The sequence below is a fragment of the Meriones unguiculatus genome, chromosome 11 (assembly GCF_030254825.1).
Source record: "Meriones unguiculatus strain TT.TT164.6M chromosome 11, Bangor_MerUng_6.1, whole genome shotgun sequence".
Taxonomy (NCBI): Eukaryota; Metazoa; Chordata; class Mammalia; order Rodentia; family Muridae; genus Meriones; species Meriones unguiculatus.
Window position 1 is genome coordinate 7,884,246 of NC_083359.1, and position 144,179 is coordinate 8,028,424.

Here is a 144,179-nt window from a genome sequence, read left to right on the forward strand (position 1 = left end):
TAAAAGTCATGATGTTATTGTGTTTCCACTTCTAATTCTTGATAAATGTTTGTTGGCTTTGTCCCTGCTACTATTCTTTCATTTTTATTTATTTTTCATTCTATATATGCATTATCAATTATATAATGTATTTTAGCTTTGTCTCTCCCTACACACACACACACACACACACACACACACATACACATACACACATCCATCCTATAACTTTTAAATGGTGCAGGTATTTTTTTCCTGTGTATTTTTGGTACCTTATCATTACCTTTTGTTTAGTATGTTGTAGTGTTTAAATTTTAATGAGAATGGATTATTTTGACCTTTTCCTTCCAGATTATATTTCCAGGTGATTGTTTTTTTCTATGCTCCAAAACTGCAAGGTCCTCATAGGAGGACCCATGTATATGTTTTTCTAAACTGGGATTCATTATTCTACCTCTGACCTCCAGTCAACCACTTCCTTCCCATTTATTTGCTATCAAGTCCATTGTAAACTCCAGTTTTCTAATGGCATGGTTTGATTTCAGCTGGCTCACTCACCGATCTGTCTGATCCTATGTTGGTGACACAGGGCATTAGGTCTAGGTAAGCGGGCAGACAAGCCCACAGGCAGAGCAGAGATGGTTCCATGCGCTTGCATGGATCTTTCAACTCTCCACTTATGACATGGAATAGGTCACCCCTCTGTGCAGGTCACTGATAAACTGATCCGAATATGAACAACACAGGTTCCGGAATCCTAGAACTGCTCTAACAGTCCACTTCCTGTCCAGACATGGCATCTTCCTGTGTTTATTCAGGCCTTACATCATGCCCTTCTCCAAGATGTGTAGCTAGCTGTCTTGAGTGAGATCACGAACATTCCTTCGTCAGTTTAGCCCATGATTGTTTTGACGTGTCTGCCTGTGCTTTTAGGGGACTTTGTAAGTGGGTCATCTTCATCATATACCCAACATGGCAGCAGCAAAGATATTTGGAAACTGTTGACATTTGTTTGAATTATATAATAAACATTTTTGATTGCAGTAACCAATTCCCCAAGTCTTGACTGTTTCAGAAAATAAATTCTGTCCAGATAACCTGTGGCCTCTGATATCAGAGCAGGCTCTGCTGTTCGGTTCCTAGGGGACCCTTCCACCTCCCAGGGACATAGTGTCTCCTATTCAGTCCTCAATGTCTGGCCACACATGCAGCAAATAGGACAAGACAAGGGGTAGAGCATGTAGGAAGCAGTCTTAAGGGCAAGGACTAGAAGATGCTTACATCCCTTTTTCTCTATATCATGCCCCAGGCATGTCTGTCTCACTGTTTCTCCAACTATTTCCCACAGGTATTTATGCATAGGATAAAACAGAGTATATCTAGGGCTCAGTAATCTCTGTGGATTCAGGCCTGCACTGGGAAGTCTAAGGACATTTCCCTTGTATTCTATGGTTCCATTCCATACATATCGTAAGAGTCAGACAAATTCTCTTCAGCCAATTAAAATATTTAATCCAATTAAAAATGAGTTAAGATCCCTTAAAATAACCACATGGACCCTGATCTTTAATTGAACAATATGTACAAATAGTATTTTTCTATTATAAAACTTTCTTGAAATCATTTGTGAACCAAATGATATCTTAGTTTTTAAGTTTTTATGGGGGGGTTTTGTTGTCGCTTTTTATGTTAGGGTCTCGTGTAGCCCAGGCTGGCCTTCAGCTGCTGATTCTCCCTCTTCTGCCTTCTTAGTGCTAGGATTAAAGATAAGCATTTGCCATCACACCTTGGTACATCACATTTTAAGGGCTTCATGGAGTCAGTAAGGCAGTCATTAATCCCAAAATGTATGCCTACATTAAAGGTGATTGGGGTTAATTACTGTCCTGTTTTTCTACTGTCACGTGGAATGAGCTGGAAATGGAAATGCAGAAGCCATTAATGACTACAAGGAGGACAGCCCGCAGTGGCACAGCATGTCCCCTGCATGTCACTGCTATAGAGCTTAGCAGGAGGGAACTCGCTGTTCTGTGGAGTCGTATCACGCCTGCCCATTTTTCTAACAAAAGGTAACGGGTAGCGAGAGGCTAGCAGACATGTTAGAAAAGCATGTCCAAAACCAGGGCCAGGACCGGGGGTGTAGCTTTGAGCAAAGTGCTCGCCTAGTGAGGGCTGTGTTTCCAGCACTGCAGAAGCAAAACCCAGCCCAAGAGGGTGACACTGTGGGTGTGAGCTGGCCACACTCAGTGTAAACACCAGCCATCCCTTAGGTGTTTTGGAGTCTTGGCTCCATCGATTGCTGCTTCTGTCTCTTCTTTTCTAAGGCTTACTTATTTTGTTGGTCCTTTCAAAGAAACAGATTTAAGTTTTATTGAACAACCATTCTACTTCTACTTTCTGTTTTGCTGATGTCTGCCTCCATCTTTATTAAATTCTTCCTTTGAGGGGGCTTATTGTTTGTCTTGTACCAGAGGCGTGTGAATATACAATGTTTAAGCGTGAGATACAAAACACTTGTGGGAAGGAAGGATTCACTGTTAGTTTAGGTGAGGGTCATGTAAGCAGGTCTAACTAATACGGCTCTCGAAATCCAAACACTCTTACAATTTAAATATAAAGTATTAATCTATTAAAGTTGATACAGATAGTTGTGGAGAAGCCACAAAGATGGAAGGATGCTCAAAAGAGAAAATAAATGAGATGGTCATGCATGCTTTTCTATTAACGCCCACAGAAAACAGAACCTTGGAACACCACAACTCCATGAATATTACATTCAGAATAGGTCCCACAGGTCTTAAACACTTTTATTTTGGAAAGTCCCCTTGGAAACAGGAAGTACGCATGGGAACAGGAAGTCCCTGAATACCAAGAAAAGCCCATTAAAATGTGGAGGTGTGAGTTTAGCAGAATGATGCCTGGGGGGGGGGGAGTAGCTTGGGAATATGAAAAGTCATGTGACTGAGAAAGTCCTGGATGGGGGAAAGGTGAGGATTACAGATCTGCTGATTACAGATCTGCTGTCCCCAGCAGGCACAGGTTTGCAAAAGGGTCCAGTTTAGCAATTGAATGTCACATCCTTGGAGGTATCATGGGATCTGGCTCTGGCAATGATTTTAAATCTGCAGACTCAGTTTGCCTGATGGGGGTGGTGTCCACCGGGACCCTGAGATGTAGCAATGGCTGAACCGTTAGCAAGCATTTCAGTTCAAATGTAGCAAGGGCTGCTGATAACCTCTGCAGTCCATGGTATATGCTTTTAGGAGACTTAAGATATTTGATTAGCTTACCATTTTGAATTTTTAGATTTAGAAAGGTTTAGTGTTTGTTACATATGTGTTTGGTTCCTTAAATATTTGAAGTGCTTGGCTGAATCAATTATACTACAATTATGGTTATAATTTAAAACATTTAAGGAAATTAAAACTATTTTTACTAAGCCTTCATAGTCACCCCGACTTCTTCTCCTAACTCTTCCAGGATTCACCCCTCCTCCCAACCTCTTGGCCCCCTAGCCTCATGTTTTCTTTGTGTGTGTGTGTGTGTGTGTGTGTGAGAGAGAGAGAGAGAGAGAGAGAGAGAGACAGAAAGAGAGAGAGAGAGAGAACACACTGACTCCTTTTTGTGCCGCCCTTGCCCACACACTCCTTGCTGTCAGGCCATGCAGCATAGTGTGTCTGTCCTACCAGGGACCACACCCTTCAGGACAATTGACTCTCCCTTCCCCAGAAGCCATCAATTATCCATAGCTCATACTCGAGGACATTTAATCAGTTACAATTTATAACTGCTGTTACATATTTAGGGGACCACTGATAAGACTTGAATTTTTAAATCTGAAACTGAATAAGCACCTGTATTGTGATGTCACAGTTACTGGATTTAAGGCCTGGAGGGAAGCTCAGTAGTTAAGTGCTCTTGCTGAGCTTCCGGAGACCCTGAGACCCATTCTCTCTCAGCAACCACGTTGGGCAGGTGACTCACACAGCCTGAACTCCACATCCAAGGACTCTGACGTCCTCTTCTGGCCTTAGCAGGTACCCACACAAAGGTGCACAATGCCACCCCCCCAACTCCCCACATGAATACACATCAATAACAATTTAACAACAATCCCCAGACTCATAAACAAAATCTAGTCCGTCCACGTAAACATTTAATGGGAAAACCGTGCTTCAAAATTGATAAATTTACAAAACATTCAGTGTTCATTAAAGTTCAGCAGAGAGCAACATTCTATATTTCAGGCTACGCACAGCTCCCTTTGCTATTCAAAATGTCTGATTTTAGTCTTTTGAGTCCTCAGCTTATTTCAGTCCAGTCTTTGTTTTCAACACAACTTATTTGAGGCCACACAGCTTCCCTTGAATGTGGCTCTGCCATGCTTAGCTATTTCCTTTAGATAAGCAATGCTTCTCTTGCTGTTTGTTTCAGAATTGTACACACCATTTTGATTCTACAGGTTCTTGGCGGTGGCCTCGAACCTCCAAGGCCTCTTACCCAGCAGCCTGTTCTAGTCAGTTTCTGAGAATCCCACCCCTTCTTTATCCACACTCCCCTTTAGCTCTTGCCTGAGAAGGATTTCCCCTCTGCAGCTTCCCATCGCAGGGTTCCAGGGAAAGGGAAAAAAGCAAGCTGAAGCAAATCAAATTCACAATGACCTCCAATAGGTATGCTGGACACCGTAACTCCTGCACAACTGACTCCGTGATCTGATCTTCACTCTGTAAATTTTAGTCGATGTCTGGAGTTTCTCACCCTCCCCCTGTCCACTGATGAAAATTCCTGGTGCTTAGGAGTTTTCTGCTTAGGAAACAGAAAGCCCCCAAGTGTCACCCCGCAGCTCCCGTGCTGTCTCCTGCCAAAAGTTAGACTCCACATGTCTCTTCAGTTAGGCAAAGGCTTCAGGCTTCATTTAGTGCTAATTCTTCTCCGGAAACTGCCAGCTGGTCAACCCCTCACTCCCTGTGCCACATGCCTCTCAGAGCCAGCTTTGTATGGGGCCCAAGTTCATCTGTAGATGCCATAGTGTAATGGTCAAAGTTCAGACAGCTTTCAGAGAGGGGACTCTGCCGTCCCCTCTTTTCTCTTCCTCCTATTTCTCTCTTCCTTAGTCACTCTTGTTGGTTGAGAGTTACTCTGAGTCCCCGTTGTCTACTTATCTGCCCTTTCTCTGTAATCACGGCCTATTTGATAGACTAATGCTAGCTACACTTAGGTACAGATTTGAGATTTCTAATAACATTATTTTATTATTTGTTCATAGAAATACACGTGGTAGGCAGCTGTTAGGACTAAAACATCTCCCTTCCTAGCTCTTGTCGAGATTTTCATTAGAATATTTTATCCTTTAAGATACGATTTAAATACATTTTTTTAAAAAATTTTGAGAACATTAGACATATGTCAAGCATGTATATTCCAGTTTTATCTCAAACAATGACTTGCTTTGCAATCTTACCTGGTAACCGATGATGCTGAAATATTCTTTTGAAATTTTGCAAAGATCATTACCGCATTTGCTCTAAGAACAGCTATCTCCCAATCAAGAAGTGCTACCCATGTCTTCTCCTAGTTTCAGTTTTTCAAATTTCAGCTGATTGGAGCTTGTTTAGGGTACAGGGGTGTGAAAACATTTAACCTCTTTGCTCTTCCATTTCTTAGCCACATTTTCTTAACTCACTATGAAGACATCCCACTTGAGATCCCATGGATTAACAATGATGAATTTTAAACTGTAAGTTCCAGTTCACGTGGGTTCATTTTCATTTTTGGTTTTATGTTATCTTCTGATGTCGATCTGTTGTATTGCAAACATCATTCTGTTAAAGTAGCTGAGACATGTAAACAGCTTTTCACTCTGCCATTTCTCCATAGTGCTGGGCTAGACAAGCGTTCCACGCCTCACATACTCTCCAGTGCTGTGGTCTTGGAGACTGTGATCTGTGTGATTTTCAGAATTCTCTTCCTAATCTACAAATAAAGATCTCAGCTTTTCACACACATTTTTTTTTCAAATAGCCATTATAGTCATCTTGTCTAATTTCCAAACAATGATTGGTGATTTTTAATGAGCTTATCCTGGGCTTGAGAGCTGACGTAATTAGGATAAGAAGACTTGCTTTTATAATCTTGTTTGTTCCCACTTTAAAATATGTATCAGGAAACCCATGCATTTTCTTAAATCCAGTGGTAAGCTTTTCATTGAGAAGAACTTTTAAACTGCATTTTCCAGTGGGCCATTAAATGTCCGATGGTTTCCTTAGTGTTCTGTGTGCCTGTAAATCATATTCCTTATGTCTTACTGTTTATTGTGTTGATGAATACTTCAGGGCTTCAGCAAACAGTGTGCTTCATGGGAGGGAGAGAAAGAGACAGGAGAAAGGAAGAGAGAGGATAGCCAAAACTTCCAGGGTATGATTTAGGATAGATGATCTAAAATGGAGGCTAAATTTGATTACAGTTCTCATGGTGTGTAAACATTTTGGTGCCTTGGCCCTACAAACATTATGGCATCTCCACGTTTCTACTAAGCCTAATCCATCGACTAATCATATTGGAGGTCAGTTGGTCAGGATCATTTTAAGCTTTTGGGAATCAGCTGATGACCTCTACGAAGTGTGATCACACAGCTGTAAGTGGCTGTCTGTTTTCATCACGGATGTTTCTTACGTCTTATTTTCTGCAATTTTGGTGTTTAAAAATTGGGTGACCAAAATGTGAGACTCGTTAAAGCTAGGGGAAAGACAGGAAAAAATGACAGGAACATATAGAGGAGAACCATTGCACTTGATAGCATTCTGTTTTAAGTTGGGATTGTCCTTCCCCTCCAAGGTTGGTGGTGGTGGTGTGTATGTGTGTTTATAAACTGTTTATAGGGTTTTATTATGATGAAACTAGATGGCTCCCTTCTGGAGATGACCAGATTATCCTCATGGCCAAGTACAGTATTCCCTTGGTGCTCATTTCAAATACAGAAATGATTACTTTTTAAAAAAAATCTTTTTATGCAGTTGCCTGCCTTTGGACTATTTTTCCCCAGCTGGGCAGCCTTGGCTGCCCTCAGTGGGAAAGCCTGAGGGTAATCTTGATGTGACATAAAGTAGTGGGGTGGGATGGCATGGGGGGAGTGAGGGGGGATCTCCCTTCCCTGGGAGAATGGGAGGAGGAATGAGGAAGAGAGTGGGAGGGTGGGACTGAGAGGAGAAGAGAGGAGGGAGGGGACTGCAATCGGTATGTAAAGTGAATAAATAAATTAATGAGAAAAAAAATTGAAATCTTTTTTTGTGGTGTGATTGGTTTCAGAGAAGAAAGGGCATTAGGGTGAAAATTGCGGCTTCCTCTCCCAGCCCCTGCGACAGAAGAGCCCAAGAAGAGTGGTGCGATTTTGTGTTCATCTTTAATTGAAAAGGTGTGATACTTAGGGGTGAGGCTGTCTGTGACAAAATAGTTCCTTCTGGGCTGCCTGAGCTGACTATGTCATTCCCTCTTTCTCTTGTCGGCATGGTGGTAAATTCTTTGCCAGGAAAGCAGTGTCCTCACTGAAGTAGAGAAGGGTCATCTTGCGTAGAGTTAGATATTGTCCTCAACGCAGGCTACATTTTTAATAATTGTTCTACAATGCACACAGCATGAAATCCATCACTGTAAGTATTTACACATTACAGTGGCTGACTCAGTGGCTAAAGCATCTTCACACTGGTGCAATGTCCCCTCCATACATCTCCATAATGTTTTTCCATCTTCCCAAATTAAAACTCTGTCATCAGTTAACAACTTCCAATCCCTCCCGCCCCACTCTTCCTAGCTCCCGGTGACAACCCTTGATCATTCTGTCTTGCTGTGCTAGCACCCTCATATATGTGCAATCACACAGTATTCCTCTTCTTGAGCTGGGTTTAGTTTACTCAGAACAAGTTCCTCCTGCATTATATAATGTTGTGGCAAGTGTCAGAATTTCACTTGTTTCCAAAGTCAGGGCTCTCTGTGTAAATACATTGACTTTTTTTTCATACACTCAACTATTGAGGAAAATTGGCCTGTAGTGTTTTTGTTGTTGTTGTTGTTGTTGTTGTTTTTGTTTTTGAGATAAAATCTTCCTTCACTTCTCCTGTTTGCTGTGTTGAACTGGAAACCATTTTGAGGATTATTCTGGGCCAATGTTTCTCAACTTTTAGTTGGCTCCTTTCTCCAGCATTTCTGCTTCAACAGCTCTCACTAGTGTTCGGGACTGGCCACATCTGACTGACCACAGGCGCTGCTGCTGCTGCTAGCCCAAGCTCACACTTGGAGAAACGCTGCCTGAGAGCCTTTGCAAGAGCAGCTTGCTACAGACCCAAGATCAGCGCCCCACCACATGCTCTCCCGTAGGGACAAGCCACTTACCGTCCCTGGCCAGGTGCTGCCCTAAAGGGTATCCATGTAATAGCTAGCCGCTGACCTCCAGAGGTGAGCCAGGCCAGTCCCTCAGGAGTTTAAATGAGGGATATGGAGGGAAGCTGGATGGACGGCTGACCAGACAGAGCTTTGGCTGCAATGTCAGCTGTAGACTTGGGGGGTGGGGTGGGGCTAAAGATGAAGTCAGTGATGGAAGAAACATAGTGGGCACTTGTCCAGAAGGGGACGCCATCATCCCCCACACTTTAGTAAGATTCTCCTAAACTCTCTCCTTCCTTCCTGCCTACTGAGTCCATCCTGCTGTCAGAAAGGATTGGCCCCTAGGCTTGAATTTCAGTGAAGCCATGAAGAGAAAATGCACCATGAAATTATATGGCTCCTGCGAAGAGACGGCCATCTGCTTCTTCTTTAGGCCTTTCCCCTGCACACGGCGTTACGGCGGCCTGTTCCGGGCCTGCCTCCACTTCCTGGTAATATTGTCCACATTAAGAAGCTCTCATTTAAATAAAGCACAGTGCAGGATGTTAGGTACTAGTGAAGTCCCCAAAGCATTTGTGGGTTCTCTACCATTTCCTAAATATTAGTATTAGTGATCTGCTAGTTTCCCCAACTCCCCTCATCTCATGTTGGATGGAAATGAAGAGCCTTCTGAACCAGCTCCTGTTGGGCCTGCATACAGAGGTTTCCGATTTGAATAAAGGGTAGGATTTAAAGTAGCCTTTCCTGCTTTCTTCTCTCCCATTCTGCGCTGTGAAAACACTCATTTTAATTCTTTTTCTTTGATGAATAAGATAAAAACATCGATTAATAACAGACAGAATAATTGAGAACCAAGATTTTCCATGAATTATTCTAAAAATAAACTTTATGTAATACTGAAGAGATTTTTATCTGACATCTGAGGAAGCCCGGCCCTGATTGGTCACATCAAAAATAAAGGGGACATTTGGTTTCAGTTCTGCAGCGGTGCTCTCAAGATGCGCTTGGGAAAGGGGCCCCATTACAAAGCACAGCCCATGTGACAGGGAACGCTCACCCGTCCTGTGTATTGTTTCCAAACCTCAGGCCTGTCCTCTTGAACATGTGTCCTCTTTTCCCTAGGGGGCCGGCTCACCATTGCTAACGTTTCACGGATAAATGGAAATGTGAGACTGTCTAGGCCGGGACACCTGATAGCCCTCCAAGCTCAGCTCTGTCCGTGACCTGGCTTCCTTTGCACGCTTGCTGGGATCCTTGCCTGCTTCCCTCATTCCAAGAATCTGAAATGTCTCTTTGTCACAGGAGGGGCAGAGAGGTGCTCATTCCTTGGCTGGCTTTTCCTTATTCTCAGTACAACTGTCACCCTTAGCTATAGCTTTGACTTCTGACATCTCTCCCCTCCTTGGCCAATCCCAGACCAAAGGTATTGAGCTGTGAGTCCAGAAATAAACGTATCACACAGTGTGTGGCTTACTGTGGAAGAGAACAGTTCTATTTTGTTAGCTACTGTTCTAATATCTTACTTTGCCTGAAGACGCAGCTGTTTGGGAGGGTGGCATGTATAGGGAAAAGGCTATGTGGACATAGAGGTTGGAATGGTCTGCGGTTCCAGGATCCACTGAGGGCTCTGGAATGTGAAGGGTGGTTTCTGAACTGGCGTTCGTATCATCATCCTTTCAGTGACTTGAGTATCTAGGCTTCTTTACCTCTGCCAGTCAGATCTTAGAAGGAAATGACTTCATTTTAACTCAGAACTCAGGACACAGGCAGAGGCCAGTTCAACAGGGCTGTCACTTGCTGAGCAGTAACCTAAACTCCCTTGTGCCACCTCTCAGCTGGCCTGTGCCCTGCAGTCCCACCGCAGGAGGAAAGCAGGTGCTGGTGTTTGGAGAAGGTGATGGTACTAGGTTTGTGTTTGGCCAAACAACTAAGCCCTTGCAGACTAGCCAGATGATATGAGATATTAAGTGTGAGAACTTATAAACACCAGAGGCCAGAGCTCAGTCCCCGGAGATTCTGGTTTAATGGGTCTTGGATGTGGCATAGAGTTTCCTGTCATGAACTCCCAAGGGGATTCCAATGTTTAGCATCACTGAGGAGGTGTGTTTCCAAACACCAGGGTTACAGCAATAAACAGCCCTATAACATGGGAGATCCCACACCTAACAAGCTCTTCTGGAGACTCCATGCTTCGTCCTGAAGGAAGCAAAGCAGAGACTAATAACACACAGGTGTCCTCGGGGAAAGGTGTGTGTCTCTGAGGTGCTATCCAGGACTGAGGGAGGAGGAGGGGTGTGCATGGATTCACTTTGCGCAGAGGCTAGTATATCTGCTTGTTTGTAAGTACTGAGCCTCGTCCCGAAGGAAAACTTCCAGGAATCTGGAGATCTCTCCTAGTTCACAGATGTGGCATATTTGGAGGGAAAACTTGCTGCCCAGGACAACAGATGGGGCACACAGGTGGGCGAGGCTAGGTGCTGAACACAGCCACCCCCATCTGCGGGAGAGAGGGGCACAAGCAGAGCACAGTTCCTACAGCTGTCACTCCAGGGGCTTAGGGCTTCTCTGTGCATCAGCAATAAAGCACAACCACACAGCGTCACCCCATTGCAGACGGTTCGCACACACTAGCTGTGCAATGAGGAATGGGCAACCCTCTACAGCTGGCGTAAAAGGGCCACAGGTCTTCCTAGGCTGTGTCTAGCTTCTTACAAGCATTGGCAAAGGATTGACCCTCCTTCGGTATTGAGAAGGAGTAAGAAATGGCTGCAAGAACTCAGAGCCTGTCTGTCTGTCTATCTATCTATCTATCTATCTATCTATCTATCTATCTATCATCTATCTATCTGTCTACTTACCTATCTATCGTCTATCCATATCTATCATCTCTCTCTCTCTCTGTCATTTGCCTATAGATCTGCTATTTCCATTCTATGTTACTGCCTCCCATTTTTATGACCTCAAGTTGTGGGAGGGAAAAATTAAAATGCTAGATATAAAGTCCACTTCATTATGCCCTCAAAAGGTGATACCTGGCATAGTCTTAGGAAGCAATTCATCGCTGAGCTAAACTGAGAGTGTTAATTATTACATAAACTTGGAGTCTTAATTACTGCACCGAGCCTATGGTTTGTAATCAGAAATAACAATTCAGTGTCTGTCATAGACCGAAAGTGAGCAGGGAAGTCATGGGAACTGCCCTAGTTTCCATGCATGGAATGAAGAGCATATATCACGGGGGGCGGGGGGAGGGGGGTAGTTGCTAGGGCATGGCTGGGGAGGGATCTTTTTTATCTATATGGATGGTTTCTCTCTGGATACTGAATGCCTGCTTATTCAGCCTACAGACCAAAGGACTAGGTGTTGAGAGGTAGAGTGGGGGTAGGATAGGGCCAGTGGGAGAGCTGCCCATGGCTGACAGGATAGGATCATATTTCACATGGTAGCAGGGCATGGGAACTGTCCTAGGGTTTCTATTGCTGTACTGAAACGCCATGACCAAAAAACAAGTTGGTGAAGAAAGGTTTTATTTGGCCTATACATACGCATCATGGTTCATCATGAAAGAAAGTCAGGCCAGGAACTCAAAAAGGGCAGGAACTTGGAGGCAGGAGCTGGTGCACAGGCCGTGGAGGGCTGCTTATTCCCTTACTTCTCACGGCTTGCTCACTTATAGAACCCGGGACCACCAGCCCAGGTATAGCACCATATACAACGGGCTGGACTCTTCCCCATTAATTAAAGACAATTAATAAAAGGTACCTCTCCTGCTCCCAGCAGTACCTTCTGTACAGCAGAGAACACCGTCATTCAGGTAAAGAAAATGGAGTAAAGATACCAGCTAGCTGTAGCTATGAATCTGGCAGAGGCTTAATATCTAGAATATACATGAATTAAAAAAACAAACAAACGTCAACATAAAAAAGAACCCTATTAGAAAATGAGGCACAAAAGTAAACAGAGTTCTCAGAAGATGAGACTGAAATAGTTGAGAAACCTTTAAAACAATGTTCAGCATCTTTAACTATCAGGAGCAAATTAAAGGTATTGTGAGATTTCCTTTTACCCTAGTCTGAATGGCTTTGGCAAGAAAAAAGAAATGAAGACAAATGCTAGCATGAATGTGGGAAATGGAAGCATTTATTTACTGCTGGTCAGGGTACAAACTGCTGCCGCCACTGTTGGAAATCAGGGGAGGTTCCTCAAAAAGCTGCAAACAGATCCAGCACATTACCCAGCTGCTCTGCTTCCTCCCAAACTCCGTATCCTTCTACAGCTCATCCATGTACACTGGATGAGCCAGGAGATGGAAAAGGCCTAAACGTCCATCACATAATGAACAAATAATGAAAATGTAGTATTTACACAGTGGAATATGGCTCAGCTATCAAGAAAAATGAAATTCACCGGCGAATGAATTGAGCTGGAAACAACCTTCCCAAGGGAGGTAACTTATACCCAGAAAGACAAATAGTGAGTGGGTTTTGATCTGGAGATATTAGTTTTATACTTTCAGATATGCATGTTTTGTTTGGAATAACTACAGAAGTCAGTAAATTAGTAGGAGGCCACGAGTGAAGGGTGAGGGGTGAAAGTAAAATGCCCTGGTGTAAATGGTTAAAAGGGAATTATGGAACAGGAAGGGTTAAATTGTGGTTAGGGAGGAAAGGACAGAGTAGAGGAGGGGATAAGGGAGGGACAAATTATACCCAAGATCTCTTGAAAAATACAGAACTACTGTGGAAGTGCACACACACACACACACTCACACACATGTACACACACATGCACACACAGACACACATTCACAAACACAGACACAAACTCACTCACTCACTCACAAAGAGTTAAAATGGAGTTACCCTGTAACAGGTAGCAATGTCCCTACTAGACACTGGGCTGTAACAATCAATGGCCCAGCACCGGGAAGGTAGTGCTTCATTTGGAGTTGTCAGCCAGTGAGTTAGTTCTCAAAGACTCCCCTCCCCAAACTGGCTATTGCCAATTCTCTTGGCTCCCCTCCAGAACTTGGCCATGAGATCCTACTGACGAAGACACCATGTATTTGAGTCCTAGAACATGGAGAAATCAAATAAATCCTGACTTGAAATCTCAAGGATCATTGGGGAAGATGTAAGAGCCATAGGAGATGGATGGCTGCAAGAAAACAGGGTTTCCTGGACATAGCATAGAAGAGCTCACAATGGCTAAGCCAGCATCCACAAGACTTGTACAAGCCAAAGCATGGAGGGAGGAGGGAAGCAAAAAGTCCCATTCCTAGCTAAGAAGCTGTGAGCAACTGATAACTGTTGGGAGCGGGAGAGTCAGTTTTCTTTACGATTGTCACTTCTGGTAGGCCAACCCTTCTCTAGTCAGAAGGTCACATAGCCAAGGACATACGGGCAGTATAAATTGTCTTCATGAGTTAAAAAAAAAAGGCACCACAAAGCTGGGTGTGTGCAGAAGAGGAATGGTAGTAGCTGGAGTTGGAGAAGGGCTGAATGTGATCAAAGCACAGTGTATGAAATTCTTAGAGAACTAATTAACAATAAAAAGAAAAAGAAGAAAAATGTTGTATAAAATCACCTTTGTATATGTGTGTAAAATGAATTCTGTGTGTTTGGCTTGGACCCACACTTTAGTGTATTTTCTGTTTATATGGATATTTCAAAATCTATCTGAAATCCTCTACAAGTGTTTCAGGTAAGGAAAACTCCACTTATTGCAGATTTTAATGTAAGCATTAAGAGGAGAGAAAGGAGAACGTCATAGCGGTGCGGCCAGTCATCTAGTGTTACATTCCCAGTCGTTATTTTTAGAGGCTTTGGAGAGCCTTCCTGTAGTCTTGTACACTTCTTGTATTTCAATTTCCTCACTGTGGTTAGGCTGCAGCAGGTACTCAACACGTACTGGCTGGTGCGCTGCGCGTTCTGGAAGTGGTTACCAATTCTAGAATGTGCCAAAGGTTGAGTCTTGTTGAGAGAGTCATGGGAACTTCCCAAGGAAGGGCTTAGTTACTTTCCCACTCAGCTCTTTATTCTGCTGCCTCTTCAACCTTCCCTACCATTTTGGATGTGTCTGTCCATCCTTTGTCCAGACAGCTCTGATGCCAAAGAATGCACCATGTGTGAGCAGTTCATTCCGGAACTCTACAAAGCTTCCTGATATGAAGCCTGAGAAGGGCTGAGGCCCACTTCCACCACCCACCAGGAAGGAGGAAGAACATTCTACCCAACTATAGGTCTTAGAGGAAGTCTGGAAGAATGTGGAATGTGAAGAATGGACTTTTCTCTAGAGACAGAACAGAGCTGGGATGCCTCTCTGGGAGATGGCCAAGGGCTGAGATCTTTGTAAATCAAGGCAAATAGCTAGACCAGAAAGTCAGTGGACAGAAAGTAGATTGCCATCCAGAGGGGCTTAGCTTATTGTCTTAACTGTTAAAATAAGGAGGGAGAAGTTTTAAAACCATGATTTCAAGAAATAGTCTTGTAGAAAAATTAAGAAATAGTTAAGAAAAAAAAAGTATTTTTCACATTGAAGAGCTCATGGATATACATATAGAAAAGGGCACCTATGCACAGGACTCCTTAGCATGTGTCCATGTTGGTATGTATGTTGCTTTTCACACTTACATCACTTAATAGGGATTTTTAACACCAGGCTGAAACAGAGTGCATACAGGTACATAACATTTCCCACACGGATATAATGTAAATATTATTTTACATTTTCTTCTGATTGTCACTATTATATTACTGGCAATTGGTGCTTTCACTTTCAATTTTGTTGTTGTTGTGTTTATGCTGATGACTGCAATTGGATCACTAGGTCAGACACCCTGTTCTCTTTTGAAAGCCACTGAGATACATGGTTGCAGAGCTTTTAAGAAGAGAGGAGGGTGAATGAGCACCACATCCCTTCTGACACTGAATGTGACCATGAAAATAAGTGGTCCACCAAACAGGTGGAGATGCTGTCTTACTGCTTTCTTTCGCATACATTATTCCTACAAAGGATGGGTGCTTCCCTTCCGGTTGTTTCCATCAGTGGTGATAATAGGTGAATGTGCTGGTTAGTATTTGTCAACTTGACATGGGTAGAGTCACGTGGAAAGAAGGAACCTCAGCTAAGGAATTGCCTCCAACAGATTGGCTTCTAGGCAAGTATCGTATTAATGGTGGAGGTGGGAAGGTCCCATCCATGGGGAACAAGACAGCAAGCAGAATTACTGTGTGGGTTTTACTTCAAGTTCCTGCCGTGGCTTCCCTCAATGAAGGATAGTAACCTTTAAACCAAATGCACCCTCCCCTGCTCCCGAGAAGGTTTGGTTACTGTTTTATCACAGCAGCAGGAAGTCAAGTAGGACAGTAAAGGATGAGACTGTTTAGAATATTTGCGTATATAAAATGTGTTATCTTATGACTGGGACTCAAGTGGAAACATGAAACTCATAGATGTTTTATACATGTCTTACACATATAACCTAGAGAAATTGTATATGATATTCTCAACAATTTTATTTCAGACACCAAAATTTTGTGGTATAGGGAAATTTCGTTTCTTTTTTTTAATTAATTTAATTACTTCTCGATTGTAGCCCTCTTCCTCATCTCCTCCTGGTTCCAACCTCCCTCCTTCTTCCCCTCTATCCATGCCCCCTAATCCTCAGAAAGGGAGATCCCTTCTCCCTTACCAATTGACCCCAGACTATCAGGTCTCTTCAGGACTGCCTGCATCCTCTTTCTCTGTAGCCTGGCAAATGATCTAAGAACAGGCAACTGACTCCATATCAGAGAAAGCCCCTGGTCCCCTTACTAGGTGACCCACTTGGAGACTGAGCTGCCTATCAGCTACATCTGAGCAGGGGTCCTGGATCCTCTCCATGCATGGTCCTTGGTTGGGGCATCAGTCTCCATAAGCCCCCTGGGCCCAGATTTGTTGGCTCTGTTGGTCTTCTTATGGAACTACTGTCCCCTCTTAGTCCTTTTATCACTCCACTTTTTAGCCCTCTCCCCAAAGTTTGGCTGTGCATCTCAGCATCTGCTTTGATCCCTCGCTGGTAGAGTCTTTCAGAAGCCCCCTGTGGTAGGCTCTTTTCAATTGTGGTGTCTCATCTGGTTTTGAGGAGTTTGGGGTTTGGAGCAGTTTGGATTTCAGATATTCAAATCAGGGAATCACTTGACCTAGAATGAATACCCACAGGATGTAAACTCAACCGCATGAGCTACAAGAAATAGTCTCCTTTTGTTTTGTTTTGTTTTGTTTTCTGGAAGAAGTGCCACCTGAGTTATGACGGAAGTGTTGGATCGGCATTGCAGATGGGACGCTGTTTTCTCCTAACAAGGCAGACTGCTGATAGACGCTGGCAGATGCTAGGTGACTGCCTGGACAGTTGCTGAGCTCAGCGTCCTCTCATCCACTTCCTGCTGCAGGCCTCTATCCTCAGGCTGCACTGGAGATCCACCCAATCTTACGGATGCCAGGATTACTTTCCATCAGCCCACACATCTGGCTAGATTAGTTCTTTTGAGACTGGCTTCCATATCTCCAGCACCTGTCAACCCTACTTACTCCTTAATTGGGGCATTTGGAGGAAACGCCTGCATGGGGACCCATACACTTGCATGGAAACAATGTCACAGGCTAAAGCACACTCAGACAGTAGTTAAAGTTACTATTAAAAAATATTTATAGCCAAGCTGTTGAGTGATCATAGAATAAGCATCCAGCTGATGCTCTTTGGTCCTATCCAGACATGTGTCCCCCTGGTGGAGTGTATGGTACCTGTTGGGGCTCAGACCTCTGAAGAAGTTGAGGGGAGGGTAAAATTGGCAGGCACTGGGTTCTTTGAGACCACTGATTTACTTAATGATGCAAATGCCTGTCTTATTTTATGGGGACTGCCTCGTGGAAGTTATACCTAAAAACAAAACAGCAGCTGTAACATCTGCGGAGGCAAAAGCATCATAAGGCTCTGAACTGGAGTGTCAGAGAGAGACCGGCTACAAGTACCAAAGGTTAGCTCTGGCGCTCAGTGCATGGAGCACAGGGATTCTTCCAGAGCCCCCTATGGGCCCTAGTCTTGCTTAGTGTCTTTTATTTATTTATTTTTAAATAAATGACTCAGACAAGCAGGCACCATGAAATCTCTAAATTAGCAGATGACAGCAGAGTTAACCAGAAAGTGTTCCACCTTGCTGATGGGCACAATTTGCAGAAAGAGCTCGAGGGCTAGGCTCATGGGCAGGAACGTGACAGATGAGTGTGGATGGCAGGAAGTATCTGCCAGGGAGCCAAGGCAGAGCCGGGGCTCTGTCACAACTAGGGACAGAAGACTGGATTCCCCAGGCTGGGGCTTCAGATGGTAAGCTCCCAGGCATTGTAAGTACCCTGAGCAGCTCGTATCATATCGGATGACCATGAGTAACAAGATGGAGACTTACTATATCCTTGCCTGAGAGCTCTCCAGGCTGCTCTATTTCAGTGATGGTAAGTGGCCTCTGGCAACTTTAACCATCGCTCCTCTCCTGAGATGCTAAGTCACATCTGTGCCTCTAATAATGGTTCTTCAGCCAGCAATTTGTATGAGAGTGGGTTGTTCACCCACACTGAAGCTGCCTCCTTCTTTGCTTCATAGACATTCTTCTTTCACAACTACCTGCCTGCTTCTCCCAGCCCTGACCTCTTCTTCCTTGAGTGATCACCACCCGATGTGAACTTGCTGGTCTGTGGGGTTGGTCAGGACTCTCTCTGTGAGGTGAGCCCCTAAGTGTTCACCCCATCTTGCCCCTTGTGCCTCAGAAGACAAACCTGTTAACTGAGGCTGTGGTGGGCACATGTTGGTTGCACCTGTACATGCTTTGCCTTGACCCCACTTCCCACTCAGACCTCAAATGCTAAAAGCTGGGCGAATCTGGGTAAAAACCAGCCTACTCTGAGCACTAGGGTGGTGGATCCTAATTGGCTTTTAGTGGCTGGTTGCCATCCTTGGTTTGGTAATGGACATTTTCTTTTACAGCAGGGAGCTGTTTAGAGACCTCGATGGGGGCTTGTGGGACATTTGTCCATTTTCCAAAGGTGGTTGCTATAGTTTGATTGTAAAATGCCACCCTCCCCACCCACCCCCGGGCGCACATGTTTGAACACTTGATCTCCAGCTGGTGAGGCTGTTTTGAGAGGTTGTGGAAACTAGGACACAGAGCATAGCTGGCAGCTGCAGGCCATTGCTAAGACCATCAGCTATTGCTAAGACCGTCAGAGTTACGGCCAAACACTCATTTGTGGTCCCTTCCTGGTTCCTGATCTGTCGATATGTGAAGAATCCTTGCAGCAACTCCCATCACGAAGAACCAGGCTGTTAGAGCTGTTAAACCTTCCCCTCTACAAGGGACTAGAGCCTTTGTCATGAGCCCACTTTACCCCTCTTTAAGTTGCTTCTGTTAGTATTTTTGTCACAGTGACAAGAAAAGTGAGCAATTCAAATAAGCAGTACGTGGCTCTCCCCCTGAGAAGGGGCAGGCTTTGGAGGCAGCTGATAAGGGATCAGGCAGAGAAGAAAGATGGGGGTGAAAACTGGGCTGTAGATGCTGTCACACTTCCTCAAGCATGCTGGAAGTCAGTCTGTAATTTTTATTAGATGGAACAGTATAAAATAGCTGGCGACTTTCAAAAACAACAATGTCATATGATTCATCCAAATATATAAGCAAATACAAGTATTCCCAAAGATGATCTAAGACAAGGTTTCTACCCTTTGTGTGTGCATAAGTTCCTTATTTTGCCCTTAGATCACTCCAACAGCTATGAGGCTGGGTCCTCTGACCCAAGCCTAGTCCCTCTTTGGCACTTATGTTTACTTTATGAGAAACCTAAGCTTGATTTTTTTTTCTTTTTGAGTTCATTTACACTTAGCTTGTTAGATGGGGTTGGACACCTCTTCATTGTCCAAGACACCTAGTAGGGTTTCATTGAGGAGATATGTGTGGTGAGTGAGAAGCAGAAGCCAAGCTGAAAAGACAATTATGTCAGAGACTCTCCCTCACAGAGAGTTCTGCTCAACCCCATAGACCAGGGAATCCACACCAAATGAGCACCCAGAGAGCTAGAGGCCAGGGCTGGAGAAGACATTTAGGGCTTGGAAAAGCAGGCCAGTAATCCCAGCTTAACTGAAGTCTGGGAAGTAAAGAAGATGCCTGCTTCATTCTACTCACCATCTCCTTGTTAGTTTTGCTTCAACGTTGTGGTTTTTTTCATAGTGATGTTTAAAAAACAAGGATGGTTAATTCCATTGGCAAATTAATAAATTCTAGGATTACCCAGGAGACAGGCTACTGGTCATTCCTGAGGGGATCATCTTGATTAGAGTAAGACTGACAGGGAGAATTGCTCACTGTGGGTGCCATCATTCCCTGATGAGATTCTAGAATGTATTAAAAAAAAAAAAAAAGTAAGCGAAACAACCCTCTCCTTCCTTTTGTCTCAGCAATGAGGAGACAAGCAACTAAGACAGTGCTCCAGGTCTAGCTGTGTCAGTGCTGGCTGCCTCTGCTGTTAATTAGACCTTTTCTCACTGAGCTCTTTTACTCTTTCTGCTGTCCCCAAATATGTCCCCTTCTCTCCACTGTACTAGCCTAGACATCACCATAGGCCACTCCCTGACTTCATCAAAAGCCTTCTTTTAGTATGCAGTCAATGGGCTTTCTGCCAGGAGTCCATCCCCCCACACCCCAGTCTTTCTCTTCCATCCCTCCCTTCTCATGCATAGTCCAGCCTAGGCCATTTGGGGGAATTTCAGGTTGAGCCATATTCCCCCACTCTTTTAAATCCCTGTCACTCTTGAAGTCTGTACCATGGAATCATAATGAATTGTATTTTAATTGCCTCACCTAGAAAGTCTATCTCATAGGATTTGTGTGTGTGTGTGTGTGTGTGTGTGTGTGATCAAGACAGTATAGGGTTCATAGCAAGAATGAAGACAGAACTGTTGAATGACAACATTTTTTTTCAGAGCTAAAGATATAGTTTTGGTTTCTTTAAAACTCAGTTGTGTTATATAAATATTTTTTTTTTGTTTTAATCCCAAGTGTGGGATAGGGGGCTGCCTTACACAGCTGATAATTGCCTAATTTATCCACAGCTGATAATTGCCTTGTGAGGCTCAGAGAGAGGCATGGTCTTTGCCAGCCCCAGTTAGCGGAATTGTGAGGGTATCAATACCAGGAGAGAGTCCAAAGCTCTGAGAAACACAGCTGCTGCTCCTCATGCTGTTACTGGTTCATTCTGCTGCTGTGTTTGCTGTTGCTGCTTCCCTGGACTGCTGGCTATCCTGACGACTGAGATTGGTATTGCCCAAAGAAGCTGACAACCCTAACCTGCTGGAAGTAGTAAAGAGACCTACACCTCTTCTCTCCACGAACCTTCTTTCTCTCCTACCTAGTTTTTGGTTGTTGGAAGGTATTAGAAGGATGAGGAGTTGATAAGGGAGGTAGAGGCCTAAGAAACCCATAAATTAGCTAAAAAGTACGCCAGCATAAACATTAGCCCAAGTGCAGAATAAAATTAGCTAAGAGAGTTCAGATGGAGATTTATCCAAGCGGATGGTGTTAGATTCCCCCGCCCCCATCCCCTGCATATTCTGTAGCAAAGCTTCATCAGCCAGACTGTTTATCTGACCTCAGTTCAATTCTAACACACTACATGTCCAAGGGAACTTTCTGGCTTCATCCCTGACAAAGGAAAACATTGATACCCAGACACAAATACATCTTACAAAAGTCCTGGCTTTGGGGACTGTCAAATTTTGACCTAGCTCTCTTTGGGGCCAAAGAGAACTGAGCCCAAAGGCTTTTTCTGTTCAGCTTTTGTTTCCTACTCACCTCTCACATTTCCTCAGGGGAAAGACAACTTCCTATGAACCCCACAAATTGCCTTAGACAGTGAACAGGCTTCCAGTCCCATCTACTGAGCTGAGTGTAAACCAACATGGAACTACCCTCAGCCTAGTTTTTTCCTTACAGTCAACAAGCACAGGCTGGTTAGAGGAAAGTGTGCTCAGGGGCAAACCACAGTGGGACATCAGCAGATCCGAAAACCCTTTGCTGGCCTCAAACAGCTGCGAAATTGTCCATCACTTTTGTGGGCTCCTGGACCTCAAGGAACCCCAAATATGTACTCATCTTCCCGAGACAAATTCCCAGCCTACAGGCTGGGGGTGAAGCCGGGGGGGTGGGTACAGCATGCTCAGAAACCCCCAGTGTGAAGGGGGATGCCTCTGGAACGAACAGAGATCTTGGCCAAGGTCTCCTACGTCTTCTCTTTCATCCTCTCCAGCATCTGAAGTGACATGGAACAGTCTCCTCCTGTTTGCATGTGAATTCTCAGAAGAAATGCCACATGCCTCACGGCGGCCTATTCCATTATCCGTAAACTTGAAGCTCGAAGTACTTTTTAAACCTTTCCTCAGAGCTGTTTGGGCAACATGACACTTGGGCTGACCTTTAAACTGGGGGAGGAAGCAGTCACAGCTGTTTTCTAGCAGAGCTATCATTTTTTCCCCCAGTTCCTTCCATGTCTGCTTCTCCCCAGGACTCCTACGGGACAGACAATGAGTTTAGCCATGAGCCCCTGTATTCCTCTGAGTTTTGGCTTTAGGGTGATTTCTAGATAATTACCAAGGTAACTGTTTGAGTTCACTCTTTTTTTTTTTTTTTTTTGCAGCCCAGTAAAATCTTAAATTAATTTAGTTTTAATTGCCACACTTGCTATCACTCAGCTAAACCTAATCTTATTAATGGAACCCCCGACGGCTGATTGGATCTTGGCTTAGCCAGGAAAATGAGACAACCGATATTCTTGTATTTTAGTTGGTACCTTTCACATTTCCCAGATCTTAAGAAAACACAGGGAGATGGCAGGAAAAAGGCGTCTCTACAATTGAAGTGAAAGTAGAATGTGGCTGAGGCCTGAGTCTCGGGAGGGAGACTGTGACCCCCTGAGGTAGAGAAAAGAAAATATCCCTTACTCTTTTGGGCAAAGCACAGCACTGAAAAACCCTAAATCTAGGTGCTGAAAATCAGCTATTTCCTGTAATCTACACTAGCCCATACTTTAAAAAAAATGTGATTCTTTCAGTTACAAAAGTAACATATTCATTGTGGGGAAAATGCTGGAAAAACAGAAGAACTAAAATTACCCACACTGTTATCATCTGGATAAACATGGTGGCTACCTTCCAAGCATTTATAAGGGTCCAACTTACCTCCAACATCTTTCAAGTGTCCTCTCTTTTTCCTTTGAAAAAACTGGAAGTTGAAATCACACAGCTCTGTAAAGTTTTCAGGACAGGACTATTTCCTTTGTTTGTTTTTTAATTAATGTATTAATTTATTCACTTTACTTCCCCCATTGAAGCCCCCTCCCTCCTTTCTTTCCCATGTCACCCTCCCTTCTCCTTCTCCCATTTCCCCCTCCCTTGTTCCTCAGAGAAGGGGAGACCCCCACCCCCACCAGTCCACCGGAGCTCTTCAAGTCCAATCAGGACTGAGTGACTGACTTCCCCTATGGCCTGGCAAGGGGGAAGTGATCAAAAACCCACACACCTGAGCTGCCCATCAGCTACATTTGTATAGGGGAGACAGGGCCACCATGTAGCACGTTCTGACCTCAAACTCACCATGGCCGTGACTCTACTTCCTAAGAGCTAGGATTGCAGCAAATGGTGCCGTGCCTAGCTTTTGGGAAATTTTCTTAAACAGGGTACCACCTGGAGGCTGAAGAGGTGGCTCAATGGTTAGGAGCACTTACTGTGCTCCTAGAGGACAGAACTCACACTGGGAGACCTAATAACGACCTGTAACTCCAGGTCCAGGAGATCTGATGCCATTTTTTGAGATCATCCCACCCCTGTCTTGAGAACTAAAATAAGAATCAATGTTTTAAAACAAGAGGATACTGTTTGATGGCAGAGTTCTAAATTTGCTATAAGAAACAAATGCTTTTATAGGTAAACGCCCTTGAAATGAAATCTTTTGTCTAGTCCACTTCTGGCTTTATGGTGCCTGGAAGAACTGAGAATGTCGGGCATGGGTGTGCTTTATCCAGCAGCTCTGCCGCAGATTGAAGCCAAGACCCACAGGCAGCAAGGCACCATTGTTTCCTCAAACACATTCTGAATGTTAATCAGAAATTCAAAGTGGCATAAAACAGTGTTATCTCAGTGGTTTTATTTGGTTACGAAGAAGGTTGACTATTTTCAAATACAGACATTGCCACAGATATACCCATGTCCCTCGTCTGTTCATCAACAGTAAAGTATATTTTAAGAATTAATTAGCTATTAATTGAATTTTTATGTGGCAAATACATATGTTTATTAGCTTTGGAAACAGGCTATGTCTCAGTAATTCCACCACCAGTTGACAGCAGATAAACAAAAAATGTACCTAACACACTTATTCTATCATTGCCACTCAGCCTCGAAGAGAGAACTTAGGTTAGCCAGGAGGCCCACAAAACCGACATAAGCCTTCTTTGTTGTAAGCATTCATGGCGTTAAAAAACTGGATCGCAGGGGAAAACACAGGCACAGGCTTTCTCTCATTTTCTCTCAGATGGCATGGCATTCATTTCAATTATCAACAAGTGTGCGCTTTGTATAAAACACAAAAACTGTACCACTCAGCTACCAGTAATGTAGTTATTAAGTACACTGCCTACTATTACCAAATTTACCAATGTGTTTTCTTGGCATAATTAGTATTGGGGAAATTTTTTGTTTGGACAGTATTTTTTGTTTCTTCTTAATTTTTTTGTTTGTTTGTTTTAAGGATCTGTCTCTGGGTTTTTGAAAAAAAAATGGATCTTACACTTTAGGAATGATTTATCTCGATTTTTGCTTTTGTTATTATTTTACATTCACTGCTTCTTTCTGCTTCTTTTTACTTTGTTGACATCTCAAATCCTTCCTAGAGTTCCCTAGGTCCCCCCTCCCAGAGCTTTCTCTCCTGTAAGACTTCCAGAGCCCTTGAGTTGACCTCTGTCCTAGGTACTCAGTTCTCATCCCTGCACTTTTTCCTAGTGCTTTCCCTTGTCCCTGAGACCTTCCTGTCGCTTAGCCTACATGTCATCAACCATCTCTTATCTCTCCTTCTGCTTGCCTGGCTCTCTTACTTTGGTTGGCACATAATTGTTTCTGAATGTACAATACACATTATCTGTCTTCTGTCACTCCCAGCAGCCCGTACATGCCATGGCAGCAGAGATTTTAATCTACCTTCTTCACCACCGTTGGCTCCCAGTAGGGGTTGGCTGAATGTGCGTCTAGTGTGCAGATGAATGAATGAACTGGAGCAGCAACCTGCCTGGCAGGAGAGTGAATGAGAATCGCAAAGCACTGGCTACAATAACCACAATGTTGTGTTCTCCATTCTTAACTGTGTGCTTTCCCTGGTTCTGTGACATGCCCCAGAGTCTATCAGCTATGTTCACGGCTGCCAAGAGCCAGTGAGATACGCAAGGATCATGATCCATGAAACCCGAGCCTCTCCTGCCATGGATATCCTTTCTGGGAGCATGGATTGTTTCATCTGTCTATACAAGGTTAAAGGAAAGGTTAGGGAAAATCAGGCTGGAGAGATGGCTTACTGGCTAGGAGTGCTTGCTGCTCTCAGAGAGAACCTAAGTTCAGTGCCCAGAACCCAACTAGGGAAACTCAAAACCACCTGTAACTCCAGTAGCAAGGGAAGCTGACATAGTCTCTTGGCCTCTGAGAGTTCCCAAACCACACACACACACACACAAGCATACATGCATGAGCACACATGCACACAAAACGAAATCTGCTTGTTCTTTTTTTAAGTTTAGGAAAAGAAAAAAAATACAACATAATAGAAAAGAAATGCACCGTTTATTTTTATATGGTAGCTTTTTCTCAAGCTTCTGTGGAACATGTAATTCTTCTGCGTGCTTTTGGTAGACTTGTGTATAAATAAAACATATAGAAAATCCCTGGATTGTGTTTGTGAGCCACTTAGTTTGGGCTTGTTTGTTACACAGCTTTTTGGGCTGTTAACTGATACAGGATAATTATAAGAAAACAAGACCTTGAACAGATTGCCAGGTGATTAGGAATAAAGAGTGGACATGGGGCTCTTTAGGACCCTGCACAAGCCAGCAGGCATGCTTTCACCTGGAGCTGACTGAGAAGTTGGATCCTGGGCTTCTTGGCTATAAGGCAAAGTGTTTCACAGGAAGGGAGAGGAATGAGGCCAGGTCTTGCTGCTTCACGCAGGCTTTGCTTTGTAACGCCGCAGTGGCCTTTGCACCTCAGTGTGGTTTGGTTTAAAGATGGAAGGGTTCTAAGCTCTGACATGCCATTGCAGAGTCTGTGTGTGAAGAGCGTGTGCTTGCATGATTCCTGTTGGACTTCGGGGGGGGGAGGTGATATTGACATAGAAGAATGTACCCACGTTTGCTTCTTGGTCAATAAGGAAGTCAGGAGATGTGGACGTGTGGAAATACGGCTGAGTTCCAGCAACACACAGATCTCTGAGAATAAGCTATTGTTTTCAGTCTCTGAATTTTGGGCAGTTTGTCACAGCATTGCTTTTCATACTGACTGCCATATGAAGGTGACGCAGAAAAGGAAGAGAATACAGTTTCCTTCACTGTGTTCGTGACTGCTATTCTTGGATTCTCTTTTGAGTAGTATTACTTTATGCACTTCTTTTTTTTTTTTTTAATCACTGAACTTTTAAAAATTTGAGTCCTCTGTACTTTAATGAAAGTACAAATCCTCAGGCCGATTTTCAGGATTATAAAATCAGACACCCTGGGGGTAGAGGCCCAGTTATTTATGTTTTATCCTGTGGCTACTGTGTCCACTAGAGAGGGAGACGAAGTTTTGTACCACACCCACCTCTCAGGTTCTGCTTTACCCAATCTAAGGTGAGACCTTGGCTTTCTACTTTGTTCAATTCCTGTTCAGGTGATTCTAACAGAAGACAAAGGTGAAAAGCATAGTAAGTTTCTGTTGGAAGCTGTGCAGGAGAACAGCTTGGTGATGATGATGATGATGATGATAATAATAATTTCTAGACTTTTGAGGCAACTGAAGTGAGCATTTGGTTCACCTCCTACTGCACCCTTCCATCTGACCCTCATTTGTGCCTTTAACATGATGGATTTAACTATCTGCTGCCTCTTACCACATACCGTTCCAGTGGCCTGGAATACTTCCTCCTATTTATTTGCTTTGTCAACCATTATTTAAGCTTCAAAACCTTTCTCTGTCATTTTTGCATTTTAATGTTTTTGTTGCCACACAAATTCTGATACGTATGAGAGTTGCTTTGTCAGCAATTGCAAACATCTTCTCAAATACATGTCTCTTACTAAACAAGGAACGCCCACTTATGCTTCATTTCTTCGTCTCTAGAAGCATCTAGCATTTGGCACATGGAGGAAGAACTTCAGGAGAGTAGCGTCATCCCATAGCTCCTGTTTATGGATATTCCCATCAGCTGGCTATTGTTGTGACATTTATAAGGGGGCCCAGTTTATTTTGGCTCTGGGATGTAGAGTTTTAAAGTTCATGGTCATTGAGTTTGGTGTTTTGGGGACCTGTGGTGAGGAAGTGGTGACTGTGTGGCTGGGTGCAACTTCTCATTTTGGGGTGGCCCAGACACACACACACCAGGACCAAGCTGCCATAGGCTCGCAGGCATGCTTTAGATCCGTACTGCAGCACTGAGCTGTTTATCTGATCGATGTCTCTACGTATATACACATTTTATGATCGGTTCCGCCTACATCCGAATACCCCATTTAAAGGATCAAAGCTTTCTCAGCTCTCCTGCTTCTCTCCTCTCCCTTCCATCACTGCTACCCGGGCTGCCTTGACAGACTGCTCGGTATGCCTTGTCAGTCAGTCCTTCCCGCTGGGTCCAGAACACTTCTCTAACGGCTGGCTAGAGTAAACAGATGATTCACAGAGATTCTAAAACACAGGACCACTGCCCCCCAGCCTAGCTCCACCTTTCTGACTTCCAAGCCAGAAGCAGTACTTGCTGGCTGGTGACTCTAGACACCGGGTCCCCAGCAATGGCTCTGGGTCCACCTTCCATAGGGACTGTGTCAGAGCTCTCCCTGCCTTCTTGTCACAGCTTGATCAAGTGCTCACCCTCATCCATGCTGTGTGCAACAGGCGCATGGCTCACAGGGCACTGTCTTCAGCTCTATCCCCCTCCCCTTCAGCCAAATTATCCCTTTGAAGGAAAGGGGGGATCCAACGGCTCTCGTCCTTAGAACCTCCCAGTCTGCATTAGGTCCTTCTCCTTTGGGGATGGTCATGGAAAGCGGAGTGAGCCTTGCTATTGGTCAGTTAGGTACAGTCTGTGTGACAGATGCCACTTGCCTTTGCTGGGGTTGTGGGTTTCATCAGACTCCCAGGCTAGAATCCCCGGAGGTTTTGGGCAAGCACACCTGAGAAAGGTCATCTGAATATTCTGTAAGCTCCTTAAGGGCAGAGGTTAACTCTTCCCTTTGGCCACTCTTCTCAGCTGCACTTAGCAGAACGCCGGGTAACAGGGGTCCCTTTGCAAAGCCTTCCAGATGAGTGGCTGTGAGAAACACAAACAGCAGAATCTCGGTCCGTGCAGCCAGCTGGGCTGCTCAGGCTGCCGAGGCCCAGAGCAGAAATGCAGGCTGAAGGCTCTCACTGCTCAGTGAAGCCACCTGGTTCCAGTACCGTGCAACACGTGTTTTACTCACCGAATGGCGGGCTTTTTCTTCCTGTGGGGGGACTGGTTTGGACCAGAACAGGCTGTGCTAATGGGAGGATTCCTTGATGTTCATGTGCTCGTGTTTCCGGCCAGTGGAGCATCCAATTACCAGGTTCCCTCCTCGCTTTTCATTGCTCATGATTCTCATATGTTTGGGGTCTGTTTTCAAGTCCCCTACCCGTAGCCTCGGCTCTGCACAGCCATAAAAACGGAGAGCCTTTCATCTCATCGCCAGCAGCAGTCTTGCTTCCTTGATGGCTGGTCTCCCTGGTCTCTGAACTCAGGCCAAACTGTCTGTCTACGCGGGATCCCTCCTCTCCCCAGCAGCGATCAGTCTCCCAGGTGTGGTGGATGATTAGCACAGAGGAAGGAGCCACGTACACTGTGATTAGCACAGCAATAATGGTGAGGTTAAGAAGAAGAAAAATCCGGTGCTGACAGCGCACATGGGCTTGCACAGTCCCAGGGACGAGCCCGTGCAGCCCAGATGCTGTCTTCATTCTTTCTGCGGCAACCGTCTGTATTGTGAGAGTGAGCATTCCTTATGGCACCCTTGGAAAACCTGGGACGTATAAGGGGGGTCAATATAAATTAACCACAATGCTGCAGTGCACAGACCAGTGCTGCTAATAGTTTGGCTTAGTCTCTCCCCTAAAAAAATATATGTAGGGAGGTGGAGAGATGGCTCAGTGGCTAAGAGCATTTAGTGGTCTTGCAGAGGCTTTGAGTTCAGCATCCATGTTGGGTAGCTCACAGTAGCCTGCAGCTCAGCTCTAGGAGATCTGATGCCCTTTTCTAGTTTTCAGTGACACCTGCACATACACAGCACTTTCAAAAACTATATATATATATATATATGTGTGTGTGTGTGTGTGTGTATACGCATCCATATATATATACATATATATATGTATATATATATAATCTCAGGCTAGTTTTTGGTTGGGTTGACACTAACTAAAGTCACTTGGGAAGAGAGAACTTCACTTGGAGGATCGACTCCATCAGTGTATCTTGTGGGCATGTCTGTGAGACATTTTCTTTTTTGTTGTTATTTTTATTATTGATATTATAATATAATTACAACTTTATCTCTTTCTATTACCCCCCTATACCCCTTCCTTCTCTCTTTCAGAAGCACGGCATCATTTTTCACTGATTGTAATTGCATGCATATGCCTATGTATGTGTATTTATATTGCAATTGATGTGGGAGAACCCAGCTCCCTGATCTCTAGGCTATATAAGGGAAGTAGTTGAGTAAAGGCACCAAAAAACATGCTTCCATGGTCTCTGCTTCAGTTCCTTTTTACCTTTAAGTCCCTGCTTGAGTTCCTGCCTCAGCTTCCCTTGATGATGGGTTATAAAATGTCCTTTTCAAACTGGTTTTGGTCAGTGTTTTTATTGTAACAACAGACATCAGACTCAGGCAATATTTAAATATATTAGCTATAACTGTCTTTCACTGTCCATACCACTTTAATAAAATCTTTAAGTGATTATGCAAAGTAGTGGGTTTCATAATTGCATCTCATACACATATGTCATTACATTTTTCTCTAATTTGCCCTTTCTCTAGTACCATCCCCTGTACCCGCTGACCTTCTCTGCTTGGTTCTTTTCTTTTTCCCTCTTCTGCTTTCACCTCATTATAGTCCCTCCCTCTTTAATAATGTGTGATAACAAGGACTTTCCTACAAAGCTCCATCCTGCTGCTGCTTGATGTTTTACAGAAATGTGTATCTGGTGATGAGTTGGTCTGTTATTAATGAGTAAATCTGTGTGTTGTAGCTGAGCTTTATCCTCATGAAAATACTGTAGGGTATGGAGCAAGGGACAGAGCAAGGCCAGGTGGCCACAGAAATAGGCATCTAACAAGAGCAGACAGAGTGTCCTTTCCCGTATCCATTGTCCAAATGATAGAAGCATCTTCCCACCACTAGATAAATGGGGGCAGGTAAGCAGAGCTTATGGCTCTTGGTGTGGTTAAAGGGGAATGGGTCACTCTTCCTGCTTTTAGACCATCCTAGTCGAATGAATAGGTGATCTAGATATGCAGCAAGGGGAAAGGCACAGCCAGAAGAGCTGGAAAGTCTTGCCTGTCTCACTGTGGGACAATAAGGAGGGGACTCAATGGCTCCCCAAGATTAAGTTGGAATTCTCCCCCCAGCACAGATAACCTAAGATCCACCACCTGAGGCATGAACTTAACTAGCAAGAAAGCTGTCCTTAGGGATGCAAAAATGTCTCTAAAGAGCAGGACCAGCAGGCCAAAACTCTTTCAGGAGGCTGGCAAGATAAGATGGCTCAGTGAGTAACAGTTCTTAGAACCAAGCTTGGTGGCATAGTGAAAGGGAGAACCAACACCTGTGAGTTGTCCTCTGACTTTTAAGCTTGGTGGCATGTATGTGTGTATTAACACACACACATACTAGATAGTAGGTAGGTAGATAGATACAAATAAAGAACAGTAAAAGTGAACTTCTTCTAATTCTTCTTCTTCTTCTTCTTCTTCTTCTTCTTCTTCTTCTTCTTCTTCTTCTTCTTCTTCTTCTTCTTCCTTTGCTCCTGGGTTAGAGTGTGCACTCCTTCCTAAGGTGTTGGTCATAGGGACTTAATGCAAAGGTGCTTGGGTTCTGATTGGGACATCACAGAGGTTCTATGATGGATTTAGTTAGTGCAGTTACTCGGTCATTGAATTATACACTTCAATGAGTGTTGTGATAGCTGAAATGGCCCCTGGTGAAGTTGTCTAAAAACAGATCTAAAAGTGTGTGGCTAAGAAGCAGCCCAGTGTTAAAGAAAGAAAGTGGACTCTTTTAAGTAGGTGTGGGATGAGAGACCAAGGGAGGACTTGTGCCACAGAAGAAGGGAGGCATGGCAGGAGCCATCTACACGACAGCACTCACAGAAAACAGCTGCCTTCTGAAGATTGCCCCGAGACGTGCTTTTGTACTGGCACTGTTTTTCTTGGCAGGTGACTTGTCATCTCTTAACTTTGCTCAGCAGTAATTTTTATCTTTGGGTATACAGAATATGACTGTGTAGAATTAGGGCAGACTTTGACCTTTCTTGACTGTATGAATTTGAGTGACTTATTTCACCTTCCTGGATGCCACATACGGAAAATGAAGAGTACTGATGGGCTCTAGAAAGTTTGGTGTGTGTGTGTGTGTGTGTGTGTGTGTGTGTGTGTGTGTGTGTGTGTGTATGTGTGTCAATTTATGTATACTCATGAGGTATGGTTTGTGTGAACTTGTGTATATGAATAGGCTTATCTGTGCAAATCCTCATGGAGGTCAGAAGTCTACAGTGGGATATTGTTTCTCAAGCTTAGTTTTTTGACACAGTCTCTCACAGAACCTGGAACTCTTCATTTTGTCTGGACTGCTTGGCCAGCGAACCCCTGGGATCCACCTACCCTCAGTACTGGGTCTCCATACCCCCAGTGCTGGGCTTGCATATAAACACCACACCGGGCTTTTCTGGGAGTGCTGGAGGTGAGAATTCAGGTCTTGATGCGTGCAGAGCAGGGCCTCACGCCCCTGCGCCATGACCCCAGGCTGCATGTTCATTCTCTGCATCTCTTTAAGCCCATGCTTTGCATATCAGTAGCAAATTTTATTAAGATGTCCCAGTCTCTTTAGTTCTCCAGAAACGATCCAAGCCATAGTAGACAGATAAGCATCCTTTGTAACTCATCTGTGCATTATGAGATTATATGAAATAATCACTGTGGAAAGGGTTTGGTGTAAAAACAACCTCCAAATTTCTGTGGAGATATCAAATGCTACCCTAAGGCACCACCCGACTCCCTGCCAGTTCGACCTTTGTTGTTCTTCCAAAAGCATGCCTGGACCTCGCAAGAACCATCGTCGATCGTCACTTGCTCTGTTCCCTGAGGCCGACTTGCTAATTCATTGGTTTGAGCTGATCTCTAAAACTAAAACTCTGTCCAAATACAGAAATATCAGTGACGTGCTCATTGAAAAGTAGAAGAAAACAGCAACAACAGCGAAGTGAAGGGTCTTAGCTGAGAACCCACGTGGCAGAGGGTTCGAGAGTACAAACAAATGGGCGGGAGAAACAAGTGGTCTCTTGCCATGCCAGGCCAACAGGCTTTTTGTTTGGCTGTGGGAGGACAAGGGGTCCTTAGGCATCTCCTGCCTTGCTCTTTACTGGCTCCCAAGATAGCAGACTGGGCTAAATAGTGCTTGGTTTCATAGCTGGCACCCACGATGCCACTGTGGAAATGTAGGCAGGCTGTACAGATGGACACTGCCCGAGGCTGGGAGAGCCTCACAGTTCACAGAGCAGTTCATAGGGTCATCCACTGCGGCCGTGCAGATACATGTAAGCACCCTGGGGTTTAAAGCCCCCCCACTGAAATATCTGCTTGGCCCTCAGACCCACGCTCTTATCAAGAGACTAGCTGCCAGACTGGCTCTTTGCTTTGTGCCGCCTGGATGGTGCTTAAGAAACCCGTTCTTCCCTTTTCTTTTTCAGCTTGATGAGTGCTGGCTTGTATTCGCGCACTAAGGCTCAACATCTTGCAGTAACAGCCTTTCTGGCTGCATTCCCACGGCCCTTGCTTGGTGGAGACCGGGCGTTCTTGTGGCCAGCAGGCCTGAGAACACATGCAGAAAGCTTAAGCTCATAATTTGGACTTTAGTGCCAGGTGAGGCAGGTGACTTCGGAGGTCAGGTGAAGAGGAAGGCCACACATGAGCTAATTGTACCACAGCTCTTTCTTCTGCTGCTGTTTTTATGGAGATGTCCTGATGAAAGCAGACTGTGCCATGCTAGCTGTTTAAGCACAGCTGTGTGTTGAGTTAGCCATGCCTTCCATCACCTTGGCATCAACTCATCCACAAATTCCCATTTTGTGTTTATTGTCCGTCCCACGTTTTCAGAGTTATGCTTGGTTTTAAGGATAGAAAGATGACTAATATTTGGCCTCTTCTTTCAAAACACTCACTTAAAAGAGACGTGGTGGCCCAAAGTAGGGTCTTGCTACGTATTTAACCTGGCATCATATTTATAAAACTTCTGCCTACACCTCCCAAGTGTTGTGATCGTAAGCATGTAACACCATACTTGGCTTAAAGTCATTTATTTAACTGTGATTGTTTTTGTGTGGTCTGCATGCACAGGATACACAGAACATCTTTCTGATGGACAGAACCATGCGGCAGAGGAGGAAAATACGTCTTTGAAGTTATAACTATCCATTCAATGAAGTTTGTTAAGGGAGCGGATATTCCAGCATCTTTCTCAAGATGTTCTTCCTCTCGTCCTTGGAGGTTTGACGTTTGTCCAGGTGATTTGGTGACCTGGTGTGGGAGACATTTGTGTTCTTAAGAGGCAGACACCAAAACACACTGTCTTGCCTGTAGCTTGGAATTTCCTTCAGTACTCAGCCAGTATCTTTAAGGCAAGTATCCACAGTGCAGAAAAAAAAAAGCCCAGGCTAAGGGTCTGTGGGACTTCCAGGTTGGTCAGCCATCTAGCAAAAATCTCAAGAGCTCAACAAAGGGACCCAGCCAAGTTTCCTTTAAGAAAGGGACCATTTGCATTTTCCTGAACAAACAACAGGTCTATTTCTTAACTAATTTCCAGGTATATCATTCCCTTTTCTGAGCTCCTCACATGGTTGGCCTTGAGCTGAGGTGTTTGGAAATCCTGGATACAACAGAAAGACAGGTGCCCTCCCGTACCTGTGTCTGGTGCTCTGGTTCCTGCATCCCATTCTCCTCTACTCCACGCCGTTCTTTCTACTGGCATTCTTCCCACCCAGCCTGTGTGCACTCGGGCTCACCAAACACTTCATTGATCGAACCAACTGCTCTAATTGGATCAATCATTAGTCACTCTGCCTTCGGTGATTCCCTGCAGGGATCTAAATAATGGAGGGACTTAGGCTGCTCTAAAAGCAGCTTAGGGGACTTGCAGCAGGCACCAACTGTGTAGCCACAGTGTGTTCTGAACCCGAACAAAATATTTGTATTTTCAACCCTAATTTTCTCTGTCCCTGGAGAGAGGTTTCCTTCCAGGGCAAGGGAGGGAAAAAGAAGGAGAAGAAGAAGGAGGAGGAGGAGGAAGAGGAGGAGGAGGAGGAGAAAGGAAAGGGAGGGAAAGGAGAAGAAAGGGAAGGAAAGGAAAGGAACAAAAAAAGGAAAGGAAGGGAAAGGAAAAGAATGGAAAGGAAAAGGGAAAAGGGAAAGGAAAGGAACGGAAAGGAAAAAGAAAAAAGGAAAGGAAAGGAAAAAGGGAAAAGGAAAGGAAAGGAAAAAGGGAAAAGGAAAGGAAAGGAAAGGCAAAGAAAAAGGAAAGGGGAGGGGAGGGGAACGGGAACAGAAAGGGAAAAGGAAAAGGGGAAATGGGAAAGGAAAAGGAAAGAAAAAAGGAAAGGAAAAGGAAAAGGAAAGGGAAAAAGGAAAATAAAGGGAAAATGGGAAAAAAGGGGAAAAGGGAAAAAGAGAAAAAGGGAAAGAGAAGGGAGAAAGGAAAGGAAAGAGGAAAGGAAAGGAAAGGAAAGAGGAAAGGAAAGGAAAGGAAAGGAAAGGAAAGGAAAGGAAAGGAAAGGAAAGGAAAAGAAAGGAAAAGAAAGGAAAAGAAAGGAAAAGAAAGGAAAGAGGAAAGGAGAGGAAAGGGAAAGGAAAGAAGAAAGGAAAAAGGGAAAGGGGAAAGGGGAAAGGGGAAAGGGAAAAAAGGAATGAAAGGAAAGGGAAAGGAAAGGGAAGGAAAGGAAAAAAGAAGGGGAAAAGAAGGGAAAAAGAAGGGAGAAAAGGGACAAAAGGGAAAAAGAGAAAGGGAGAGGGAAAAGGGAGAGGGGAAAAGGAAAAGCGAAAAAGGTAAATGGAAAGGAAAAAGGAAAGGAAAGGAAAAGGCAAGGAAAGGAAAGAAGGAAAGGGAAAAGGAAAGGAAAGGAAAAGGAAAGCAAAGGAAAGGAAAGCAGGATTGAGTGTAAGCTGGAAAGGACCTCTGTAGACTGTGACACCAGACTCCTTCCCTGGTGCTCTGGATGCTAGACCTAGGGGCTTTGGACAGTTTGTATAGGACCCCTGAATTGAACTGGAGGAAGGGACTGGAAACAGGCCACAGGGAAGTGTGAGATGTGAGTCTATGGGATAGCTTTCCTCAGTCCCTGAGGAGGCTTCTACCTGATTCAGGATGAGGGGATAACTAAGCCCCATCCTCCTGTGTATCAGAGGACCAGGAAGCCCCCTGAGATGCTGCTTTTGGAGCTGAGCTAGGGTCCTTGGTGGGCCTGAGCCCTTCCATTATCAGGAGCCATCCCTTTCATATCTAAATCCTCTCTCACTCAAGATGCAAATGTAAATGAATGAATGGAAAAATTCCAATGATATTATAATTTTTCCATACCTGGAGCATATTTTGAAAAACCAAATTACTCCAATTTAAAAAGATGTTTCTGCTTTAGGATCCTTTATTTTGTGGGTGCCACTAGCATATGCTTGGGTACCTAATGGATGGTTGTAGCTGAACTGTTGTTCTTGCCCATGAGAAGGCGTGTCCATCGCTACAGGAAAGCACCAGGGCCCAGGTTCTCAGTCTCCTCCCCAAAGACTGAAGCCTGGCTTCTCTGAGTGCTCAGAGGCAATGGACTCACTGGCTTCAATACCACTCACCAACAAAGACCCCAGAACACAGTCATTTGTAGCGATAGATCATTGTCACAGCAACTGGGAAACACGAAGTATGTGTGATTGGCACCTTCTGTCCCCACGAAAGAGACTGGGAACAGTAAGAAGGCATCAGAATCAGAAAGCTGCTCACCCAATATTGAAGCAGAGTTGGGCAAGTGGGTCAGTCAGACACAGCCCTCTGCTCAGCGCGCCCTGAGGGTGGCAGCACCAGCATTTGCCCCCAGCCTTCTCCTTTGGATTTTTAAGATTGACCAATGGTAGTGCTGATTGGAACTCGCTGAGTCAAATACTTATCTCCAAAGTGTGAGTAGCTGGAAGGGAGTCTTCACTTTCTGCCTGGTATCTGTCTGTGAGTCAAGCCTCTGTGCACCATTCTTAAAGTGTGACATATACGTAACTTCTTACTCATTTTCTGATCAGTATTTTAGAGGGCAGGGTTCAAGGTAATGAACAGGGAATGAAAACTTACTGTAATTACCAACAACGTTCAATTTTCCCTCATTCGAGAATCACAGAGCAAAGGTAATTATGTTCACATGGCTTATGGCAAAGCTGGGAATGCAATCACAATATAATTGTATTTATTCATTCAACACCTATGAATTGAGCACCTATTGTGTGGTAGGGCTTTACTGTAGATTGAGGGAGCAGGGAAGCAAGGGTCCTGCCTTTGTGAGCTTGCTTTCTAGTGTAGGAAACATACAATACAGAGATAAACAAATGGATAAATTATAGTACCAGATAGAGATAGGATGCAATCCAGAGAACAGGACAGAAAGAAATGTGAACAGTGTTACTTCAAGATCTTACTCTTTGGCAGGGTGACATCTAAACTGGGACTTAGCAATGAGAAGGAACTAGCTGTTCAAATAGCCCAGAAAAGAACATTCCAGAGAAAGTGGAAGCAGCTGGGGTGAAGACGCTACATATTCAAATAGCAGAAGGGGGCTGAAAGGAAGAGTTCAGATTTGAAGGGTGTGGGAAAGCCCTCTAGGGCTCTCAGCATGCAGATGATATGCCCAGTTTATGACTGAATGCAAGACACTCTCACCGAGATAGATGTACAGTGTGGATTGCAGGGAATTCAGAGTGGAAGCAAGTTCTAACCCCAACTTCTGACTTCATGCCCTTTTTTCTCTATGTCATCTAGTCTTTCTGACTGCTTAACAGATCCATTCAGTTAAAAAAAAAAAAGCAGTGTCAAGTTGACATTTGATTGACTACATGTGTGCTGTGTGCTATATGAATTCTTTTAGCATCATGCAAACACAGTCTGGCCCTTAACGTGCATTAGGTGATTTGTATTGATGGGCAAAGTGGACTGAGGTAAGGCAGCTTGGGTGGCTAAGCCTGCTGGAGGTGAGTTTTCAATTTTGGAGGTTAAGTACCACTAGACAACCATTCCTGCTCAGTACTTGAAAATACATGCCGCAATTCTTCTTACTTATTTCCAGTTAGCACTGTCTCCCAATATCACGGCTGGTCACGTTGGTTTCCTCCATCCATCACCCGAGGAGCTCCAGGGTCCATAGAGTTTTGGAACAGATTTGAGGCACTTGCCTCAAGAGTGCCTTGATCCAGCCAGATGCCGGCCTCCTTTGTGTCTGAAGTCAGAAGCCAGAGAGTCCAATTGGTTCTTTAAGCAGATTCACATCCCAGCTTCAGAAGAAGTCTACCAGTGGGCACCAGGTCATGCATGCTTCTCAGCCAAGGATTCCCCTCACTGTGAATGAAGAAGGATTGCAATTTTATCTTCTTTTGGAATTCCAGGATTCAGAAAGATTCCTTATGAATTCTTTCCCCTGCAAGCTTTGTTTGCAAAGACGGGACTCTCAAGTCTCTGCTTATTAGAGGCCAGACTGATAAAGACTTCTCCCGGAGGAGAGGTCAGCTCAGGATAACAGTCCCCTTGCCCGGGATGCTCTCCCTCCTTTCTCTAGCAGCCAGGTGGCAAGTGAACCTCTCCGCTAGCACTTTGAACACGCTCCTTTGAGGGTTAGCAGATAGGTCAGGGGATAAGAGCTACAGTAATCTAATCTGCCATGGGGAAAGAATAAATTGCCACTCTCTAGTATTCATGACCTTCACCCCAGTTATATGTTTGAAATAATTACTGGAGCATGTGTCAGCGGTATCTGTGTGAGAGTGAAAACAGAACTCACAATCAAGGGCTCTGTTCACTCTTGGATGTAAGTCAGTGCCTGGAGATAAACTCACAGTTCAAATAAGATACTCTGAAGTTCACCCAAAGCAGCCATTTCCTTCAGAAAAGTGCCAAATGACATTTGAACTTGAATAGCACATGCATGGAGCTGGGCCTCTAATCTGAATTTTGTACACTAGCTAATTATGTTGATTTGTTACATCTAGCCTGAGTCTTTTATTGATAGATTACCTCAGCTCACTAGTAGATTTCGTAGCTTATGTCAATTTGTGTTTGATAGAGATATACATTTTCAAACATTGGTCAAAGCTGACCCCAGTCTTTGCTCTTTGGGCTAATGGCCTTGGATAGTTACCCCAAAATTGCTACATGTACAAGTCTGTATGTGTTGTTGTTTTAGTTTATTATTTTATTTTTTAAATTGTACTTTTCATGTATGAAACATTCTTCGTGCATATATGTATATGTGTAACCTGGTACCCATGGGAGCCAGAAGAGGGCACTGGATCCTCGGAACTGGAGTTAGAGATGGTTACGGACCACCACATGGATGCTGGGAACTAAACCCAGGTCCTTTGGAAGACAGCAAGTGCTCTTAACCACTGAATCACCTCTCCAGCTTCTTTGTTGGTTTTGAAAGTTTGTATTTCTTTTTGTTAATGTTTGCAGGGACCGTGAATGACATTTCCCTTAATAACATACAATTACAGATCTAATTTTATACTGCTTACAGGAGACACACCTTAAACATGATCTCTGCAACCACTAATTATAAGAAAACATAAGTGACTATGTTAGTGCCAGAAAAAAAATAGACTTCAAGATAAAAAATATTATCAAGACAATTTCAAGCTACATAACATACAGAAGGATCTAAATGAGCAGAAGCCACACAAGGGCCGGCAATGGTAACAATGCTCCATCCACACCGGAAGAAGAGGACAAGGCACACTGGGAAATAATTTGTTTGGAGAGCACAACAATTCAGCCTAACCTCATCAGCATTTGCAGAATGAAACTGAACAGATGGAGACACGTTATTTTCTAGTGGACACAGAAAATAATAATAATAAGTACAGAACATTTAAGATGACAACATACTCAACCCCAAAGGGGCTTGCCATGGTCTGCATATATTTGTGTATTGACTGCTTGATTCCCAGAGGGTGTTGTTATTATTACTATTTTTACTTAAAAATATTTTAAATATTACTATTTTTAAAGCCTTGCAGATAATGAAAAACCATGCATCAGAATTTGCAAGAACCAAAGACCGTTCAGCTCAATGAACTTCTAGAGTAGCTGTTTAGAATAGATGCTGTGGAGCTTCACACTGGATTTTATGCTTTCAGTATTGAGTATATCTTAATGCACTTGTCCACCATCCAAACAATAAATCAGTGACAGAGTTAGCACTAGAAAAGCAATAACTTTATACTCTCTTTCATAACTTTTGCTCATCACCTGCCCCCAGTCCTTCCTCATTCCCTAGCGGTTAGCCTTTCTTCATTTTTCTGCATGTTATACTGTTACTTACATGTACATTTGTCTTCATTCATGCATATTTTATTGGCTATGTTTCTTATGAAGGAGAGCAAGTATCTCTTTTTTTTCTATTATTGTGTGACTGCACTTAATATTATACATTCTAAGTCTATCCATTTTCCTGCAAATTTTGTTATTTCATTTTTAGGAGTAATATTCATACACATGTATATACACACACAACAAATTTTTTCATCAATTTATCTGTTCCTGGACAAGTAGGTTTATTCCAATTCTTTGTCACAGTGAATAAAGCAGCAGTAAACATGGACTGCAAACATCTCAGTGGTGGTCACAGAGTTCTCTGGAGATATGGACAGGTGTGAGATAGCTGAGTCACCTGTTAAGATCTACTTTTATTTTTTTGAGAAATCTTCAAACTGATCCCCACAATGCCTGCATTAATTTGCACCCCCCACCACCAACAGTAAGTAAAGGTTCCTGTCTCTCCATATCCTCCCCAACATGTGCTGTTAGATTTGTTGATGATAGCTGCTTTGACTGGGCTGAGGTGGTATCTCAAAGAATCTTTAATTTGCATTTTCTTGATGGCTAGGGAGAGTGGACACTTTAAAAACTAGTTACTGCTCTCCTCCTGCTTCCCTTTCTCTCTTCACCTTCTCCCTCCTCTCCCTTTCCCTCTGCCCCTCCCTCCTTGAACAGTGTTTATTAATTTATCTACCAATTTGTTGGTTGGCAATTTTATTTTCTTAATATTTAATTTCTGCAATTCTTTGTAAGTTCTGGACATTATTCCCTTGTATGAAGCTGGTAAAGATTTTTTTCCATTCCCTGGGCTGACTATCAATTCTGCTGGCCCTGTCCTTTGCTGCCCAGAAACTTTATTTTCCTGTAGCCCATCTGTTCATACTGCAGTTAGCTCCTGTGTAGTTGGTTTAGTATCAGGATTATAATGTCTTTGAAAAAGAATTTTGTAGTGATAGAACACTATAAAATTTTGTGGAAAAAAATTAAAAAAGAATAAGTCTGAAGTCTTCCTTGTGAGTTTGATAGAATTTAGCAGTGAGTCTGTCTGGTGGTGGGCTTTGCTTTGTGGGTAGGCTTTGAATAACAGCCTCAGCCTCAGGGTTTGTAATGGGTCTGTCCAGGGTATTCACATTTTCAGGGCTTAGTTTTAGCAGATGGAGTGCATTTAGAAATTCTTGTATTTCTTCTAGGTTATCCAGATTTTCAGTGTTTGTTCTCATAGTGATTTCTAATCTTGTGTACTTCACTGGAGTCAGTTAAAATGATACCCCTTTCATCTCTGATTTTGCTAATTTGCATCTTGGGAATCTTTCTTTTTGTCAGATTAGCTGAGGGTTCATCAATCTTATTAACCTTTTCAAAGAAGCATGTTCTTGATTGTTTTTGTATATTGTTCTCTTAATCTCTATTTCATTAATTTTTTCCCCAATGTTTATTAATTCATGCTGTCTGTGGTATTTCAGGTTGGCTTCTTTTTCACATTTTTAGAAGCATATCAATGTTATTTATTTGACATCTCTTGAGTTTTTAATGTGAGCACCTGTCACTATAAACTATCCTCTTAGGGACGACTTGGTTGCATTTCAGAGATTCTTATCGGCTGTGTTTTCATTTCCTCTAGAGAATTTTTTTATCTTCTCTCTGACTTCTTGTATGATCCACTGTTCATTCAAAAACATTTTAATTAACATCTAAGTATTTTTGTGGTTTCTGTAGGTTATCTTATTAATTTCTAGTTTCATTACATTATGATCTGATGGGACATGAAAAATTATCTCTTATTTGTTGATACTTGCTTGTGTCCTATGATGTGATAAATTTTGAAAAAGGTTCCATGTACTGCTGAGAAAATTTTGTATTCCCTATCTGTTGGGTGGAATATTTTCAACAAAATAATAGTGAAAATTTTCCTAACCTAAATAAGGAGGTTCCTATCAAAGTATAAGAAGCATATAGAGCACTTAATAGACTGGACCAGGAAAAAAAAATTCCCATGTCACAGATTAATCAAAACACTAAACATATAAAACAAAACAATATTAAAAGCTGCATGGAAAAAAGACCAAGTAACATATAAAGAAAGACCTTTGGGAATAATCCCTAACTTCTCAATGGAAGCTCTAAAAACCATAAGGGCCTAAACTGATGTACTGAGGTTCTACAAATTTTAAGAGACCACAAATATCAATTGAGATTGCTCTACCTAGCAAAACTTTCAATCAGAATAAATGGGGAAAGAAAAACATTCTATGGTAAAACCAACTTTAAGCTATAAATCTAGCTCTTCAGAAGGTACTAGAAAAAAACAAAAAACAAAAAAACAAACAAAAAAAACACTTCAATGAGAAGAAGTTAACCATGCCCAAGAAAACATAAGGAATTTCAGGCCAGCAAATCAAAAGGCAGGAAAAACAAACAATAACAACAAAATAATAGGAATCAACAAACAGTGCTCCTTATCAATCTATCAGCTATCAACAAACTGATAACTGTCAACATGAATGCTCTCGACTCCCAAATAAAATGACACAGAGTATCCAGGGAGTAATGGTGCATTTTTTTAATCCCAGCACTTGGGAGTCAAAGGCAGAAAGTTCTCTGTGAACTCAAGGCCAACCAGGTGTAGAGAGTTTGTTCCAGAACAGGTAGGGCTACACAGAGAAACCCTGTCTCAAAAAAAAAAAAACAAAAAAACAAAAAACAAAAAACAAAATAGAAAATCCCAAAGCCCCAAGAACCCAAAACTAACCAAACAAACAAAAGACTAGCAGATTGGGTTAGAAATAGAATTCACCCTTCTGCTGCATCCAAGGAACACATCTTGCCATCAAGGATAAACATTATCTCAGGGTAAAAGGAAAAAAGATATTCCAAGCAAATGGACCCAAGAAGCAAGCCAGTTTAATTAGCCATTTTAATATCTGACAAAACAGACAAAATAGACTTCAAACCAAAACTAACCAGAAGGAAGATAAGGAAAATCACTACATATTCATTAAAGGAAAAATCCACTAATGGGACATTGCAATTTATGAACATCTATGCATCAAATGCAAGAGCATCCAAGTTAATAATAATAATAATAATAATAATAATAATAATAATAATAATAAATACAGGATTATAGCTAAAAGTCACGTATTGCCCCTCACACAGTGAGAAAGGGTGACTCTAATTTCTTATTCTCACCAATAGGTCATCCAAACATAAACTAACCACAGAAATCCTGTAGCTAAATGACAGCATAAAGGGCCTTTAGGGGTCATACTCAATACAGAGAAACATCCTAAAATATAAACATATGTGAAGGAGACCTGAAAAAAATTGCTAAGTAACAGGGGAGATGGATTCCCAAATGGGCTTCCCTCATCACCAAATGAAGCTTTCAGTTCTGAGACTAGGTTATATCTAATCAAGTTGTTGACAAAAAGGGCTCCATGGGAACCCTCAGACAACCCAAGCTTTTGTCAAGGTCATTGGTTACTCTCCACAGACTGACACTAAGGTCCTATTGCTGAGCATAACACTGATACAACTCACTGAACACAGAGAAATTAGGGGGTGCCTATCTAGAGCCTTTGCACCTCCAGACTAGCAGTCATGGTACTGGATGGTGCTTTGCATGCTACCAAAGGAGAAAGGTGAACACTGACCCAGTGTCGTGACCACCTCGACCAGCAAGGAAGATGCAACCACCAGCTTTTCCTCAAGCAGTTTATTCAGGCCTTTGTAAGCTTCTCCCCCCGTCCCCCGGGTACTTCCCAATTATATAGGCAACCACATCAGCCAATCACAGCCAACCACACTCGCTCATCAGACCTGCAGCAGGCAGCCAATGGGCCAGTGCCATGCTCGCCTTGACCAAATATGGACTTGTTTATCAGCAGTCAGTACATCCGGCAGGCGCCATCTTTTAGACTCGGCAACTTAATAGCCTAATAGCCACGGCTTGCCACAACCCAGACCTTCCTGTAGGATGTGCTAGTGCAATAGTGGCACCAAGCTTGTGGCAGAAACCAACGAATATCTGATTTGAGTGAAAGCCTACTCCATGAGATGAAACTCATCCCTGACACTGCTTAGGTCTCTAGGAACCTGAATCCAGGTAGGCCAAGTTTCCTAGAGGGAAACCAAATAGTATTTTATGCTGAGGAATGTAGCAATAAAACAACTTCTGACAACATTCTGCTGTTCTCACGGATCAGCGCCTTACTGAGCTATCCCTAGAGGAATTCCCTCCTGCAGTAGATGGGAACAAATACATTAACCCACAGCTGCACAATGTGTAGAGAATTGAGAGACCTGGGATGGGATGTCTCCATCAGATCCTTCCCCTCAGAGCTCAGAGGACCCTGCAGAAGAGGGTGTGGAAAGATCGTAGGAACCAGAGAAGATGGCGGACACCAAGTAAATAACTCCCTCTATGCACACCATAATTGATGCATTTATGAACTCACAGCAACTGAGGCAAAGTTCGTGGGGCCTGCGCATGTCTAAGCTAGATAGGGTTCCTGTGCTGAGAGGAGAAATGGACACAAGTGTCCAAGTCCCCATCTATAACCTAGAAGCTACCTCCAACTGATAGTTACTGACAAGTGAAAAATTACTTCTCTCCAATAGTGTATCCTTGGTCATATAAAACAAGTCTTAAGGGCAGGTGCCATCCCCAGCAGTACATGGCCAACCCAAAATGAAGTCAAAGGCATCTGTGAAGCTTCCTCGGTTCTTTGTCTCATAAGGTTGTGTTGCAGCTTTTCCTCCCTTACTGACATTTTCATTACACATATATCATGGCTTCCAGTTTTGTGTTTTTGTGGGAGTCCTGTGTATATAAACATACGTGTCTCTGCACCTATGTGGGTTTCTTTTGCTTTTTTTCTTGGCTCTTTTTCTTTCGTTTGTTTCTTTGTTTTGTCCTGTTCTGGTTTATTTGGTTTTGTTTTATTTTATTCTGTTATTATTCTTTAGATTCCTTTCTGTTGGGGTGTGGATTTGGACGGGAGGGGAAATGGGAGGATTTCAAAGGAGTTAGGGGAGGAACTTTAATCAGAATATATGGTATGGGAAAATCTTTTATTTTTAATAAAATAAAAGTGGTAGTGGGGGCGGTATACCAAGGTGACCAGATGGAGTAAAAACTTAACAACCCCTGGATTCTATGGACCTGGTGGAAGCAAATAACAAACCTCAGATTGATAGCTATCTACTGTCAGGGGGCTGTGGTTAGAGCCATGGGCCCAAAGTAACCTCCAAGACCACAGAAGTACAGACCCCAGGACCGGCAATGACCTTTAGTACTTCAGACATCAGAACCCTACACCCATATTGACCTCAGATACTACTAGAACCAAAGCTATGGTCTCTCATGGGATTCTAGGAACACTGGAGACAAAGCCTGGGCCCTCACACTGACCTCTGAGGCCACTAGACTGGAGTTCTGGTCACAGGGTGCTCTCTGGTTACCAAGATATTGCTCTTTTAGTACCCTTTTTACTACGTTTTTCCCAGCTGGCTTGTGTAAGCCACTAGAGGTGTACCTTTGACAATAATATGTCCTCTAATGCAAATACAGGGCACCCTGCTTCCTAGTTGGCTGCATGATGCAATCAGCCACCTCTTGTTCCTGCCAACATGGTCTAGCTGCTCTAGGTGACAAGCCTTCCCTGCCATGGACTGAAATCCCCTTAAACTGTGAGTCAAAACATGTCTTCCTGTTGCAGGATATTTGATCACACTTCGAAGATTGTGATTACACCTGGAGATTGTGTACTGGAAAAACCTGGCTCTAGTTGTGGTATGGCTCAGCCCTACCACACACCTTTAATCCATGAGCTTTCTGTAGGCAGGGTTAAATAGAATCAGCTATAGGTCAAAGGAGGATCGAGCAACCAGTTGACAGGGAGTGAAAAAAGGAGGCAGACAGAGAAGATAGAAAGGGGGAGCATTCAGTCTGAAGGGTTTTTAAGATAGTGTAGAGAAGGAGAAGGGTCTTTTTCCTACTGGGATGCTGGCTGACTAAGAAGGTCAGCTGGGTGCTTTCCCTGCCTCCATGAGCGAGTAGATTTCCAACCCAGCATCTGGCTCCGGAATCTTTATTGGTAAACCAAACATTTGGGATTTTATTTTGAAATAACCTCTTCCCTTCTTGTTTCTGTCAAGTATTTTACCACAGTAATTACATCAGTAACTAATACACAACTGTTAACAAATACAAAGGTCTTGGAATTCAATTGAAAATAAAAGTAGAAAGGTATCAGGAAGGATGCAACCACTTAGATAGATAATGAGCCACTTACTTCAAAGTAACCAATGGACTTTACATGGCATAGTGAAGAAGGCAGCTGAAGGATAGTTTCAGGGAAATTTATCATTCTAAATGCTTGGGTTAGGCTGATTCAAGCTGATTTCTTTAGCCTCCACTAAAAAGAAAGAGTGAATTAAATCCCAAGAAGTGGAAGGAAGCAAATTGTAATACATCTAGAAAACAGTGAAATACAGATTGGCGGGTCAGTTCATTAAATGACAAATAGAAATAAAACCTTCTAATACACTGATAAATTTATAGTCTTATAGCTTGACTGAAAATGGAAATAATGCAAATTATTAATATTAGCAATGAAGTGTGAGATCAGTATAGATTAGAGATGAGGATAAAATATTATAAGCAAACTACCAACAAACATCTTACAAGACACAAATCTCTAAAAGAGATGCATAAAGAAACAAAGTGTGAAGTCGAAACTAAGCAAAATTAAATTTATTTCATAGTAAAAATCTTTCCTCAAAGAGAACTTGTACAACATGGCTTCACTAGCAAATTCCACTGAACACACTTTATCTAAAAACGTGAGGCCAGAATCACTCTCATAACAAAAACAAAGACATTATAAAACAAAGTAAGTTTAAAACAAAACAAAACAAAACAAAACAAAACCCGCAGAGCATTTTTTCTTATGAACGTGTTCCCCAGTACCTTCATGGGATATTAGCTAATCAAATCAGAAGTATATAAAAATGATACCACATCATGACTCAGTGGGGACTTTTCTGTTATGACAATGACTAGATTAACATCCCAAACAAGTCAGTGTATTAAATAAAGGAAAGTATTCCATGATAACCCTATGCAGAAGAGGCATCTGACATTTTTTTTTTTAAATCACGAAACTCTAAGCAAGTTTAAAAACTTAACCTAATAAAGAGGAACTATGGAAAAAGCTACACCTATCGTCACAGCTAATAGTAAAGATAAATAAGTAACTATATGAATTTGCCGTCAAGACAAAATAGGCAGTAGCCATTATCTCAAAATTTGTGTTTAGTATTCCCATGTTTTCTCTTTGGGTCTGTAAAAAAAAATGTATATATCTAAGCATATTTGTGTACTTTAAATTTTCCCAATCACTTGTGTTTTGATTGCTTATTTTTGAGCTTTATTATAACTGAATCATGACATATCTTGTTCTGAGTTTTGTTTTTTTAATTCAGTATCATGTCCCTATGATGCATATGTATTGCTGTTGTGACTTCACTCATTTCTGAGTGTTATATTCTAGGGTGAGCACCATCACAGTGTATCTGGTATTAACTAGTTGCTTCCCTTTAATCAGATTGTTTATCGAAGCAACATATTTAGCAATGTATTTAGGAAGAGGCAATTGTATGGGCCATCAACGCTGCTGACTTCAAGGGTCATGGGCCTCCCTGTGATAGCCTCTCCATGGCCCCAGGGCTTGAGCATCCAAAAGGAGCATGTTTCCTTCTCTCCTAAGCTTCTTGCCGGCTTAGACGGCCTCTGTTAATAACTCATGTCATGTTTGAACTCCCTGTCACTGCCTTGAGACTGAGGTCTTAATGAGGTTGTGCAGATAGTGCAGCGAAACGGTGCTGTAATTCCTCCAGGGCCCTGTCAGGAAGGAGGCAGAAGCAGCAGCAGCTAACTCTGTTCAAGGCAGAGACAAAGTGTGAACAGACTCCGGCAGAATGCACCTCTGTCTCTGTCTCTCTCTGTGTCTATCTGTCTGTCTGTCTCTCTCTCTCTCCCTCTCTCTCTCCTTCTCTTAAATGAGTGAAGAAATTGAATCCTGGAGACTGGAGAGAGGAAAATAAAGCCATCAAGGCTGTTGGAGGCGCAGCAATGCCCCTGAGTCCTGAGTCTTGGGAAGAGTGCCTCTAAATCACTAGTTACTATGCGAATTAGTTACATTATGGAGAAAATTGGTGAACTTGCTGGGCTCATTAACACATTAAGAGAGTTACCTTTATTGGTTTGGCTCCCCGCTGCCTTGAAGAAAGCAGGCCTGAGGGGAGGGGTCCTTGCAAGGGTCAACCAGGACTGGAGCTTCTGCATCCTGCTGCCTGGGAGTGACAGGTCCAGAAGTGAGGCCCTAGTGGGTTCCCAGTAAACCCAGCCTGTGGTCTTTGGAGGTTGAACTTGGAGTAGTAGAGGCCAGGGAGAGTATGGCAGCTGTGTGCTTGTGTTTTCGCAAATGCTTCTGACCACAGGAGGAAAACAACCCCTTCAACACTTTTAAGACAGGCTGCCATCCCCAAAAACACCCAAAGGGATTCTGGGTTTCCTCCTGTCAGAGTCCCCTTCTTGTCCTGCATGTTCCCAGGCACTCTCTCTTCTCAGAGCCTCTGTCCCTTTTTAACAGCCTCACAATTTTTTTATTTTGGATTTTCCAAATTTTAACTCTTTTACCTGCTTTAGCTCCTCTGGTTTCACCCATAGAGCCTGCCCCATACAGCAAATCCATCCTCCCTTCCCTGTGGTTCAAAATCCTCCATGGAACAAAATTCAGATGCCTCTCCAACAAAAAGCATCATGCAGTCTCCGTCAGGGAAGCTCTATCACCCGCGCGTGGCCCGATTGTCTTAAAAGCAAGTTTCTACCAGACTCCCTCGAACCTATGAGTCCACTCCTAATCACTCACAGCTGTAGCTGCCACCATCTGCCTCCCCTGCTGTCCGAGCCCCAGCTTGACCCTGTGGGGACAATCAAATACCATCAACCACACTGCATCTCCTAGCCGCTATTCAAGCCTTGCTCCTGCTCAGAGAGCAAGAATACCCTTCCTACCCCAGCAGCCCCACACAGGCTCTGTTTTGTCAGCTGGATCTTTCTTGAGGTTCCCATCATCCCTCCAGCCTTGCCTTATTAAAGACCAATAAAGAGAAAGCTTAAATAAAACAATAATAGCTTCTATTTATTGAGTGTCATGGAATGCAGGCGCAATTCTAAATGTGCTTTTTACACCTTATCTCATTTGAACCTCCTGGCAAAATGCTGACTTAGACTCCCTGTTTCAGCTCCCTTTTAACAGAGGCGGAAACTAAACGGCAGAGGTGGCTTTCCAGCCAATGGCTGCCTTTATGCTCTGACTACTCCGTGCTGCCCCCTTCCATGACCGGTGTATTTACAGCCTGTAACACTTTACCAGATGTTGCTTATTGTCTGACCTGCAGCTTCACACCACAAAGTGTTCACCCAGGGCTCTGAGTGCCTTTTCTGTTTGTCCTTTAGATTTCTCCAGTGGGGCGCTGTTTATTAAGGGGGATGGAGTACAGATAATAGATACAATGGGTTCCTGGCAAGGAACTGTGAAGGATTTTAATCGGAGCATAAGGAGGGCATTTGTATGTTTTTAATTTTTAGAAATTCTTCTTTGGTGGCTTGTGGGGGGTGGGCTGGGCTGGAATGGGATGCGATGGCCTGTTGCTGGAGCAGCAGCTTATTGTGACCCTGTGAGTCCTAAACGAACTGAGGAAATGTATGTGAATGTCTGCACCTGTGTCTGGAGCTACAGCCACAGGTAGGTGCTATATCAGCTCTCCACCGTGAGACAATACCCCAGAGAAAGCCAGTTTGCTGCCGGAGGGAAGACTTCCTTTGGCTCCTGATTTCAGAGGTCTTGGCCAATGGTGAGTTTGTGCTGCTGCTTAGAATCCGTGGCTGTGGAGCACACGGGTGCCACGTGGCAAAGGGGAAACAAAGGGAGAGAGAGAGGAAGAGATAGGTCTCCATATCTCCTTTAAGGCACTCACCTGGTGACCCAACTTTCCTCTTCCAATCAGGTCCATGTCCTAAAGGTTCCACAACCTCCCAATGAGTTCCACAAGTTGGACATGTCTAGTTCTCAGCATGCAGACAGTTGGGGACATTCCAGAGCTAAACAATAGCACGTGTTGTTGTGTGAACTTTCCCTGGGGAACATAAGAACAGCTCCCTCAGGTAGGATCCTACCTAGAGACTGAAGCATTTGCACCTGAGTCTCAGTTGGTGAACCAATGAGTTTATACTACTGAGTACAGTAAGATTACCATAGCAAGGCCGGTGACCCCCAAGCAGCTACTCCTCTGAAAGCCCATCCCAGCACGGGTGATGACTTCCTCACAGATGCTTAGAATTCTCCCCTTCCCAGTTAACCTTCCATACTCTGTAGATGGCAGCACCATCAGAAACTACATGCAGCAGAGGCAGAATTTCACACAGGAAGGAGTGGCTGGACTTCCAGGTGAGAGCCTAGTGACCCTCCCTGGCGGCTCTGACTATGAGGAAAGGAAGGTCAACAGGCCTGATCTTGACTTTCCTGTACGAGAAGCAACAGCCGGGCTGGTGACTATGGTAATTTAAGCTCCTGTGCTCAAGAGGACAACATTCCATGTCATTTGCACGTGTACCACAGCATCAGTAAACAGAGTCATTTTTTAAATAAACAACTTTTTTTTTCTACAGAAGAAGGCACTTTAGTTAGCAAGTGTAGTCCAATATAATGCTGCTGCAATGAATAAAACCTAAACTTTAGCGGGTGATAGACGAAGTGCATTTCTTTGCCACAAAATCCAGTGTGTGTCTAGAAGTGACCAAGAATTCTTTCTAGACCTGTGGCTCCCTTCTCCTACCACAACCATCACCAGGGGCTGCAGAGGTGGGTGGAGACGTCTGAGTATCTCAGCTCAGAATGGGATGCATCACTCCTGCTCATACCTTTCCTTCGGGGGAGGGCCATGTTCTTCATCACTCTCGGGGCAGTGGAAGGACATCTCAACAGGAAAAGAGAACTTGACAAAAGCTGCTGCTGTGGTCTTCAGCCTTCTCTAGAGGGCCTGGTGAATGAGCAAGTTTTACTACTAGGATAAAGATAAATGCTGAAAATTAGTCATTTGTGATCATCACTACAGAATATCATTTTCCCCAGCAAAATCCTCTGGAAGGGCAAATGAACCCTTTTCACTTTTCCTTATTTCTTCAGTATGAGCACTGCTTCTGCTTCTCATCAGTTGCTCAGTCTGTATGATTCCAATGTTTGGCTCTGTGAAACCATAGTGGTCCCAAGCAGGCATCTTCAGGGTCACTCTCCCGTCGTCTGAACTGCAGGAATTAAATCTTTCTGCTGTGTGTCAGTCATTTGAGTCGGGGCTTCTCTGAGCATCTTTGGTGGTAACTGACTCCCTGCACAGAGTATGGGTAAGGGGCCACCACAACATACAAGGAGACACAAAATTGTCACACTTCAGTGATTTCTGTGCTCCATATGATTCCCGAGATATCAAAGATTTTTTCAACCGGAGTGGCTCTCTGAGGGTAGAGCCGTGCTGCAGTGTTGCACTGGGTGTTTCAGAAAGGTTTCCAGGGCTCTGTGTGTAGCAGGGAACTAACTGGAATGAGCAGGCAGATTCATCAGCAAGTGCCAAGGGAGCCAACTCCTGCTACAAGGGCTTAAAGTAACACTCCACAGGCTGGTTCCAAAGGGGTAACTTTGGAACTTGAAAGGAATAACCTTTGGCAAATAACACAGAAGTTAGTAGGAATACCTTTGGTACCTTGATTTTGTTTCCAATTTCCATTCTAAAAACCCCAGTAAAGGTAACACTCTAGAACTGACTGGCTGTGAAGATGCAACGCAAAGCTGAAGTTTGCAAAGCATGTCTGTTTGGCTATTGTTCTTTGATTCTGATGAGAAAACATTGTCAACAAAAACAACAGCGGACAGCTTGAACATTCCATGGAAAACATTCAAAGTGAGTCTGTTTGAGGGTGATTTAGAGAGAGAGAAAGGTATGACATAAGCGGAAACCATTTTTCCCTTATTGCCGAGGTCATTGGCTCAGTACTAATTGGCTTGACTTGGCAACTTTTTGCGCACATTATGTCTGTCTTCATCTTCAAAGTGTTCTGGGAACAATAGGACTGATTCTTCCGGGATTTTACTAGGCTTTGGGGCCCAGAACAGCAAGTCTGGAGGCTGCATTCACCAGCATGGTGTGAAGTTTGTGGCTTGGGTGGGGCACAGAGCTGAGGCTCAGCTCCAGAGGTCTGAGTAGACAGAGCGTGTGCCCCACCCACAGCGGCCCAGTCACGCACATTGTCCTCTGAACAAAGAACCCTGAACACGAGAGGGCTGAGGAAGGGCTGGGAGAGGGCATCTTCCATCTCTTGCAGGGATCTGTCAAAGGGTCGTTCCTCCCCTGAACTTTCCTTTGTGGTACCTGAAACTGCCAAGCACAGAGTCTCAGCCCTGCTTTAAAGGGAAGATGAAAAGTGTTCCTCCCAACACATGCGTTCACTGGGGCATCTCTCAGCACTGGGAGAGAAGGGGATCTTGCGGTGTGCTAGAGTGTGGGCGAAGCTTGAGGACATTGTGCTGGGCGAAACAAGACAGCTGCCAGGGTAAATGCAGTCATGTCACATGATGCCACGGAATGCTCTCGAAAATGTGCCATGTGTCGAAGGCTGGGGCATCATTAGGCCACCTGCTCCCATGGCCCCACCCAACTCAGTATAAGGAGTTGTTGGCCGCGTAGCATGTGACCACTGTCTGAATATTTGGGAGCATCTAGATTAGCCGACAGAAGGGTAGCAATTGCCAAGGGAGGGGGTGGGGCTTGGAAAGTTTGTGTTGATTGGACACAGAGTTTCCATCCAGGAATATGAAAACATGCTAGAGACGAATTGGTGACATGGTTGCAAAGCAGTACAGCATGGTAAGCATGTCTGGAGCACCCACCAAGGATGGTCAGAACCTGTGTTACGTGGCGATACTTCAGTTTTAAAGAATGCCTCTCTGGGTACCGAGCCAACCTAGAAGGCACAGCCATATTTACAAAGGAGGAAGAGGAAGAGCAAGCAATGCCTCCAGAAAAAGAGGAGCCAGCAGGGAGAGGTCTCCTTGGGTACCAGAGGCAATGTGGGCGTACTGAGATGCTCCTAGCAGGGAGAGAGAGCCTGGAGCTGACCAATCCTGCTCCAGTGTTGAACCTGAGCTCTGCTCTGCCTGTTCTGAGGGAGCAAGAGTTTCTATTACTGGCTGTGTGTGCCGTGTGCTTTGTCCTTGGTGCCAAATGGACTGAGAGCTAAGTAATTTGTCTGAATCTGTGACCACGCTTGCATTTCTACACTGAGGGTTCTCGGTAGAGCCACTCTCCAGTAGTTCAGGAATTCAGGTGAGTTCAAGCTTGTTTAAATCCCCCATCAAACTGTGTGCATAGGTCTATCTGTGGTGGGTGTGACTCCAGAGGCTCCAAGGACTCTAGGCGGGGAAGGAGGCCGTGGAGGAGGGGCAGAAAGAGCCGAGGCTTATGACTAACTGCCATTAGCAAATAGGAGAGTCCTTCCAACATGGACTCCTGAAGGTTGTCACAGATCTTCCCAAGTGGACAAAAGTGCCGCCTTTGTGTCCCAAGTGACTCCACCCTCCTTTTGTCTCTATGGATGGGTTTTTATTCTTTGTCCCTTTGTTTATATGCTATTTGCCATATATTCTTCCTAGGACTCTGTAATTTCTGGTCATCAGTGACTCCTGAATTGCCACCTGGAGTGGCAGCGTGTGGCTCTAGCACTCAGCGCACTAAAGAACGTCACTCACCGTTGATGCACTTCACTCCCTGTGCAGAGTTTAAAGATGGCACCTGGGCTCAGGCTTTCTGAAGTATTTTGGCCTTCTTGTCAAGTGTGGTAGAGTATGTTTGTAATTCCAGCACCTGGGAAGCAGAAGCCTGGTCTAAACAGAAAGTGGCGGGGCCAGGAAGGACTAGAGTAAGCCGCTGCCTCAGAAAGGCACAAGTGAGCCCCAGAGCTGCATTCTTCTTCTTCCCCTGCCCACCCTGCTTTCCTTCCGCCTTCTGTCAGATAGCAAACCTTGTGCATGCTAGGCAAGTGTTCAGCCCTCTAGGCCCTTCTTCTTAAAATTTAAAAGTGTCTCACTTAGTGACTCAGGCAGCGAACTCACAAGCCCAGATAGGACTTGGATTCACGCTCTCACTACCCCAGCCTCCAGAGTCACCGGGATTACCAGCCTGGGCATCTAAACCCCACTTGAATGGCCTATGTTTCATTACAGAGAAGACCGTGGAGTGCTGATTTCCTAGGTGGTGACTCCTGAAGAGCATCTGGGCTTCCTCTGGAGTCTCCTGTTGGGATTTGCCAACACTTGATCGAACTCCCCTCCCCCTTTCCTGTTCCACCCTCCTTGCCAGGGTACAATTTATACAAGGCAGCCAGACACCTCCGCTGAAATTCCTGTTAGCAAGACAGTCTTCACCGACCTGCTGACTCTCCCATAAGACTGTATGTCAGTGCAAAATACCCAGCACCCCTATCACTCTTCCTGTTGCTGTGCCATGACACAGACAAGAGCAACTTAAGAAAGGGAGCTTTTATTTCCACTCTCAATGGCATGGAAGCAGGAGCTGTAGACATTGTGTCTACAGTCAGAGGACGTGAATGTTGATGCCTTCTGAGTCCTTCAGTCCAGGACCTCAGCCCATGGAATGGTGCCGTCCACACTCAGGGTGAGTGTTTACCTCCGTGAACACTCTCTGGAACACTCTCTATGGACATGCCCATTGATTTTTAAATGTATTTCAAATAAACAAATTGGATCCGTCCATCAAAGCATGGAGCCTAACTCTCAGGATGCCTTTCATTGTTAACATAGTCAACAATTATAGCTGATTTTGAGTCTGCCTTGCCTGTAGCTTTAAATTATCACTCACCCTCCTTTTATTTCCCAGACTGGACATTTTTCATATATGTCTGCCGTCTTTCACTGTACTCTAGTTAATAGCAGTAAGCAATACCCATGCCATAGCCTAGGCGTTATGATCACTTGAAATTTCTCCCCCCAAATAACTTACTTTTGAACTAAGCCTCACTCAGGTTTTTGGAGCATTGGTGGAAAGCGGGCAGATATTTATTTATTTCATCTATATGTTCATTTATTTATTTATTTATTTACTCATTCATTCATTCAGGTGATCTCTAGCTCAGTTCCCAGCAAAACCTTGGCTCCCCTCTGCAACAGTGAGCACAGTCTTCACTGTCTGCCTTTCTATCGACACCCTGTTCTCCTACATTCCCACTGTGATCACAGAACAGAGAGAAGCGCCAGCTCTTACCCTGCTTTCCTCTGTCTTCATCTGAGACCCCAGTTTACAGAATGGTGCCACCCACATCCAGGGCCCGTCTTTCTACCACAGACACACCTCTGGACGCAACATGGCAGACAGCCCAGAGGACTGTCTCTTAGGTGATAGCATTTCATTCTCCAAAGAGCAGATAGGTCTCCATATCCCGCAGGTTTCACACATCATCTCCTGACTACAAACAACTGGCTTGCTCTCCCTTCTCTCCCCCTCCCCCCACTGCTGAACTCCTCCTCTATGGCTCAGGCCTCTAATAGTTCGGAAGTGGTAGACACATTTTTAATTTCTTCTCCATATACAGAGTTGAATTTGAAAGTGCTTCCTAGGCTGGTAAGATGGCACTGTGGCTAAAGGTGCTTTGCAGCCAAGCCCGACGACTTGAGTTTGCTCCCTGAGAATCCACATGGTGGAAGGAAGAGAACCGACTCCTGCAGGTTGTGTTCTGACCTCCTTATGTGTTGTAACACTTGTTTTTAAAACTCTGTTTTATTTGGAGTATTTATGCTTCTACATTCTTTCTACCAACCCACCAACTCTACGTAGTAGAGAGAAGGTTAATTAGAGGGGAGAGGGGGTGCAGACCTTTTTACTTCTCCCGGCTGTTTAGGGTTGATGGGTCTTTGGGGGATATACCAATCTCCGTCAGAAGCAAAGAGCCAGGAGTCTCCTCCAAGCCTCTGTTCCCCCGAACCATTTCTCTCAGTGTATCTGCTCCAAACCGCCACACCACCCATCTCTGGTCACTTCAAACTGCCACTCACCACATGCTAACACCACCCACTATGCCATGCTCTCTCTCTCTCAGGGCTCTCATATTTATAGCCTCAGAGCCTGAGGCCACGCCCCTCTCCATTCGGCATGAGGAAAACCATTACCAGCTGGCAAAAGCCACGCCCTGCACGAGACAATTAAGAGCTGTGGACAAACTAAAGCCCAATAAAATCTCACACTTGGGATTAAGACAAAAAACATAGTTACATAACATAACTGAGTTTCCAAAGAAGCCAAAACCTCTGTAATAGGTGTGCACCGTGACATTACAATGCCCACACTCATGCACCCACAGACACATGCAGTAGATAAGTAAATAGAATAAAGCCGAAGTGATTCTTCCATATTAAAAGTAATTATTCACTCACTGTGCTTTTGAACATAAAAGTACACAAGTCCAAACATCCGAAGCCCACCTCCGCCTTTTTCACACCGCTGAGCACTAATGCTATCGGTTGGCTTTGCGTCTCTCTACAACTGGCTTTTGGCACCGTTGAAACACTTCACAGACACACTCGTATCCCCTAGCTGTAACAGAAATTGTGTGACACTGCAGACAGTGGATGATGCTTCCTCCTGGGATCTCGCATGTGGTTCTTAAGACACAGGCCACACACCTCTGTCCTGGACAGATGGCCTGTTGACTCTCCCTTACCTCCCAAAGCCCTGACTTGTCTACACCGGCTTCCTGCTTGTGCTCCCGGCTCAGGTTGACCCCTCTTGCCCTTGCTGTGGCAATATCAACCAGTTGTCTGCTTCACCAGCGTCCCCTCCATCAGGCTTGTAGACCCATTTATCTGGCTCACTCAGTAAGACGGGGTGTCACTTCTCTCCCTCAGTATATTTTCTTTTGCCATGAAACAAAAATTCCTGAGGTTGAAAACTGTACACAGAAATGCTGTTTATTTTGTTCACAGCCAGGATGGGGCAGATGGCACTGCTCAGGGTCCAGCAGGGGGCTTTGGCTGCATCACTGCTTCATCAAAGGACAGAACAGTAAGCATCCAAATGTAGAGTGAACACTTCAAGTGGTGGCTTTATAACAATCTACTCGAGGGATCCAACAGATGGTGTGAGACCAGCATCGATACCTTTCAATGAGGACACCCACAAGCAGCTAACTACCACCCGGCAGACCACACCTTAACACTGCCACACTCACACTAGCATCCTGCACCTGAACCTTAGGAAATAAGTGGAGTCTGACCCAAAGCCTCCTGAAAGTCAGCTTGGTTGCTTTCCTTCCTCTCAGGCCCTGCTGTATCACAGAGCCCACTGTGGTCCTTGCTAGCCTGTGAGCACTGGGAAGGCGTGAACAATGACTTCTGGAGGGCTGCAGGTAGTATGGGTACACAATAGGCATTCAATTAAAACTTGAATAAACAGATACGTTGATGACTAGCAAACAGATCATTAAGTATTGGGCCACACAGGTGAGGCAGAATATTTGATCACCCTGAGGACTTTGAGATTGGGCTGTTTACTGGAAAGACCTGTTTCTAGTTGTGGTGCAGCTCAACCCTAGCACACACCTTTAACCCAAGAGCTTTCTGTTTGAATTAAATAAAATCAACCATAAGTTGATAAACTAAGTCAAGAGGTGGAGCAAGCACCCTGTTAACAGGGACTGAACAGAGGGAAAAACAGAAACATGGAGAGTAAGTGAAAGTCAGGAGGATGGGCAGAGATACACAGGAAGTTGAAGGGAGAGTGATTCAGTTTGACGGTCCTCTTCTTCTTCTCCTCCTCCTCCTCCTCCTCCTCCTCCTCCTCCTCTTCCTCCTCCTCTTCTTGTGGGGTATTGGCTGAATAGGAAGGTCAGATGGGTGTTTCCTCTCTGAGCTCAGAGGCTTTTACCCCAGCATCTGGCTCCCAAGCCTTTCTTGGTAAAAATCAAACAATTGAAATTTTGTTAAAAACACTTAGGAGTTACTCTGAATAATTAAAAAAAATCTAATCAGTAATTTAAGCTCTCCTGTCCAGATATATCTCAAGTCAATTTGATTCTCCTCAGCCTCATAGCCTCCATCCTGGCCCAATTGCCATGTCCCTTTGTTGGGTCGCTGAGACTTCCTTTTAATGGATTTCTTTTGTGTGTGTGTGTTCCCACTCTTGTTTCAACAGAATCTGTTCCATTGCTCACAGTAGCCAGATGAATTCTTAAGAATTGCTAATCAGATATTAATTCCTGCCTCAAATCCCTTGCCAGCTTTCTCCTGCACTTGGCTGAAGTCCCCAACCTCCATCCCAGTCTGTCAACCTTGCATACCTTTTGAGCTTCCTTAAAAATGCAACAACCCACATCCCCTGTGTTCTCATGCCCCAATTACACTGGTCATTTTATTGTCCTGGGAACCTGTTAGGCTTGTCCTGCCCCAGGGCCTCTTCATTTGCCAGTCCCTTCAGCCTGGAATAATCTTCATCCGCATCTTCACATGGTTGGCTGCTGCTTGTCATCTGGACCAGAGCTCAGATGTTACTCCTTAACTAAACTTGCATTCCTGGAGACACTATAGTAGCTTTGTTTAGTGCCGTACTGTCTAATGGAGCACCCCTATAACTATTTAATTTTTTACCTTTTCTTTCCTATGTCTCCCAGTGGAACCTGAAACAATTGGTTTCCCAGGGTGCAGAACACATCTGACTTATGGTAGATCTTAGTAATGAGTAGCCAAGTGATTGAATGCTTTTCAGTATAAGAGAATAAAAACAAACAGACTTGTGGACAAACATTTTGAATTTGACCTCTGTCTCTGGAATTTTCTAAGCTGTCGGTTTTGGTGAAAATAAGAACATCAGTCTTGGGTGATGGCTCAGAGGTTAAGAACACTTGTTGCTCTTATAAAGGACACAAGTTTGGTTCCTGGCACCCATACCACAGTAGCAATCCTAGCCCACTTCTAACTGATGTGGGCACTACATTTGCATGGTACAAAGCCATGCATGCAGTCAAACACCCACACACATTAATCAAAACAAACAAACAAACAAACATTTAAAACAAAAGAAACTAGGAAGATGCTTTGCTGTTTGCACTCCTGGACCTTGTGGGATGTTCAAGGAGAATGGAAATGAAAATCCCCTGTGTGTATCATCACCTCTAGTATAGGTGAGTCATTTCACTGACCTGCACTGGTCTCTTTGCTATAAAAACAAAGCACATTTTTTGGCTTGTAGCTGCATTTCTACCCAGGGAATCCTCCAGGAATCTTCCCCTGGAAGTTGTCAGGACTTAAGAGTGGAAAAGCCATCTGAGGAAGAGAGGATGAAAAACACAAAAGATGGTCATTTACAAACATCAAGTGCAGGAGAACAATTTCCACTACGAAACAACAGCATCTATGGAAAGAAGCCTCCTTGGAAGGCCCTGCCCTGACCATGGCCTTCATAGAAGCCTCTAGCTCAGCAGCTTGAATATCTCATGTCTGCCGTTGGTTGAAAGCTCCTGTAAAGAAGGCAGGCGTCTGCGGGCCCTGCTTGCTGAGGGCTCTGGATCCCAGCTAATGAAAGAGCAGCACACTCTCATTATTTATTCATCAATTTTTTTTTCATGGCGTCAGACTGGCTGAAACTGGGTACAGTCCCTTCTATTTATATGCTACAAACCACCAACCATTCTCAACCAGTGAGCCCATCAAACATTTGTGGCTGTTTGGGTCTCGGGTTTCTTCTAGAAAATAAGTACATCGAGATGTTACAGAAATGGAAACCGAAGGGGGAAAACAAACAAATAAACCCTCCTCTTGTGGACGGAGGGGTTATCCGCATAAGATAATAAACAGATGCCGTACTCCATCCTAACTCCGAAGCAACCCTGAGCCCTATTTTAAGAACTCCAGGGTATTGTGAATCTCTGTGTTCCTTGTGTCTACTGAATGCTTAGGTCAGGCTGGCTGTTAATAAACGAGCCGACACGCGTGGATTCATCAACATGTCTCTACCACTCCCAGTGTCATATATGTAGGCAAAGGAAACATGTTCTTGAACATCACTTCCCAAATACACAACTGTTTTCAGTTTAACTTGCATTTCTTTTACTATAAATTTTCTAAAGGTAAACTGTGTTTGTGAATGTCCTCTTAGGTGTCTTGAAAATTTTAAGCTCTCATGCTTAATAAATACAACTTTAATATACATCAGAAAGTTCTGGGAAAAAAAATTCTGCTCTTAAGTTTATGGCTTAGTTTTTTTTTTTCCTACTATCTTTCTATTTAGTTATTTGGATTTTACAAAGAAATTTGCCAATTTCTTACTTTTATTCTACTTTTCATTCATTGTACACAGTTTGCAAAATTAAGATGTAGTATCTTTAAGTTCTTGTACATTTTAAAATTATAATATAAAACAGAATTGTCCTTTCTTTGGCTTGGAGTATTTCTCTTAATATTTCCTTCTGGCTGTGTCTTTACGTTCACATTCCTCAAGATTCCATCCAGTCTGGCAATGTGCTCTCATCTGTCTAGATGTGTTCAATGATTTAACCATCTCACGTCCAGATCTCTTATAACTCCAAGTTTTGGTGCTAAACATATACACATCTTTAGGATAAATTCCTAGAAGAAAAAAAGTACAGTGTGAGCATGAAAAGGTTTTAAGGCTCTTCTTACGTAGTTTCAAGTGTGTCTCAATAAAAAAACAGTCCCTTTGGGTTTATGCTTAAACATGTTACTGTCATTAACAATTATCAAATATTCACTAGTAGTTTTTTTAAGCTCCATTTCACAATGGCCTTCAAAATTTACCATTTTATTGGGTTGCACAGTAGAGAGATTGATTATTCACCTCAAATATTTACTTAATTCTGGGAAGGAATACCGAATAATTCAGCCACTGTAAATTGTATGCATTTTCTTCATTGATAATATTAACACTTCTGTGCATGTGGTCGGTTTCCTCCTACCCCCTTCAGTAGGTTTATTCACATCACAGAGGGTGGGACTCAAGACTGGTCATTAAATGAGTAGGTGAAGAGAAAGAAGTGGGCTTTTCTAGTCTGAGGGCCTGGGGAGTTGTGGTACCACATATGGAATAAGTAGATAAAAGATGTGAACTGATGGGCTTAGTGTGGAACCAACAGCTCAGTCTTAAACCAGAGTGAATGGAGATGTCTGCGAAGATTTTGAAGATCTCAAACTTGGAAGCGTTTTTGGGCCTGAGACACCGGTGGACTGTGAAGATGAATGTATTCATGTAGTGAGACCACACGGAAAGGCTGGTGAGATGAGGAGCCAGGACAGAAGAAAGACTGGACAAGTGACTGCAATTTGGGGGTTAGAACTGGAGACCTCAGAAGAGAATGGAGAATGGAGCCGTGAAGAGGGAAGACACAAGCAGAGCATGAAGCCATTGAGGAAGCACCGAGGAAACTATCCCACTGACTAGAATGACGCAGAGACTGTTGGCAGATAAGATGGAAACAATCCATTGGCATGAGCCTCAGCAAGGTGGCATAGGCATCAGGGGCTTTGGGGCTGTGTTGCTTGGCAGTCTCGCTGGGATAAGGCTCAGATCTAACTGTGAGGAAAAACAAAGACCCCTGGGAGAATTGCAGACGTAGAAGGAACAGTTGGTGTTTTAGAATATAGCTAAGATTTTTTTTTAATTGCCCTTTGATGGGGAGGGGGTGCATCAAAATGTTTATAAATTGGCTGGAATTATATAATAAAGAGGAAGAAAACCCGTAAATTGATAAACAAACTGTAGGATTTAGATGACGGCTTCCTCTACAGTAACAGAAAAACAATGGGAAGAAGACGTGGAACTTTCTGTCCTTGGATTCCTCTTTGTCATTCTTTTAGGAGAATTGTGAGAAAAGTCTCAGATGGAGTTGAGTGAGTACGGGGCGGGGTTCAGGATGGCTCCGTGTGAGGCTTGGGGAAGGCAGTGCAGAACCCATTGCTCCATCATGTGTGGAACATCACCCTGTTTGTTTACTCATTCATCTGTTCTTCCACAAAAGCTTTAGAATGATTTTGTCAAATCCCAGAAACAGCACCTGAGAAGAAGCTGTTGATGGAATTCACTCTGAGAGCCAGCCAGGGCTCAGGCCCCGCCCTTCAAAGTGACTTTTGGGAGAACTGATGTCTCCACAGTGCTGACTCCTCTCTTCCCGGAGTGTGCCCTCCAGGTAAAGTCTTTCCTAACCACTGGAAGGGGATTGTGCTCATCCCATGAAGAGACCCGTGCTGCCTTCACTGTGACCGTGGTCATCTCCGTGCAGCCCCACCTCCTCCGGTACTGGTGTGGGTCGCCTGGCCTCTTTCTTTTCCTCTCATACATCGATCCATCAATACCCATTCGGCTGATTTGTTTAGCTCTGAATCCTGCAGTCTGTACGCAATTGTAGCTTGCTTTTCTATTTTTTTAAAGACTTACTTATTTTTATTTTATTCACACATGTGTTGTGCCTCATCTAGGTCTGTTCACCACGTGTGTGCCGGGTGCCCAGGGAAGCCAGAAAGGGGAATAATCCTCCAGAACTGGAATCACAGCCAACTGTGAAGCCCCATGCCCTCCACGGGAGCAGCTCTTCATGGCTGTCCCACTCCACAGCCCCTCAGCACCGACTGTTTAGGGTTTTGGAGTTTTTTGTTTGTTTTGTTTTTTTGTTTTTTTTGTTTTTTGTTGTTGTTGTTTTTTCATCTTTCTTCTTTTTCTTCCTTGCCTCCTTTCGTGTTTTTTTTGAAAGATTGTTTGTTGTTTAACATCATGCTTCTGTTTAGACCGCAGGAGGATTTCTGCTTGAAGTTCTTTTTAACTCACATGCTATCATGATCTGGGCTGTTCAATGTAGTTATTGTGTCCTGGGACGAAAAGCGACTTTCAGAATGTTTTCACTTTGCTCTATCTTGCCTACAAATCTTCCCTGATTTTTATAATTATATTCTTTGATATTCAACACAGATAAATGTTTTTAAATCACTGTGTAGTTTTATATAAGCCTTATGCTTTTATTTTAGAATTATTTACATTTGTCATCTATTTTTAGTTTATTTAGCTAGTTTCAGCATTATTCCACTGCCCCTTATGCCGAATCAGGAGGGAGACACAGGAAATGCAGCCCTTCACTCCACTTCACTTTAGCTGGCTGCAGGCCCTTGCCAGCTAACAGGAGAGAATTCCAGCATGATTAACATTTGGTGTGATGGTTGCCGTAGAGATATTTTCAAATAAGACTTAAATGAGAGCAATGAATCATGCTTAAAGCTTGTGCATATATGAACTTGGGTATGGCCCAACTCCTTTCCCAGATGTGCATTTTCTGAGTATCTCACAAACAAGGCTAGTATATATGCTGTTTACAGTGAAAACTCCCTAACTCTTATCTGTCATATTCTTATTCAGTACACCCCAGAAACTGGTCATTTACATTTCTCAATGACTTTTTGAAGACTTTGTGTGTGTGTGTGTGTCTGTGTCTGTGTCTGTGTCTGTGTAAGACAGTTAAGCAGCGTATGGTATAACTCACCTCTTTGGGTTCACTCAAGAAAATCGACAGCTCTTTATCTCTAAAATGCAACAATGTAATGTTAAGATCTTTTGCTTTGAGATTATTTTTCAAATAAATGCATTTATTTATTCATCTGAGGTAGGGCCGTACCATGTAGCCTTAGTTGGCCTAGCCCTCGTGGGCAGGAATGTTGTTTTTAATACAGTCAGATGCCGACATTCCAGTTTAAAGCACAGCCTTTTTATCCTATGCCTCTTGGAAGGAAGATGATTATCTGGTTCATCTTTACAAGGCAGAGGCTGGAGAGCAGCAGAGCTCCTTGGAAGCATAGGGGACACATTGGATTCATTAAGCGCAGTCACCCAGAAGGCTGCAGGAGAGCGCCGCTGCCATTAAAGAGGCTACCCAGGCTTGTAACTGCTGTTGGACAGCAAACATCAGGATTTAAAACCTGTTTCTCAGTATTAAGGTCCTCTCTGCAAAGCCCAGATCCTGCAGAGGGAGAGCTCATCTTCCTCTAACTCACATCTACTGTAGGGCTAGGCACCCAGATGGCCATGCACTCAGACCCACAAGCACCAGCTACCCCCATCCACCCACTTAGGCATCATTGTGCTCCGTGGATCTCTTCTAAGTTTCTCCCCACTGTTCTTCTAATTGCTTTTGGTAAGGCATCATTGAAAACCCCTTCTTCGGGTCTCTGAAATGAGATGCAGCCTCTCTCATCTGGTCCCTCATCCCGGTACCCAACACCCTAGCACCTTAGACAAAGGCTCTCCAGGAGGTACGTCGTTGGATGCCAACTGAAATGGAGATAGGCATTTGGGAGGTGTTCTGGGGAAGAATGGCAGGAGTGGCGAGCTGAGGCAGGGAAGGAAGGGAAGGGGGCTAAGGCAGGCTGGGTTTGTGAATGCACCACTGCTGTGAGCAAGTGGGAGTCACTCAGGCTCTGGATTTCCAGAGCACCGTACAGAATTTTGTCTTAGAGTTTTCCTGCCTGTGAGCAGGGAAGGTCACTCATCCAAATTTCATAAGTGCAGCCATCAGAAGCAGATACTGGCTTGGCTAATATTGGCAGGCCCTGACTTAGGACGGCTCACACATGTGACTTATACCCAGTAGGAAAAAGTTTGATCTTTTTCTTGGTGGTGATACCTGATTGGATACTAAGCGATAGTCAAAGCTCCCAGAGAGCCCCGGGTCATCAGGTTAAGACAGAGAGTTGCTGCATTTCTAAGCTTGGGAATTCCGCAGTGGTGTAGGTATATCGATGCATTTGGACTTAGACTGTTTTCCACTTAAGATGAGTTTGTTGAAGGATGTAATCTCATGAAGCAGGTGGAAGAGAATTTTCCTAGAATTGACCTGAACTCCCGGCCTGATGCTTACTAGGCTAGTCTCTCCCTGAGTCATTCATTGCTCTAGACCTTTTAAATTTTTACTTTGAGGCAGAATTTCAGTCTTGTATCCAAGTAGGCTTTGTAGCTCAGGCAGGCTTTGATCTTACAATCCTCCACCTTCAATCTTTGTGTGTTTCTTAACTACCTGAATCTTTTCATTTGACGCCTTTTGAATATGTTACCAATGAAAACCGTAGATTTTTGTGCTTAGAGCCAAAGCCCCCCACTTGGATCTCAGCGCTTTGTTAACCCCATTTCCTGAAGCGTTGCCTGTGTCTGCATGAAGCTCATGGGGCGCACTGCTGATCCGTTTTCTGGGGTTCATCTGGTACAGGGCTCCAGCTTGCTGCTACAGCTCTTCTGAAGTTGCCCTGCTCTGGATGTCCTGCATTTCCCCTTCCTGTTGGCATGAGGTAGACCTCCAAAAGACAGTTTCTCCTGTCCAGTGACTTCCTCATCAGCTCCCCATTCCCAGAGCTGCCACAGGCCACATACTTAGCAGTATACATTATTCCCCAGTGCAGCTGTGAACATTTAAAAAAAAAAAAAACCTGCAACACAGCTGTCAGGGATAAACCCCAGGAGAACCAGCAGCTTGTCTTCTAGTGGAGAATCCTAGAAACTAGACTATCTAAATGTGACTAAATCTAGGCTTTCCAGGACGGTCATTAAATCCCTGTGTTGCAAAGGGTGCAAGTTTAATTATGTTCTGTTTAGATGTGCCCAGAAACATAACTTCTAGTCTTTCTTGTGTCTATATATATGTATATATATATATATGTCTATATATATGTATATATATATATAGACACAAGAAAGAAATATATATATTATATATAATATAAGAAAGAAATATATATTATATATATAAATAATATATATAAAATATATAAATATATATATTATATATATATATTTCTTTCTTGTGAATAGATAGATAGATAGATTATGTCTTCACTGTGCCAGGGGAAGAGCAGAGTTAGCTAGATCATAGTTGTCTGCCAATTCAGTCTCTTGAGAGAAAATGCTAGGTTTTTCAGGTCTTCTTTTCCTTCTCCCTGATTCTCTTTTCCCTGATTGATCTCTCTAGGGAGAAAGCTGTGTGGAACTAGTACCAGGATGAGGGCTGTGCAACTTGGAGATGCTGATGCATTAGCTGCTTGTCTCATTGCTTTGATATTATCCCAAGATGCACACTACTCAGTGTTTTAATGCAGTCCAGGAGTATGGTCTATAGAATGGTCCCACCCACACTTAGGAATACCTAGATATGCCCTTACAGGTGTTCCTGGTACCTCATTTCCCAGGAGATTCTTAATTTTGACAAGCTGACATCATCATTAACTGCCACACCTGGTGTTGTATCTCAGGAATCTGTGGTCCAGACCCCTGCCTTCTAACTGCAGGCACTCTGCATGCTGCAGCCTTTTATCTTGACTCTGGGCTTCTGTGGGTCTATCACGTGTCTGCCATGATTGCTTGCCTCTAAACGGGCACAAGAGACAAGCCTCAGTTCCCTCCTAGGATCAGTGGATTGCAGGAAGCCAGTGCTGAGCTTACCTGTCAGCCACTTTCCTTTGGTAAGGTCGCCTTCACACTCGGTGTCCTGCCAGACATCAGACTGTAGGGGATTCTCACTGTAGCATCTCCAGGCTGTGTCCAGCATGTCCTGTCTTGGACTTTCCAACAGCTGTCCAGATGTTTTGTCTTCCTCGTTTGAGAAAAGGAGGAGAGAAAACCAAGAACAGACGCACATATCTGCCTTCCTTTCATATGCAAGGATTTTTAGTGTTTCCTAAAAACTCCGCCTTACCCTCTTGCTGTTTGTTTGAACCATGTGGTGGTTCTTACCTTCAGGTTTATTTTCATAAAGAGATACTGTGCCCCCATCTTCCCTCTCTTCTTGTCATGACAAGTTAGCAGAAACCACAAGGTTAAGGATGGCCAAACCTGTCCCATGTCAGATGACAAAAGACATGGACCAGTCTTTCGTTATGAGGACAGACAGAGTTTGTTACTGCCAGGAAGTCCTCACAGCTACTACCCCATGACCCATGCACTGAAACTCTAGGCCAGGGGATGGCTTTTTTGTGTTGACTTTCGGACTGAAAAGGACATGCACCCTTCCTGAGGGGTGTGACATTGAGTAAGCTTCTCTGCTAACTCTTCTTGGTACAAAGCCAAGACTAAGGGGCCTGGTTAGGTTTTAAAGGAGCGTTCATTACCGTCACGCACACTTCCATGTGTGATTATGCATATTCTGAGGCATATGAATCTTATGTGGCTTTCTGAGGAGACACAAGGGTCCACTCTGCATCTAAACGCTGAAGCTTGGGTGACAGTGCCAGCATCAACATGGGGAAGGGTGTTCACATCAAGGGCAGAGACAGGTATGAGGTATACACAAGTATAGCGGCTGGGCTGTGACCCCCACAGGGGTTGAAGTAGCCCCAGGGACTTTGATGTAACCCTTCTATCAAACACAAAGTCTTTGCAGATGCTCCTGCAAGGACAAGGTCCTGAGAGGGACACTTAACCCAACAGGAATATGGCCTTTTAAGAATGCAAATTCATGTGCACACAGGCAGGTACTGCGTGGAAGGCAATGGGTGAGGCAGGGGAGTGCCTTGTGGAGACGGAGGGTTGGAACAGTGTACTCACAAAACCTGCAGAAAGGTAGGGCAGAGCTGGAACTGAGTCTCACTTAAGGTCATCGGAAGGGATTGCTGTTGCTGATGCCCCTGACCCCAGACATCCGTCTGAACCCCCAGAACCACAAGAGAGCAATGTCCCACTTTAAGTCCTCTGGCTTTCAGCAATGCAGCCTTAGTAAACATATGAAATGCCCCGTAGGTTGGGCAGGCCTGCCTGCACGCGAATTTGTATTCTTAAAAGGCCATAGTCCTGTTGGATTGTCACTCTAATGACCTTGCCCTCGCAGGATCATCGGGAAAGACTGTGTCTCTAAAGTAAGAGTCACATTCAAAGTTCCCGGGGCTCCTTCAACACCTTTGGGGGCCATAGTCCAGCCCAGTGTATACCAGCAGATACTTGGTGCCTGATTGGTAGCTCTGTCTGGGGAAGTTATGGAGCCTTTGGACTGAGGGTATGGCTGGCACTGGCAGACACAGGGCTGTAGGAATGGGGATAGAGGTTCTAGCTCAGCCTTCTTGAACCAAGCTCTCTGCTTTCTGACCTTGTAAGGTGTAAGCGAGCAGTTGCCAAGGCGCTCGCTGCCCCAGCCCAAATCTGTTACAGCCGCTATGTTCTGCCTGCCCCTCTGTGATGGTCAGAAGGTTCTCATGTCCATCCCTCTTCTCTTAAGTTGCTTCTTTCCAGGCAATTTGTAATAGATGTCAGAGACGGCCACTACGTCAGTCACATTCCTTTCTAGGGGAAAAGATCAAACTTAGCATGGGGAAGATTCAGTCACCTGGGTGGTGGGCAGCTGGCACCGTCTAACTTCCTGACCTTGGCTGTCTACTTAGAATACAAGGAAAGCGCATGATAACAGGATGTAAATGGCCTACCACGTTTTCCCACCGTGCATAGCCCTCTCCTGATGCATCGCCTGGCATCTCCTGACCCTGCTTCTTAACATTATCAGTTATGCGGCCCCTCTGCATAATAGGTTATCCACGGCTGCAGGCTCACACTATTTACTGCAGCTCACAACTTCCTTTCAAATGTGTGCAAACAAAACCCCAGCGCCAAGAGCGTCAGGAGATGTGGCCTTTCCGGCTGCAGGATGGGGGAACCCGGCTTGTTCAGATCTCTGCAGATCAGGAAACAGAGGGTTAGGCTGGAAACAAGCCAGGCTATAATTTTCAGGGCATGCCCCTAGTGGCCTGTACCAGCCAGCTTGGCTCCACATCCCACGGGCTCTACAACCACCCAAAAGAGCATCACATTACCAGCTAGGGCCCAAATGTTCCCCACACGCATAAGCCTGTGGGGAACATTTCACATCACACCACAGCAGCCCGACTGTTGTATTAACTGTGTAATTCTCTGTCCAGTGGTAAATATAGAAGGATACACATGCAAGGGGAGGGCAACACCGAAACAGTTCCTTTGACGACACACGGCCACCAACACACCACAGAGGGAACTGGCCTGCGGGATTTCCTAGGCTGTGCTTTGAGCTACGGGAGTACCACACGGGCCTCCAGGACTCAGAGCTGTTTCCGGTGAAACCATCCTTAGTGACAAGCCGCCCTCCACCATCCCAGGGAGGGGGATTCTGGGCAGCTGAAAAGAGTTGGAGCTGTTACTATCAGAGGCCAACTTTCACAGGGCCAAACAGTCTTTACAAATGTCCAGATGTTCAGATAAAAAAAAAAAAAAAAAAAAAAAAAGTTGACGGCCGCATAAATAGTGGCGATGCTGCTAAATCTATCTGCGTTTCACACCCAATAATTTCAGACACCCTTCCTGGAACCTCAGCCTTAAATCTGAGTGTGATCCTTAGCACAGCCGGTTCCTGTTGGCTGAGGGCAGGTGTGAACAGTGAAGATAGCTGAACACGTCTACCGCCTTCCTCTCCTCTCCTTTGATAGTCGCTCAAGGCCCCTGGGCTTTTGAATCATCTGTGTTCTGTGCACTTGATGCCGGCCCTGAGTTTGGGGCCAACGAAGCTTTCCAGACTCAGTGCCAGACATCATGCTTTCAGAACACAACTTGCAAACTTTCCCCCACATCCTGTGGCCCCGGATGCCCTTGCAAACTTTTCCCCATGGGCTGTGGCTCTTTGGTGCCTGGCACCAGCTTCACCATCATGAAGAGCAATGAGTTATTTTGTGCTGCCGAAGACCTGCATGAGTTTGGAATGGTAGACTCATAAAATGCTGATTTATAATTAAATTAGACCTCCAGAAAATGTCCCCAGTTATATCTATTTGGCTTTCTCTGGCTTTTATTTATTTTTTGAAGGCCTCACAAACAAGCTGGATGGAAATTTCACTTAAGAAATTGTTGTCATAAAATTTTATGGGGCCATCTCAGTGGCTAGGGGACTGTTAAACATCCCTGCAGGGGGAAACACAAACACAATTAGACACAGTAAGGTCCTCTGTTTGGAGGGCAAAACCAAAGTCACAGGAAAGGCCACATCCACACACCCATGGCAGTCACGTGGCCTGAGCTGGATTTATATGATGTAAGATTAGGCTTAAAAATCTTCCAAGTTTTGAATTTCTATTTGGTTTTTCCTTTCTTCTAAATCAACAACAGTAGCAACCAAACAAACAAAACCTTGCTTCTATTTCTATCATTTTATTGCCCTTTTCAAACTGTGTTTCATTGAAGCAATGTAGTCACATGTGTCATTGTGACTGTTAAAATGTTTGTTTTGAGACATGCCCTAGTGAGTAGCTCAGGCCAGCTTTGGATTCACAGCCTCCGGAAGTGGGGATCACAACATGCTCTACCACACCTTGTGACATGCACAACCATCGCCACCCTCCATGCACCTCCCAAACTCCTCTCATTTCATAAAACTGAAACTTCAGCCCATGAAGTGCTCGCCTCTATGCCTTGCCTCTCCCAGGTCCCGGGCAAGAACAACACTCCTGTCTCTGTGATTCTGACTCCTCCAAGTCCCTCATGTGAGTGGCCTTACACAGTGTGTCCTGGCTGGCTTATTTCCCTTAGCACACTATTCAAGCCCCCTCCATTTTCCAGGATGGACCAGGATCTCCATCCTTTCTGAACATTGCTGTATACACCAGTTATTTTGTACCCCCTTCAGATGCTTGGGCTCTTGCCCTTTCGGTCTCCAAACAGTCGCCTTAAACTCTAGGGATCTTGGGGTGGGAGTAGGGATACTGCCCCCAGCTCTGCAGGAACTTGTTGCCATTTCTGGCAATTCTGGGCTGGACTGACCTGGGAATGGATTACTTCTTTCCTTCTTCGGAACCTCTGCCTTTGATGCTCTTGCAGCCCAGAATTCTAGAAGATACAAACATCAGAGGGGTGTAGAAGAATAAGAAATTCACTCTTTTTTGGAAACTAAAAAGAAACTTTATAGATGAAACTCGTTCCTTGACAGTTCCATACATGCATATCATGCATTCTGTTTATCCTCACCCTCCGCCCTCTTTTCCTTAAAATATGTCCTCTATTTTTGGGGGGGGGTTCAAATGAAATCCTAAATATATAACTGCTCAGTCTGTACAATAATACCTGTACATATGTTTTCAAGGCTGACTATTTGTATTAGATAAACAGTTGGTATGCTCTTCCATGAGGAAGACGGTTTCTCCCACTCTAAGCATTCTCTAATAGCCAGTAGTTCTTTGTGGAGACAAGCCAAGAAGCTTCAGGGTCTTTCCCTCCTTCGCGATGGCTTGTCTGTCATTGTCCTTATTCATCTCATGTTTAGGCACTCATGTCAGTGTGACTTCTGTCATTGCTAGGTGACAGGATCTCACAGATAGGTTTTCCACCCCTCTTTCTCTTTCTCAATGATGCCTGTGGGTTAGATGCGAGGGCTGTAGTCCAGCCATGTCCACCAGGAGCGAGTCCCTCATCTTTGCCTCTTAGTTGTAGTTTTCTGTGTTGTCCTTCATCTGTTGCAAAGAGAACTTTCTTGATGAGGCGTGAGGACAACACTTCCCTCTCTGTGTAAGGTCAAATATTTAGAATGTAGTTAGGGATTGTGCTGGTTTATCAAAGTATCAGTTTAGGTTATCTTCCAAGACATGTGACTTTACTAGGCCTGGGTAGTTGGCTAAGTTTCCAATACCAGGCATGGTTTTCCTCTTGTTGAGCAGGTCTTAACTTCAATGAGAGAACTGTTGGTTACCGCCAAGGTGTGTGTGTCTCTACTGTAGCTTCAGGGTTAGAGTGCCATGTTGGTCATGGTGATTCATAGGTGTCATACAGGGGTAGTGCTGTTGGTTGCTTCCCTCCTTTGGAAGCCTGCATGGTACCTTCTCGTGCCATGAAAGCTAGTTCAAGGGATGAGGCATTCAGGTCAGCTCCAGCTCAAGGGCCTCTGGGAACTGGGTCTGAAGTTCATTGTGTCTTCAGCAACAGGGATCCAGATCCACCTTTCACCTTTGGGACAACCAAGGGAAGTAACACTAATCTGAAGTTATCTGGGACTCTCAGACAACTCTGACCACCAATCAAAAGAAGACTTTTCATGCCTGGTGCTGGGTTTTTTGTTAGATGATCTTTGGCTCTTAGGAGAAACAGAACACAGAATTATTAAAACAAAGCCCCAAGCTTTTGCCTGCATTTGACTTTCAGACTAAGCACTTATATAACAAAACACTCAAAATTACAGCTTCTCCTTGGTAAACAGAGATGACTGAGACACCTTCCTGTCTCCCCTTTTTTTTTTTATTTTTGTCTCTGCCTTGGGTACATACAAATTAGAAAGTTTTTGTTTGTTTGTTTGTTTGTTTGTTTGACTCTCTGGGTTGGTGGGACTTAATCCATCCTCCCTGGGCAATGTCCTGCCATCTCTCAGTACTTCCATTTGTTTGGGCTGACTTCTTTCTTTTCTCATTTTGGAAAATTGCTCATTTCTCCCACCGATTAGGCAGTCGATTCAGGCCGCAACTCACCTTTCACTAACTCTTCAAAAAGCATGACTACTAGCAGACCCTGACTTACAGAGTGACAAACTGTCTGCTGGGAATCCTGACCTTCCTGACACAGCTGTGACCCCAGGTGCAGTGGTGGCATCCTGTGGCTTGGCCCTCGTCTCCGAGCCAGACAGAAGCAGTACGTGGATTCAGATCTGCCCTGTACATTTTTGAGGCAGTACTTTTTTATTTGAGTCTCTTCCTTAAATCTCTGCTACGTTCGAAAAGCAGTTTGGCTCAACTCTGCTCTTGTGGTTTTAGCCATAATGAAACACTTAACTATTCTGTCCATCCGGCTTTTAATCCACAATCCACAGATACCAATTCTTTGGCATAATCTGTATAACATTTTCATAAATCTATGTGCATCCTCACACCCAGCTTAAAAAATTCTTAGGCGATTTATAAACTTAATGCCACATAAGTGGCTGATATTTACATTGTTTAGATGATTGTGAACATGTGCTGTCTTTGTCCTTGAATATTTTCAATCCATAGTTGGTTGAGTTTGCGGATGCACGAGGCCACCTGCGCTCCGTCTGCTGCTTCTCTAATAATGACAACAATGGATCCTTTCCTGGAGCTAATGGAGTTTTGTATTTGCAGCCGTGAGATTGGACCCTCAGAGATCACGGACAGCCATGTGTGGAGAGTGGTCAGAGTGACATGGTCAGGCTCCCAGGGACAGAGACTAGCATAGGCAGGTGCAGAGGACTGAGAAATGACAGGATGTGTCCCCTGGGAATTCCTGGGTGATGAAGATAAGGCCTTGAGAGTCCAAATTTCCAGTGCGCTGTCACCTGAAGAGACATGGGAAGAGAAAGGCAGAAGCACATGGCTGGGAGAGGGGGTTCCAAGCCTGGGGTACAGGGAGGGGTGATTCCCAACCAAGGCCTATTTTTGTGCCTGCTCAAATCTCCAAATCATTTTAACACTTCTAATCAGGTCACTGCACCTATGCTCTTTCTCCATAAAAGTTCACAAGTCCCCACCGTGATAGAAGTCAGGGATTGAAGGGTGTGGCTTCATCTTCTCTTACCCATGCTGTTCCTTCTTTCCTTTATCTTTTTTTTTAAGGGACCCCTTGTTTTCTGCAGTTCCCAGTGTGTGGGAAGCTCCAAGTGAGTGCTGCTTGAATTGAACCCAGTCTTCCTCTTCATCTCCTCTTCCTCCCCCTTCTCCTCCTTTTTCCTTCTCCTCTTCCTTCTCCTTGTAACATTCATTTCAGTTTCAGGGGAGCCACCTCTCTGCCCACTCTGAAGTCTCTCTAAGCTACCAGCAATATTTAGCTAGTTACAGCAAAGGATTTCAGTTACCCTGCATCTCCAGCATCCTGATGGAAAGTGTCTAGCCTTCTGATGAAATGGAGGCCTTCAGGACAGGATCCAAAGGCTACAAGGTGACTCATAAATGAACCTTCTGAAATTGAAGGTATTTGGGTGTAGCCAGTACACTTTTCTCAGGATTCAGCCAAGACAAATAAAAACAAATTTTGCATGTGACAGTAACCTACCTGAAAGACTTTGTGTGACATGTTTTAATGATGGACCCCAAGCTCTGCACATAAGCTGCTTGTGCTAGTACCTGGTAATATGTCAGAGTCGAAAGTGTGGGTCACGACCTTGGCATCTGAAATAGGGGGGGCAATCTTATAAGAGCTGGCCTTCACTCGCAGACTCTGATGTTCTCTATGAATAAGCAGCTTCAGAATGAGATGGCATGCACAGCTAGTCTGTGCTAAAGAATTGCTTGTTCCCTATGGGCTAAACACCCCCATCCCACCCCGTATCACAGACATGCTGGTAGCCAGAGGTCACCTATGTGGAAACTGAGACTAGGAAAACCAACTGAAAGTTTTTCAATACTTGAAAAATGTAACAAATTTCTGGACAATGAGCAAGATATGTTGCTAAATTATGCAAGCAGCGCTCGAGAGCACAAGCTTGTAGGGAGAGTCACTTTGCAGCTTCCAAGGGTTTTCTGACGCTGCCATTCGTATCAAGAACTTCTATACTCAGTCAGATACTTCATACTCTCATGGTGACCAAAAGCAAAGCTAAGCAGGAAAAGCCCATATAGTCTATAAGATAGAGATACAGTCTTGGAAACTGAGGGTTTTGTTTTGTTTTGTTTTGTTTTGTTTTGTTTTGTTTGCCTGTGGCAAATATTTTCTTAAGACCATGTTTCATTTCTTTTCTCTTTTATTTTGTCTTCTTTTTTTTTCTTCTTCATCATCTTCTTTTTGTTGGATTCATCTCTCATATACTACATCTCAACCACAGTTTCCCATCCCTCTGCTCCTCCCACAACTCCCATTTCCAACCCCCACAGTTCCTTACCTCCTACATTTCCCTTCAGAAAAGAGCAGGCCTCCCAGGAATATCAACCAAACACAACTTAACGGATGCAATAAGACTAGGCACAAACCCTCATATCGAGACTGGACAACTCATAGGAGGAAAAGGGTCCCCAAAGCAGGCAGAGGAGTGAGAGATGCCACACTCCCGCTGTTAGGGATCTCCCAAGAACACCCAGCCACACAGCCATAGCATATACGCAGCGGAGCAGCTGCTAAGTGGATCCTGTAAGATGGTGATAAGACCGTGATTCTTGACCACCAAAAGACTCAGGGTCTGCTCAACATGGGGGATATGACTTTTCCAACCCAACACAGAGAAAGGGCTATGATTGGTTGAGAGAGACTAGACAGAGTTGCAGCAGAGACTGGTAGGAGCCCCAAACGAAACAAACACCTGCCTTACCACTGGGCCAAAACCTCAGCAGAGACAAGGAAAGCCTTAGGAGCCACAGCAGTCTGCCCCTTGCTTTTAGGTAGAACACAGGAAAGCTATGAGCCTCCAGGTAGTTCCCCTCTCTGGCTGACAGAGTGGAGCCGCAAGGTGAAGAAGCACAATGACTCTATACGTATTCTATGTTGACCGAAAGGTTTCCTTGGACTTAATGAACCACAACCTAACTAATATGTAAACCTACACTGGAAGTGACTCAGTCACAGTGGCTGAACAGCCAGCTTCTGGTGGAGCATCCTAAAGCTGCTAAAACATGACTACACAGCCCAAATACCAGCCGTAGCCAATCAGATTGCTCTTGCAGGCCATTTCCTGTTCTCTGGTTTGAAGGCAACCTATGTGTAAGGTAGGGTGTTCTGAACCTTTTTTTTTTTTTTTTCTACTCAGGTTAGTGACTTGTTTTCCTGTGCAGATAAGCTATGCTAAATTCAATCTGTCTAATTTTTCTTTCCTAACATTATGAAATCAGCAGATGAATAGACTTCTTACTTTTTCTTTGGGCCAAATGAATCCTGGGCCTCTAAGAAGCTGAGTGATGGAGGGGTTCTTTGGGGTAGCAGTACTTAACACTCGAGCATGTGTGTGTGTGTGTGTGTGTGTGTGTGTGTGTGCGCGCGCGTGTGTGTGTACGTGTGTGCCATGTGTGTTATCTATATGTTCATGTTAGGTATTTGCAAGTATTTGATATTAGCATGTGTGCATACAGTTGGAATACACATGTATGTAGTACACATATGTTGGTGTGTGCACTTGTGCACCTGGATAATTTCTCTGTGTGTGCACACATGTCTATGTCTATCAGGAGGTCTTAAGTTTCATGTCAAGCAAATAATTTTCACATCCCAAATTTTCTATGCCCTCTCTAGTTCCCTCATTGATGCAGAGCACCATCAGCCAACCACTCCTTCCAGGCTAGACTTCAACATGCTGGCAAGATGACTCCTTTCCTTAGGAATATTGTTGTACATTTAAAAACGTGGCTTGGAAATGAAGACAGTAGTAGCTTGTCATTCTGTGTTGCCAGAGTAAAGTAGTCCGTTTATTGCTCAAGCCGCAGGGCAAGACAGCCAGAGCCTAGTTGCTGCTCTGCAAGGCAATGTGAAGAAAGCAATCTTGTGTACTCAATACACAAACACTTGGCTTTGTGGACCAAAGTCTCAGAAAAATTACGTCAACTTACTTACATGCTACATGGAGCTGGGTTTGAGCATACGTGGATTCTATGTTCAGCTTTTGTCCCATCCTTGTGATGTTCCGATATGCCAATGCAAATACCCCCAAATCCAAAGCAGTCAGCAACCTGCCACTCCTCTGGTCAAAAGCTGTTCAGGGATGGGCTGGTCAACCCATGTTTTATCATCAATTGCCTAGAGAAAGGACGAGTGAGGGTGATTATCAGAGTAGTTTCTGAAGGAGGGCCAGAAGGCAGGTCAGGCTTGGCTCTTAAATCAAAAACAGTAGAACAAAATAGACAACTTCCCTTGTAATTACGGGAGTGCCTCCCATGGCTCAGCCACCAAGCACACACTTCAGGTGAATTGCATTCCTTGGAAATCAGGCTGCCAGGGACTTGTCCTGAGGGGGGCATCATGGAGAAGCCTGACTGGGGCTCCGTGGTTCCTTTCATCACCGCAGAGCTGGGGTTTGATGAATTTTCCATGCCGTGTAAATTTAAATGGGACTATGACCCACTTTTTCCCTTCTTTTACATTTTTTCCTGGCCTGTTAACAAAGATTTAATGACCTTCTAATGCTTGGGGCGCTCTTTAAAAACCACTGTCGGATTACCACTTGGTTTGTAAAAAAATTAATCTTTCTTTGGTTTGCTGCCCTTTCCCTCCAGTAAGAGGCACCGCTGTGTTCATCTCCCTACCTTGGGCTTGAGGGCTCCGCCTTGGTGAAGGGAGATCCGTGAAGCACTGGGGCCCCACTGGAAACATTAAGGAAAGTGAAGGCTGCCTATTTTGCTCTCAGGAAAGAGCTTATTCGTCTAGTGCCACAACAATACTCTCATTCCCTCTCTGAAGACTCTGTGTGAGTCAAGGAGGGGTGGGGCTAGCTGCAGCCAGCTAGGGACTTCTGAGATCTTTCTCCCCATTAGTCCCATGTTGAGACAGGCCATAGTAACAACCAGGAGGAAGAACCTAGGGAGTGTCTGTGGTTCTGATTTGCTGAAAGATTTCAATAGCCCTCCACCCCATGGTGGCTGTGAACTCATGGCCTTTTCCTTGCTAGGTAAAGGCTCTACCACTAAGCTATGTCTTCAGCCAACCACAGATTACTCTTAAATTGGGTGGGCTATAGTTTTAGTGATTTTTAAATGGGGGAAGAATACAGGAGAATCCTTACAAGTCCGTGAAATGGTACAGACCATGTAATTTCTAGCTCTGGTAAACCCTGCAAAGATGGAAACCCTACCAAGTACTCCCATATTTTCCAGACACCTACATATCATTCAGCCCCAAACAGTCCCCAGCCCACTTCCGCTTGGAAGCCATCTTGTCTCTCTCAGAGCTCCCATGGCTGCCGCTGGCCCGCCTGCCGGTTAAATGGAAACACCCCTGCGTTGCATTCCGCATCACCATTCTCCACAAGGCTGCACACTTCCCGGTGGCGCCCTCATCCTTACATTCCTCCCACGGTACACAGTGGGGATGCTTGTTAACCGGCAGGAGGTGGGTGGTTCGTGGAGTGAACAGATTCACAAATCTCTCTTGACTCCTTCTCTCTTCAATCAGAGCGCGGCAGGCTGCAGATCAGGTCCCTGAACGGGAGAAGGATGCTTAAACACCACAGGCTCCAAAACAGTTTTCCCTGTTAGCTAAGAGGAACGGACTTTACTGTTAGGCAGGCTTTGTTCTTAGAATGTTTTTTAGGGTATTTTTTTTTTTCACTAGAAGAGCCAATATCTGCTTTAAAATGAGGTTGGAAGCGGAATGTCTGTGTTATTATTGCAAGCTCCCGCAGAACTCAATGGTCTCGTGGCCATAAATCCTGACACACTTGGCCTTATCCCAGCTTGTTGTTAGTCTTCGGGAGGCACTCAGTGAATTTCTAAGAAAATGTAAAGGGAAGGAGGAATAAATTTAATCACACTTTACCCTCCATCAATGAGTAAAGGTTTTAGTACATCCCCATTTGTGTAAATCCAACCTAGAGAAGAAAGGATGTGAGAATGAGCAGCCGGCAGGCACCAAGGCTACTTCTGGCTGGTTGGTTAGAATTATGACAGAGGCGGTAACAAAAAACCAATAAACTAACAAAAATGTGGTTTGTTCTGTGGCCGTGTGGAGACACAGCTAAGTAGAATTGTTCTAGTGAAATATAAATGTGGGTGACGGCCATCAACTGCTTGAAGGGTTCCAAAGTAATGCTTAGACGGAAATGAGTGGTTTCATGCCTGAATCCAAATTATAGAGTTCTCAGCCAAAGTGCAACTGGCTGTTGACCTTGGATTGGAGATGGGAGCATATTAACAAGATGGCCGGGAGGTAATCCCATGCCTGTGGTCACACAAGCTTTATACACAGTATCATCTGGCAAAATGGTAGAGTCATAGTGTATGTGGATAGTGGAAAATGCTTTGCCTTTGGTGTCTAGAGTCCTGGGTAACTTTTCTGACTTTGCACCCCTCGAGCTCTGTCCTCTGGGAAGCTTTGCTCACCTTCCTGCTGTGGAGTTTGCAGGGACCGCATAGTTAATTGTACCAACATGCATGTTCTGTTAACCTCCTCTGGGTCAGAGCTGTTCGTTTTTGGTTTCCCAGTGCCTAGCAGAATGGTAAGGCACAATATGCCTGTTCCGGGGATGTTTTGAAATGATGGGGTTAGGGAAGATAGGGCTGATGGTCAGATGGAAGATAGGGCTAACTGTCAGCTTGACACAGTCTAGAATCACCGGGGAAGGTCTCCATCGGGGGCTGCGTGCGTTGGCTTGACCTCTGGGCATGCCTGTGAGGATTGTCTTAATTAATTTAATTGACACGGAAAGGCTTAGCCCACTGTGGGTGACACTATTTCCTGTGCAGGGAGTTTGGAAGTGTAGGAGGGAAGCAGGCATGCACACATTTGTTTTCTAGCTGCCCTTGATCATGAAGCTGCCCGAAGTTTCCGCCTTGACTTCTCCACAGTGGCAGACTTTAAACCCAAGCAACCCTTTATTCCTTAAGCTTATTGTTGTCAGAATATTTTATCCCAGCAACAGAAATAAGAGGGTTACTTGCTAACCTTTGCAATTTAAAGATTTTTTTTTCAAATTGAAAATTGAAGCTCAGACTTTAAATCTTAGGTTCAACAGTTTTCAAGGAGAAACCACAGGGCTAATGTAGGAGAATTTCCCCTTATGTAAAGGGCAGTGATTTAGCCTCTGTACATGACATATACTATAAGAACCAGTAGACTGTGATTCCTCTGTCAGATTCCTGTGTCCTGTGTCGAAAACTTACTGTCCCTGTCTTTGCTACCACAGTTTCTGGCACTTTTTTCTCTGAATTCCACACTCCCTCTATCTGACTATATTACTTCCTCCCATGCATTAAGTTTCTTTTCTCTTAACTTGGGCAGATGCAGTGGTTCTATTTTCAAAAGATATTATAAATGTCAGTTTTACACACACACACACACACACACACACACACACACACACGGAACAGGAAAAGAAAAGACAGTTTTTGTTTTTGTTTTTACCATTCCAGATATTACCCATTTAACCTAAATGTCTTACAAGAAAGGTCCTCCAGCGTCTCAGTTTCTCCCTTGAACACTCTCAACCCTCTTCAGTCTACTGCTCTCTTCCTCTGTGCCGTTAGAGCAGCACCCGAGAAACTTAGGGGTCGTTTCTTATATAAACAGACAGAATTCTGTTCAGCCTCATTCCTCAGCCCATCTTTCTCAACATCCAGGCCGGTTCTCTCCAAGTCTCTATTCACCGTGCAAGCCCTCACCCACATTTGCAGTTGTCTGATTCCTCATGGCTTTTGGGGGCAATTCAAGCCCAGCACAAGCCAAAGCAGTTCATTTTTTTTTTCTTTCTGCCACAGAATATCTTAAGCTTTTCTATGTTTTGTTTGTTTGTTGTGTATGTGTTTATGGGGAACCTTGACCATATCGAAGCTATGAAATGCATAAAAGCTCACTTCCATACTGAATCCTTCAGAAAATCCGTGCCCAAAATTTGGCTTGATAGAATTTATCAAAGACACTCACTATTTGCTCAAATTATGTATCCTACTTATAAACATGTCAACAGTTTATTGTAACTTTTAGGAGGAAGACTGAATTGCTTAGCAAAGCTTTCACAGCTGCTACCCCAGCCCATTTGTTGAAGAGCCTATCATTTCTCTGATGTCAAAATCATTACTATTTAGATTGATTGCTGAAAGATGTGTTTGATTTCCATCATTTTTATCTGCAGTGTTTTGTGTTTTTCTATTCCTCTCTTAACAACTATTCTAGCATGATTTCTTCTTTCTTGTGGCCTCATGAATGCACTTCTTTTTTTTCTTCAAGCATCTTTTGTAGATACGGCTTCTTGATCACAAATTTCTTTAGCCTGTTTCCTATCAGGAACATCTCTATTTTCCCTTAAAGTAGGACACTTTTGCTGGATATAGTGGTGTATGTTGGCAGTTGTTTTTCAGATCTTGAAATACATTATTCCAAGCCCTCCTAGTTTTTGATGCAGAATGTACTGTTATTCTCATTCACCTATGTCTGTGTGTGGCTAAATGTTTCTCTTTTGCAGTTCTTTGTTTTGTTTTGTTTTGTTTTCCAGACAGGGTTTCTCTGTGTAGCCCTGGCTGTCCTGGAACTTGCTCTGTAGACCAGGCTGGCCCCAAACTCAAAGATCCACTTGCCTCTGCCTTTGGAGTGCTGGGATTAAAGGTGTGTGCCATGACATCCAGCTGTTTTGCCGATTTTAATATATTTCCTTTGATTTGTATATATTGTGTACAGAACTATACCAGGAGAAGGGCTTCGTTTCTGGTCTTGTCTGTTTGATGTCTTAAATGCTTACTGCACCTGTATGGGCACTTCATTCTCCACACTTGGGAAACTTTCTCATATAATTTTATTGAAAAATACTTCTAATAGCTGTAGCATACAGTTCTCCTTTTATGGTCTTTTCTTGGTGTCTCACTAGGTTTCACCTGTTCTGTTCACACTTTATCAGTTTACCGCTGTTGTTTTCTGAATGTTTCAGCTCCTCTACGTTGTCTGAAGTTCTGATAATCAGAATGGATCGTCATGACCCATTCTGTTAAGAAGGATTTCAAAGAGCTGATTTTTTTCCCTTTCCAGCGTTCTAGTATGCATTCCATCGTACAGCATTTCTATCTCCTTATTGAATTCTGCTGCCATTTTCTTATTGACTTCCTTCTTTCGCCTGGCTGTTTGTGTTCTCTTAGAATTTATTTAGGAGTTTGTGTCTGCTTTGATTTCTTTGAATATAATTATAATAATTCATTTGTAGTCCCTGGGGTTTCGTTGAATTCATTCTAACTGGAGGCTTTTAGTGAAGAACTGTAATTTCTGGTGGAGTCATGTTGCCTCTGTTTTTCACATTTGTTATGATTTTGCATTGAGGGTAGGTCATTGGTTAATGTTTTTAAACAACAATTATTTTTTAATTTCGGTATTTGCGATACTCAAATGGGACTAGGTTGGGTGAGACTGAGGTGTCCCTTTCCTCCTCTGAACTACACTGGGGGAGACCAGGCTCAGTCCTCACTTCCCTGGGAGAATACTGTTTCCGGTAAAGTCATGATGAAAGAGTAGTGTGGTCGAATAAAAACAAGCAAGTGTTAAATTCCAGTCATTTTAGGGAATAAAGAGACACTACTACTGTGCGCAGTGATATGTCAGTTACTGTAACTATGAGAGCAAAGCGACAGGCAGAGTAAAACCAGTGATTATTGTTGGATTGGTAGAGGAAAAAAATAGGGGTAGGTAAGAAAAAGGGACAGAAGAGACAAGGAGGGTGAAGATGAGGCAGTTTTGGCTAAAGGCAGAGGGAAGGAAAGAAGTGAAAAGTACAATCAGAAAACTCTAAACAGCTGTCAAGAGGTTGAGGCACTGCAAATCAGGCCAGTCTGTGTTCCTTGGGAAGACTTATCAAAAGTATCGTGGAAAGTATAGGGCGGTAGAATAAATAAGATTAGAAATAAGAAGGGGAGAGAGAAAGGATGAGGAGCTAGCAGGGCAGGGATAGACTACTAAAGGTTTGGTATTAAATAAAGGAGGAATTCCTGTGAGAGAGGAGAGGGGTCGGTAGGGGCACAGAATGGCAGTGTAGCCTGGCTGGTTGCATTTTTGACTGTCTTACGGTTCCTTCTCAGGTCTCAGGTGCTTACCACACACTGGGCCATCCTTTGCAAGGTCTCACCATGGATAACAGTGCCCACTGTGTATGGTCCTTCACAGCTCAGATCACGGCTTCTGGTTGAGCTTACAGATGGCCCTGTAGGAGTGCTGATGAGAGCAATGGCGAGCTTCCATGTAGCTCCTCCTAAGGCTTGGCATCTGTGTCCCGGCAGACTCTGGCTCTGAACAGTGAGAACTGGGCCACACTTTGATCCAGAGTTTCTTCCCCTCCATCAGGAGGTGTTCTGCTGTCTGGGTTTCAGCATGCTACGCAGTTTGTTATCTCCTGGGAGTGGAACCATGGAGGGCTGGGCTCACCAACTCTCTGGTCCAGCATCTGTCCTCTGAAGGCACTGTCTCACTTCTCTTCTGTTGGCTGTGAGGCAAGAGTGTTTTTCAGTGTCCGTCCATCTGCTGCTGCATACAGCTTTTGTCTCCCCGACTTGAAATGACCGCTGTTGAGAACAGGCTAGAAGAGGGCAGAGCCCTTTTTCTTTCAGGCCAGTTGAAGGGAGGCTGAGGCAGCCTGTGGTGGAGGTGGCCCGGATGCTGTGAGATTTAGCCTGGACCAATGGTGAGCATTCTTACAGACTATTTTTTGGCAGACGATTTTTGTTTGATTTCTTATGATTTCTTGAGCAGGGACAAAATATCTATTTCTTGTAAAGCTTCTGGTAAATAAAAATTTGCATGTAAAGCCCATAGCCCAATAAGTTGTTTCAATTACTTCTATTACCGGGTATTAGGAATTGCCATGTCCTGGTTAGGATGCTGGCCTAGAAGGAGTTTCAGCATTCACTCAGTTGTCTACCAAGAAAGCATCAAGTCAGTCATTTCAGCGCATTCCCCGCCTGTGCTTGCTTGAACTGCGTGGATGTGCGCCACTTGCTGGGATAAAGTCTGCAGATCAGACTCAAAAGGGTCCCGTTTCACATTAAGTTCAAGATGCGGGAACACCTGCAAAATGAAAGGGCGCGCAGAGGTGGGTACTGAGAGAGGTTGTTTATAAGAACTAACATCACTCTCCTACAAGAAGCTTGGATTCTTTTCTGGACTTAAAATGAATCTTGTGGGATAATGTTTTGATAAGTTGAGTGGTTGTGAATGAGGACCATGTGGGAGCATCTTTTCTGGAAAGGGGATTTGGATGCTTAAATATAATGGGAAAAAGATGCTTGGGGCAGATGCATTTTGAGCTTGGACGGACTCACAACTTGTAGCATCCCATCAATGTAAGTGTCATAGCTGCCCAACCGTCCCCAGTGACCAGAATGCTCTCTTCCACATGCCACTCTGCTGATGGACACATGAGAAAACACACCGTTCAGGCTGTCAGAAACACCGAGTATGGCATGTTTCACCCTGTAGGTGACAGTGCCATTTGCTCCTGCCACTGTATCCACTTACATTCTTGCTGAATGCCTAATGCTTCCCAGGTGCTTTCTGTTCCAGCAGGTTCTCTGAGGCAGGCAGATTAGGAAAGAATCAGATTTCTGCTTTACAATAGGTTGGTGCTACATGTAGGGCCCCTCCGTGTTGTGTGCTCCTTTCTGTCAGTGAGACATAATGAGACATAAATTCGTATCTCCCCCATGGGTCAGCACACTGAGACCATCTTCATGAGCACCTTAACCTGATATTTTCAGTAAGTATAAAATAAGTTTTGATCAAGCTGATTATTTCAACTGTTCTATTCTGTATGCATGTGTTGTTGGCAAATCTTGCCTTAATAATAATACTGATACTGAGCTGGGCATGGTGGTGCATACCTTTAATCCCTTGGGAGGCAGAGGCAGGTGGATCTCAGTGAGTTCGAGGCCAGCCTGGTCTACAAAGCAAATTCCAGGACAGCCAGGGCTACGCACAGAGAAACCCTGCCTCAAACCACAACAACAATAATTTCTTCCAGGATCTTTAAAGGAAAGGATCAAATCTCAAGCAGATCATCAACAGGCCTGCAACAGAATGAGGGAAGACCTGGCTTAAGCTCCAGCCACTCCAGAACTGCAGAGCTAGCTCAGCAGTTAAGAGCACTCGCTGTTCTTCCAGAGAACCCAGTTGGGTTCCCAGCAATCACACTGGAAGGCCCAGAACCTCCTGTAACTTCAGTTCAGTTCTAGGGTATCTGGTACTCTTTTCTGGCCTTCACATGGACCTGCAAACACATGATGCATACACAAACAAGCAGGCATGTGCACATGTGTGCTCACACACACACATATAGATACACATACACAAACACATGTATGCACACCCACTGTTGCCTGTCACTTCTTTCCTCACACTTTATGAACTTGCCCAATGCTATACAGCTTTGATCCAACACCAGCTACTCTTCCTGATAAAGAAGTTACTTTACCTACATGATCAATTGCATGGTTTATTGTAAAGATTAACTGGAAAAGAAAACTGCACTTTGACTGCCAGAATGTACTCTATAAGCTTGAATGCTGTTAGCATCTAGATACAAGTTTCAGCTGGCCAGGAGGGGCTGCAGAGAATAAAGTCATAATACAAAATTATTATTTTTTTCACTACTCAAAACCAATCCAGACACAGTGACGTCTGTTATCCTTTGGTTAGGGAAGGGGTATGAGCATGAACTTCTTTGCTTCAGTTATGCAAGAAAATATGCAGAACACAACATCGACTTCTATTTCTGGGCGGACCAGTCAGTTCCTATGATGATTTAGCCGAACATAACCTAAGTAGGCCTTGGTATATTGCCTAGGCGGTGCACATCTCATTATTTTGCAGTGTCCTAGGAAGGTTTTCTGGGAAACTAGGTTGAGTTACGGCTGGCTGTGTAGGCACGGTCATTTTCATCTGTTGTCACGGCGTGCTGGGGAGTGGGTAGTCACAAGGGCGCCGTATTTCCCGTCGTAGGAGATTGCCCTGTGATGAACGGTCACTGCGTAGGGATGGGAGACTAAACTAATCAGTTGCTGGAGGGTGATATTGATGCGTGCCCATCGCTCTCACAGCAGGGGAACGGGGAAGGAGCCGGAGGAATGTCTCCTTTGAAGAGCAGGCTGTTACCTAGTTAGAGAGGGGGAGGAGGCAACGGCTCTGCCGCCACCTTTGAACCTTTGATGAGTGACCTGACATCTGGGGATATGTCCTAGATTGTTAGCACACACACAAAATCACCCAGATGCCAGGAGTATCTATGAGGATCTTAAATAGATTAGGAATGGAACAGGGGCCATCTGGAGATGGGTTTATCAGAGAACCCACGGGTGCTGGATGGCACCTTTAGGGTCGATCTAAAAATTGCTTTCTCAAAATTGTTGGAAGACACTCCCTGGAGATGACAGCTGTCCCAGGCAGCTGACTCCAGACGTCTAGAATCACCTTTGTTTGCCATGTCGCCACCCTGCCTTGGGCACCAGAGATAGAAATTCTTCCACGGGGGAATTTCTTTGCACACATAATCTCCCCGCTCTTGTTTCAGATTGCAGCTACTTGCTCCTTATATCCCGTCTCTTGAAAGAAGGCAAACGTTTGAGGTGCATGAAAGGGATGGTTGGGGGCAAGGGGAAAGCCACCAAGGCTTGGCTTTCTGCCCTGCCTTTCAGCTGGGCCTGCCCAGATTTCCTTCTCTATGGAAGGCTGATGGATCAGCAAGTAGGATCTTTTGGAGTAGGAGGATCATTGCAGGTGGATCTAAGGAATGCCTGTATTTTCAGCCACACTTTGGAAAGGAGAGCAGGTGAGGACAAGCTGGCCTCACCCTCTCTTATGGTCCCTTCCAGATCCACCCAGGCAAAGCTGAAAGAAACTGGCACCCAAGGATCAGAGGGGCCCACCCCATTTTTTTTTCATCTAAGGTGATGGAGTGGACCCTGTGTCCTCCTCGAAGCTATCCTGAGTCTCTCATTTATCCACCATTTTGAGGAGCAATACCCCCAACCGCCTTCAATGCTGGGATGCCATTAGATGAAAGGCTATGCCCAGCTCAGAGTGGCCACTGTAATCATGGAGTGCCCCCCAAGTGTTTGTTTTGTTAGCTGATCCCCTAAAAGAGCCACCGTTTTCCATAAATTAGAAACATAATTCACACTGTTAAAATTCATGACAAAATATCATTACTCCCTGGAGAAAAATATGCTTGACATTTTGAAGCATGATCATTAAGCCTTTCTCTCAAGGTGGCTACATATCACTTCCCCCTCCCCCCCCAAGAACAGAATGTTTCATTTTGTCTTTAGTTTTACTTCTGTTGTACTGGTGTGTGTGTGTGTGTGTGTGTGTGTTCTTTTCAGAAAATACCCCACAAGCTGTCTGTGGGACATTTTCTTGATTGATAGATGAGAGCTCAGCCCAGCCATCCCTAGGCAGGTTGTCCTGGGTTGTGTAAGAACTAACTTGAGTGAGCTATAGAGAGCAAGCCAGCAAACAGCATTCCTCCATGGGTCCGGCCTCTGCTCCTCATTGAGTTTCTGCTCTGACTTCCCACAATGATGGGAAATACAAGCCAAACAATCCCTTTCCTCCCCAAGCTGTTTGTTTGTACATATGCATGTATGTATGTATGTGTGTATGTGTGTGTATGCATGCATGCATGCATGTATGTATGTATTTATACTTATTTTTGATAAGTATTTTATTACAGCCACACAAAGCAATTGATACCAGAGAGTGAGTGCTGCTGAGATGGATCTGACCATCTTGGTTTGGGGGAGGCTGGTGGAAGGACTTTGAGACTTTGAGCTGGAAAAGCTGTTGAGTGCTCAGAGCTCAGTGGGATGTTCTGTAGGAACCTGGAAGAGAAGAAGGCTGGGGGAAATGCTGATGGCAGAGGCCTGGCTTGTGATGTTTCAGAGGAAGATTTGAGAGTTTTCCAAAGACTATCGGGGCCATCTGTATGTTATCTGAAATTAAGAATTAGTGGAAATAAGACCTTCTGTTCTGTCCTTGCACAATAAATGCTAGCCATCTGGGGCCAAAGAATCAGCTGTGATTAATAAGAGGTCAGGGAAGCCAAGGCTGCATCGGAAGCGGGAGGCAGAAGCTTGCAAAGTGAAAGACTCTTCCACGTGGTACTGGTTCTGGAGGTGTGAAGGGGTTATGGAGGGCAAGCAGCTGAGCCTCAGTGACATTGAAAACCCCAGGGTGTTGGGCTGATGGAGAGAAGATGAAGCTATACTAGGGTCAGAGTTCCTAAAAGGAGGCCATTGGAGACGGTGCACCTCAGTAGTGGTAGAGATTCGTGGAGATTTCTATAGAACTGTGGACTTAATTGTTTACTTTTTCAGTGATAAAAATTGAACCCAGGCTCTGGGGCATGCTATGCCAGGGTTCTCTCATGGACTCAGACCTCCATAACTCCCCTGATGACCCTTCACGTCCTTTTCTCTGAGACAGTTGTCTCACTCAGAGACCTCAGTTGGGCTGGAACTCGTTGTGTCACCAAGGCGGCCTGGAACTCACAGCCTTTGCTCCTGCCCCTGCCTCCTGGGTTGGACTATAGTGGAGCGCCATCATGCCCAGCTTCCAGTCCTTTATGATTTCTTCATTTGATTTTGGAGAAGAGGTTTTCACTCTGTAGCCCATACTAGCCTGGTACTAACTGTGTAGCCCAGTCTCCACATCTGGAGTAGCTGGGATTTACAGACGTGCAACCACACCCAGGTCACTGCTGTTTTTTATAGCCGACTCTTAAAGATTCTCCTCCCCCAAATGAAATGTATATTTTAAGTCTGTAGCTTGTTGAATATGGTTGATGTGTTAACTCAGTTAACTAACAATCCAATCAAGTTAAGGACTGCTACTATCACTTAGAAGGATTCTCCATACCCCTGCCCAGCCAGTCTTTCCTTGTCCATCCCTGGCCAGCCATCTGCTGATGTGCTTTCTATCACTCCCTTTGAGCTTTGCCTTCTCTAGAGTCTCATGTAAATGGAAACACATAGTGCGTGGGGGTCTGAGCTCCTGCTCTGTATTGTCTTTGGCTTTGATAATCGTTGGTGTCATTTTTGCTCCTTGGCTCTTTTATTTTGAATAAGCAGTAAGCCATTGTGAATACCTGCCCCGATTAATTTAAATGATCTATTCCTATATCTAAATCTTCATTAAGTCTGTAAACGCTCCGGAGCAGCTTTTGTACCTCACGGAGCCTGAGCACAAAGTATGTGTTCGATAACTTTTTCTTGGATGAAAGAATGACCAGGTATACTGTGGGGACATGACGTGCCCCTCTCTTGGCTGGATTTACACCTCCCTGTTGAGATGCAGATAGCAGCTGGACCTGAGAAACATCAGCACAAGAGGATGATGTGTGGTTGTATATAAATAGTTGATATCTTTATTCCCTTGGGCAGGGTCCCCATGGGCTTTCCTTCTGACCCTGGGAAATGCAGGGGTAAGCTGAGAGGCTTGTCAGAAGCCGGCGAGGGAGAGTGAATTGTCTTGAAAGTGAGACAGGAAGGAGAGGGCCCTTTGATGAAGGAAAGCATCCTAGGCCTTCCGCTCGGGTTTTACTACCCAGGTCACTTTGGATAGGTAATTTTATACCCTCGAACCCCATCATAAATGAAGACAAAACAAACAAACAAAAACCAGGGTAGGACCCCAGCTCTTAGGTACTGCAAGCCTATTTCATACCAACAACCAGTGGGAATACACTGTCCACGAAGCTTCAAAACTCTGCCTCCATGGCCCACCCTGTTTATCCGAAAGAGCTGGGATTTGCCTGGAGCATCTCAAGAATGCTCCTGTTCTGTGCCCAGAGTTGCTCATTTAGCTCACGAGCAGGCTGTTGCTGTGGGCAGTGCTGGTCCCTGTGCTCAGGCCAGCATCCAGAGATCAAGCACCAAAAGGTTGGGCTGCTGAAACAGGCCCCAGAACCTGGAGAGGTCATCTTCCACTGGGCAGTCACCAGCAGCTGCAGAAAGGGGGCTGCGGCAAGCCAAGGCTCTGCAGTCCAGGGACAGATGCCTGGAGACATCCTTCTCCTTTGTTTCTTAAGGGGCTTGTGGGGAATATGATGAGAATGTATGGTTTTTCCCTCAGCCGCATATTATTTAATTTTATAGCTCATTTCATTGTTGGAACGAGAAGTGGTGAATCCTTCTTGATATTCTGATGAGAATATTTTTACTTATTTACTTTTTGTCATTGAACTAGGATCTTGCTGTGGGGCCATGATGGTCTTGAACATACAATCCTCCTGTCTCGTCTTCCTAAATGCTGGCTTACACATGCGCATTACCACATGTGGCCTTAAGAATAATGTTGGAACTACCCTTCCCAGAACTCACATTCCCCTGCAGCACAGTTCCCTTCTTGGGTGAGGGAAGACAATCCAGGGGTCTGCTCTTCTGAAACAAAACTGCAACTCTGTGTCAAAGGAAGCTCCATTCAGTGTTCCAGGGTACGGCATTACGAAGAACTACCTGAGGTGAGGAAATGTATAGGAAAAGAGTTGTTTTGCTTAGTATTTCAAAGGGGATAGGCTCAAGCACCATGGCGTTGGTTCTCCTGGCTGCATCGGCTCACGGTAGAAGTGCTTGTGAGAGGAAATGTCCAGAAATGAGACAGGAAGTCAAAGCTCGGGGGCGGGGTGGACTTAGATCCGCCGCTTACAGATCTCGCTCCCTCTCAAAGGTACCACACTGGGACCAAGCCAGAAACGCCCAAACCTGTGGGGAGTGGTCACAGCCCAAGCGTAGCTGTGTTATCTGCTGTTTCTGGATAATTGTGCGTTTGTATTTTGTGCTGTCTATGCAGTATGAACAGTCTCCCAGGACATTTTCCCTGGGCTGCGTTTGACACCCTGGAAAGCCATAAGGTAAAGGAAGCACTCACACATCCCAAATGGACACAGGGAATTGTAGGCAGGCTTGTTACTTTCCCAGTACGCTCGGGCGATGCAATAACAGACCGGGGTGAATTGGTGTAGCTGTCTTTCATCTTAAGTGAGCTACCACAGCAGAGGGTGATATTCAGCACTGACAGGCTACGTGCCAGCCTCTCAGCTTCTACGGGCTTTCTTGTCTACCTGTAAGACAAGGGTGAAAGAAAGAATTTTGACACCCCCCCGTCTGTGTCTAGCCAAGACGCTGGGTCACACTGCCACGTGCAAGATTGGAAAGACACAGGGAAAATGCAGGGAAGAGGGGAAGACCGTGAGAAATGCTGAGTAGAAGTGTGTGCGGGAGAATGGAGTGCTTACTAGGGTTTATCTGCATTATCGTCACTGTTGCCATCCCCACACCTGCTGTATCTTGATCTCTGGCTCAGGAGCTCTCAGGAGGGAACTGAGCGACACTGAAGTCCAGCACATATGAGAGCCTGAGAACACATGGGACACGTTAACTACTGCAGTGACTAGGCAAAGAAAAGAAAGTTGTCTGGCAGCCTTGCCCAGCTACAAGCTAGCAACATGGAACAGGAACAAGGAAGCCTAATTAACTTGAGAAAATTATGTGTGAAAAAATATTAAAAGTCATAACATAGCAAACAACAGACAAACAGAGGCAGTAGGAAGATTGTAACTGAAGACAAAAAAAATTACATGATAGTCCAAGGAAATGTTTTCAGATGGAAAAATGAAGAGGAAGGGAACATAAAACATCCAGAGAAAGCCTGTCATACAGGGGCCAGTTAACAGAGGTCTCAAAACTAGAGAGAAAAACTGAGAGAGAGAGAGAAACATTTGAAAAATGAGAGACAAATATTCCCTCAAATTAGAATAAGAAAAGAACTACTGAGGACATATCAGAAAAGCTTCTCAGGTTTGGAGAAATAGCTCAGCGGTCAATATCATGCACTGTTCTTACAGAGGACCCTAGTTCGGGTCCCAGCATGGAGGTAAGGTGGCGCTGAACTGTCTATAATTCTAGATCCAAGGGGATCTGATGCCTCTGGCCTCCACAGACACCTGCATTCATGAACACATACTCTGATTCCCCACCCCCACCCCACACATATGTACGGAATTTTGAAATCATAAAAAATTGAAAAGAGGGAGATTTTAAAAAAGAACAACAACAAAACCCCTATGTTTGTTATAGGGGAGATACAAGAACATGAACCAACAACAAGAAAGTCCTAAGATGCTGCTGAGAAGAGGTTGATTTGTTCAGAAAGATCAGACTGTCATCAGAGTTTCAAGGACAACAGAAGACGAAGAAGAAGAAGAAGAACAAGAACAAGAAGAAGAACAAGAAGAAGAACAAGAAGAAGAAGAAGAAGAAGAAGAAGAAGAAGAAGAAGAAGAAGAAGAAGAAGAAACAAACTGAGTAGGTCAGTGACAGTATGTCACGGAGACACGACACTGATCTGTGCTTCAAACTCAAGCTCATAACTAAAATGACAGGCAACTGGATGGTTTTTCTTGGCTTACTCTTAAACCGTCCTCAGCCTTTGACTGGAGAAGTGACCTCTGACCTGGCGCCTGCATCACCCAGAGCTGGCTGGAAATGCAGAACCTCGGCCCTTTCTGCTCTGTGGAGTCCTAATGTACATGGAAGTCATTCTATGGTTTGTGGCCAATTAATATTTGCACACTGCTGGTCTCCAGCACTCTCCTCTTTGGAGGTAGAGTGAGCCTATAGCAATGTCCTGGTACCTGCCCAGACCCTGAGATGAGCCTGACCCCTATGTGCACTAGGTACCCAATGTATCTCCTCCCACATATGGTACCTGGATGTCAGCATTTAACTTGTATGTTTGGATTCCCTTTTTTTTTAGCTCTCACACATGTTGGATTGTACAATGCCAACAGCCAATCATCTTAGATACACCAACGGTCAGCACCATGGCACTGTGGTGTCAGCTGAGTCTGGTAAAAGGTCAAGGTGGATTTTCAAAACTGTGGAGAATGGATGGCTCACTCAGCAAACTGTAAAGTCGGGTGCCTACAGCGGTTATATGTGATTTTCCTGGTTTCTCAAGGCATCCATGGCATGGGCCTCTGAATCAGAGAGACCATTTCTTGGTCATTGATTTAGCAAATATAGTCATTCTTCTGTGTGCCTGGGTTCTACAGCCACAAATTTAATTACCTAAAAATGAAAAAAAAAATCTTAAAAATATACATCTGTATTGCACATGTATGGATTTTTTCCTCATCATTGTTTCCTAAGCAATATAGCATCTATGCAAATGGCATTTATATTTTTGCAAACATAAATTATGTCAAAATGATTTTCAGCATATTCAAGTCTGTGTAAGTTATGTGCAAGCAGCATGCCATATATGCAAGGAACTTGAGCATCTCCTGGTGCTAGAAGCTGCAAGGTGTTCTTTAACAACTGTCTGCAAATGGATAAACTATTTATTGAGCACCTAGTATGCTCTAGGCGCTACTGCTAAGAATGGTGTAAAAGCACCAGGAAGGCGCCTTACTTTTAAATACAGCTCTCAGCATCTGACATGTGAAACTCTGGGAAACAGGAGTAAGATAGTTTGTGAACAATCTTTATCAGGTCACATTAAGTCATGTATTTCGTGTTTGTAGGTAGCTTTTGTTCTCCATCCCTGAATTTTGGGTGCATGGGTCTTCAATTTGTCATTTATTCCTAGACAACAAGGCATTTGCTTTCAGGTGGTCAAGGACCCCTGAGCCCTCCAGGCACAGGTCGTTAAGAAGGTCACTCTGGAGCTCTGACATGGGCTCAGACAGCCCTAGTACTTTACCCAAGATGCTGTGGTTTTCCTTTGCCCCATGTGCAAGGAAGCAAAGACAGACAGGAGAATGGACACATGCCTTCGCCTTCCTAGCTATACCCAAGCAGAAAGGTATCCAGTAGACAGGAAGTGAGTAGCCCTGACTTTAAAAGCTAACCCCATTTAGACATCATTTCACACTAAGAATGGATTTAAAGGATATTGAAAAAAAGTGAATGAAAAGGAAGAGAAAGAAAGGAGAGGGAAGGAGAGAGGGAGGGTTTAGGAGAGAAGAGAGAAAGGGAGCACCGAGGGGTCTCACCCCCGCTGTGCTAGGTCCTGGCACCTCGACAAAGTGGATGCTCAGATCAGCCCCTCAGATTCCAATATGCACCCTCCACCTACTCGGTACTTTGTTCCCTAGAGCTCTGGGCAAATCTGTCCTCATTAGGGGTGCTGAAGACAACAGCAATGTTTGTAGGAGCATGCATGTATGTGCAGGGTTGTCTACAGCTGTGGCACATTATTTAAACACACGCACACATGCACACACACACACACACACACACGACACAGACACACATACTCTAACATTCTCCTCGTGCAGAGAAAAGAAAAACCATCCAGAACTTGTTCCTTCCTTCCTCCATTCCTCCGTCTTTTCCTTTCTTCCTAGGTATTTCCTTTCTTCCTCCTCCTCCCATTTTTCTTTCGTCTGCCATCTCCTTCTCTGAAATCTCCAAGTATCGATCACATTCTGAATGTGCCGTTGCATGTAATTCCCTCAGGGAGAAGGAAGGAAAGCTTTGTCCTGGTGGCATCAGAACACATCTTTCTTTGGCAGTTTCTGTTCTATGGCACAACGGGTAAATTACTGCCGGGAACTGATTAACCCAACTGAGTGTCTTCTGCTGGAGCTGAGTTGGGATTTGTTTCCTGACTTCTGAAGGGGCTTCCAGGCTTAAGGAGTGGAGGACTTCTCACAGAGGGCACCATTCAGATTCAAAAGGCTTTTCCTGCCAGGCAATCATTTCCAGACTTGCCCACGCAGAAGAGCTTGGGGGAAGAGTGGAACAGAAGGTGGTAATTTGCTAAGAAAGGAAGGAAAAACAATGATATTTATTTCATTGCATTGTCTCGTGTTCTGGTAGGGGGTAAATTACAGGCCTGCTGACTTCAGCGGTGAGGGTTTGCCCCAGACAGCTTCCTGTGCTGGGGGCTTTGCTGTTGGAGGCAGCACGGCATGGAGGAAGCCCTCCTTTGTCGCCCCTGAGGTGTCGCATGCCAGGCACCTCCAGAAGGACCGTTCAGCTCAGCTCCTGCTGCTCATGCTCGATTTATACTGCCTCCAATACGAACAATAAAACAAGAAAGGGAAGTGCTGCAATGCTACCAATGAGAGCAGGAGACAGGCAGCAGTTCCAAGGTCCTCTTACAGCCCATCGTTAATCTTTCCAGCTGCCTGGGTGGCATCCGTATCACTAGTGCTCTACGCATGAGCAAATGGACTTCCTGACCCCACCACCTGACAAAGGCTCCTCTGGACTTAGAAGGAACTAAGTCTTCTGGGTCTCGAGGGTCACGCTGTAGCTGATAACCATGGCCCGGCGGACCCACTTGTCCCTGTAACCCACACAGACCCCACCCCCACCCACTGCCTCCCTGTCCTGGGGATCTGTGGTCAGTAAGAACAGAGACTGTGAGCCCTGGCCAACTTGAACCTGACTGCAGCTTGCACCACTGGGGATCAGAGGGACTCTCTAGCACTCCGGCCTTCACGTTCCTCACTCTTCATTTGGGGAACATAGTTTGTGAGGCTTAGAGAAAGAAGGCCAGTGGACAAGGCACCAGCACACAGCCAGAGCCCCAGGCCGGGCCGGGCTACGGTGTGTTGTCTCATGGGACTTGTGAAAGACCTTAATGAAAGACTGTGTTTCCAATCACCCCCACGCTTTTTGCAGGAGAGAGGAGGGGCAGGGGGAAGCAGAAAGGGAGAACTAAGTGGGCATGGTGACGCTGGCCTCCAACGTCAGTGTTCTGAAGCAGGAGGACTGGGATTTTTGAGGCCAGCCTGTCTCAAAAACAGAACAAGGTAACGGCAAAAAGAACACGAGAATTAACCCTGTGACCCACATCCAGGCACTGGCATTTCACACCTGGGTCACCCTGAGTCAGTCACACCTTCTCTGTCCACCTCACAGTGTTGAAGGAATTCAAGAGAGCAGACAGGCAGCAGGCACTTCAGTCACCGGAAGCTTCCAGATGAAGCTGAACTGCCTCTACTCTAACCGTTTCGTTCTGGAATATGTATTTCTTTTGAAAGACCCTCTGAGGCAGTGGCTCTCAACCTGCCTCAGAGTCATGAGTCCTTGGAAGGGTGTGTTCAAATGACTCTTCCACAGGGGTCACCTAAGACCATCAGAAAACACAGATATTTGCATTGCGATTCATAACAGTAGCAAAATTGCAGTTATGAAGTAGCAACAAAAATAATTTTATGGTTGGGGGGTCGCCACAAAATGAAGAACTGTATTAAAGAGGTGCAGCCTTAGGAAGGTTGCGAACCACTGCTCTGGTATAATGAAGGTATAAAACCTTCACTCTAAAACAGGTCAGGACTTCCTTTGCTGGGAGAGACTGCTGCATGTCCATTCCCTGTGCTCAGGGCTCTGGGAGTTTCTGCCTCTCTCACAGAGGTCTCTAATTTGGGGTACCAGAGGAGAGGGCTAGACCCTTCCTCCATCCCAGTGATAAATGCTTTCCAAACGCAGCTGCCCATCTTCAAATAAACCGGCCCCCGTGACCAGGTATTTGTGAAAGGTTAATTGAAGGAGCGTTCCAAGCTTTCAGGGAAGCTCAACCAGAGGCGTGATTGCCCTGGGTGCAATTCTCCCACTCCTCGTATCACTTCTGCTGGCACTCATCTGATGATAAAATGCCAGCTCTCTGTTACTGGCATTTGACCTTTAAATGGCAAAGAGCCACTTTGTCATCAGATAGAGTCATGAGCAATCACAAAGGAGGAGACGGCGTCGGAATACTAACTCATGTAAGGCTGGCACAATGGAAACTCCATAGACTCAAGCAGGGCTTCCTACTGGAGAATGAGGGAAGGCAAGGCTTTGGACTTCCTCCCTGCCTCTTCCAGGCAGCACTGCATCCTTTACTGACAGCCTGCTGGGTACCTATCCAGCACAGCTTGTTTTCTGTCAACTCTGTTGTCTTTTTTGTTTTGTTTGTTTTGTTCTGTTTGCTTGAGACAAAGTCTTACTCTGTAACTCAAGAAACCTGGACTTCACTGTGTGCCTCACAGTGGCCTAGAACTCACAGTAATCCTGCAGCTGCTGCAGCTGCCTCAGCGCTGGGATTACAGGTGTGACTTTGGCTTTACAATTCCCTTTTCCTTGAAATCCCTCCTTTCCATCCCTTCCTTTTATCCAAGAGTTAGGTAGTGGCTGTGGGCATGTAGCTGTGCATGTGGTCCTGTCTCCTTGTGCCCCTTGAGGTGAACGTTGAAAACACCTCAGCATGGCACTAAAGTGTCTCCTGCAGGAATCCATCAGGCAGCCGAGGCAGTGGCATGACATTCAGGAGGTAGAGTGAATCTCTGCCTTCAAATTGTCAGCTGCTCTGCCAAGCCACTTAGCCCCCGGGTATCTCCACTCTCCTAGCTGTGACTGGCATCACCTCAGCTCCTAATGGGATTGTGTTCAGGAATACCTGACGCCTTGTAAAGCACGTGGGAAAGTATGAGGCAAGGCACGCAACGCTGATCTTAAATCGACTTAAATCGAGCTTGATATGGAGAGAAAAAGAAGCCGGAGATGGAGGGGAAGGTAACAGACCCCAAACAACCAGACCCTTTTAGGGTTCACACCACAGAATCAGAGGCAGCTGTGCAATGCACAAAAGGAGAATGCTTGGATCGCTCTGAAATGCAAGCTTTCCCTGTTTGCTCTCTCAGGATTCAAAGGTGACAGCGCCCCTCTATCGTGTGTCAGAGGACCTCCTACTCACAGCCATTGCCTTTAGTCTCCTCCGCTCTCCATGCTCACCTCTTCATGCAGAGATTGCTACAGAGAAAGCTCTTTATTATTTTTAAGGAGATGTTGAATTCGTTGTTCAAAACCTTTGCTTGAAGCCCCAGCATTAAACTTGAGCTTGCATCTGTATCTCAGATCAGTGTGCTCAAAGGCCTGGATGCAGTTCGCCACACTGAACAGGGGTCTAGAAGCTGTGACACTACACTAAGCAGCACCTACATTTACGATCTAAAATATGTCAAAGACAGCAGACAAGTAACGCCGGACACAGGCAAGATTAACGTCTGTCATACGTACCGTCAATCTGTGTGGTTAGGAGATGGAAAATTCCACGATAGGGATGGTTGTCAGGATGACACGGAGCTGGGAGTGACCCAAAGCTTGTGGAAGGATGAATTTGGTTGGGGGACAGGGATAAAGAAGCTGGGTGAGCATCGTGGACTCTTGGGAGAGAGAGGGGGCTGAGGAGGTGGGGGTTACCATCCCCAAAGGCTGGCTTCATACAGTCAACTTTTCCAGCACACCGTTTACTTTTTAAATTTTAATTGTATTTCATTGCTATATAATGACATAAAATCATACATATTTGTGGGATACCACATGCTGATCTGATATAGGTATATATTGTATGGTTTTCTAATTGGTCTAATGTCTATCTCCTTGAACCCATCCTGTATACCTCATAAAAACAACCAGGATTTTAAAAAAGCTTTTTGCAATGTCAGCTGCCTCAACTATACCACCACTGTGCAACAGCACACCAGACTCTTGATTCCTCTGTGAAAGTACCATTGGTCAGCGTTTCTCTCTCTCCCTTCCGCCGGGCCCTTCCCAGCTGCTGGAATTCACCATTCTATGCTCACTTCTATGAAGTCAACTGTTCTTTCTCTCTCGCTCTCTCTTTCTCTCTCTCTCTTTCTTTCTCTCTCTCTCTCTCTCTCTCTTTCTTTCTTTCTTTCTTCCTTTCTCTCTTCCTGAGTATTTTGCCTACATGCATGTCTGTGTACCATGTGCATGCCTGGTTCCTGAGGCTATAAGAGAGTGTTGGATCCCCTTGAACTGGAGTTGCAGATGCTTGTGAGCCACCATGTGGGTGCTGGGAATTGAAACCAGGTCCTCTAGAAGAGCAACCAGTACTTTTAACCATGGAGCCATCTCTCCAGCCCTGAGGTCAACTCTTTTAAAAAGTAGCTTCTATAAGAGTGTGAAATTGTGCACTTCTTTTTATGGTTGAATAATATTCCAGTGTGTGTGTGTGTGTGTGTGTGTGTGTGTGTGTGTGTGTGTCCATGTGTGTGTACATTTTCTATTGATAAACACTTAGTAGTTAACATTTCTTGGCTATTGTGAATCGTGTTGCAGTGGACATGGGAGTGGAAATGTCTCCTTGGTATTCTGACTCTATTTCTCTTGGATATATTCCCAGTAGTAACATTGATGGATCCTAGCCAGTTCTATTTTAATTCAATTTTGTTTTTGGAGCAACTGCCTCCATATTATTTGTCACAATGGCTATACGAGTTTACTGTCTCAGCAACACTGTGGACTTAAGAGTATGATTAAAGTGGTATGGAAATGTAAAATGACAAGAATGGGTAAGAACCCCAGGCTGTGTAGTTAAATCTTACTCATGAGTTGATTTCAATTGTGTTAGCACACAACAAATGAAAATAAAAAATCCTTCCTTACTCTGGTTGACTGACATTCACCCACAGCCACATAATTCCTTTAGTTTGGGGCATTGATGTCTGTTAATGTGTCTATCCACAGGGATGCTTATAACTGATGCTGTGCCTTAAGATTCTGCCCCACCCTCCTATGAGCACATACCCCTGAGTTAGCAGCCTGCTATGAGCACACCTAGACCATTACTCAATGATATTCTAAAACATTCTGGAATGGAGTCATGACCAGTTTTCATCTTTCCCCTCTAAAATCAGTATTGAGAACCACAAGGTTTCTGTCATGATACCCTCTGCCTTTCAGTAGCCACTCCTCAGCTTCATAACAAGACACTCAATTCCTATTCCTACATTAAATCAGCACTGACTTAGCTCCATTAAACACTTACCACACCAGAGCTGAGACCTGAATAAGAAGCCGTCACAATATTTTCACAGGCTACTCCTTTGTCTCATTCCTGTACTCACCTACATTTTGACATTTGTGTGTGTGCCAGGGAGTGAGGAAAGGAGGTTTTTGCAACAGCTACAGGAAAAGGAGCATTCACAGAAAGCTAGCAGTTACCATGAAAGATGTTGTCTTCAAATAGATACATTTGTAGTCCTGTATTAAAATGAGCATCTGTCAGTGAAAGCAGTCTCTTACACCTCAAGCTTCAACTTACCAACTCTGCTGTTCAAATTCTGTCAGGCCCACCTCCTTGCATGGGTTTCTGGGTTTCCCAAAGGCACCTTTCACTGACAATTTCTGTCTCTTCTCTTTCTCTTCCTTCTCCTCCTCTCCTCTGTCACACCTCCCAACTCCCATTTATCATATACTTTTATTCCCTGTCTCTTTTTAAAACTTAACTTCCCTCTTTCATGCCCTCTGGTAGAAGCCCCAGAAGACCAAATTCTGGACTCTTCCTGTTTCTATGTGTTGATCTCTGTGATTGTTATTTCAAGTAAAAGGAATCATTTTCTTCCCACTTAAGTCCCGAAGCTCCCCTCCTGTGTCCACAGCTTGTTTCTTACTCAACCTGCTACCGGTTATGAACTCACTAGATGCCAAACCTAAAGAATGTAATGAATTACTATCTAAGAAAATTTAGACTCTCCTTAGCCTAAAGACGGATATGAAGCATCTCCGTCCCACGCCTTTATTCCATTATATGAAGCAGAAGAGTAAACGTAAGTTTCATTTGATCTTCCCTGATTCTGCCAAAAGAAAAGGGCTCTGCGGGTTTAATTCACTTGGGTTTCTGGGAGAAAATTTAAATTTTGAGTCCATAATCAAGTCGGTGTTGATGACTCAGCCATTGCCATTGCCTGTCCTCTGTGAGCGTCTACAGGACGGGTTGGAGGCTTAGAGGGCAGTGAATGGCACAAGGTCTTCTCAGGAGGGTATAAGATTTACCCTCACATCATGTATACGTCTAAGAGGCAATGCACGGTACATACCTACAATCCCAGGGCTTGGAAGGCTGGCTAAGTAGAGACCATCCTGGGCTAAATGGTAAGTTTGAGGCTAGCCTAGGATAAATAGTAAGAACATTTTTGAAGAGTCAGAACACAACTCTACAAAGCCTAATGTCAAGGGAAAAAATAGAAAAGAGCTTCTGGCCAGGGACTCAGTGACAATTTTTATGAAGAATGTAGTATTTAAGCTGCAACTGAAGAGACGATGATGCTGTTCCTGATTAGAAACGGTGTATGGCAGAGCAGCAGGCGTCAGGGAGATGGCTGGAAAAATGCAGCCACAACGGCGAGGAGCTAACATCCTGCCCTATTTCATTAAAGCAAGATTAGAGTGAAGCACTGTGATTGGCAAGTTGGAAAAGCTGAGGTTGGAGCGGTTTGAGAAGTGGCAGAAGGCAAAGAACTTGAATTTATTCCTTGCCAGTAGGAAGCCATTGGGACATTCACATGAGGCACCAATACCTCGAGAGTTGCAAACTCAAAATCACCTTTGATGTGAAGTCTCATTAAACACAAATATTTACCCCTTTTCCGGAGAACAAGGAGCCTTTTAAAGTTGATAAAGAAAATGAGCACGAGGCAGGAGACAATGACGCCAGTGGGAACTGACAGAACAAAAACTAGATCCTTGGGGTACCCACGTTCCTTTCATGGTGCAGAATGCCAACTGCCTTGAGCCTTACAGTGAAGGATGCTGGGAGTCAGATGTTGGACAGGTGTCAAGCAGCCTACCCCAGGATTATTTTCTTCCCTCGTTTGCTTTGCCATCCATGGGAAGAATGTGCAGCCTCTTGGGAATCTGAGCATAAACTGGGAAGGATGGCACATGCCTGTAATCCCAGCACTCATGGAGACAGAGGCAGAATTCAAGGCCAGCCTGGTTTACAAAGCGAGTCCATGACAGCCAAGGGTACACAGAGAAACCCTGTCTCAAAAAAACATTAGACTTCACGGGCATTCTGTGGGCATTCTGTGGGCACAGCAGTATATTGTACTGTGCAGTCATTCAGTGCACAGAGGAGAGACCTAATCCAGTGTTTGCGGCCCATCTGAAACAGAAAAACTGAGCTACTGCTAGCAGGCTGCCTATGGGCGCAGCCTCCAGCTGTGACAATGGGATCAACTCTTTCTTCTGCGCTGCTGTTCGGTTTCTGTTAGAAAAAAATATCAGCTGAACTTCCTTTTCCCTCCAGGATACAATCCGGGAGATCCTAAGATCTACGTATTCAGCCATCATTCGTTTCATAGAGACTGGCCCAAGAGTGGGAGGGGCTTGAGCAAAATCAGGCAGCAACTTTTCTGGCCATCTCTCAATGTCTTACCACTTAAGTGCCTATGTTTGGTGGAGCATTTGAGAAGCAATGGACATTTTTTTTTTTAATTTGGCTCTTAATTAATATCTCCCCTTGTTACAGCTTCCTTCCTTGACATCCAAATTTAGAAATTATTTTCTTAGATTTAGACCCCTCCAAATGTATATATATATTCATAAAATGCTTTATGAAATGGGTTTCAAGCCAAGCCTGAAACAACAACAAATGACTGATAAAGGACAATTGTCAAGACAGGCTGGGGAGTATGTATACTGCCTGCTTCTTCCACCAATTAATTATAAGGACCAACAAAGGTATCTGTGGCACTTCAAGATTAAAAAACAAAAACAAACAAACAAAGAAAAATGGACAGGAAAAGTGCAAAACAAGTCTTAGTTAGATGAAGAATATTTAAATGATAGAATACTAAGTTAAAGTACGCCTGCGCCCTCAATGTCAGGAGGGACATGCCTAAATTACTTCTGTGATAACCTTCAGGAGACTGGAAGCATGTCAACTTATAGTCATGTTTGCAGCTGGGATCCATGCAGAAACATAGACTGAACAAGGACATTTTCTGAGAAGAAAGACCTGAGTTGATGGATGCAGACCCTCACTGCAGTAACATTGCAAGTTTTGCTTCAGGAGGAAAGGTTGAGAATACTTGGGGTAGCGGGTCATGTGACTGCTACAAACCAGCTGACAGAAACACTGTCATGGAAGAGAATTCATTTTGGGTCTCAGTTTAAGGGGCTGCAAATCATCATGGCAAGGAAGGTGCCCGAGGTGGTCTCTGTCGGTGGTGGTCCCATCACAATGGCAGACAGGAAGCATAGGTAGGCCTCAGTCTAGAAGTGGAGCTGGTTGATACCACCAAAGTCTTCTTAGTAGCCAATGTCTTCCAGCTGGTCTTAAATGGATTAGGGACCACATGTTTCCCAAACAGTTGGGTACCAACTGTTCAAACATATGAACCTATAGGCACATTCAAATCATAACACCCACCATTTGTCCTCCAGGCTCCAGGGCATGTTATATCACAGTATGCATTCAGTTCAACCTCAAAAGTCCCGGACGGTCTTAACAGGCTCTCAGCGGTGTAGAAATACAGAGTGTCTTCTAACGCACAGAACAAACTCTTACCCGTGAAATCAAACGGCGAACTTCCAGCTCTCAATTACACGTTATTTCCATTGAGAGGAATAGGAGGATAGCGAAAACCAAAACCAAACCAAACAACAACAACAAGCCCGAAACACCAAAGCAAGACAAAACTCAAGCAGGGCAAAGGCCAAAGTCTGCTTGTAACTCCACGCCTAACACCCAGGGCTGGTGGAAGCATGTTCTGGGCTCCAGTGATCTCGGGTGGCATCTCCTCTATGACTCAGCTGCTGTGGCAATGCTGACTTTTCTCTTGGGCTGGCTGCGTTTGGAGCCTGAGGCTCTCCCTAGCAGATTTTCTACGTGCATGGCATCTCCAGTGTCCTGGATTCTCATTACCATGTAGGCTTTACCTTCACAGCTTCACACATTGGTTCTGTTCTTCTATGAATGTAACCCTGTCACACCTTTCTTGGTCTCATGATATCTTTGGAGCCTTGACGTAAGTTCCATAACCACTTTAACAAAATTGCATTCTTTATTCCTACAAAATTAGCACTATGTGGGTGATGCCAGGTTCTGCTGCCAATGTGCAAGGTTTCATGGCCCCTTTGGACCATGGCTGCAACAGCCTCCGAGTGTCTGTGAAGCTCAGCTGAGGAGACCATTTCTCTATGCAGACGAAGGTCAGCTGAGGAAACCATTTCTGTATGCAGATCTATACACAGAAGAAACCCCAGAGGCTCTGTCTTTCTCTGCACTTTCTTTATAAATGGACTTTATTTGTAGCTCATTTTTATTTGTAAAGCTCACAGCCTTTGGTAGATAGGGTCTTACCCTCGAGTCACCATTCCCATTTTCCCAGTGCAGAGTGAAAAGCTTTTTTCTTATGGTGATAATCCTTTGATAATCAACACCATATTGTCTGAGGCTACTTTGTTCTCTGCCTTAAATGCACCTAGACTTCTTTCTAGCCAAACTGGACATATTGTGCATCCTTCCTATCTGGTTTTGCTTTGAAATTACGCTAGAAGCCTAGCAGAGGGAGTGGACAGCAGCCATGCCTCAACCTGCATAATGGTTTGCCCCTGAACCAGAGCTTGGTATAAAATCACATATACAGCAGCTGATTCAGGAAGTGCTTCAGAGATCCACCACTGGACCTGGGGATTGAGGCAGATAGCAGGGACAGAGCCAGCCTAAGGCTACCCCTGCTATGACCTTTCATTTCAATGCCTCAAGTGTTATTTAAAGTCCCCAGGAGTGGGGAAGGAGCTACTCCAGAATCATCTACCTGAGGGATGGAAGGGATGAATGCTGTTCTGTCGACTACCCATGGACCTCAAAGTCAGAGCTGCTTCAGCAGCCTGGCTGGGTGCATGTGTCTCTCAGAGACCTCCTCCCATGTAGTGACAATGGAGATGCCCTAATGGGAATAGACGGAAGGCAGGTGGGCTAGCAGCCACACACTGCTGTCATGTCACACCTGTGTAATGCTGCTCACCCTGACAACACCTGGACTGATTAACATGAGGTCAGTCTTGGGGCACGAGATGGCAGACAGAAGCACACACAGGAAGTAGAGTTAGGACAGTAGAAACGTGTACAAATTTTCCATAATTCCTATCAAGGGCCAATTGTTCAACTCTCATTAGAAAACTTAAACATTAGCTCTATATTCTGATATTTACAAGAGATACATTGACCACAAGGATACAGAGGTGGCAGAATAAAGGGTAGGGAAACATGGCCCACCACCCATTGGCCCCACCTCTTCAGGCTTCTGTTGACAGATCACGCCAGGCCTATTGTAGGTCTTAACCCATCTTTCCCACTAGGCTTCAGGAAACTTGCAAGGAGGATTAGAAATCAGCTTAGAAATGAAGAGACTGAGGCAAAGGGAAGAGAGACATGCTCAGTGCTACAAAACTCACAGATAAGACACTGAATTACACATTATAACCTCCAAGCTGATGTCCCCATTTTAGTGTATGGAAGAATGACAAACTATGACTATTAGGAGTCAAATGGTTTCCATCACTATAGTTTATTAGGGCTCCATTTGCCCAAGTTCCTCCACTCTGCCATCTTGGCACAAAGCCACTCAGCCAATACGTACATGAGCAGCAGTGGAACATTTCAGTGAAATTATACTTACCACAGCAGCCTGATTTGGTTGTAGTTTGCTGAAGCACCACACAATAGCAGTGTCCATGTCACATAACTCCAAAGTCCATCTCAGCCCCTGACTCTGTGGGGCACCCAGATCCATCTCAGCCACACATTCTGAGGGACGCTGAGGTCCATCTCAGACTCTATTCTGAGGGACACTGAGGTCCATCTCAAACCATGTTCTGAGGGACACTGAGGTCCATCTCGAACCATGTTCTACAGGACACTGAGGTCCATCTCAGATCATGTTCTGGAGGACATTCAGCTCCATCTCAGTTTACACTTAAAAAAAAAAAAGCAAAGGGGAAACCAGAAATTTGCTGACCTTTCTGCTCCTCCATGACCCTTCAACATTAACTTTGTTCCTGCTTTCCCCACACTGCCCTCCTGGGGAGCATGGGAGTAGCATGCCTGGGGTGCAGTGCTGAAGGGAGCAGTGGATCCCCTCAACAAATGGCAGTACACTTCCTGAGCTCCTCTTTCCCTGCAGCTCCCTGCCTGTCCAGCTTCTGTAACCACTTGCAACAGTCTCCTTCCGGTTGAGGCGGTTCATTCCATTGTAGACAGACATGAAAGGGACCACCCAAGCCTACAGTGTGCATTGACACCATTTGTCCAGAATTATGGACATTTCCTCTTTTTTACTCTTACACATTTACTAATGCTTCCATGAGGATCACAGGGTTCTTTTAAGCGAGAGAGGGGGTGGAGGAGGAGGAGGTATCCAGCCTGGCCACAAGAATGGCTGTCGTCAGTGTTCCAGGAGCTACTCCCCTTGCAGACAGGACAAAGGGGATTTTATGTCTGATCAAATACAAAAACTGGCACCCTCAGAGCGGGAAGGGGCAGAATTATCCACTGTAGTCCCTCCCCCTTTTCTGTCCCTTGGTTCTAGTTCCTAAACTCTGGGCTCTACTTAAAAGTCACCACTCATTATTCTTTTTTTTTTAAGCTGAAACAAAACAAAGCAAAATCCAGAGCTTGCATCTCTACTACAGACAATAGGGGGCGAGTAGCAGAGGCTTCCAGAGATGACAACTGTTAGGAACCTTCCTGAGAAAATGTCACTGGGACACGGCCATGGGCTTCAGTCCATTTCTCCTCCTCCTTTTATTGGCACTTACAGGTCTGACAGTTTGAGGAGAGAACTGCAGATTATTTAGAAGCTCTTCCGCCACTGATCACGTTTGGTTTGATGAAAAGCCTTTAAGGGTGTTAGTTGCAGCCTGGGTTCCTAGGAGGAAATAGGAAAATTCCATCTGCTGTTTCTTCCGGGAGGAGCAGGAGGCTCAGGAGAGACACAGGGACTTTTGTCTCTTTGTTCCTCGATTCAGGATTAATTCCTCTTTCCTTTCACCTACCCAAGGGAGAAAGGTGGGAGTTATCACAAGGTGGGAGTTATCCCAAGGTAGTTGTTTAAAGAGTTCCTGGGAGGCTTCAGGAGAAGTTGTAGGTGGAGATAACCGTGGTTCCTGAGGGGAGGGATGAGCTGTTGGCTCTTGATGAATATGGAAAGGAGTGTGGGTAAAGAGAGGTCTCCTCCATGACAACATTTAGAAAAAGCCAAAGGTCAAGAGATTAATTTTTGCCTTCCAAACATCATCACATCTTGGTAGGGATGAAAAAAAAGTTTCATAGACAAAAAGGAAAGAGAAGGACCCTCCTCACAGCAAACTCCCTCTGACATAGCCAGACTCAGTCACATGAAGGAAATTTTTTTTTTTCAGTGCTGGGGAGGGAACTAAGAATTTTGCACAAGCTAGAATCCTGCTCTGCTTTATCACGGAGCAGTGCCCCTGCAAGGGGGAAAAAAACCTTCATGTTTTAATGGCAAATCTTGCCATTTTAATGGCACACTTGCCCTTCACCAGATGATGGAGATGGATGAGGTGTCAGATACAGGCACTCCCCTGAGATGGGACTTGCTGAGAACTTCTCCTCTGCAGGTGAAGAGAGGGGAAACAAACAAACAAACAAAACACCAAAAACTTTAGTGTCGGCATGTGAGGAAGACAAACCCTACGGAGTCACCCTGTCTGGAATACCTGGGCAGTGTCCCTCAGACTGCCCGGGCCACAAAAGGTAAAGATAAGTGAGAAATGTGTGCACTCTGGAGTCTGGAAGCTCAGTGCCGTGGAGCATTTTGAACGGCAGATTGGTCGAGAAGCACCAACTAGGAACAGCTGACTGGATTTGCTTCCAGGACTGTACCGTTGGTCCCTGAGCACAGGCCTACCTGTCTGTCACACTTGTCCTGGCGTGGTGCTAGTGTGAGGTAATGGACCCTTGGGTGCAAGGCAGCTCATTTAGGGCATACCCCTAAAGATGCTGGGGCTCCAGCCGCTTCCTCTTGCTCCTTCACTCCACCCAGTCACAGCTGAACAGCTTGTTCCCAGGCCATCTCCCCACAGCCCAGAGTAACAGGGACAAACCCACCACGGACCAAAGGTGCGAGCCTTTCCTCTTTACATGTCACTCGCCTCAACTACGTTGCTATAGTAATAGAACGGGAACCCACACCATGTGCCAGGTGAGACGTACAGCTTCAAATGTCTTCAGAAGCAGACGGTGAGTGGGGGGCTTACAGAATTCTTGGTTCTGTGCCTGACCGTTCCAGAAATCTAATGTTCTCCCACAACAACAACCTCTTAACAATTCACCGAACCATCACCACAAAAGCTCTGCTTGTAGGAGCAGGACAACACTCCAGGAGCAGCAAACGCGATGGCGGACTCAGCGACTCCCAGTGTGTCTTTTAATATTCTGTTGAATGTTTGTTGCAGCTAAATTGTTGAACTACAGAAGGGTCAGTTCCAATGTTCCATTTCACAGAAAGAAGCAGTATCCCATGATACATCCGAAAGAAAGTGGAAAATAAAGTTTGTAGGCACAGCCCCCCACGACCCCAATGGTTAACATGGTCACTTGAAGATGATACAGATGCAGGCCCCACCCAGAGGCAGCATCCTTGCATTCTGCCCGACTCTGCAGGCACTTGGAGCTGGTTGGGACCAGAAGGGTGGCCTTGTGGAGTGTTCCCATTTCTTAAACAAGAGAAGCCATTGGGCAGAAGTTAAAGTACACCTTCCTCCTTAGGCACTGCCTGTCTCTAGATCCAGAGACCCAGAGAATACTCATCCGCAAAGAGGACACACTTTGCTTTTAACCCACAGTGTTGGTCCTCAGAAGACCCCACAGCAGCTCTCTGCTCTTGTCCAGAGTGGGGCACCAGTAAAGCAGAGGAGGGACGGCTCCAGGAGCTCACCCACCCGACACTCAGGATGACTAGAGAGGCTCTTTGTGCTTCGAAACACGTCCAGATCCCACACCATTGCCTCCACCTTTCCTACATGTTATTTCTCAATAGGATCGCTGCATAAACCCTTACAAGTCTCTGGTTTTGTGCTTGCACTGTCAAAAGTCCATTTTTGACTTGTGAGGTTATGGTGTATCTATTAACAGAAAGTCAGAAGATCCACTCCTTTGTTATTAAGGTCTGCTGTTATACTCCCCGCTTTGCATAGGCCACGAAGCAGACCCTAACAATGATCATAAAGCTTTACACAGCCGACCGTTCATTGCTTTGCTGACAACACCCTTTGCTCTTTTCCTTCTTACTCACTTTTGTCCAGTGCACTGAACTTCTGGCTATTCCCCATACCAGCAATGCTACCACCCTTTTCTACTTCTTGAAGCTAATGTGTGTCTGTCACTCCTGTGTCCTTCAAGAATCTTAGGTATTAAAATATTTAAATTGATTGACATTTCTCCCCACAGTGCACACCTCTATTCTCTAACTCACCCTCGTTTTGCTTTAATTTTTGTAACCTCCTATGTATTGTCTTTATATATTACATTTGTTATTTATCACTCATAATAATAAACATTAGCCAGATGAAATACACAAAGCGGAGGCTTTTTTCCGTGTGTATTCTGTTAGGATAGCCTCACTCACAGTGGAGACTGAAAACTAGTTTTGACCAACAGGTAGATGATGCTTCACACGGGAGAAGTTTGCCGAGACACAGAGCAGAGGAACCTTGCGCTGTGAAATGTATTTCTTACGTGGGCTTAACGACCAGTAAGCCAAGAGAGTGTAGTGTGCGATGCTTCCTTATTAGCCAGAAAGATTCCACCTACACGGCAGCACACACCGACACGGTCTCCTGTGACGTGGACTTGGCTGTTGAACAAGAACCAAGGCCAATGGAAGTCTCCTGCCCATGGATTGGCTTTATTTTAGCCAAGTAAGATTATACATACATATGATATGTACGGTTATATATGTGTATGTATATGTCCATAAAACAATTAAAAGCTACAAGCTGACACGGGTGTACCTGCGATAACAATTATTTCAGGCAAAGGAGAAGTAGCCTTAAAATATAGAATTTCAGGTAAATGAGCAAAACACAACTAAATTTCCCTAGTATCCAGGGAAATAAAAGCAAGATTGTGCTATTCCGTCTTCTACTGTTGTTTTTAAAATGATTAAAGAGTGTGTATTACAGAATGACTTAGTAAGGTAGTGGCATCATTGTGTTAAGATTGGGAACCCCATTATATAGACATTCATTCCAAGGACACAGTCATAGAGGTGAGAGACCAAAGAATTAAAAATTAGTTTTTTGGGTATTGGTTTAAAGTTTAAAGCACAAGCCTGAATGGAGGCCAGCCAGATGGAGACATGTCCAGCCACCTGCAGGGAAGAACCAGCCTTCCTAAATTCTTTTCCTGCCCACTAGAGATACAGTTGCTAGAAAACTGGCCCAGATAGCCCCTCTCCCCTAGCACTGCCAAACAAGAGAAGCCAGGCCATTAATGGTTTGGGGGCCTTCCTATAGCCAATCACTTCAAAATGCAACATCCTGTTTTGTGTTTCAACCAATAGATGCTTGCCAGGCAGGAATCCCCTGCTTTGGGTTCGATAGGAGGGACCGGGATCTTTCAGTCATCCACCTAACCTGAGCATGAGGCTCTTTGCCCTCAACCACTCCAGCAGTGAGAGTATGAGCCCAAGCTATAGCTTGTAATAAAAAGATCCTCATGTGTTTTGCAACAGACTTGACTCCTGGTGGTCTTTTGGGGTCTCTCGACCTAGGCACAACAGTGGCCTTAAATGATCGAGTCACTAGCGACATTAATAAATGCTGCACTCATATCCTCCAATCCAGAAGATAATCTGCGCATGCACATCTATCTTATTTGGCAGGGCCTACCTGGGAGGCGCAGGCAAGGGATCCATAGGCACATATGATTCAATCCCACCCTACCCCTTTCCCAGTGGCATGATTTGTACATGACAGTTAATCATGCCAAGTGTTTCACACAAAGGGGCCACAGAAACACACTCAAGATTTTGGGAGACCCCAGAAGCTTCATGTAATATAACAGCAAATTTCTTGATCAGGCATGGTGTGGGTGTATCCGAGAAAGCCTGTGGAGTTTAGAAATGAATGGTGCTTTTCAATTTGGGGAGCATTGGGAGGCTCATGGGTACAAAAACATGGTCACAAATACTATTTAACATCTTTTTTCTAAGCCTTGTGAATTGGCTCACAAGATGGGCTCACTGTCAACCCCAATGGCCTGTATCAGTTCCTCAGGCACACATGATGCTGAGCCCTGACTGATGCACGTAGTCCTCTGATCTCTACATGAGTGCCATGTCCTGTGTGTGCACCCACTTCCCACACACTATAACATGTTTTACTCTTAGAACAGTTAAAAGTACACACAGACATATATGCACATGCCTAATAATGAATATAAATTTTAAAAAGTAAAATAAAGCCGTTAATAGAACTTACAGACTTTTTTTTTCTAGCAGAACTGAAGAGGGCTAATCAAAAGACGAGGCTAAGAATGTCTCAGGAGGGAAGGTCACACAGCAGGTGAGGACGTGAGGGAACTCGGTTAGGATAAGTTCCCTCTTCCCTTCCTTCCCCATTAAAGGCAAACAACAACCAGGCCATTTCTGAAATGGTCTGATAATGGCAATACAAAAGTCGCCCTCCAGGTCTCTTTTAAAACCATCAAGAGAACCGGGATCAACTTTCATATTAAGTTGGATGACGACCTAGATAATGTAGGCACCAGTCCCAGGCAAATGCCTTTTAGCTGTTTTCAGGTCTTTGTTTATTCTTCTTAAATATTTATCGAGATAGCATGAATTTTTAATACTTCCCACCACTTCCCATGATAGGGTTCCAGGACGGTAGGAAAGGCTGAATTCTTTACCACTTAGGGAGGGCCAGTGCACACACACACATGCACGTGTGTGTGTGTGTGTGTGTGTGTGTGTGTGTGTACACGCACGCGTGCACACACAGAAGGGCTCTTGGCTTCAGAAGTCAGCGGTGCCTCCTCCAAAGCTCCATACTCCACTTGCTATCACACACGGAGAACAATATCCAGTAGTCTTTTGATCACTTGCCCAGGCTTCAGAACGTGCCTTTGAAACAGAAGGCACATCTGGAAAAAATGACTCCCAGGCCCCACCAGGCCCCACAGGCTGATGGGACCCTCTGCAGCAGACAGCTGCCTGAGCTCACCAAAGTTGGGCACTGCCCACGTCTTCAGGATGAGCTTCCACTAAGCAACGGCCGAGGATGCCCCACAGCACTGGGCCCGGGGTAGCAAACTTTGTTGCTTAAAAGACAATACTTAGTATGATTCTGCTTTGGGGTTTCAGGATTTAATTCATTAAATGTGGGGAGCTGGATACAAAGTAAGTGACTCTGACATCCCTTTCTTCCCACCGCTCATCTGGTCAAAGTCCCTGGGAAGAGCGGGTGATTAGGAGGAGGTTGGCTGCACAGTAATAGTCTAAACATCTCCTCTATGCAAATGAGCTAAGCAGCCCCCCTGCAGCAAAGGGAGTTCCACACAGGCCATAGGAATAGGAAGTGGTTAATATTTTTAATCATTAATTTTTAGTTCTATGTGTATGGGTGTTTTGCCTGCACGCATATCTACGCACCATTTTCATGCCTGGTTCCCCTGGAAGCCAGAGTGTCAGATCCCTCTTGTAATAGGAGTTATAGACTAGCATGAGCTGCCACGTGGGTGCTGGTAACTGAATCCTGGTCCTCTGGAAGAGTAGTCAGTGCTCTTAACCACTGAGCCACCTCCCCAAACCCTGTGATACTAATATTGATTGTTACCTTAATGGGTATGTTTCCTACCCAAGTTGTTTTGTGAGACAGTCTCTCACTGGCCTGGAATTCACTAAGTAGGCCTGGTTGGCTGGCCAATGAGTCCATGTTACCCACCTTTCCCTGGAACTGTCTCAAATGTCGTGCTTTGAGAATTTTCTGGATTTTTTTTTATTGTGAACGTATTTAAACGTAGTTAAAAATATTTTAAAATTAAGGAATGGGCCATTCACAATCTCATTTTAAAACAAACTCCTCTGTCCAGTTCTAACATTGAAAGCTACCATGTCTGGCTTCTTTACATGGATTCCAGGGATCATGCCCAGTCCCTCATGATCGTGTGGCAAGGATTTCACCCACTGAGGTGGCTAATGTCTGTCCCTGTAACTCATGAACAGCTGCCTTCATCCCCTGCATTCCTAGAAAAGCAAAACCAGCTTCTCCCTGCTGAAACCTGCAGTTACCTAACAAAAGCAGGCGGCCACTGTCTTCTTTGTTTGCCTTCTCTTTGGCATTTTAGTATTAAAGGGTTTGCTGTCAAACTTCCTATTCTGTAATGTCCTTGCTTGACCATTTATTTCTGCACTGGCCACAGGGGCGCTTTCTGTCATTGGTATCTCTGACCTGTTCCATTTCTCATTCCCCTTTGTAAAATATACCTTGTACTAACAAGGAAACAGATTTTTTAAAGCCTATCTGACTTATTTATTTGTTTGTTTGTTTGTTTATATTTGACACTGGGGGTTGAACCAGAGTCTGGCATATGCTACACAGGTGCTCTATCACTGTGCTGTAGCCCCAGATCCTGAGAACTGGGGTTTTGGAATACAGCAACTAAAGAAGAGACAAAAAAAGAAGAGGAAAAAAAATAAAATTGCCTACTTAAGTGTCTACTGCATGGATTTTCATACCAGAGGAGACTAACACATGGGTGATTTCCATTCTGCCCTCTTTACTCTTTCTTATCATCAAGGGCAACTGGAGAGTAGCCTCCCCAGCTATCAATCCGGGACACATATAAATCATATCTCTTAGTGATGCGGCTTCCCTTGTGGGATGATTTATAGACATAGAACATGATCAACATATTAATGGCACAGATTTATTACTATAAATGAACATTCTGTTAGACACACTGAGGAGCTTGTGGGAAGAGGTATGTGCAGAGCCAAAGTGTAGAGATGAGTATGGCAAACACTGACTATTTCCAGCTAACAGCTGGTGAGGGACTGAGCCAGTCAGCAGCTCAGCCTCACCCTCGGAGCTTTAAGGGATGAAGGTCAGTGAGGACCGTCCACATCCCAGCATCCCAAGTGAGCTTGGGGCACAGGGATGTTTGGATGAGAGAGATGGACAACGCATCCCGGGGAAAGCTGCCCGAATCCTTTCCAGCCAACTGACTCAAACATTATGCTTTAAGAATTTTCTGGGTTATTTTTGTGGACATATTTTAACATTAATTAAAAATATTTAAAAATTAAGGAATGGGCCATTCACAATCTCATTTTAAAGCAAACTCCTCTTTCCCATTTTAGATGATTTATAAAAATAAGCTGAAGCAGCTATCATGCTACAGTTCCACACTCTGGGGCCATGGCTGATAGAGCAACCGCCAATGGCAATATTGATGTGGTCTTTGGAGTCAGAGGAAAATAGCAATATGGTGACACGTGCACTGTGCTGCGGTTTGAGAGTAAACAGTTCCCCCTCAAGCTCACGCGCTAACACTTAGCGTCCAGGTGTGGCACTTTGGGAAGGTTGTGGAACCTTTGGGAGGAGAGGCTTTACTTGCAGGAGGAAGGGGGGGCTTGAGGTTTTCGGTGGGGTTCCACTTCCAGTTGGATCTCTGCTTCCTGAGCCACCCAGCTGTGAACAAGCTTCTCTGGCCTAAGCTATGAGCTGCTGCTACCACCATACCTTCTCCACTGTGATGGACTATTTCCCGTCTAACCATCGGTCAAAAACCTGGGTCAGCTATTTTTGCCACAGAAATGAACAAACTAAGTAATATGCTCTGGGTCTTCTGCTTCTGTAAGAATGTGGTCTGTAGGCATACATAATTAAATATAAACTCTTTTATTTACATTTATTTCATCTTGTTCTCCCTACTCTACCCCAATCTCTTCCAATACCTCAACACCAGGTAGGAGAGAGAAAGGGTTAGTGGGAGAGGGGGTGCAGTTCTCTTAGCTGCTTCCTGCTGGTTAGGGTTGTCAGGTTCCTTGGAGCCAGTCCGATCTCGTTTCAGCAGATCTCCAACTTCTTGTCTCACAGCAGCAACCAGGAGCAGCAAGGAGGAAGCAGGAGCAGCCTTGTTCTTTCTCAGAGCTTCCACACTGGGCTCTGGCATTTGCTCTCTCTTCAGAGTTCTCAGATTTAAACTATCTGAAGCTGACAAAGAGCTCTTCTCAGAGCCCGCATGAGGCAAATGGTTTGCTGCTGTGGACCATCTGAATCAGTCCCACATCCCACACCTGGGACCGAAACAAAAACATGTTTATATCCACAACATTGTCCCCCTTTCTGGTTAAAACAAAACAAAACAAAACAGATTTTCTTTTAATTTTATATACAAAACTTGCTCTTGCTTTCTTAAAAGGAGATAATCAAGAAACCAAACCCTTTTGGATCAATAATTTCTTTTATAGGTATGACTTTCAGCTGCTCTTGTTTGGATCAAATCATACTTTTTGCTGTTCAGCCTCAAGCTAGGTTCCTAACATCCAGAAGTTACCCAGAGGTTCCTGCAGAGAACCCAGTGCTGTCAGGAATGGCCCATTCACTTTTCTGGCAGAACCTACTGTATTTCTCACTGTTAACGTACTGGCCATCTTAAGCTCTGAGGCTGCATTGAGCATTTCCATATCTAAAACTTTTGTTGGCTACTGGGAAAGCTAATGGTGATAATCTCTTATCCTGAGGCTGCTCCTCTGGCAGCTCAGCCTGCTCAAGATTAACCTTTTTCTTGAAATAGGCTTTTTCCTTTAACCTTTTCAGCCTGTATAGCCTGCTCCTCCCAGCTCCCCAGCCTGCCCCAGAGGCTGTGGGAACTTGATGCTGAAAGTGTATGGAGCAGGGCTGGGTGGCAATTGTGGAGAAATCCGGCTCTTGGCTACCAGGTATTCTCCCTTTACCACTGATGCCCTTTGCTTTCCAAGCATTTCAACCTCTCTCCACAAGTATTCTAGCTGCATTGTGCCAACTCCTCACACCTTTCTAATTGTTCAACCATTCTCCCAACCTTCTTTAAAATGTAGTGCAAGAACAAGATGAAGCAAAACCAGAGAATCCCCTATGGGAGTAAAGTGGGAATGAAATCAGCAGTAGTAGCCACAGTAAAGCGTATGCTCGCATCCTGACACAATACATTCATCTCCCCATACCCCACTGTCTCCAGTAGGCATCACTCATTATTTTAAGCCTGACGTCTCCGTGCCATTTGTAGGTGTACTTTTTTTTAACCTCTTTTATTTACATTTCTTTTATCTTTTTCTCCCTACTCCAGTGGTCCTTGTTGTGGCCACTCATATATTAAAGGTCACAGCAATAGCCATATCTCCCCCTGAGGATATGTGACACCACCAGATGTCTGGAGGAAAGAAGCATCCAGTATGTTCAAAGTTCCAGTGACTTCCATAGGGACATTACAGAGTTCAAGGCCAAAGCAAAGAAAATGTGATCTCTATACCCTACATAAAGGTGTATTTGGCTTTAGGTTAAACTGTCCTGCCAGCTCCATGATTTCACATCCATTATTATTCTGAGCCCACTGACTTCATTGTCTTGTGTTGGTCCTTCCTAAGTCTTGGTCTCAGAAATGAGTGGAATTACCAGAAGCAAATATGCCCACCATCAGCCATGGTCACAGAAGGTGTCTCACAGGCCACTAATGACAAAAGCTGAGCCAAATCTGAGGCGAAGCATCAAGAGAGCAAGTGTCCCAATTCACTGGTCACCAAGTTCATAAGACATCTTCAAATCAATCAACAATTAGAAAGTGCCGTACCTTCCTGTTAGCTAGTTAATGAATGGCTTCTTGTGGCTACAGATGGCTTCAAACTCTAATCTCCTCCCCGAAGAGCTCTGAAAGAATTGGGGAATGATCTTCTACACACATGTGCTAAGAGAGAATGGCCAGCTTCCTCCCTATCAAGGCAATACTCAAGAGTCAATAAGAATTTTTGGGTTTGCCTTCCACTCTGTGGTGCCCACATTTGTTTGCAAATGGCCAATGACCGAACTGAATTAACTGGTTCTGTCAATCTGCGGATGAGAGCCCTGGAGTACAGGAATTTCAGGGTCTGTGATAGAGGGTGTTCTGGACTGACTCTGGTGAGGATGCTTCTGAGGTGAGACAGGCAGGAACACAAGATGCCAGAAGACATTTTCTGATTGAGTTCTCTGAGTCACTCAGCTGTTTTGGTCTTGCTATGGCAACACCCCCCTTCCCCGCTTCTCTCTCTCTTTCTCTGTGTGTATGTGTGGTGCACATGGGGTCAGAGGGCAACTTTGTGTGTTGTCTTCATTTTCTGCCTTGTTTGGGCTAGGGTCTCTTCACTGTGCAGTACTCTGCACTGCAGGCTAGCTTGTGGCTTCGCCTCCTAGCACACCGAGGGGAATGCTGGACTTTCATATGTGCATCACCATGTCCAGCTTTACATATTGCCGGGGATCTGAAAATAGGTTCTCATGTTCATATGGCAGGCACTCTGCCTGCTGAGCCACCTCCCCAGCCACCATGGGAGGTTTGAATAAGCAGTGGGGGTATGGTTGAAAGCTCCCAGTGTGCATGCGCAAATCTCTGAGCTAAGTCATGCGGACTGAGAGCAGAATAGCCTCGAAGGGATTCATTGGCTCATTCAAATCCTTACCACCAATTCAACATCAAGCTGATGAAACCCACAGTCATACAATAGCCGACAGCGAGAGCCACCGGTAAGTGGAAGGGAAGATGGTGTTTGGATAACTTACTTTGGAGTATTCAGAAATGATTCCACTCTCCTCAGATGATGCCAAGCATCTCCCAGGAAGAGTCACTGACAGGTGACCTAACTGGTCAGCGTCCTGAGCAGGGTCCTGCGTGACCTCAGCAGGCGAAATGAACCAAGTGTGGGATTAGCCAGAGGATGGTTTCCTGCTCAAAATACCATTAGCCCCAATTTCAGGCCTTTACAAACAGCACTTAGGGACATTCTGAGCCATTAGAAGGCTTTTTAGGCCTGAGGATGAACCAGACAGTAGTCATTGCTATAAATCCCAGGGATGAGCTGACTGCATTAGGACCCAAATTACAGGCTTGGGAAAACTATTTGCTAAGAATCCTGCTAACACATAGTGTTGGTTGGACAGAACCTCAAGAACTTTAATCTAATTATGATAAAAGCGAATTCCTGAGGGGAACGAGGCTATGAGAGCAGTGTTTGTTGGGTTTCTTTGAACAAGGAAAAAGAATTCCGTGAATGCTTTATTGGCCTAGTAAAAAAGAAGAGTTAATAATACAGACAGACGTCAATGATAGCCCTACTTGTGGTCAGAGAACCCAGGGGCCATTTTGCTGTCCAGTTGTTTCTGAAGGAGGTTGGATTCTGAAGGAAAGATGAAGGTACCAACCACTGCTCTCTTTGACAAATTGGACAAGAATTAAATGTAAAAAAAAAAAAAAAGAAAAAGAAATGGCACTTTTCCCAACACAATTTCGTCCTGTTAAAAAGTTAATTGAACCCAAATGTGTGAAATCATTTATAAGCGCACATTTCCAAACAATTACGGAAAATGTCACATTCGCAGTCCCTTTAGGTTTGGACACGTGGGATGCACTGTTTATCAAAACCCGAGTGCTAGTTAAGAACGTGGACTCCAAGGTGGAAAGGAAAGTCAAGGGAGGCACAAACTGGAAAGGACTCAGTCCCTGGCTGTTACCCTTGGGTTTGGCATTGGGGAGATACTGGTGTCGTTCCTAGTCACTTCTCACTGGCGTATCCAAGAACATGTCAGATATATTTAAATGGTTCGTCTTGAATGTGAAGCCAATGTTACTGTCTGCTCCCTCCATCCTTATAGAAAACTAGATAATGTCTTTGATTCACTCAAAGAAAAAAAAAGTGTGAAGGAGAAACATCTCCTTCCTGCACCTCCTGGGGTTTTACAACTAAAGGACACGTTGGAGAGGAAGTGTCTGACACAGTTGGTAGCAACCTGGTCCCTCCACAGCACGGCTTGGGGGCCAGGCCATCTGTGATGGCTCCTCCTGAAGCAGAGATGATTTGTAACAGTTAAGTGGGAAGGGATCAGGCCTAAATGAATGAGGCCATGGCTGCACAGCATGGGGTGTGGGGTGTGCTTGCTCAGACCTCTGGGGTAGGGTCTCCCTGTGGTCAAGTCTCAGCTGGGATTATAGGGTCTTCTGACCCAGCTACCTCAAGCCCAACACGGTCTCAGAGCAATCCAGGACAAGGGCTCTGTGTCCACAGTCGCATTCGTCACCATGCCTTATGTCACAAGCTGTGGGAAAAACAACAGAGCATGTCTTCTGTCACTTTTTGTATGTTCTTTGGGACATTCTACCCCTCAGTTGGCCTTCCACCTACAAACCTCTCACTTTTGAGCCATCAGAACACGTGCATTTTTACCACCTCTGCATGCTGGCGGTTCATCTTGCTGTCTTGTTTGAGGAGACTGCCACTCCCACCGCAACTCGTTTTATTCTGCCAACTGAATCCAACCATGACTGACTTCATACTTTTGATGGAAGAATAAAGCCACATTTTCCTGGACCTCAGTTCACCACATCAGCTACTTTGAACAGCCAGGAATGTACTTGAAAGTTGTCTTAGTCCGTTTTGTGTTGCTGTAATAAAATGCCACACACTGAGACATTCATAAGGAAAGAGAGAGATTTATTTAGCTCCTGGCTCTAGAGGCTGGGGAATCTGAAAGCGTGGCGCCGTCATCAAAGTGGGCTTCCTGTGGGGATCCCCATGCTGCATCATAACACAGCAGGCGAAACAGAAACACCACCAAGCAAGAGGGACAGCCCAGAAGCTCAGCCGGCACGGGATAGCCACAGACGCTCAGCCGGCACGGCACACTTCTTCAAAGTTCTACCTCCCCTCTGCACTGTTACACTGGAAGCAAACTGCAACATGAGCCTTGGATGGGACAAACCACAACAAAATTCAAGCCTGTTTTCACCACACCAGAAAGCTTTGCTTCTTCCTGGAGAAATGTTTTGAGCTTGGTTTAGTTGCAGGAAATAAGAGACAGGAAGTAGACTCACAAAAGACGAGTCTGGTAGTCAGTGCCCGTGATTCGAATCTCTTATCAGACTCTCTAAACCACTTCACTACTTAGTCAGCGTTTCCTGCACCAGGACCACAATGGCATTAGGAGGTTTATAATGCGTCTTACTGTCTGGCAGAGCAAGTTTTACTCTCATTCGATTTCTTCTAACTCAGTGGTTCTCAACCTATGGGTTGTGACCATTTTGGCAAGCCTCTTATCTCCAAAAATGTTTATAGTAACTTTTCTAACAGAGGCAAAATTAGAGTTATGAAGTAGCAGTAGAAATAATTTTATGGTTAGGGGTCACCACAACCTGAGGACTTTATTAAAGGGTTGTAGCATTAGGAAGTTTGAGAACTGCTGGTCTAATCCATCATTGGTTTTGTTTGTTGTGTTTTGTTTTTGAAACTATCATTTTATGATGGCTTGCACATAAAAAAAACTTGGTACTTCATCAAAAGACACTTGTTGGCATTCTGACTGGGGTGACCAGACTTTAGATTCAACTCCACCTCACAATTTCCGGCCTTTGACTTCACCACTGCCAACAGCTGAACCCTAGACTATCAGTTTCCTCGGGTTGTTAGAATAAACTTGTATTAACTAGGTGGTTTAAAGAGTGAATTGATTCATTACAGTTCTGAAGGTGAGAAGTCCTCAAACAATGTGTTGGAAGGATCATGTTTTATCCCCCCCCAGGACCCCTTCCCGCACACGAACATTCTCAATTTCCTTCAGACTGTTTGCCGGTGACACTTCCCACCAGTCCACTCTCCCCCTCAGCCCAGGGTCGCTCGATGCTCTCCCTGTGAGCAGAGCTGCTTTGTCTTTACTTGGGCTTCTAAGGCCACCATCCATCAGGTTTCCTTCCAGTCCACCCTTGTCCACGATGGCCTCCTTGTAACTAATCACGGCTGAGAGACCTTACTCACAGAATAACAGCCCACCCTGTGATGCTACATGGGGCGGGGGGCCCTCTGGGGGCATTGCAGCGCAAGCCAGAGAAGAGCTGTCTTTTCATGGGCTGCCTGTGGGCAGAGAACTAGAGGGAGCCAGGCTGAACCAGCGTCTTTCCCTCTTTTTTTTCTTTTTTCTGTCTTTCTACCCCTCCCCCGCCATGGTGCTGGAGCTGAATCTAGGGCATCACATGCTGGAGAGAGGAGAGCAGAGTCTTTCCTCCCCCTGCCAGTCCCACTCGAGGACTGAGCGACTGAGCAATGGATGCTCTTGGCATTCCCGAGCTGTTTCCTGCCCCCAGAATGCCTCTGCCTTTCACGCTCAGTTTCTACAGCAGACACCAAGTGCTGTTAACCTCTGCTCCCCTTGTCCTTGCCAGCCCACAGACAGACACCTGTGTCTGAGGTGCTTGCCAACCTGTCCCCTGCCCAAGCACCAGGGAAACCTCTTTTTCAGAGAAAGTGCTGAAGGCTTGTTTTGCACAACCTGCACAGTTAAAAGCAAATCTGTCCTGAGAGACTACAGGTCTCTTCAGTTCCCCCTTTGTTACTTGTTCCCCAGGATATGATGCCTCATCTAAAGTGTACTTTCCAGAGCACCTTGAGACATCATATTCTTTGATAGCTACACAGTAGTCAGGAACTGTTGGTCCATGGGGTCCAACAAAGGCAGCTCAGTTCTTAAAGTGACAGTGCTATGGTAGTGCTTAACATAAATGTGTGGCCTGGTTGTCCTGAACTCATCCCTTCCTGTCACTTTATACCAGTGGGGATCCTGCCCCCTCCCCCACACATACTCTTACCCCTAGACAGGCTTGAGTTTATTCCCCAGTTAGAGGCTCAGAGTGAATGTTACCCTCTTCAAAGCCACAGGAGCTGTTCTCAGTATCTTTGAACCTTCTGGCCTGTGACTTTATAGTTACCAGATCTCCTATGAGCACCAGTTCTTCAGTGATTAAAAAATATTCTTTTGGGCTTTTTTTTTTTCACAGTACCTTCTAGGTGGTCAGTCATGTCAAGATGAAGCTGAATAGCTCCTTCCCTCCCACCGGCTGTCAGAAACTAGTTGAAGTGGATGGTGAATGCAGACTTCGTACTTTTCTCTGAGAAGCACACGGCCACAGAAATAGCTGCTAACATTCTGGGTGAAGAGTGAAAGGGTCATGTGGTCTGAATCAGTGGCAGGAATGACAGGCAAGATTTTCCCATGAAGCAAGAGAGAGCCGAGCTGATCCAGGGCTTCCTCAGAAGCTCCCATGAAAGGATAAAGGAACATTAGTTCTATGTCTTTGCCTAGGGGCAAATTTAGCAAGGTTTGGTCTGAGACTAGGGCTGGGGCCTTAAAGGAGTTAAGGTTTTGATTCCTGAGAGCTTGGCTTTTCCTCCGAAGGGACTGGATTTATCGGTAACAGGACTGCTGTGTTCACCATCTCTGATGCCTTGGAGACATTACAGGTCCCTCCTGTACAACGTTGCTTGATTAGCTTCCTATTTTTGTCCCATTTCTTCCCTCAAAAACTGCATATGACATGCTACACTTCTTAACAACTTTGCTTGGCATAAGACACAGCTTGTGCAAGACCTCCCAAGCCCAGCTTTTCTGTCTCTTTTACCTTCTTATTTCCTGGCCACCTCCCCCTTGGGATTCCATCACTGAAGAATGACCTGCTGATCAAAGTCAGCTATAGACCAACGAGACTGGGGAGCAGAAGCACAAGTCTGTTTGCAGATGCATTGCAGCTGCTGATCAGAGTGTCCTCAGCGTGGTGATTGTAATAAAAGGAAAGGATGTTCCTGGGGTGACAAATAGTATGGTGCCTCAGCGATGGAGGCCAAAGAGACAGAGTAGAGTCCAAAAGCTTTTCGATCTCTCTAAGGAAGATGATGTTCATCAATGTGTCATCAGAAAGCCCAGAAACAAAGAAGGGAAGAAGCCCAGGACCAGAGCACACAAGGTTCAGCATCCTGTAACTCCACGTGTTCTGGGACACAAAGGTCACCCCATTGCTCTGAAGAAACAATGCACTAAGTAAGACAAGGAGAAATCTGCAGAATATGCTAAAGTTTAGGCCAAAAGAATGAAAGAAGACAAAGAATATTTCCAGACAAGATTGCCAAGAGATGTGGGCTCTCCTCACTGAGAGCTTCTACTTCTGAATCCAGGTGAAAATATTTAAGAGTAACAAATGATTCAGGACTTAAATCTCTGGAAAAAAAAAATCTTCTGGGCTAGTGAGATGGCTCACTGGGTTGCTGTGTGACACTGTGCCTAGGGAGATGTGAGCAAATATGTGTGCATTCCACATGGGTATAATGCAGACCAAAGTCCAGAAAAACACCGTCAAAGTCCAGCTTGATGAACCGAAGCCTTCCACTGAGGTTACTTACAAGAATATAGATGGGGGTTACTCACAGGAGCAGAAATGAGTCAAAGATGACTGCGTCACCAAAGCCCACCGGAGCCCAGTGACAGTTCATGAAAGCTGGAAACTTGGAGTGCACTGAACAGCCTGCAGGCAGCTCGATAGGGTGGAGAGAGACTCTTTCAGGCGGATCAGGGCATGAACCCCTTCCATGTGGCTCAGCAGATCTCTGCTTTTTTTTTTTAGGCGTCGAGGCTTGTCTGAACCTCTCCTCAATCAGCTTGTCTAAGAGCGTCTCTCTACAATCTTTCCAGCTTGTGTATGCTTGGGGAAGGGACGCTCTTGTGAATCCTGTCAGTTTCAGAGACTTCCTCAAGACTTTGAGTTGTTTCCTTTCCGAGCTTAAGGACCTTTTCTTGCAGGATGAAATGCTTCACCTCTCTTCAGGACATCGTATATTTTAGTAACAACTTTCTCTCCAAGGTGCATAGTTTTATCATGGAGGAAACTGCTAGAGCACAGAGGTGAAGGCAGTGACGGACAAGTCTGATGTCCTGAGTTAGATCCCTAAGCTGCACGTGGTTGAAGGAGAGAACCAGCCTCCTCTGACCTTCACACATCTTTCCCTAACACACACATGTATTCATCTCCTAATAAATAGATACGCATGTAATAATTTAAAATCATTTTTTCTACCTTAGCTATTAAGTTGCTTGCATGGGTGAATATTTCCCTTTTTCAGTATTTGTTATTCAATTACTTCCAAATTGCAAAAGATATGTAGCTTCATTTAATTGTCAATTTTCTTTTATGGCTGTTGTTTTTACTACCATAATAAAGGTCTAAAAATGCCTGACTGAAATGAGAATTAAAAATTTTAAAAACATTCATTATATTTATAGATTTATTTTTGCAAAAATCATAAGAACTCAGTATGTTCAAATTTTTCTGTAAATTTTATTTTTTTGGAAGTTTTGCCTGTCACATCTATTGTATATTTTTATAATCATGTATCATTAATACAAATGTAGATATGCACATTTTAGAACACTAAAAAATGTAGAATAAGAATGTGTAAATACTCCTACCATTCACGGTATACCATAGCCACTATTATTTATCTTTAAACATATTTCAAGTTTTTCCTTTCCATTAACTAGTTATCATCAAAACAAAAGTTTTGTCATACGTTATCTTGAATCAGTCTGCATGAGTTTTCTGTATGGCCTATTAGTGTCTTTATGATCCACAAACTTTCAAGGTTTGGGCATAGGTGAAGTTGCTGTAAATATCACTGTAAATATTTATTTATTTTTTTAGTATACCGAGACAAAATGCTTGGTGCTTGTGCTGCAACCAAAGTAAAACTTAAATATAAATAGCGTTATTGAAACTCGAGTTTGAGACGGGAGAGATGGGTCAGTGGTTAAGAGTGCCTGCTGCTTTTGCTAGGACCCAGGTTTGGTTCCCAACACCCACGTGTTGGCTCAAAATCACCCATAACTCCAGTTCTATGGGGTCTGAGGTCCTGTTCTGTCCTCTTTGGGAACTGAACAAATCGGATGCATTTACTTTCCCACAGAGAAAACATGCACATGAAATAAAAATAATAATAAAGTAGCATTAACAACAAGAAACTGAAGGTTGGTAAAACAAATGAGATTTTGTTATTTAGTCTCTGTGTTAGCAGAGGTTGTATATATAAAGCTATTACAAAAAGATACTTGTATAAAAATAATTTTAAATGATATTGGTTAAAATGAGTAAGTAAAATGACATTACAACATTATCATTCCACAGAGGAAGTCCTAAGGGACTTACATTCAGTCTTAGTTTTAAAAAAGACTTTATCATGCAGAGCCCCAATGATATAGAAAATTATATGGAAGAGCATAGTCTTACAGTAAACTCAATAATCTATATATCACTCAGCTTCTGGAGTTATCAATACATGACCAGCATCAGATCATCTGTATCTCTATATACTTCTCTCTGGACCCAGGATAACTTGAAGATATTGATCATTACTTTATGTACTTAATTTGTTTTCATTTTTAAGCTAGAGTTTTGCTCTCTATCTCACACTGGCCTTGTTTTATCATCATGGTTATGAAATGATTACCCTGGTACAGGCAACAGTATATAATAGTGGCACAGACAGTGGTCCATAACCATGGTGTCGGTCCCTCATTTCATATCTGGTATATTCCTAAAAAGACAATTGTTTGTTCGCTAGTTGAATATTTAATGTTAAATCTACACTGAAAAGATAAAATGAGCTCCTGGGGTGGTTCATGCCTGCAATCAAAGCAATGAGCAAGGCAAGCAGGGGAAGATACAAGCCAAGACCATCCTGGATAATTTGGTGAGGCTTTGCCTCCTTTTAAAGAAAGGAGGATTGGAGGTGTACTGCTTGCCTAGTATGAGGCAGAGTTCAATTCCCTCTATAGCCAACGAAAAGTACAATAAATGCCAAATTGTGTCCTACTCTTTACAAATCCTAGAGATAATAAAATGTGCCCACAGATTACCCCAACAGTGATGAGTTTTTCCAGAGTCATGAATTCTTGAGTTTCAATATATGTCACATCCTTAAAAATCCCCCCTCTCGAGATCAATCTGCAAGATAATTTTCATGTAGTTGAGACATGGACGCAAGGCCTTTGGTAACCTCTTGATTTCCTGGCATCACTGGATGTCCCATCTTACACAATTCCTACTTCAGACCTACAACCAGCCACCTTCAAAAGGAGCTCTGGTCCCTTCTAGTGGGAAGTGGTTTAGAAGCCATAATGTGGCCTCTGAGGATGAAGAGAACATCATCTGTGTAACTGGCTTTGGATAACTGGCATGGAAAGACTGTGTGATGGGCACTGATTTTGAAAATAAGTGCTGCCCACAGTGTATTGGGGTCCTTGTGTTTGGGGCTAGTTCCACTGACACTCTTCTCAAGCGTTGGCACCTGGAGTCATCAGAACATTTATCTTAACACTTGACCTGTTATGTTTGAAATCTGAAATGGACACTTGGTTCTCACCTGATAAACTGCTTTTAGAGGTTGGAGAATATTTGAGATGTGGGGTTGGTTAGTGGAAATGGGTCACTAGTGGGTGCGACTTGAAGGTTGTACCTGACTCTATCTCCAGCCCAGCTCTGTGCTTTCACCCTGGGGTAGTGCGACCAGTCACCTCACACTGCCACCTCCACACTTCTGTCATCTTGATGGAATGAGGTCTTCAGAAACTGTGAGCCTGAAGAGACTCTCCTTCCCTCACATTGCTTCCATCAGACATTTTATCACAATAAGAAAAGTAAAAGACACAGACTATCTGAGAAGTGCGGTCGGTGCTGAGAGAAACCTGAGAACGTAGCTCTTAGGCCTTTAGAATGGATGTGAGGGGAGAATTTAGAGGAACCTGGAGTGGAGCTGCAGCTTGAAGAAATGCTGTCCGTAGAATTTAATGGGCATTCTGGTGGGAATTCACGAGAACAAACTGTTGATAGAAATGTAGACAGTAAACACCATCCATGCTCATGATGTTTCAGAGGGAGCAGGGGTGTTCAGTCAAAGAATCCCCAACTTCTGAAAATCAGAATGAGGCTGAATTCAAAAGCAATGCGTTAATTTATTCATTTGTTTCAAGACAGTGTAGCGCTCAGGCTGTAGGATAGTTGTGTCTAAGTGTATTTAGCTTGATTTATAATGAGAATTCAAAGGAGGGGACTAGTAAAAGTAACTTTGGAGTAAGGACATTTAAAATTGCAGACAAAAGAAATGCAAGTGAAGAGGATGAAACTTTTAAAGAGATTATCACTGAGAAAGAGAAACAACGTGCTTTGCTGTCCACAATAGGAAGGCAAGATTCCACACGCTGAGTTTGTGGTCGGAACCTGAAAACTCATTTGGAAGACTTTAATTTGGAAAACAGAGTGACACTACAGGACTGACATGCTCAAATAGGGTGAGCTAGAGAGACGTTTCCCACTGTTCAGACACATGGGCACTTGGAGTCTATTTCACCTGTAGTCGGGGATCACAGCCACATCTCAGAACTAGGCATCATCTGAATGCTGTCAGTTTTGCACACGCACAAAATGAATGTGTTATAGAGTCGAAAGGCCTTGTGCCAAGGTTCCAGAGAGGAAGCCCAGGCGCCCAGGCAGTATGTAATAGGGTTGGTGTCCTTCATGGAAGTCCTGAGAAAGCAGAGTATAAAGCTATGAAGGAAGGATACAGTCAGGATGCAGTGGAGTCAGGCCACTATGCAGCCCTGACCTCGAACTTGCTCTGTAGACTAGGCTGGTCTTGAACTCACAGAAACATGCCTGCCGTTGCCTCTGTAATATTGGAATTAAAGGTGTGACCAGCATGCTGGCTATGTTGGTGTTTTGTCTTGCTTTGGTCCTGCCTTTCTTCGTTGTGCCTCCATTCCTTCCTCTTGGGATGGGAACGCTTAAACTGTACCATTGGATATTGGAATGATATAATGTGTGTTTTGATCACCTGAGGGTTCACTCCTAAGAGTCTGCCTTGACTCTCAGGAGAGACCTTGAACTTTGGAGAAGTGTCAGGACTGTTGAGACTATGGGGTTCTCAAAGTTGCTCTCGAAGTTGAAGTGGCTAGGTTTCACACGGCGAGACGGCCATGTTTATGACACTAGGAGTAGAATGCTGTGGTGTGATTGTGAAATGTCCCCCTTCAGGCTCATGTGTTTGCGCCATCAGTCCATGGATGGTGATGCTCATTACAGAGCTTTGGGGACATGTAGCTTGGTTGACAGAGGCAGGTTGCTAGCCATGGGCTTTTAACAGTCATGCCTGCTTTCAGATTGGTCTAGCTTCTCTTGTTTAGCATAATGAATCTAGGCACTCCACTTATAGACTGACTTTGTCTTAAACTGTGAGACCCAATAAACCCTTCCTTCTGCTTCTTTACCCAGGTATTTTTGTCACAGAAATGTGGCTAGCACAGAGCCGATGCTGAACTAGAAAGAGGGAAGGCCCAAATGCCCATTGCTGTGATGTGGAGCAGTAAAAAAAAAACAAAAAAAAACCCACATCCCACCCCAGACGCTTCTGGTGTTTCCTGTGGATGGACATGAAGATGTCCATGCGGCCTGCATAGTACTCTTAGCTCACTGATAAAGTGCCACAGACTTGCAACTCTTTGAGGGTTTTGTGGCACTTCAGGGCAAGGATTGTGGTCAGTCACATTTACAGCACTTGAGTTTTGGATAGGGAGCGCACACCCCAAGGCTTGGGCCCAGAAGCCTTAACTAATGACTTCAAGGGGATCAAGAAAGGGCAGGAAAACAGACATCCGCACAAGGAAGCTGGGATCAGGTTGGTGTGCTCATTCTGTTGGAGAGCACCTGCTACTGCCAGTCACCTGGAACATTGGTGGTTTTTCAGGTACAGCGCAGGGAGAGAGGTCCGCTCATGTTGGTAGGTGGTCTCTTCAGGAAAGCAGGCTCAGGCTTTAAGAAGCTGCGATTACTAGACTCAGCACTCACTTGCTGGGACTCGGACTCCTGAGGGAACCTTTGTCATTCCTCTTGAGCCTCACCGGAATGAGGCTTCATTTACAAACCTTCAGCTCTTGGTGACCTCTTCTGCTGTCTTGCTGGCTTTTTTCCCAAATACTTTGCTAAATTATCTATTTGTTATTTTATCATGTGTGTCGGAGGGTACACACCTGACACATGACATGCCTGACGCATGTGCATATCAGAGAGCAGCTTTGTACAGTGTGTCTTCTCCTTCCATCTTCACATGGATGTCAGAAGACTTAGGTCTTCAGACTAGTGCACCAAACACTTTCCCTGATGAGCCATCTGCACTGCCCAGAACTTCTGTTTTTGTGAGCATCAGATTTTTCCAAGTAAACTTCTGCAAATTGCTCCTTAGGGGAAAAAACAAAACAAAACAAAACAAAACAAAACAAAACAAAACAGCAATAGATGCTCTAGAAAAATAATACAAAACACATTCCATGTTCAACAAGACAGGGAAGCTGGCAGAATGTATTGAGAGATGCGCCTAACTGTAAAAATGCAAGGCTCCTTAGATCCGCATCAATAAGCAACCCCTTTAACAGCGTTTGATTAGTCTTCCTGATATTATTAAACACAGACTTCCAGGGTCCGAGGATTGTTCAAGGTTCCTGAATAAACTGCATTGAAAAAAAAAAACAAAACACAGACTTCCCTTTATAATCTATCCAGCGACCCTGCTGTGGGATAGGAGCTGGGGCACTCTGCTTTGGAAAACACTCACCGAACGATTGGTGAAACTGTACATTCCCCTCATCAGGTCACTGTTTCGCCATTACCTGCTGTCAGTGTGTATTTAACAAATTTTCCCAACTCCGCTTCTGAGCTGCTCTCTTATTCCATATGTTTAAGCTGATAACTGGGATTTACTGCTGCTCATGACCCAGTGTCACAGTGTAATTCTATCACCATGATTCTTTGCCAGCTGAGCCATTTTACTAGCAAATTATTAAACTGAGCTATTGGAATAGAAATGGCTCCTGACAACTATAGCCTGGACCCATAGATAGGTTCAGCTCTGCATGGCAGGAAAGGGATATCTAATGGGTAAGAGAGAGGGACATATGATCTGAAATCCACGTGAAGATGTGCGGAATATGACCACTGAAAACACAGACACTGGCTCTTAAGGGAGAGCAACGAGCACATTGATCTGGCACATTTATTCCAATGAGTTCAAAGGACTTCAAAGGCTCCATGACAAAAGTATTTTATTAGAGCCAAAGAGTAGCACATGGGGCTTTGAAACAACCATTGATGGCTTGATGGTTTACTAGTTTTCAAAGAAACAGACAACAATAAAACTTGTGAAATGAAACCCATTAAGGAAACACTGAGGAGGGCAGGACTCCGGGCTGTGCTCCTCCTTGCATCCATTTCAAGGCTTCTCTCCTTGGTCACTGTGGCTGGCTTTGCAGCCCGAGAGAAAAGAAATCGCTAGTCACTCGATGCTCACTTGCTGTGGCTTCAGGAAGTCTCCAGACATGTGCATGTGTTTTGTGATGTTGCCTGAATGTCAACACAAGCACCCCCGAGTGTGCGCCTCTAGGGTGGGTGCTTGTGAATGCTGGTTTGCCCTCATTCAGACGGTTGCCAAATAATCTTCTAACTAGGGATTTGTTTTTGTTTTTTAAATCAGTAATTTTAAAGACAGGAGGTAGACTGGTTAAAAATGTAAAAACATCAAGCATAATTTATGGCAAGAGTTCTTTCATGAAATTGTGTTTTACGTTATTTTAAAATATTTAAGGATACATGTGCTGCTTGTCCAGTAAAGAAGCTTCCCCCAGTAGGTTGCTAAAGACAGTTTGAAGTGTGCTTGTTGCTATTTTTGGCTGATTTAACCGCCCACCCCCCAAGAAGCATTTCCACTGAAATAATAAATGATTAGTGACAATTCAAACGAAACAGTGTCTAGCCTTGCTTTGAACAGCATAGAAGTTGTGCCCCTTGAAAATTTCATATATATAAGTGTGTAAATTTGCATACAATGTGGTGTCAGATGCTAAGCTTAGACGCACACAAGCTGGGCTTTCATCTCTGGGTACACAGCCGGAATCTCAGAAGTTCTCAGAAGCTCTGAGGGCATTTGTGGGGAAAGCCGTACGTGACAGGAAATAGAGTCTCCCTGATACTCACCCTGAGATATTAGCAACACCCTCCAAATCATTAGGACAACCAACATATACCTCCGTAATAAGAGCTATCGATTTTACAAATGGGGTGGAATTACCGCTACTCAGCAGCGGTGGTGGAGCGGAAAGATATTAGGAATCAAATCAAAGACAGACAGACAACTAAGAGCAAAAACACTGCCGAGATGCAAGCCCAGGGGGTGAGACCCAGGAGAAGAGTGGGGAGCCTTCCTCCTGGGAAGCCTCTTCCTTTCAGGAAGCCTCCTGAAAGGAGCCTCTTCTTTGGCATTTGTTAGATGACTGTGGCGCAGGTTACAGGTGAACATCAGCCACATAGGACTGTTCTTACGTGGCTACATTCAACCCTTCGCCACCCCTTCCAGGACTCAACGAATTCCCTGCCTCAAGCAGGATGCACACACAGAGAGAAAAGACCCAGGACATTTTTTATTTTAAGGATGTAGCCATTTTATTTCCCTGTTAAATTCAAATGTCACATGCCGAGACATAGGAATTTCTTATCAGAAGGCTTTGCCTAGCAAACTGTTTGCCTGCAAGCTGGAAGCGTCACCTCGGCTCTGTCCCCTCCCCTTTGATAGTATACTCCCTTTTACTGACCTCTGCAAAGGGGGGGGGGAGGTAGAATTAAATCTTTGAAGGACCTATTTCTGATGTGACCCTTTAAAGGTCATTCTCCCTGGCACATTTACTGTGGCATCAACAGGCCGATGATAGGAAAGGAATAGCCGAGGAAGGCTGGAGTATAGAGTTCTCTGTGTGGGTTCATTAACAAGGCCAGGAAGTTCACCCTGACCTGAGCCATACCCAATCACGCTTCCCTTTTCCTGTAGGTGTGTAACAGAAAACTAACCTACTGATCCCAGGTGAGATAAGTCTGAGTTGGAGCAATCTTATCACTGAAGAAGATAACTTTTGCAGGTATAACCGCTCAGTCATAACAGCTCCGTCTATAACTGCATTTGCACGCAGCTTTTGCTTCCTGTGAGTTCTGGATCCTGTTCTGCCTGGGGTCACGGAGAAGAACAGCCTGTCCCAAGCGCTGGCCCTGTGCCTGGCATAATGAAGGTCTGCCGAATTAAGGGCTGGGTGAACGAATGATTCCAAGACAAGATACGAATGCAAAAATCTCTGTTAATTTATTCTGTAGTTTCAACACATCTTCTTATCCAGTTCCCTGCCCTTTGCCATATCTCTGTAGGGAGCCCCGGTGAGACCAGAGCACAATGCCCTCAAGCCAAGAGGAGCTTGGAAACAAGCCTGCAACACAAAAGATGGAATCTTGTTTTCTCTTTACAGTTGATCACAGTGCACATTGTTCAATAGCTCCATCTGTGTTTCCCACCCACACATCTGTGCCCACCCATAATTATGACATTAAAATACCGAGGCATGGAAACACCATTTTCTATCCTACTTACCTGAGAGAGCTCCAGTCCATAAAAAAAAAAAACCAACCAGCATAATTTCTAATATTCCCCAACTGTAGGGTCCAGCTATTTATGAGTATCTAGTACGTGGTGGACACAAGCCTCTATATTTAGAATGTGAATGACTATGAATAGGACTCAGCTCCTAAAAGCTAACAGCTTGCTGAAAATGCCAGCACATAAAATGTACCATGACCTCAGAACAGAAGTTAGTTAGGCACATTAAGAAATTCCTGGCAAGGGACCATCTTGGTCCTGTGTATTGCTATAACAAAATACCTGAGACCGTGTAATGTATAAAGAACAGGAACTTATTTCTCATAGTTCTAGGGTTGAAGAATCCCTGGTTAGGGTGCTAGAATGTGGTGTCTGTAGTGAACTTATTGCCTCCTCACATGGACAAGGCACAGGGCAGCAAAAGGCGCTCCTCCCTCGGGCTTTTTTTGAAGTACACCATCTACACACCACCCAGAAGGAGCCTGCATTAGCTGACCATCTCCAAAAGAACCCATCTTTTGATACAATCACTTTGGCAACCTTGAATCCTGGAGAGAACATACTGAAACAGAAGAGGAAACATCAGTGCACTTAGCCCCAATATTCAATCAAATAGGAGACGGTGGCTCCATTATTTATGATCCAGAACATTTTTTGATGATGTTGATGATGGTGATGGTGATGATGGTAGTGGTGGTGGTGGTGGTGGTGGTGATGATGATGGTGATGGCGGCGGTGGTGGTGATGACTAGTGGAAGCAATGGCAGGTGGGGTTGTACATAGATTTCTGTATCTTTGTTAGAGGAGATGCCCTAGTTGAGAACATCCTATTTCCCTCATGAAAGCACCATGACCAGGTTGCTTGGGACCCCGTGGTTTGGTCTTGTCTTTGTTTTAATCCCTTCTGACCTGGATTGTGCGGTCTTTACCCAAAAGCTTTAGGTGTACACAAGCATTTGTTGGAGACACATTACCAATTAACATCTCTCTGATTCCTTGTTTTCCTTTAATACTGTCAATAAATGGTAACTTTCCATTTGCTATGTTAACCAGTTGGCTTTGGAGCTCACTATGTAGCCCAGGCTGGCCTCAAAGATGAGAGCCTTGTCCTTCTGCTCTCATATGCTAGAATTTCTGGCATGGACCACACTCAACAAACTGCATCCTTGGCAATCTCCGTGTTACCTGCTCATTTGCTACCCTTTTAACTGATTCACTTAACTTTTTTCTAACTATGTTCTTTAAAGAGTTTATAATTTCTTTGCTCATGAGAGGAGTCCTCAGTGGACTTCAAATTAAAATATGTGAGCTCAGACTCCAGCTTTCCCATCTCACGAGAAGAAAAATACCAGTAAGATGCTGAGAATGCCCTCTGATTTTTTTTTCCTTTCCTTACTGTTGGTGACTTTGAGAAATAACCTTTTCCCCTCTCCCTCCTCCATAAATCTGGAATTATTCTACCACAGACCCTTTCTCTCTCCTGGTGCAGGCAGAAGCTGAGGATTGGGGGCAGGAGGCTCAAAGCTGGGCTTTCAAGTGGTCAAAGCTGTAGCGTAGGCTGAGGCTGCTATTTATGGGGCCACTGTCATAGCTACACAGAGCTGATGGCTAGCTGTGGCCTTAGGCTGCAGAGATAGAGCAGCCTGGGCTCTGACTGACCAGGAGAAGCCTGAAGAGGTTGTACATTTAACATTTTAAGAATATTTAGTTCATATAATCTGAGCACATTTTGTTTCACATATTTGCAAACACTGGAAGAAAATCTCTAAAATAAACATATACATATATGTTAATATAATATAATTAATATATATATTAACCTATCTTTCTAGGCCTATTGTCTCCCCAGCCAGAACTATGGTGAGGTCACCTCCTGGCAGCAGAAGAGCTGTGGTGCTGGTGACAAGGAGCTTGCCTTTTCTTCTCTGTCCCTGTGGTGGGCAGCAGCTGAGCAAGAGGAAGGCCACCCACCCTCTGCTGCCATTACCTGGTGATTGACAGAAGCATCCTCACAAGCCAGGGACTGATTGTTGGGGACAAATTAAATAATGACTAGGCCACAACAGATCTTATATGAAAGAGGTTTATTAGATGGAGATAAAGAGAGAGAGAGAGAAGGGAGAACAGGACATGATGGGGGGAAGGGGGGGGACCCAACAGAGAAAGAGGAGAGGGCCAGAAGGCAAGAGGACAAGAGCAAAAGAGACCAAGAGAGGGACCACATGGCCAGCTGGTCCCTTTAAGGAGGAAGGTAACCACACCTTCCAGGTGTGGCCACCTGGTTGGTGACATGATGACATCATAGGTTGCTAGGCAACCCAGAAGCAGGTTTCCAAATACACGGAAACCTACTGAACTAGAATCATGGTGAAGAAGGACCAGGGGGTTTTGTTTGTTTGTTTGTTTGTTGTTTTGTTTTGTTTTGGAAGCCAGCTGGAATAAAGTTGAGGACATGGCTCTGCTTCTTAGCCCAGGCTACAGGGACCAAGGATCCAGACAGTGCCAGCAAAATGCTACCTTTACACTTGCAGACAAAATCCAAGCAAAAGCTAGGGTCTTCCAGGCTTGATGGAAAACTGAAAACCTAGAGAATGGAAAACATATGTGCAAACTATCCAACTGATCGGGGATTAATTTCCAGAACATGCAATGTACTAAAATAATAACAGAGATAATAACAAGAAGTAATCTGATTTTAAAATTGGTCCCAAATAGACATTTCTCCAAATATCTCAAATAACAACAACAAAAAAAATGTATGGTAAAAAAAAATGCTCAATATTACCAGTCATCGGGGAAATGCAAATCGAAATAACAAGCGCTATCATCTAATCCATCTAGATAGCTTTTATCTAAAATACCAATTGCACACGCTGTAGGGGTTGGAAGGGGGAACTGTGACATGCTGCCGGGAGGGTGTAGCTGGGGTAGTTCTCATGGACACTGTATGGAGTTGCCTTAAAAACTAGAAATAGAATGGCCATGCTGCTCCAGAAACACAACTACCAACCCAGAGGATAATGAAGTCAGTGGCAGGAGTATCTGCAGTTCCAAGGTGATAGCCCATTTGCAGCAGCCAAGGTATGGAAACATGATTAATTCCCATCTACAGATGAATTGACGAAGAAAATTTGCTTGCAAAGAGTAGTATTCAGCCATTAAAAGGAAACCCTGTGCTTTGCTAGGAAACTGGAGGGCATTATATTTAGTAAAATAATTCAACCAGGGAAATATGGACACAAGTTGTCCCTTATATATGGATGATAATGCTGAGCCTGGGAAAGAGGTTGAGGAAGAGAGATGCACAGGAGTAAAACCTCCTTATTTCAATTGTAATTGAGAACAGGTAATTGAATATTAAAACATAGCTACAGGAGTTTTCCTGTATTTCTAGGATTTCCCAAATATTTTGTGTATTATATGTGCTAATGTAATGACAGAATCACTACATATCATATACATACATTGAAATGCCTCCCTGAACTCTGTAAACATGCACAGCTATTATGCACCGATAAGATACAATAAGACACAAATTGTCAATTAATTTTTTGCCTGTGATATTGGTACTCATACTCTTGATGAGTGGTGGCAATAAATACCTTTTAAGTGATTTGATCTATTGGACTGAAGAAAAGTGAAGTGCCAATAGAATAAATTTTATCTCCACATTCCCTGACATTTATTTTAATTCTTCCCTGACATTTTGGAAAATAAGTTTTTAAGGATCCTGTTGGCACATCAGCTTTTTGATAAATCCACCCACTGCTCCTTCTCCTGTCCAGGGTCATACCATATCTTAGGAAACTGCTAAGAAAACAAGTCCATCTCAGGGCTCTTTGATTTCAAACGGTAGGGTACAGCCTTTCTTGAAGGGGTCTGAGCTGCTTGGGACCCCATGCGTGCGTGCTGGGACAGTAAAAATGGCTCCTCCAGGCCTTGCATATTAGATATCCCAGCATTTAACTGTACCAGTATCAGTGCTCCAGGACCACCTGGCAGGCTGGTGCGCATGTGTAAAAGCCGGCTGGAGGAGGGGACAGGATGCCCAGAGCAACTCACAGACATATCATTGCTCCTTCGAAACAAGAACCAAAACTCAAATCTCCAAGATGCCTTTGAAAAAGAACATTTGCTGCAAACACATCACTGTCTGACAGAATTCAGTATTCAGAACCTGATTCCAATGGAACAGAGAATCGATAGAAAGTTCAGGTAAAGAGATCTGTACCATCGTGCATGAGTTTTCAGGAAAAGGCCTGGCTGAGCGCTGATTAAAGAGATAAGGGACAGTCAAAGGTAGCAGAGACTTATCCAGTGCCATCACGTGGGAAAGAGAAACAGAAGAGGTGCTCAGTGACCACAAGTCTGGCTTTGGGATACTGATGTGGGCTTGAGTATGAACTAAGGGTTCATGAGCTAAGCATCAGTCAGCAAGCCTGCTCCAGGCGTGGTTCTAACATTGGCCCATCATTGTCACAGCCCCAGCCTGCAAGAAGGGTCACAGATTGTTGACCCCTCATTTCCACTGTGGGCTGAAGGAATCAGTCTCGTTCTTACAGTTTGTACTTCTATTCTAAGGGTGCAGTCCTGACCTCATGAATAATTGTCCTCATGGGGTAGGAGTGTCTGTCCGCAGAGGGTTTGTTCTTCCTGGGACCCAAGGAGGCCGCGGTTTTGTGGACAATGCCCTTCCCCTGCATCCTTGAATTTAGGCTAGGTTGACAGTCTGGCAGGAGACTGAGAAGAGAGCAGGAGATAGTGCACAGTGAAGGCAGCCATGCCGGGCTTTCATCCTGCCTGTCACTGGCTTCCAGGCCAAAAAAAAATCAACTCTTTTCAGCACACATAGTCTCTAAGCCTCTATTCTTCTTGTCTGTTTTGTTTTTAGTTAGTTTGTTTGTCTACATGAACAGAGCCTAAGTCTGGTCCAGGCTATTGTGAGCCTCTGTGTGCTCAGGCTGGCCTGGGGCTACCATCATCTTCTCGCCTCAGCCTCCTGGCTGCTGAGCTGACAGATGTTGAGATACAGGGCTCAGTTCATCAATAGCAGTGAGTGAGTGTGTGTGTGTGTGTGTGTGTGTGTGTGTGTGTGTGTGTGTGTGTGTGTACAGGACACAGCACCCCTGTGCAAGGACAGCTGTCTGCCCAAGGACACCCTCAGGTGTTGGCTCTCACCTATCACCTTGTTTGAGACTCCGTCTCCTCTTAGTCACTGCTGTGTGCCAGGTTCACTGGCCCATGCATGTGTGAGGGTTCTCCTGCCTCCTTCTCCCACAGTTTTCTTAGGAGACCAGGGATTCTAATACCTGGATGTTGCCGGGCCTGGATTTAACGGGGATTAAACTCAGGTCATCAGGCTTGCAATGCAAGTGCTTTACCCACTGAGCAATATCCCCAGCCTCACTTCTTTTTTATTTTTTTTTTATGAAATAAAAAACAAATGACAAAAGAAAAATAAAAACATTGAAAACAATCTAAATGGTACTTAACAAAGGCAAAAGAAGGAATGACCAAATTCTATGATTCTCAAAAGCGATGTCAGAAAAACACTTCCCTCACAGAAACCATATCGATAATGTACACTAAGTAGGAATTCAGTTCCTGAATAACATACCCAATGCGATTTGATTCCAGCCTAAAAATCCATGTCTAGTTGTAAAAGCAAAGGGAAACTCTCAGATCAGAGGCTAAAAACTGTGCTTATTTACAGTTTATGAATTGTGCAGACTTTATTTTACTTTGAAAACTTTTGCTATCTAGGTTTCCCAACAGTGCCCCAGCCTTGGCTGAGAACCCCTGTGAGCCAGGCTATAACCCCAGTTTGAGCAGCCCTGCTTTAGAAATAATTTTTTCTAACTCTGAGACATGTACCTGCTCCTTTAGGGGTGCTTGCTGCCCGAAAACAAGCACTTTCCATAGCCCCTGCGATCTGCTCACAGACAGCTCTGTTGCTTTGAGTGGGATTTTGTTTGTAATTTGGAAATTCTTGGGCTGAGATGTAGCCCAATGATACACTCCTTGCCGTGAGGCCCTGCGTTCTATCTCAGGCAATACTGTACGAATTCTGAAAGAAAATTCTTCCCCAGTTCTATCACTGGAGATGCAGCTGTGGATTTTCTGTTTCCTACTTGGGACTTCCATTTCAGTAGCTTTGAGAAAATTCGTTCTCGCACTGCAGTCTGAACTCTGGGGCAGCATGTGCAGTACCCAGGTGAGGGGCCTCACTGCACCCCCATGAAGAGCAGGTGTCTGATGGCGCTCTATTCTCCAGGCTTTGGCTTCTGCCCCTGCTATTGTATTTCTTCCAAATACTCCCAGACCCTGCATTGGAACCAATACTTTATAGGCCAGTACTTCCGTTTGTGACAGGTGAACTTCCCATGACCTCCCTGGAATCCTGCCCTGGGAGCTTGGCTATTGCTCCCTTTCTCAAACACAAACAGATAAATAAAAATAAAAGAAATGATTCCATTAACCGAGAAGCGTCACTGCCTTGTAACGTGCTAATAACCACGGTTTTTGAAGGTGTTAATTTTAAACTCCAGTGTAGATAATGTGTTCATTTCTCCAGAGAGCCAGCGTTAGCCTTCTCTCTCTCTCTCTCTCTCTCTCTCTCTCTCTCTCTCTCTCTCTTTCCTGATCCAGATATCAGTTCACAACAGGACTACCGCTTCAATCATAAGAAACACATTTGAAATAACTTCGTGTTCAGTATTTTCCCCTCCAACTTCATTACCAAGCACGTTTGCACAAGATCGGGTGTTTGATCTTAAAAATAACGTAGTGTCTTTCATGGCACAAAGACAGCACACCAAATGGCTTTTGACATCAGTCTGAGGCCCTTTCTCTTCCAGAGGAAGCTTGGCTTTCATTTACAGTATGTGCTGATTTTCGTTGTTGATTCTTGCTTCCATTAGGAACAAACAATTCAGGTCAATCTCTCCTTCTCTCTTAATGGAAAGGCAAAAGGGGGAAAAAAAAGAATATATGTAAATACAGATCTTTAAACAGATACTGAGCAAATGATGGGTGCTTTGACTGCCCCCCATTCAAGTGGGACCCCACATCCTCTCTGTATATATATGACTTCTAAAACAAGAAGGATTTTCTCCCATTGTACTGGGAGAGGGGTGACTGGGACTGAGGTTTTCAGGGTCTTTCATAGTAGTGAACGGCCCCAAAGTGAAGGATAGAAAAATTAGAATAAGAGGAACTATAGCACCTTGTCTGAACATTTAGGAACATGAGGGAAAAGGGTTCCCAAAGGGGCAGTCCTTCCAGAACTTCCTGCCGTGCAGTTCTACCAAACTCCATCAGTTTGCGGGGCAGCAAACTGGGAATTCCCCTTTGCGATGACAAGTTGATTCTTACAGTGTGCAGGTGCAGCAAGACTAGAGAGGGTGCGGCTTTCTGGAAAGAACCATTCTCCAAACCAGACAGAAGTCTAAGCTTGTTTTCTACTCCCAAGCAACTGACTGCTGGGTCTTGGCAGAGTGAAAACCTCACCCAGCAGCAGTTAGCCCTGTAAAATTGATGGCCATTGCTAGAATTTGAATATTAAATGTGTCCTAAAGACCTGTGATGCTATTGGGAGATAGTGAGACTTTAGGAGCTGGAACCAACAGCCAGGAAGATGATCCTGTGGGTAAAAGAGGTTGCTGTGCATGCCTGATGAACTGAGTTCGGATTCCTAGGACCCACATAAAAAGGCAGGTATCGTAGCATGCACCTGGGACCCAAGGACTCCTGCAACAAGACGGGACACAGAAACAGAACTCCTGGCGATCTTGCAGGTCACCTTGCCTGGGGTATGAAGCAAGAGAGACCTTGCTCTGGCCAAAAGGTGAGAACTGACTTTCAAAGTTATCTTTTGACCTCCATACCTAGACACAGGATGCATATACACATACTGAGAGAGAGAGACAGAGACAGAGAGACACAGAGAGAGAAAGAGAGAGACAGAAAGACACACACAGAGCAAGAGAGAGAGAGAGTGAGAGAGAATAAAATAAAATTTAAAAGAAAAGAAGTAGAGCCAAGTAGGAGGTAGGAGACCGAGGCCATTGCCACATTCCCTTAAAGAGGACTTGGAAGCCGTCTTGCCTCCTGGACATGAAGTGACTGACAGTCCATTCCACCTCATGCTGGGAGTCATCCCAGACCTGGAAACAATGGGGGCAATTACAGACTAAGGATCTCTGCAATTTCAAATCACAATAAACCTTTTCTCTTCCTAACTTGATTATCTCAGGCATTTGTTACAGCTGTGAAAAGCTGACGAACACAGTTATCGCTCTGCCTGGGGATGGGGTGAGAGCTGGAATAGACATAATCAAAATATTTGGCAGTTGGGATGGCTCAGTAAACAGCAGCTGCTAGCATTACCTCTGAGTCACACGGTCCCTGCTCTTCCAGAGTGGACAAGTGAGAGGCACCGGCAAGCACAACTCTAGAAAGCTGACAGCTAAACTGCCGTTCTGTGTCTGGGTTAGCTGCAGTATACTGCTCAACTGAAAGTATATAGTGGAGAGGAAATTACTCTCTCTTGCAGAAGCACGAGTGAGGAGAAGGAAAAAAGAGCCTTGGAAAGAAGCAACTTAGACACAACAATCTGTTTCATGAGCCTGGAATCTAGTTGCTAGGAAATTTCACCTGTAAAATATGAGGCGCCCCCGCCTGGTTCATAAACGAGCCTCAAAATGCCAAAGAATCTGTTTGGAGCCTGGCAAAAGTCTGGCTACTTCCTCAAATCTGTCCTCCTCTTGTTTACAGAAGCCTGTCTTATGTTGCTCAAACAATCTGCTGACATGCACTAAAATGGCTCCAGAGCGAACCATCTCTGTATTCCCTTTACGATGCGAGCTGTAGTCTTCGCAACAGTAGTCTTTATGCATTTCAAGTTTTAAAGCTTAGAGTGGCATAAAGGCTAATGACAAAGCAGGTATAGACTGCAGATAAGTGATTATCTAATGCACTTGCTTGCATGTGTGTGCATGTAGCCATTACCTCCAGTTACTACGACGCCATGACACATTCTTTCACCCAAAGGGAACAAACACATAGAGTGTCATGCTGAGTATAAACACTTCACTAAAAGGAACGAGGGCTCCTTGGAGAAATGCCCGTCCTGGAGTGGATGGGCAGGAAGGCATGCTTTCTTATACTTCGTTGCCAGCTATGGCTTGTAGAAGCAATGGTGGACCTCACAATTACCCAGTAGCAACCACAGTGGAAGGAGATTCATATGCTGTTAGATTCTCATACTTTTCCCAACAGTTCTTTTCTGCATTCTTGTCCAGCTTAGGAACATGCATTGGGTTTGTTGCTGTGTTTCGTGGTGTCCTTTTAAATTTTATTTTTATTTATTATTTATTACAATTTTTTCACTTTGTATCCCAGCTATATCCTCCCCCACCCCCCGGCCATCATCTCCTCCCAGTCCTACCCTCCCTCCCTCTTTTCCTCCTATGCCCCTCCCCTAGTCCACTGATAGGGGAGGTCTTCCTCCCCTTCTTTCTGACCATAGCCTATCAGGTCTCATCAGGATTGGTTGCATTGTCATCCTCTGTGGCCTGGCAAGGCTGCCCCTCCCCCAGAGGAGGTGATCAAAGAGCCAGACACTGAGTCCATGTCAGAGACTAGGGAATACATATTGAGACTGACTACCTATGGGCTACATCTGAACAGGGGTAGGTCATCTACCATGCATGTCTAGGTCCTCTCCATGCATGGTTCTTGATTGGAACATCAGTCTTTGCAGGCCCCACTGGGCCCAGAAAATTTGGCTCTGTTGGTCTCTTTGTGGAGCTCCTGTCCAGTCCAGGTCTTTCTATCTCCCCCTTCTTCTATAAGGGTCCCTGCATTCGGCCTAAGGTTTGGATATTAGACTCAGCATCCACTCTGATACTCTTTGATAGATTCATGGTGTCCTTTAGTGTGGAAAGTTTTTTTGTTTTTTTTGTTTTGTTTTGTTTTGGTTTTGGTTTTTCATTCTCTATTGGTCAAGTGTCTGACTTTCTTAGGGTTCAGGGCTTCCATTCCCTGACAGGATCATTAGTCTGTGTTTACCCTCAGTTTCCTGTGATGGGTTCTCTAATCATGGGTTTTTGGCATATGAGGAAAAGATCCTGGCTCTCCCCAGTGTCTCTGATGCCTGCTCATGTGGTTCATCAGTGACCTTCACTTTGACTGTCTAGTCTCATATTGTCTTTCAAATATCCCCACCCCAAGTTCACTGCTCCTCCTCTTTATGCTCCTTAATATTTGCTCACCTTTCCTCCCAAGTTTCATGCAGTGTTTATTACCCTGGAGGTCCAAAGTGACATTCTAAGGCTCCAAATGGTTGTTGAATTGACATCATGGTAGACCATAATGATTATAGCTGCAGTCCTTTTGAACTTGGACACAGCTGAGAGTCACTCTTTTACTGTGTTCCTGGGAAGAAACCTCTCTTGTGTTGGCTACAATGGACTCGTGCCCATGAATTACTTTGAAGTCATGTGCTGGCCTTGCAGGAGAAGAACGTGATGAAATGGAGCACAGCTTTGAAGAGGGTTTGTTTCTCTTTGCTCCCAGGCCCCTTCCTGTTCCACATTGGTTAGATAGCCTCCGGCCACTGTCACTCATGGCTTCCCAGGGACTGGTTCTTGTCAAGAGATTGTTTTGGTTATCCTAATTCCCGGCCTTTTCAGTTGCGTTGAAGTTGTTTTCTTTCTCAGCCTTGCAGCAACAGTCAGCTGTCTGAGGAGGGCTCACTAGGAAATGTTTGTTTTTCATTAACTCGTTTTCTCTCTATTAGAGCCAACAGAAAAACAGAGGAGCAAAGGAGAGAAGGGTCCCTGTTCAATTAGCCTAATGAGACTCCCCGCTTCAGAAATGTGTCCGGCCCTGGTGAATTCTCCGCTGCAGACCCTGGGAAAGCACAGCGCTCCTCAGTGTGTCAATGCAGCACTAGGTCATCTGCTCAGTGTTTATTAACTCTTAGGATATGCTAGATGCGCTCACATGTACGTCTTCTTATTTTTATAAGAACATTGCATGATGTGGGCTATTAACTCCACTTAAAGAAACCAGGAAATTAAAGCTTAGAGAAGTCAAAGAATGTGGCCTGGATTCCCATTCTCAGACAAACGGTATAAATGGTTTTGCATTTTGATGCCAAACTCTAAACCGTCGTTCATGTGTGTTTTGACAGAGAGAGGGCTCCGGTTTACAGCTACTCTGGTCTTGACCTTGCAGTCAAGCCTTTCCAGCAGGATTGAGCTAAACCGTGAGCTTGGTGGGCATCTCGTACTTCTTTGCTTTCCCCAACCCCGTGACTCCATTTACCTTGGGGGACTATGCAGGATGGAGGAGACGTGGGGTGTGTGCAGGACTGGGACTTAACTGTAAACATTGGCACAAACTGTGTAAATGAGATTCCCTTGTGGACAAAGTGCTATTTAAAGTGGGAAAGTGGAGAAGGCGAGAGAAGAGCACGCTGTTTTATGGATTACAGAGCAACTAGCCCTCATCAAGTTCATCCTCTCGTTAATTTGAGGCTGGAGACAGAAGAGACTCACTTAAACTCCACAGCTAACCAAGGCCAGAGTCAGGCTGTGAGTCCAGTTCCCCAGACTTCTCAAACATAGAGTGGTCAAAAGTAAGACAAAGCCCATCGACTGGGCAGCAGGACAGAAACAGGTTGACGTGGGAGGTTGGGGTCGCGCTACAGCACTGTTTGCAGGTCTGTGGTCCCTCTCCAAGGAAGAGCATGCTAGTCAAGGGCCCAAAAGTCACAGAGAAAAATGTAAAAGTGCCAATAATACATGCATAAAGTCAATCTACTGATATCGTTAATAAATAATGAGATCTAATAATTTTAAGAATTCAATTACACGCATTTAGTTACGGGACGGGTGCACGTGCCATTTCTTACAATGCGGAGATCAGAGGAAAATTTACTGGAATTGGCTCTCCTTCCACCATGTGGGTTCCAGGGACCAAATTTGGGTTGCCAGGCTTTACAGCAAGAGCCTTTGCCCACTCATTGAGCTGTACCGCCAGCCTGTACTGATTCTCTTCAAAATGTGTTGTACTGAGGCCTATTTATTTAATTTAATAAATGCGTACTTCAGTGGTTTATTTTGCGACCATACCATAAGTCAGCTTTAGGGAAGCTCTATAGCCTAATAAGACCCAGCGTGGTTATTTGCAATAACCAGCCATTTCTGAGTGCTTCCTGTGTACTGTTTTGACTCCTTCACTTGTAGCAACACTCGGAGCTTATACTGTTATTGCTCCCCCTCCGTTTCACTAGTGAGAAGACTAAGTCCTGAGAAAGCTGGGGAACTGTTCAAAGTCATTCAGTTCCCGGATAGCGTTGGATCAGTCATCTGATCCGATTCAGAGCATCTATCTGCCTTTGGAGCCTGTGCTCTGCGCTATATACTGTCCTTGCTTCCGTGTCCATACTTCATGACAGACTTTCTGTTTCCTACAATGATTTCTCAAGATGTACACTCCTCTCTCTCTCTCTCTCTCTCTCTCTCTCTCTCTCTCTCTCCCCCTCTCTCTCTTTCTAATCCTTCTAATCTTCCTAAGTGGGAGGAT

General features: G+C 44.5%; 1 pseudogene; it reads left to right on the plus strand.

Annotated features, from left to right (window-relative positions):
• The first annotated feature begins 121,109 nt into the window (after window positions 1-121,109).
• LOC110563602 (small ribosomal subunit protein eS6-like) lies at window positions 121,110-122,256 on the plus strand (annotated as a pseudogene).
• Window positions 122,257-144,179: the final 21,923 nt, after the last annotated feature.